Consider the following 144,179-nt stretch of genomic DNA (forward strand, 5'->3'; position numbering starts at 1 on the left):
ATATATAATATAATAAAATGATATATAGTATATATTATATATAATATATATAAAATAGTATATATTATATAATATAATAAAATGATATATAATATAACAATATATAATATAATAACATATAATATAATAATTATATAATATATATGATATTATATAATATGATATATAATTTTAATTATATAATTATATAAAATAATTATATGATAATAATTATAAAATAAATATATAATTATTATATATAATATTATATAAAGTTATAATATTACAACTTTATCATTCTAAAACATTTTTAGTAAGTTATAACATTATATTTCTTTTGTAGAAACATAGGGCATTTAGGGCTTAAAAATACCTGTGGAAGCGTGACTTCACTGAGGGGTGAAGTTCCTCATCAAAATCATCCAGTTCCTGCTCCTCAGAGAGGTGCAAGAAAACCTCTCCAGGAAAGGGGGGCAAGGAATAGAGAGAGGGATGTCACCCTGCGTCCTGTAGCTCCAAGTGAGTCTAAGGTCTTGCACGTATTGTATATTGATAGTCTACGGATGATATAAAATCACTCACACTGACCCACCTGCTCTAGGCAGGGAGGCAAGAGGCTGTACTCCTCCAGGTTGAAGCTCTATTTAACTGCAGAAGGACGGCCAGGTATTAGGAGCTCATCTTTTTTCAATCTGGATGGTTTACGACATCACCTTAGGGTACAAACAGAAAATACAGGCAAATCTTAAATGGAGTGATGGACAGAGCGTCTTATAGCTAAACACACAAACGTGTTTGCTCAGGTTTGCGGGGGGAAGAGCGTGTGTTATCTTTGGGTGTTGTCCACTTTGTGAGATCTCTGTTTAAGGGAGGAGACATCCTGAGAAGTTTTCCTTCCCTGCACGTGAACTTTAGTAGACTTGGCACAGCGGCAGGAACCTGTGGGAAGAAGAAACTTGTGGAAAAGGCAGACATCAGGAGATTAGAGTGAAGACAGCTATGGTTGTCTATGGTTGTCTAAGGAACAGATAGCCTCTTGGGCTTTTTTTCAGAAGCCATTAAGGTTTGCCCCTAGTAGAGTAGAAAATACTTCTGGTTCAACAAAATAGCCTGGGAGGCACAGTTAGGGTCCCTATTGGAGCCCAGTGGATTGGAAATGGGCCACCACATGTCCCAGGCCAATAGCAGCCACCGTGCCAATCTGGGGCATACTGTGAATGACCACACAGGCTGGAAAGTTGAGACACTCAGGTTGGAGAAGAGAAAGATGCGTCACAGTGACCACAGATGCTATCAATAGAGGGGAGAAGAACGTCTCTCCTCTTGCTAGGTGGGATGCTGCCCAAATCATCAGTTGCTTAATAAAGCCAATTAGATCTTCAAATTGACTTTATCCTGGGTATTTTAGATTACATATTATTCATCTCATCTACCTACCTGTCCTGCACTTGGTTTTGTGTCTCCAGTTAACGTCCTAATGGATGTGCTTTTACTGGTTCCGTTAAGTTCTAATAACCCTAAAACCTCACCTGGAAAAAAATATATTTTTTTGATATATAGAAAGATGATAATAGAAAGATTATTAGACGTCTCAGTATGTGGCTGGCTCAGTTGGTTAAGAATCTGACTCTTGATTTTGGTTCAGGTCATGGTCTCAGGGTCATGAGATTGAGCTCCACGCTCTGTGCAGAGTCTGCTTGAGATTCTCTCCCGCTCCCTCTGTCCCTCCCCCCACTCACATGCACGCACTCTCTCTGTAAAATAAGTAAATCTTTTTTTAAAAAGTGTGGAAGGGGATACAACAGATTCATAATAGGAATAGAAAGCCTGAAAATGAGAGGGAAACACATAAACTCCATGAAGAAAGAAAGAACTTAAGTAAATGGTGTTGTGACAGTTAGCTTGACAAATGTAAAAGAAAAAAGTTAGATCCCCACATTGTGCCTCACACAAAAAACAAAGTGTAGGTGGAGTCAAGAGAAAATGTAACAAATCAAACTTCAGAACAGTTGGAAGGAGATACAGAAGAATATATTTTGATTTCCAAAAAGGAAAGAGTTCCTAAACAGGACACACACAGACACACAATCACAGAGTAAAAATTATAATGTTCAATCATAATAAAATTAAAACCTCAATACAACAAAAGAAATGATAAACAAAATCAAGATTAAGAAAGTTGAAGAGCTGGCAGATGTGTAAAGAAGTTGTCTGAAACAAACAAAACAGAAAAAGGAATATCCAGAATAAAGATCCCTTAAAAATACATTAGTTTTCTTTATTTTTAAAGATTTTATTTATTCATTTGAGAGAGAGACAGAGAACACAAGCAGGAGGATAGCAAGCAGAGGGAGAGAGAGAAGCAGACTCCTTGCTGAGCGGGGAGCCTGACGCAGGACTCGATCCCAGGACCCTGAGATCATGACCTGAACTGAAGGCAGATGCTTAACCATCTGAGCCACCCAGGCACCACAAAAATGCATTAGTTTTAAAAGTCAAATAGGAAGGTGGACAGGTAATACAAAAGGACAACTCACAAAAGAAGAAAGCTAACTGAGAAGATACTTGACTTCTCTGGAAAGCAAGGGAATACAGCCTCAGAGAGCAATGAATTACTGTATACTCTTAACAGATGGGCAAAGAGAAGGGCAATACTCAGCACTGCAGTGGATCTAGGAAAATAAATTCTCACATAGTTCAGGTGGGAAAATAGAGAACACTGGGGATATGGACACACACACACATTCATGCCCAGCAACTCTGCAATTTCTCTTCTAGGTCCATCATCTAGACATATTCTCCCACATGTGCATTAAAGATCTGTGTTATTCTTAGTGTAATCCTTATGTCATCAAAAGGCACAGAATCATCCAAGTTCAAAATTCTGGTAAGTTTTCTATTTCAACACTGCAGTATTTTCAAACAAAGTGAAGATTATGTTTTCGTCACAGGGAAAAGAGAATCTGAGAGTTTCCCATCAATTTAGTGTAAATAAAATAACCTTGGAGAATTAACAAAGTACCCCTTAAGTTGTGTTAGATAAATCAGTTTCTGAAGATTGGTATTTACCAGTATATTAACATGGCTAAATATTATGGAGAATCTCAATTAGATTTCAGATGTGTTAATATGTATTTATGGAAACAAGAGACATGTACTTTTTTATTTTTTGAGAGGGAGAAACCGTATGCAGGTGGGACAGGGAGGGGCAGAAGGAGAATCCCAAGCAGGCTCCACACGCAGCACAGAGTCTGACGCAGGGCTCGATCTCACGACCCTGAGATCATAACCTGAGCCAAAATCAAGAGTCAGTCACTTAACCAACTGCCTCATTTAGCTTTCAATGCTCTTTGCCATACTTGCTTTTTCAGAGGTTCCACTGCTTTGGGACACACCAGTCTGCGAGGTTCTTCATTTTCCCTCACCGAAATCATTTACAGACCCTTGTACAACACATTACTGAGGCTTATGCTCTTTAAAAAGTTCAAAGAGACATGAACTTCAAACAGAAGTTACTCCAATGCCTACAAATTTTAAAATGTATTATTGACCATTTTTATTGCTAATTTTCTAGATTTCTTCAAGAAGAACAATTTTTGTAGTTTAGTCCAGAGTATTTAATGCAAGACACCAAAACCCCCAAATGAACAAGATCCACTATCTTTAATTCATTTTTTACTTCGCTCCAAGATGATAAAATTCCAAGCAGTTGGCTTAAGGACATATAATTGTAATACAGTGGGGTGATTTGGACAATGTCTGGAAATGTTTTTGATTGTCACACTCAGGTGGAGATTGCTACTGGCATCTAGTGAGTACAGATCAGGATTGCCATTGAATATTCTACAAGACAGAGGACAACTTCTCCTTTCTCCCTCCCCCAACAAAGAATTCTCTGGCACAAAGTGTTAACAGTGTCACTGTTGAGAAAAGCACATCTAGTATGAGAAAAACAAACCCAGTATCATTAAAATTATTTATTCATAATCACTGCAATGTTTTCATTTATTAATCCCTTGGAATAAATTATTCTTACTTTCTACTTCAAATACTCCAAACATTCACTCAGTATAACTTTGTAGATCTAAGTTAGGTCATCCCTTCTTGGCTTTTTACAATACAATGAAGGGTGGACTCACCCAAAGGCATCATGTCTTGGGTTGGAAGTTACTGTTATTTGGCTATACTTTGAGGCTGGTGGGGACAAAACCCTGGAGTAAGTATTTCTTGATGCAATCGCCAAAGACCTTTGAACTATTCTAAGCTGCCTGTCCCCAGTCCTTGCCTGGCATGATTTGTGTTAGTTAACGTAATGTTGACTATCTGTTGTAACAAACAACCCCACAGTCTCAGTAACTTCAGTAGCTCAATGCCACAAAGTGTTTTGTAGGGGTTTCACTTTTTGGTTTTGCACTGGAGTGTGTGTAGGTGTGTGTTTCATGCCTTGGTCCTGCACAGTCCAGGGAGCTCTGTAGGCAGCTCATCTCCAAATGGTGACTCCCAGGCTAGGTGCCAGAAAACTTGGTTTCTGGTGACGTCTCTCTTCCTGGCTTGCAGATAGCCACCTTGCCGTGTCCTCATGTGAGCGCACAGAGAATTTCAGGGGAACACAAGTCAGTCCATAAGAGCTAACAACAGCAACAGTAGCAAGAACAACAAAAAAACTTACCTAAATAAGAGTATACAAGTATATTGCACTGATTTTAAGGTGTTTACAGGGTCACCAGTTGGAGAGGTCATAACATACATAAACATGAGAAATTAAGATCTGCATAAGAGTAGACCCTTGCATCATAAGAAAACATATAAAATCAGAAATATGCTTCAAAATTGTAAGAGATGTCATTTTTAAACTTTCCCCAACTTGATTATTCAAATTCTTACTGAAATTACTTATTTTAACAGGTTTCAAATTTCCTTGACAGTCACAACAGACAAAACATAGACTGCACAACATAAAATGTGAAAAATGACAGAAAAGGAAAATCCGTTTATTATGAATAAGCAAACAACAACAACAAAAACAAACAAACAAACTCTGAATTACAAAACACAAATACTTGTTGGGATGAGTGCCAGGTGTTTATAAGGAAGTGTGCTGTGTCACCGTATTGTCCACCTGAAGTCAACATCACACTGTACGTTAACTAACTGGGATTTAAACAAAAACTTTAAAAAAAGCAAATACTGTGCTGTTGTTCTGTAATCACCGCCTCTCTTTCCCCTAAAATCAGGATTAGGTCTTACTTTGTACTTGCGCACTTTATCCAAAAGGATAAGAAAATATTCAAAATTTTGATGTTGAAACAAAGAAAATAAAGCAATCTCTGTGTCATCTTGAGAGATCCAAACATTCTACAACAAAGGCATTTTCGATTTACCTCCGTATGACATGTGGGATTTAGTTGCGAGTACAGAGGCCCCATGGTCCGGTTTTGAGATGGTTCTCACTGCCTTTTCTCCTTAGTCCTACTATCCATCATGTTATTGAGAAAAATGGGGACATGAGTTTCAAAAGCATTTTGTATCATATCTGAGATAAGATATATTAATGACATAAAATATTATCTTTAAAAAGAGGCATAAGACTAAAAACAAACATAGGGTATTTGGGCTTTAAGGGTCTTCCTGTGGGAGGAGTTTCCTCTTCACTGAAGGGTCAAGTTCTTCCTCAAAGTCATCCAGCTCCTGTTCCTTGGAGAGCTCCAGGAAAACCTGAGACGGACAAGAAATAAAGAGGGAGAGAGGCCACGCTGCCTCCGTAGCTCCAAGTGAGTGCAAAGCGTCCACTCACGTTGTACATTTATAGTGCATGAATGAACCAAGTCACGCACACTGACCCACCTGCTCCAGGGTGGACTGGGAGAGGCTGTACTCCTCCAGGTCGAAGCTCTGTTTAACTGCAGAAGGACGGACGGACGTTAAGAGTTCATCTATTTTTTTATTTGGAGAGTTTTACCAAGTTATGCACAAAATCTACATACATACAGATTTTAAACATGAAGGATAAGGTAATAAATATTCTCGGACTAAATATGGAAAGACAGGTGCTCGCTTGGGCAGCACATATGCTAAATATGGAAAGGCAAATTCACCCTGTGGTCTTGTAACAGGATGGAAATACTCTCCCATTGTCTTAGAGTTTGGGCCGGGGCATACCAGACTGGAAAACAACGTGCAAGGTCCCAGACCACCTATGCCGGATGAGTGGAGAGACAGTTCCCCCCTGTGCTAGAACACTACCATGTGCCCCTCAACATTTGCCTTCACTCTCTCTACTCTGCTCTTTGCTCTACCGGCTGACTTAAGAGGCTTTTTCTGGTGGTTTCCACCAGTGGTAGCTCATGAGGAGGGACAGAGGAGAGGGGAGGTCAAGGCCTTTATTCCTTCCCTCCCTCCCTGATAATCAACTTTGTCCCTTGATTAAAAGTCACTGCTTCTCACGAGGTCACAAATTCTACATGATTCTACTCCCGGGTTCCAGCCATTGCTTCCTCTCTTAGTCCCTTTGGACCTGAGAATGGCAACACTTCTGCTAAGTCTAGCCTTGGGTCATTGCACTGTGCCTTGCCCCTTGGCAAATGGTCCCTGCCTAAACCAAACTTTGTCAAATTATCCTAATTTTGAGTTGACCATCTGTTATCAATGTGGACTGTGATTAAGACCCCCAAATGTGCAGATACATAAAAGGAAGAAAATAATGAACCGAGAGGTAAGACTAGAAAGCAAAGGTTTCTTGTGGGCAGTTGTCCAGATTGCTGTGGCATTTCCTTTCTCCCCTCCATGGACAGAGGATCTGGTGGGATTGACCTGTAATCTGGGGACATGGGATTGGGTCCTTGCCTCAAGTCTGGGAACATGTAAAAAATTGTGGACAGTGATGGCCCTGTACTTGCAGAGTTTGGAGAGGCCAAGATGCTGCATCCAATGGAGGTCCTCCAAGAGATCTCTTGGAAAGGGAAGGGAATTCCAAGAAGTGGCCCAGAGGCTGCAAGAGACCAAGAGACCAAGAGGAGAAGGCATCACCCACCCCAGAGTAGAAGCTTTAGTCAGAGGTTACAGATGGGAGGGAGAGGGAGTCTTCAAGGAACTCCTCTCTGCACAGGAGGCCCTCATGCCGTAGTCCGGCTCTAATGAGCAAATCAAGCTTTGCTGTCATATCTTTTCTTCCCTCTCCTTACACTCCACACCAGAGAGGCTCAAAAAGATCGATGAGCAGAGGAGGAATAAGATAAGAAGGGAGATAAAACCAACCCTCCCACCTCCCTAGCTTCAAGTCTCCAAATATTAAGCAACTAAGCAACTCTGACCTGGAGTGGGCATGCAAGGCTGGAGTTCTGTGCAGTTTGCAACACCCCAAAGCAATCTGATGCTATGGGGGAGTGAGTCTATGTAGCAGGACACAGGAATAGTCACAGGACATGGGTTGTGCTCACACACGACGGGGTCTACATCATTCAATAAATGTATTGCAGCTGAGAAGGTAACTGTGTCTCACCTAACATTTGGAGGGAAAAAAATTGCTAACTTACATTTCCATGACACAGTGGGGTGGAAAACTGTGATAAAAAGTTAGGTTCCCCCCCCCCAAAGCAGAACTTTAGTTTTAGCAAATGAAACACAGCAGAAGGAATCTGAGGTGGGAGGGAACATGTTTAAAAGCAGAAACATTAGAAGGCTCTGAAGAAAAGGCTCACTGTACTCTAAGGATGTCTTTGTGGATACTCCAGCCCTAAATGCCAATGATCTCTTCCCTCTAGAGTCTTATTCAATTAGGACAGGACTTCTCAACCTTGGCACTGATGACATTTTGGTCTGATCCTTCTTTGCTGTGGGAGGGAGTGGACCTGTGTGCATTGTAGGATATTTAACATCATCCCTGGCCTTGACCTATACCAGTCGCACCCCCCAACTCCAGCCCCAGTTGTGACAACCAAAGGTATCCACAGACATTACTGAATCACTCCTGGTTGAGAACCATCATTAAAAGTCTTAATACTTCTTATACTGGTTTTATGCAAGATTTGAATTTCTCTGTTTCCTGGAGTCCTATCTCCAAACAGTCACTCTTACCTATCTCTAATTTGAAGAAAGCTTGCGATAAGGGGTGCACATCCTCAACAGGCAACTTATAGACCATCAGGGAGGAGTACCTGCCAGGAATGGAGAGGGAGGCTGAGCTCCATGTTTCAAGAAGACAACCATTAATGGATGCATGTCTAAAAAGCAGCAACAACATCACCAACAATTTGTCTCAATGTACGTGTCTGCAGAGCCATGGATACAGTGATAGCGGGAATGTTCTTTAATCAACAAGAAGTCACTTTATTCAAGCAGAAGCAGGAGGGGGCTCTCACAGTATGGCTCCCTTTTACTCTTGGGAGGAATGGGAGACAGAGGAGACCAGCAGCACTTGCACCCCGAGATGGTGAGAGGCAGGATGACTTATCATCCTTCTTCCTTAGTGAGAAGAGAATAGCATTTAAGTACAAAGAACTAAGTTCACCTCCTGGCTCCACCACTAGGATTTGGCTGATCAAAACGACCTCAAGTGCCATTACCGATAATAATAAAAATGCTAAGAGCCACCACTCACTGAGCTTTGACTGATGCCTGGCACCAGGTCCCAGCTTCAGACAAGTGGTCGCATTTAATGGGCATGGTTTTACCCTCTAGAAAGGATCCAGATGACCAAGGTCCATGCACACATTAGGACCTGGCACATGATAGAGCCACCAGGAATGTGAATTCCCTTACAACAATCAGCTTCCCAATCAGTACTTTGCTCTCTTATATCCCTCCTGTGAAAAGGAAATTCCCTTGGAATTGGGCCTTTCTCTAATAATTAATCAATAAATAAAATCACAGTTAATTAATTAGAGATTAACCTCTAATTAATTAAGTCACAATTACCATAGAGTTGAAAAAAAAAAAGAAGAATGATCAAGTAAAGATTTTATTTCTCTTTGCCGTAATAGAAAAACAAAAAAGATGAAACAAGCCAACCCCTGTGTTTACCTTTCCTGCCGAGCAGCCTGGGGGAAAAGTCTCAGAATTTCACAGTGGAGGGGCTCCACCTGGGCAGGGGTCTTCACCTTCATCTCTAGCAGATACTCTTTACCAAATTTGCTTTTCAGGTGTTGTATGGAACCGATACATCTGGAGGTAGGAGGAGGATGAAGTCAAGGAAGAGAAGGAGAAGATAAATCGATTGCCAGTGACTTTCAGCCTCTGGAGTCCAGGGCCAGGCCACTCCAGCCCCTGACAGTGATAACCCTGTGCAGGGAAATGTCCTTTGCTCAAGGCCCACTGGGAGCCAAGGGTGGGTTTGGATGGGCACCCACCTCAGCCTTCCGGACACCATGATGGCCACGCGGTCACACACGGCCTCTGCCTCTGCCATGTAATGAGTGGTCAGGAGGGCGCCCCTCGCCGTGTTCCTAAAGGTGGCCCGGATCGCCTGCCTAAAGGGAGGTTAGGGGCAATGTTAGCTGGTGGCAATGCTCAACGTAAGATGTCTTCTCATCTTTTAAACATGTTTTACCAGCACACATGAAATAATTAGTGAATTCAGTTTAGACAAAAAAAGGAGTTTTGGAGGGACAGCATTCATGTAAATACCCAAACTATCGGGTGGGGTAATATAATTCAGAACATGGCTGGTGCTGAAGGTAGAAGATGATACTGGGTAAAAGGTTATTTAGAAAAATGCTGAGGGACGCCTGGGTGGCTCAGTCGTTAAGCATCTGCCTTCGGCTCAGGTCATGATCCCAGGGTCCTGGAATCGAGTCCTGCATCGGGCTCCCTGCTCCGTGGGGAGCCTGATTCTCCCTCTGCCTCTGTCTCTCTCTCTGTCTCTCATGAATAAATAAATAAAATCTTTAAAAAAAAGAAAAGAAAAATGCTGAATTCCAAGGATATGTATGAGAGGGCAGTGGGAAGAAAGACAGAAAATGAGGAGCACTTATTTAAAAGCATGATAATAATGATATAAACCCTAAAATACAAAACAGCAGATTTCAGAATTGTCCTAAGAACTTGGGATTTTTTTTTTCCTCACAAGAACTGTGTATCAGGTGATGCTGTAGAAATTGAAACTGAATAATAGACTGATGTGGTTGAGTATAAAAATGGGCCATGCATACTCCGAAGATCTACCATGAAAACAAGATTCTTAAGAGTATTAGGGTGTTAGAATTATCTTTTTCTCCTTAATAAAAACTGGCTGTGATAGGGCATCAGATTTTTCGCCCTTAATATTGCATTTCCTGATAATGGGTTGTCTTTTGCCTTATAAACAATGATTTTGAAGACTAGTTGTTATAGGACTAATCAGTTCACTTAGGATTACTCATGACATCTCCTCACCACATTTGCTGCTGCCCCTCGGGGTCCATGCCCGTGGATGGCTCATCCAGAAGCACCACCAATGGGTTTCCCAGGATGCTCAGCGCGAAGCACACCTGGAACGAGAGGAACAGCATATCTGGCACTGACCTATGGGGTGTGCAGAGTAACACCGAGCCCTGTTCCTACCTTCCTCTTTATTCCCTCGGATAAGGCCTTCACGGGCAGCTTCAGCTGGTCCTGCAGCTTGAGCGCATCCACCAACCTGGAGGAAGCAGAGTGAGTCAATCCACATTACCCCCACACTATGAGGAATGTGTGGGGAATGGGTAAATCAGAACAAACACTATATAAGAGACATTTTTAAAAAGAGTATTCAGAATGATCATAAAATTGAAACTACCTAGGATACTTTATGAGCCTTTTATAGTGGTCAAATTCATATTTTTCAATGACATCTTTCCATATTAAGGAATAATCAATAATATTTTTCTCTCCAGGCTTAATACAACACTCCACTGGCTTCTTGATAACTACGTCTTCTCCCACAGGTGTGGAGTCATTGGTTAGAATCTCCCTTCCTTAATTCTGTGGGAACATCTTTCCTATCACATCCCCCCAGTAGAGAACCAGTGTGTCTCCCCCCACGTACCGTGTGATGGTGACTGTGGCGTCCCCTTTCTTCAGCCCTTTGATGGCGGCGAACACCTCTAGATGTTCCCTCACTGACAGGTTGGGCCAGAGCACGTTCTCCTGAGGACAGTATCCCAGGAACCCGAGGGAGTCGCCCTCACTGCTCCCTTTCAAAATCACCTGCACAAAAAGTTCATTCCCACATTCAGTCCAAAATTGTGTATACACGCATATGGGCACATGAGTGCATAATTCAGTGATGTCCTCCTCATACACACACAGCTGCCAAGAGTGCAAATGTAAATAAGTGATCACTTAGCTGTAGGCGAAAGATGGCAAAAACTCAATAAATCAAAAGGAACATATTCCACATTGTCATATCTCTCTATAGACTTTATTTCCAAGTCCATTACCTTGGTTGGATTCAGGGTGGCTTACTTGGTTGTTCATTGTTTGACTTCCTTCACTGATCCAAACATTCAAAGGAGTAGATACTTGTTGAGGATTCTATGTCCCCAATGTTAAACTAGCTATAATTATAGGATCTGTTGCGCAAGTTTATTGTGAGCATTAAAAATGGCAGTGGTTCTCAATCAGGGGCAATCTTCCTTCCAGAGAACATTTGGTAATGCCTGGAGATGTTTTTGGTTGTCATACTTGGGTGCTGCTGATATTGAGTGGATAGAGACCAGGGATGATGCACAGGACAGTCCCTCACACACACACACACACACAAACCTAGACCAAAATGTTACCAGTGCCAAACTTAAGAAATCCTGAACTAAGATAATAAATGAAGAGTCCTGGCACTAGTCTGGCACAAAGGAACCAGTAAATACTAATAAATAGCATTTATTATTTTTATGAGCCAATCACTGTGCTATATGACAATATTAACAGGTCATGTGTACCAGTGCTTACTATGTGCTAGAATCTAAGCGTTTTATGTGTTTTGAATTACTTTATCCTTGGAAAAATCCTATATGACTCAGGTATTAGTTTTATCATCCCTGTTTCACATAGGAGAAAAGTAACATGTGCATAGATTTAGTAACTTGCAGAAGGTCACACAAGGTAAACCTGGGAGTTAAAGCTGGACTCTGCCTTCAGAATCCAAGCCCTTAACCCCAACTCTATGTTGTCTTTCCCCAATACAAAGGAGGAGAGAACTAGTTAATGTGGGCTCACAGAGCTTTCGATCTAGACAGAGAAATGGAAAATAAAAACAAGTAGACGCATATGGGGATGAATTATAGCCCCTGCTTAATGCTTTCAAGGCAATAAACGTGATAAAGAATAAAAAGGGAAGATCCAGTGTAGCCATGAGTGTAGTCAGGGCAAATCCTTTTGCGGAGGTAAATTTTAAAGTGATGAGAAGGAGGTAACCAAGTACAAAACCGAAGGAGGAGCACTCTAGCCAATGGAAAAATAAACCCAAAGGTCCTACAGAGGGACGATGACCAAAGGCCAATGTGAGCAAGGGGTGAGCAGAGCCCAGATCTTACAGGGCCTTTTTTGGCCATGCTAAAGATTTTGGATCAATTTTTTTTTTAATTTTTTGTTGTTATATTAATCACCATACATTATTACATCATTAGTTTTAGATGTGGTGTTCCATGATTCATTGTTTGTGCATAACACCGATTTTGGATCAATTCTAAGTGAAGGATGATAAGCAGGATAGTGACATGATCTCATCTGCATCTTTTAAGGACTGTTCTGGCTGCTGTGTGAGGCAAGAGGAGAAATGGAAAGACAATTCGGAAACTTATGTTGCAATCCACACGCCTACACAACCTCTCTTCATGGTCCCACTCCCTCTGCCCTCAACCTTCTGTCAAATGTCAGCAGCAGGTCCTCCTCAGTGTTGTGGTCCCTGTGGATCTCCGGCCATCATGTTATCCAACTTGGCCTAGACGTACTGCCAAGTGACATTCACATACCATTCTAGCTTTTGATTGGGAATTTAGACAATCCTTATTTTTTTTCTCTAATCTATGACCTCTCTTTTCTGAATAAATCCTGGATCTTGGCAATTCAATTCAACAAATTCTTAGGATACATAAGTCAACAAAAAATAAAAAATAAAAAACCCAAAGATCTCTGACCTGAATAAAGCTAATGTTCAGCTTTACTTTTACCAAAACACTTCCTTTTAATATCACTACTTTTCATTCAATAAAACATATGGTGTAGATAACATGGAGCCCTTTTTGGCAGCTCACTATTTTTGGAATTAAGGAGAGAAGTTTTTAATTAATCCTCTTCATTCCATGCATAACTCAATGGATTCATAAGAAAGGATCATTTACGTATTTTTAAGACTGTCATCAATGTTCACGGGTTAATGCTTGTTCAAGGCAGCATTAATGACCATATTTCTGTGTGGTTTACTTACCTGCCCTGCGGTTGGATTTGTATCTCCAATTATCATCTTAATAGTTGTACTTTTACCAGCTCCATTGTGTCCTAAGAGCCCTATAACTTCACCTGAAAGAAATAGGTATGCTTAGAACTTCAAATAATTACAATAAATCTAAAAGCAAATACTATTGGAGGGCTCACTATGTGTCAGGCTCTGTGTCGAGTGCACGAATGCATTAATTCATCTGTTCTACACACACACACACATCCCTAAGCATTGTTACTGGCTTCAATTTATAGGCAAAGAAACTGAGGGGTAAGGAGGATGTATAGCTTGCTCATGCCCATGGTCATACAGCCACTGAGATGCTGAGCTGGAACAGAAACAAATTTTGGTCCCAAAGTCTGTTGCATTTAACAGACACTTTCACAAAATGTGCTCTTTGTTAGAATGGAGACTGCACTGCTGTGTCCCAGTGAGTTCCCTCTTGCGTATATTCCCTGTTGTGAAATGAATGGTACTTTGAAAGCTGTAACATCCTTCTTAACTGCCTCCTTTTTTTCTTTTCTTTTCTTTTTTTTTTTTTTTTTTTGGTGTTCTTTTTTTGTTTGTTTGCCTGTTTCAACAGAACAGACAGAACTGTCTTCTTAGGCAAAGAAAAAACACTGTTATTATAACTGAGGCTTTTAAGCAGGACGGATCTGTGTGTGCCTGTGGATGAGTGGGCTGCCTTTCATGCCTATCAATAGATGGCCCCAGATTCGGGTACTATTATTTCCTCCCAAAGACCTCATCTTGGGAGGTCAAGATAGCTCTGCCAACAGTTAAAACTACTGTCTCCAACCTTTTTTAACACAGAAAGAGACATTTCTTATGGCCACTTTTTTCTTCCTCTTAGCAAAGCAGTTTCTCTTTTTGCCTGCATATTCCTTCCGTAGACAGCTAGCAATGATGACGGGTTTCTGTAGAGACAAGTAAATAACAATGGGGCTTTATTCTTACCTTGAAATGAGTGAGTGCGTCATATTCCTTCCAACCACATTTTTCCCTGTACAGAATCATGACTCAGACAAGTCCTTCCCCCAGAAACTGCCATTTTCAAGTGAAATTTCCCAATCTATATTCCTGCAGGGAAATAACATTTGCACCGTATCGCATGATCTGTGCTTCTCTTTCTCAGAAAATAGGAACAGAGACATCCACCAAACCGATAGGACTGTTAAGACACACACTCACACACACACATGCACACATGCACACAAACACACATATACCTCAGATGGGCTCTCTCCTCTTGCAGTAAGCTTTACTCAGTTCATAAGACTCACAATGTCTTACTTAGGTTTTGTAATGTGTAGCTTTTCTTACCCAAAATACAACCCTGAAAAATGAATTAACAAGTCTGTGCCTGTGTGTATGTGTGTATTTCCCTTGTTCTATCTCTGTGGACATTGCATATTCAGTGAAGTCAAGTGATGAGCTATGTGTGTAAGGACGAAAGAACCACAAAGTGTTTTTCAAAATATTGATGCATGTTTTTAGTCGTTCTACCTCATCAAAGTCTTCAACAGTCCCAGCATTTGTGGTTCTCCTTCTTTCTATCTGAATATCTTCATCCTCTCCTTCGGGTTCTTCTGGGTTTGGAAAAATGCCACTGCTTCTTGGAGAAATTCTAAAATCAAAACAGTGTGATAATAACAGGTTTCCAGTTGAAAAACTTGTAGCAAAAATGAGCTTTCTGTAGACTGCTCTCAATTATGTGAATGGGTTCACTGTGGGTACAACATAACCCCCATTTTTCAGCTCTGTGCCATCTGCCTTGCAAACAACCTGGTGCCATGATGAGTCAAGTGATGCAACTCTTGCTTTTTCCCTAGGTTTACTTTTCCTTGTTGGTTGTGACTTTTAAAAAACATAATAATAATAATAAAACAGGACACATTCTCTGGCAAAAGATTTTGGGGCACAGTTGTGTGAGAAAGGCATCTAGGAACTGTATTTTTGGCACAGATATTTTGGAATTCTGAAGACTTTGCGAGAACTGTGGATTGAAACATTTGGAATTTGAGACATATCCCAGGAAATCCAGGACACATAATCACCAGTATGTGAGCACTGTCCCTTCTTAGGAATGTTTTAGAATCACTCCTTCCTGACTGCTATCTATCTAGTTATTTCCTTCATCACCCCCACCACTGATTACTGCTGATTCTCATCTTCTCCCTCCTTCATGCCATCACAAATTGCTGCTGTCTGCTGATTCTTGCCACGCTCCTGCCCTACCACCTACTTTACAGTTGAACTTGATTCATATTTTGTGAGTTAGGTGAGGTTTCCAAAACACACCTGTCTTGATTTCCCATTATGTAATTTGCAAAATCTTTCCTACGCTTCTCCATTCCAACACCCTCTAAAATTCAGCTTTAATTTAATTTTCCATTATCTTCCAATACAAACTTTCAAGTTCTTTCCAGCTGTCCACTCAAATCTACAGGAAGGTGGCATTTGTATCAACTTCTGTTCTTTTGCTCAGACTACCCTACCTTCCTGGACTGGCTACACTTACCAATTGTTTATCTATACTTACCAACTATTTTAAAGATTTTGTCTTTCGTATATAACTTTCTTTTAGTATGTCAATGAAATTCCTTAATTTTTCAGCGTCTCACGTGTGCTGATGTGGCTTCCCTCATTAGATTGTAAGCTCATTAAAATATCGTGAATTATAATAATTTTGTACACTATACAATTCCTAAAAAAAATCCTGTGCAGTTATTTTTACTCAATTAACTTAAGCATATTAAAATGTTTTTAAACAATGAATATTAAATAAAACATGAAATTGTATTTGAATTTTCTCAACCTGAACGCGGGATCTTTTCTCATTGATTTCTTCCTAAAGTTCACTTCCAGACACCGGAGAACAAAAACAAAAATGCAAAAATGAAGGTAAGGCTAAGGGGAGAAAAAGACAATCAATATTAGAAATCACCATAAAAACAAGTTCAATATTGGAATTTATTTAAGGAGTTTGATCATATGTACAAAGATAGATCTGATAACATTTTGACAAGTTTGAAAGACAATCAGTTTAATACCCAATGAAACTCTCAGAGCTAGCTTCACTGTTCTTCAGAGAAGCTGCAATAGACAAGATAGTAGTAAGTTGGTACCCAGACTATTCATGCCATTGAGAGTTTGGGCTCCACACTCCATGTCAGATGATTGTTATAAAGAAAGCGGTCCAAATTTTAAAGCCTCTGTATGTGTGTGTGTGTGTGTGTGTTGCTTCAGATGCCTAAAATACTGCATTTTTAAGTGCCAAAGTTAAACTTTTTAACTTAATGCTAAGCAAACAAATGTGTCCCCCTCATGCAAGAACATTTAAATGGAAATGTATTCTTACTATTAGCAGTGCCAGAAACACAACTTGATGTTCTGAAGCTCCTAAATAATCCATGGAGTCAGGAGAAATCTGTAAGATGAGGAAAAGTAGGTTTAGATGAACATTTATCTGTTCTCAAATCTCATCTCATGTAAGATACATTAATGTCCTTTTAATGACTTTGCCAGCGTTCTCTCGTGCATCAGGTAAAAGTCGATTTCCGACTGTGCTATGTGTCTTCCTTGCTTCCAAAGTCACTCAGTAACCTCCTCTCCTGTGCTGGCCTACAGGCTCAGATGCTTTTAGAACACTGTGAGTCAGCATGATTCTCCGTGCTAAGAGAATCCTGGGTGGTGCTGGGGACCATTGAAGCCATGGGCAAGATCTGTCTTAAGACAAACCCTCTTCCCTAACTTTTACCTGCCTTTCTCCCTACATTTGTGCTCCTTCCCTAAGAGCCCTGGAACCAGTACATTGCTCTGTCCCTTGCTCCACCCACTCTTAAGAATAATCATGACAACTCTTCATGCAAAGACAAAACTCTTCACCTGGAATTTGGCATGGTTTTCATTAGATTTATAACACATGCATAATATACAGAATATACATGCATAACACATAAGTGCATGATTTTCATTAGATTCACAATACATTCTGAAACATCCCCCAACTCCCTTAGTAAATAAAGAGTAAAGAGCCAATTTTGTTTCTTGAGCTGTATTTCCCAGGACTTTTTTCTGAGCAATGTTAAGCTGACATAGGAAATCTCTATCACAGCCATCCATCATCTAGAAAAGATGATTATATTTTTCTCATTGAATGGTTTTCCAGGACACTGACATTATTTCAAATAATCTTGTTCTCCTATGTGCCTCTGTCACCCGCTTCCAAACCCTGTACCACATCCAAAATCAACTTCAGGCACCCTAATCTTTGTCCTGTCTACTATGTTTTATTTTTTCAGCTTCCTTGCTCTACTACCCTTACTCCATAATTTGGAGTTGGTGACCCTCCAACCCACCAACCCCACCACTGTTCCACTGTCCATAAACCCCCTCATCTCCTTAACTTCATCATTCCCCAGCTTAGAATCTCCATGGTCCATTGCTACAATCCCTCCTTATACAGAACCACTGCTCATTGCCACATTGATTGTACCTTTATCCTTTTCTTTGTCAGACTCAACTGGGAAAACATTAATCCTGATTGAACCCAACTCCACCTGCCCTGAACTGCATCTGGGAAGGAGACTATGATAAGAGAAACTATCAGCTTTGCTGACTGCACTTGCAAAGTAGGGCAAGGGGTCTTTTAATACTCCCTGTCAATTCTATGGTGATCTACTTTCTGAAATAATTGTTTACATCTTTTCCTCTATCCTCAACATCCCAACACCCCTGTTCACCTCACTTTAAGTTGATAACTTCATCTCTTTCCCTAAGAAAGGAGGATCACTCAGAAGAGAATCATGCGTTTACTACCATCAAAGCCACTAAATTACCTGCCTCTGGCTGTGATCTTCATAAATAGATGAGATGTTCTTGCTTTGATGGAAAGCAACCTCTCTGCTTGGGTGCTATATGATGTTTTTTTTTTCTCAGCTGTTCAAGAAGTTGGCTTCTTAGGTAGTTCATGTCTCTCTTTTCATCAAAATTTTCTCTCCTATAAGCACGTTATCTCCCTTCTTAAACAAAAATGTAGTTTCCTCATCCATCTACTTTCCCATCTGTTACTCTTTTCAGTGAAACTAGAAGTAGGTGTCTTTATCGCACTACTTCCTCATATTACAATATCTACTAAGCTCGCTCTTGTTAGGTTTGTTGTTCACCCTTTCCTTGAATTCTGTCTGGTTAATACCACCGATGACTTTCATGTAGTCAAATCCAGTGGTCTCTTCTCAGTCATCAACTTTCTAGACCTCTCGTTTGATGGTTGAATCACTCTCTCCTTCCTGAAATATTCTTTACTGCCATCTGGCTCATATCCTTCTATATGGATACTTTAAGTGTTTAAGGAGAGTTTCTGAGAAGAGATTCTGGCGCTCAACAGTTCCCCACTTTTTCTCCTACCTCATGGGCTCCTCCTCAACCTGACTGGCTGACTCTTCTTACCAATCTTTAAATTTTGGAGTCAAGGCCAAATCTTTGGCCCACTTTTTATTCGAACTATACTTACTCTGTAGGTTATATTATCTAGTGCCATCACTTAGGTATCATTTATATGCTGATGGATCTCAAGTAACCACATGCTGGATTTCAGACTCATACATCCTACTGGCTACGTGGCATTTCCCATTATGTGCCTATTAGGAATCTTAAACCCAATATGTCCAAAATTAACAGAAAAAGTACATCTCATTAGGCTCCCAGTAGGGTCATTTGGTCCCAGGAGAGAGGGTTATCACGAGAACTATAAAATTCCACTACTGCAGAACCACCCTTGACCTTCATGAACCAAAGCAGAGCTTCTTGTTGAATAACATGACTCTTGCCTGTGGTAAGAAAATGACCTTTCCAAGACAGAGATTTCAAATTTTGTAGATAAGGACTCCACCTACATTTCTACAATATCCTAGGGTATCTCCAATGCCACACACTTCATGACCTGAGGACAGGTGTGAAATTACTTACCTCAGAGAAAATGAATAGAGAACCAATCAGTGTGAAAGGTGGTATTAATATGGTGCAGAGAAATAACCCTAGAAATCCATATTCATTTAGATCCGTAGCAACTATCGAGAAGATGGTGATCTAAAAAAAAAAAAAAAAAAATGCATCCTAATTTCACTAAAGTGTAAAAAATCTGAATTTTAGTATGTTTTCCAAGAGGGTGGGAATTCATCTTGTAAATGTTCTTATTTTCAACCTTCCCCTCACACGGCAGTACTGCCACCATGTTTTTTTTCTTTGCGACACAAGATTGTATCAGAATTCTGTATTTGATTGACTATGACATTTTTAAGACACACCAGGGCTTCTCAAATTCAGTGTGCATGCAAATCAGTTGGAGTTCTTGCTGAAATTCAGAATCTGACAAGGGGGCTCTTTATCACACATTGCTCAGCCTTTTTCTTTTTTTTCATTTCACAGGAGGTCATAGACATCTGTTAGGGTTTAAACATACCAGTTATTCATTTTCACAGCTGCACATTATTTCTTTGAGTGGATATGCAAGAATTCAACAATTTTGCCTTTAGAAAATGTGTTGTTTCAATTTCTCTGCTCCTATAAATAATGGCATACATAAATCCTTATCTATTGACACTCTTAATCTTTATTTTTTTAAGATTTATTTATTTTATTTTAGAGAGAAAGAGAGAGACTGAGCACAAGTGGGAGGAGCCGAGAGACAGGGAGAGAGAATCTCAAGCAGACTCCACACTGAGCATAGAGCCGGACATGGGGCTCCATCTCACAACCCTGAGGTCATGACCTGAGCTGAAACCAAGAGTCCAGCACCTCACTGACTGTGCCACCCAGGTACCCCAACACTCTTAGTCTTTTAGGAAAGATTCTGAGAAATGTAAATGCAGGTTAAAATTTATGTGGATTCACATTTTCAACAGTTACTAACAGATTATTTTTCAAAACGATGGTGACAGTCTATGCTCTTATGAACATGAATGGGTGTGCATGTTACACCACCTCCCTGACACTGGGTGCTATAATTAATCACTGTAGGTGTCCTTGTTTTATTGCTGATATTAGGTGAATAGCTGCATAAATTTACTATGTACTGTAATATTTGCCATTGGTTTTTAGTAATTTGTCCTTCCTATGCTTATACATTTTACTGGGCATTTTTAAAGGAATTATATGGTGTTTTCTTTTTTTTTTTTTTTTTAAGATTTCATTTATTTATTTGAGACAGAATGAGAGAGAGAGAGAGCTCATGAGAGGGGGGAGGGTCAGAGGGAGAAGCAGGCTCCCTGCCGAGCAGGGAGCCCGATGCGGGACTCGATCCCGGGACTCCAGGATCATGACCTGAGCTGAAGGCAGTCGCTTAACCAACTGAGCCACCCAGGCGCCCCTATATGGTGTTTTCTTAATTCATGCAGTTTTCCTCTCTTAATTTGAAAGCTCCTAATAGTGAATCATCATCTCAATCTAAAATAAATCATACTGGGCTATTCCTCTTTTTCTTGTTTTAATTTATTTCTGGGTTTGCTTTGTCATCTTTTTATTTAGACAACTGTCTTTGATTTTCCAAATTAACTTATCAATGATATTCTTTTTACTCTATCTTTCTTTTTTTTAAGATTTTATTTATTTATTTGTCAGAGAGAGAAAGAGAGAGCACAAGCAGGGGGAGCAGCAGGCTCCCCACTGATCAAGGAGCCCAATGTGGGACTCGATCCCAGGACCCTGAGATCATGATCTGAGCTGAAGGCAGATGCTTAACTGACTGAGCCACCCAGGTGTCCCTATCTTTCTTAGGATTTATTACTAAAGTTATGCTCACTTTATAAAAGGCACTATTACACCTTGTGGGTTTTTTTATATAAATGTTATAACCATGATTCCCAAAGTTTTGCAATCTTCACGCACGTTTAACAGAATTCGGTGGTCTCTACCGGTGCTTTTATAACCTTTTTTAATTTTTTAAATTCTTTATTCTAATTTATTTCTTGGTCAGATTAATTTCATCCTTAAATGATTCTCCTTCCCCCCCAGCTTTATTGAGATATAATTGACATATATGGTTTATAAATATTTTCCCCATTCCATAGGTTGCCCTGTCATTTTGTTGATTGCTTTGTTTGCTATGCAGAAGCTTTTTAGTTCGACATTGTCCCTCTTGTTGACTGTACCTTTAAAATACATATTCTTAAAATTATTTAAAAATGATTTAAAAATCAGGGCGCCTGGGTGGCTCAGTTGGTTAAGCGACTGCCTTCGGCTCAGGTCATGATCCTGGAGTCCCTGGATCGAGTCCCGCATCGGTCTTCCTGCTCGGCAGGGAGCCTGCTTCTCCCTCTGACCCTCCCCCCTCTCATGTGCTCTCTCTCTCAAATAAATAAAAAAAAAATCTTTAAAAAAAATGATTTAAAAATCAAATAATATGCACTGTCTGCATACTTACAATTAAGAAGAAAAATGACCAAATACCACTATTTTTTCTCCCATTGCGAAAAATGAATGAAATCACGTATGTCAAGAAAACCAGAGATGAGACATATCCAATACTACACAGGATCTGAAAATAGAAATATTAAGGTTGGATAAGGTAAATACTACCTAGGAAAGCATTCCTACTGAAACCTCAACTTTCCAAACTACACGATAGCAAAGGTAATTTGAAGTTCTTTAGTTGAAGATAAATAATGTCATTGCATTCATGAAATATAGTCTAACAAAACTACCTCATAATTTTTGCCACTTACCTGAACTAAAAGGTTTTGAATTATAAATATAATTTCATCTGGGCTAAAAACGTAATCCATTATTTGCATCAGAAGGAGGATCAAGAAGTAGAGTGGAATATCTACCAGTGCCTGGCCAAACCAGTACGCAGAAGGGTAGAGCCCTGAAATCCGTAGCTGGGAGTGAACTTTTCTCTGGGAAAGAAAAGGAAGAATCATCAAAAGTGCTGAATAGTCGAGGCTCGAGAAGTTGTAAATATGTGGTCACAAAATCATTCATTTTTTTTTTCCTGTGTCCCTTTCATATATTATGCCGATTTAGTAAATGAGACTTTTACTGGCCACACTCCTCCTTCAAGGGGATCGATGATGCTCCAAACTGCATGGTGACTTCATCATCTGAAGGAGAAATGCACTAATATAACCAGCTCACATTCTATCACAGAATGACTGGACATTGCCTCAGTAAGATTCCTGTTCTTGTATTCACAAAGCTACTCTTCCTTTTGACACTAATGGAGACTTGAAAATTGCACAAAGATTCAAAAGATGTAGGTCTGCAAATTTCCTGTAAGATTCTTCAAATTTATGCTGGGTGTAAAGAGTCCATTAATTATTGGCATTTCATTTTAGGTCTAAGAAATGATCTTCTAACAGGTCAATTTCATTACCAACTCTTTAGGTTGGCATAAGAAGATGTCTGTTAAAACTAATAAGATAAAAATAAGACACTTATTGTCTTGAAGTAGACCACATTTTTCATTATTACATATGAAAACTAGTAAGTAGATTTTGATATTGTGACTCACTCTAAGCTATATTGCGGTGATTGCCTTAACACAAGGCTTAAAATATTACTTGAACTTTAACAGAAGCACAAAAGCAATGGAAATTTTAAACCTAAAATTGGGTCTATATAAAGACATTCCTTAGGAAAAAAGTTAGAATGGAGATAAATATTCTGGAAAGGGGAGTGTATCTGGAAAAACAGCAGGAAAAAGAATGATAGCAAGGGTGCGTTAGAGAGTTGGACATTTTCTGTTCAGTAATGTGTTCAATATATGTTTGCTGAGCCCACCATGTGCTTTGTGTTGGTCATGGGCTCTTGTGGAGTTTAAGTTGCAGGGGGCAAGAGAGATAAAGGTGATAGGCAAATAAGTGTAGTGATAGCTACATAATTAAAATTGTGAAAATTAAAATTTAAGAAGTAAAATTAAAAGTGTTAAGATAAGGGTCATAGGAGAGGTGAATTGTAATTAGGGGATTTGTCAGAGGAGTTTCCCTTATGAAGGGCCTGAGTTAGGGTCTAAGTGGTGAGTAGGAATTATACAGGTGACAGGTAAGGAGCACAGTGGGCAGAGAGCATAGGAGAGAAGACCAGCAGTGGGGAGAGTTGACCCTCTCGGGAAACTGGAAAGACAGCATGGCTGGACATAGTTATTGAGGTAATAGTGGTGTCAGATCAAAGTGGAGAAAGACGTCCAGGTCCAGATCATGCACGGCTTTTCAGGCTACAGCAAGGATTTCATTCTTGCTCTTTGGTTTGCCAAGAAACCACTGGAGGGACTTAGGCAGGTAATCAACATGATCAGGTGCGTGTTTTTAAGTAATTGCTCTGTCTCACTGGGTGGAGAATGGGTAAGGAGAAGACTAATGGGGATCCACAGCGAGCAGTTAAGGAGGCTGATGTGCTCATCCAGGAGAGACATGATAGTGGATCTCACTAGGGTGTTGAGGAGAGATGGAGGAATGTGGAAAGATTTAGACATATTTCAGAGGCAAATTCCATGACTTCACCATTAGCCGGCTATGGAGGTTAAGGAGAAAGAGATACCAATATCATGGAGTTGCCAATTCGATTTAGGTTTTAGATAAATATTCTATAAAAAAAATTTTAGTACAAGTATGTTCCAATTGAATGAAGCTAAAATGAATCTTGAAAGGGGCAGCCTTTTTCAACAATAAGCCAAAATGCTGTGGTGAGTTGGTTAGGACTGTTTAACTGAGTAACTTCACCACAATCTTAAAGCGAAAACCATCGCTCAGAGAGGCATTGTGATAATGTCAGAGGGTCGTGACTACCAATAAAAATCTAAGTGATAAACCAGATGAAAGCTGCCATTCCCTGTTAGCTGATGATACTCCTCAGCTGTCCTTCCTGAGGTCTCACAGTTGTTTAAGAAAAATAACATTTTCTTCATATTTGCCAACCTTTTATTAAAAGCATATAAATTAGGTGCACCACCTCCATAGAAATGTACAGTCATAGAGTGGAGAAGGGGTCTCTGAGTAATAAGAACATGCAAGGACTTTGTTAACTCTTCTTACTTTATAGTCCCCGATGCTGCTCATCGCAATGTAAGGAGTAAAACAGGCTGCCACAGGTATCCAGAAGAAGGCATTGCTCAGGTACCCATGCTCATAAGACGTGTGCTCCTAAAATCACGCAGAACACGTGAACTGCTAGCAATTGGACGTCTGGTTCATTTGTGCTTAATCTTAACTAAGTCATTCAAATATGTGAATTAGGGTTATAAAGAATGTGGGGCAGCCCCCCCGCACCCCCAAATCTCTATAGCTTTCCAACAGCATGCAAGAGGCACTCAACAGTTCTTACAGCTCTTTCTGAAGAAGCACAGAGGTTAATGCAGGGGTGGAAGTTAACTACCTGCATGATGGCCACATCAAGCAATGAACAAGGGAAAGGAGAGAGAGCTTGACAGTGAGGGCATCTCTGTAGCAGCCGAAGGGAAATTCTGCTCTGCATCATCGAGTGCATCTTCCTCTACACAAGCAACTGGAGTCAAAGCTAAATACTACCCAAGACAATCAGGCAGGTCACCTAGGCTGTGGCGGTCACATACGTAGAAGCTACAGGTAGCAGATACAACTAGAGAAAGCAGGATGTCTCCAGAGCAGCATTTCTTCCTGTCTTAACCTCTCCATCTTTCCTCTCTGCTTCCAGCCCCAGCAGTGGAGAAAAAAGGGGGTGGGGAGTCTGAGCAAGGTCACTCTCTCCTTTCTACTCCAGGATGTTAGACTAGAAAAGGGGGGGAAAGGGCAAAGCCCACCACTGCCCACCCACCCAGTCCACCACCATTAGGCCACAAATTGACCCTGCGGTGTTTGAATTGGATAGGAAATTGAAGTTTTGGACAGCACTGGAATAATTCTCAATAATGAAGAGTGACCAGGGAGCTGTAGAGTATGCCCATGGTGTCATTTCAAGAAGGCGAAGGGAGATTCAAAATGGCGAGATGATAGAGCTGCCCCCCCCCACCCCCACTGCTGCGTGTGAAGATTCTGTGGAGATTCTGACTCAAGATCTGAGCAGGCCTGGCAAACTGTAATTCAAACAAAAACTGCTTCTAGTTCAGCCTGTCTGCTGATCTAGTCAAAGCTGAACGTTCTTTGATGGAAACTCGATGCGCTCCAAAGAAAAATAATGCAAATAGCTGTATAAACCCGTAAATGTAAACTACATGTATGTAAAACATACACTTATTCAAGAACAAGTTCACAAAAATTAACATGATGTTATTTCAGCATTTCAAGTGTCTTCTTGAAAACTCCTTAAAGTTCAGGATAAGTGAGATAATATTATACTTACTTCAGGGGTGCCTGGGTGGTGCAGTCGGTTAAGCATCCGACTCTTGATTTCGGCTCAGGTCATGATCTCAGTGTTGTGGGATCGAGCCCCGCATCGGGCTCCAAGCTGGGCGTGGAACCTGATTAGGACTCTCTCTCTCTCTCTCTTCCTCTGCCCCCCACTCTAAAAAATTATACTTACTTCAAAATATGTGCTTCTGTCAGTCCGAATGTGTTCTGAAGAATTAAAAATTCTAAGTAGCCCATTGCTGATGATATCCATGAGGACAGGAAAGCAATTCAGCCTTTTGGTGTTACATGCTATTGAGAACCTGTGATCCTAAAATGTAACAAATATGCATTCTAAGTCCTCAGAAAGCAAATACAAAATTTAATGAAAGAATATGGTAGAAAATCGTTCGAATTATTGACAAAACAGGAAGGCTAAAGCACTAAATGTGATTAATATCACCATCACCCATATTATTTGATTAATTCCCGATATACCGCAAGGAATAATTCAGTATTTTGCTCTTTACTGACCATAGCATCAGCCGTGTGGCTATTTATGCCTAAATGCTCACAAAATGAAATACCTCAGATGCTTTTTAGCAGCAATACCATAAAACTCCACAAAGCAATGTCTCTTTGACATGGCAGTAGGCTTCCTTTCAAAATGCGATACATGCACTTTATAAATTAAGAATGCGTGGATACTTGGAAGCAGAAGGCAGGCAGCTACTGTAATGAAAGCATGGGTTTTCACAAATACTGAGCTTGCAGTAGCAATGCTGCATGTAAAAATCTCTTTTAGGGGCACCTGGGTGGCTCAGTCGTTAAGCGTCTGCCTTCGGCTCTGGTCATGATCCCAGGGTCCTGGGATTGAGCCCCTCATCAGGCTCCCTGCTTGGCAGGAAGCCTGCTTCTTCCTCTCCCACTCCCCCTACTTGTGTTCCCTCTCTCACTGTCTCTCTCTCTGTCAAATAAATAAATAAAATCTTTAAAAAAAAATCTCTTTTAAAATGACATTTTAAAATCATTTCACAGTATATGTAAGTCATAATGCTGTACACCTTAGACTTATACAGTGCTGTATATTACTTTTATCTTAATAAAACTGGGGGGGAGACATATGGTAAAAAATGTTACATCTCTCTCTATATATTATATAAAATATATGACGTGTATATACATATATATAACATGATTACTTCTTGCCCAGATAAAAAGAATGTAAGTAAGTTATTATTTGGGCATGCATTTTTGCAATCACAAATAAATCACATGGATTGTATCTAATCTAATTACTTAAAGTAATGTTTACTGATATTAAGAATGCCATTTTTTAAACTATTTTTCTGAGCACACCGGAAACTAGCCTGATTAAAACATACCAAAGACCAGTTTGATCAAAGGTAATTTCTAATTTTATTATTGGCACACAAATTATTTCTGAAAATTAACTCTGACAAGTTGCAAATGGTCAAGCATTGTAACATTTACCTGCTGTGGCTTACACATATAACACTCTCTTGTTATCTTTTTTCATTTGTCTGTCACAGGGATTTCTCCCCAAACTCCCACAGGGTCTAGGCAGGTCATATACATGTGTGAAGCAGCATGGGGATAGAGCAACTTGGCAAGTAAAGTCCAAGTCTAAACTGGGCAACTGTTTCTCAATTCCAACCACAGACTGCCAGAAATAGCATATGGAGAGATTTTTCAAGGGAAGCAGAAATGTAAATTTTTATAAGAAATACACCAATCTTAAATATTGCCAAATAAGGCAGTCCTTCTCAAACTTCAGTGAGCGTACTAATCCACAGATTTTATTAAAGTGCAAATACTCAGTAGGTCTGGAGTGGGGGCTAAGAGTCTGCAATTCTTTTCTTTTTTTTCAACATCTGGCACATAATTTTTATTTATTTACTTATTATTATCATTATGTTCAATTAGCCAACATATAGTACATCATTAGTTTTTGATGTAGTGTTCAACGATTCATTAGTTGAGAGTCTGCATTTCTAACAAGCTCCTAGGTGATCCACTGTTGTTGATTCATGAACTGCAAGTTGTAGGAAACAAATTTTTTTTTTAAGATTTTATTTATTTATTTGACAGAGAGATAGAGAGCACAAGTAGGCAGAGTGGCAGGCAGAGGGAGAGGGAGAAGCAGGCTCTCCGCTGAGCAGGGAGCCTGTCGTGGGGCTCGAGACCAGGACCCCAGGATCATGACCTGAGCCGAAGGCAGCCGCTTAACTGACTGAGCCACCCAGGTGCCCCGGAAACAGAAATTTTTTAGTATCAGATAGCTGAATATAAATATTTATCTAAAGATTTGACCCATTTGTATAAAGTTTAGCAGCCAAGACTTGAGCTTTTTTCCCATAAAAAATAAACAAAAGTCTACTGTAAAAAAATTAAGAACGATTTTTTTTTTTTTTTTTGGTAATGGAGCTGCAGTTCACGATAGATATTAATCAGACTTCTTATTAGAGGATTCCTCAAAGTGTCATTTGAGTTGAAATCCAATTGAGAGTAAGATTTAAGTTCATTATTAGAATGGAATACAATCTATAATAAGATTTAAATTCATTGTTAATAATAGTGCATACAATTTAATGAGGAATAAAATCAAACAGCATTTCATTCTGTGTTGTTATAATGGAGGCTATGGGCAAATATTTGCAGTACAGCTTCTCCTTTTACAAATGAGAGATATCCCATCTGTTTGTGTTAAATTGGCCTTTCATGTCCGTTGTTAGGTATTATTCAAATGGCGTCCATACCCCATCTTTGGTGAGATGCAACAGTCAGAACCCAACATACCTTGTCATCACCTGACACAGTGATAACACCATTGTATGATAGCTCGTTTGGGCCACTTCTAGTTCCAAAGGCATCCACTTCCAAAGCTATGTTCTGTTGCCTCAGTGAATGTATAAAGTTATCAATACTTGACCCTATCATGAAGGTAAAAATCAAAAGAAGCAAGAGGGAAGTAAAACAACAGGCAAGTAATAATAAAAAACAAAACAAAACAAAACAAAAAAAACCCCTAAAGTAAACTAAATGATGTCACCCAAAGCATACCATAATAAAAGACTGTCTAAGGATTTCCTTAGAAAGGCAGAAATGATGCTATGATACCAAAATCCATTCTGATATCAAAGATGGGACAAGATTACTTTCCCTAGAGCCTAGCCATTTACATGTAATTTGTTAGTGTAAAAATACTATTTAAAGTTAACATCATAATCCTTAAAGATATTAATCTTCTATTTTCTTAGAAATTTGGAACAGATTTTTTTCCAGTGCCCAAGAATGCACAGTACTTTAAAAATGTGGAAAGGCCTCAAAGATCAGTCAATGATTTATCTTACTAAATCCCCTTTGGTTGCTCGGTGCAATCAACTTTAGGATTTAAGTAACCTTGCAAGATGTGTTTCTAAAATAAACTTCCCAACCTTGAATTTTTCATTTTTTAAAATTAATTTCCTATTTGGCCTCATATGTGTTTTCTAAAACATACAGAATTTATTTTTCCCCTCATGGTTTATGTTGTCTGGGGAATCTCTCAAGAAGAACAACACTGAAAAGTTACATTTTAGCTCTATGTTTACCTGTTTTATTGATTACCAGTAAGTGGGTCAGAGGAGCTTGAGGTGGTTGTCCCGGAGAGAGGAAGTACATATTAGGAGTCAGTCCCCAAGAATAACTTTTTTGATATAACTCATAGAATAGATGTTCCAAAAGCTGAGGGCAAAAGCTGATGCCAAAAAGCAATAATCTACATGGAGGAAAATGTAAAAGAAAAAAAAAATCTATAGCAACTTTTGTAGATTTTTAAGTTTGAGTAGATACTGGATATTAAAATAGAAATAAATTCTAAGCACTAATCAAATATAGGAATCATGCTTCCCCCCCACCCCCACCCCTTATTTCTTTTTTCTAAAATGAAATGGTTCCTACGTATCTATGCTTGGTCTTTCTATCTCTCTAAATGCCTCTCCTCCGCCCACCCCCCCCATTTTGGACATGTCACTCAAGCTCATGATGTTGGCTAGGTATGACTCTTAAATATCTCTCCAATTCCTACTTCTTTCCTCTGTTTCCATCTTGCATTTCTTCCTTTTTCTAGACCACTGAACACAGGCATACCACCAACACTCAAACGTACTACACTCTGAAACTTTTTCCCTTCCTGTTCCCAATTTGTATAAATTACGTTTTCTCATTCACTCAAGTTCCCAAGGATCATTTTCCACTAATCTGTCTCCTTTAAGTCTCTTTTCTGAATAGCTGAAAATTTCTATCATATCATCATTATTAGGTGCCTAAAAACTTTTCTCTTCCACTTTTCAAGTTTGGACCTTAATTGTCTCTCTCCTGACCTCTTTCAGTATTGTCCTCAATGACTGTTTTCCTCGTCTCCAGAGTCTACTATTTCTGAGCCATTTTTGCACTGTTGCCCAATTAAGTGCAATTTGGCAATCTGTTTATTTTATTTTATATTTTACAGAGAGAATAAGAGTGAGCGCAAGTGGGGGGAGGGGCAGAGGGCGAGAGAAAGAGAAATCCCCAAGCAGACTCCCAGCTGAGTGCAGAATCTGACACAGGGCTGGATCTCACGACCCTGGGATCATGACATGAGCTGAAATCTAGAGTAGGATGCCCAACAGACAAGCCACCCAGTGCCCCTCCCTGGCAATCTGTTCTAATTATGTCAATCATCTTTTCAAACAAAAAAGAAAACTTCAATACTTCATTACTAGTCATAAAGCCCAAACTCTTCAGCTGTATGTAATACGTTATCAAAATTATTTTTTACTTTTCTGGATCCTTCATGTTGTAATCAACTCAAATTGATAATAGCTCTTCTGAGTTTTCATGTATCTCCATACTCAGTATTGCCCCCTCTGCCTGAATTTCCATCCTCCTTTCTTTCCTTGGCTAACTGTTACATTTTCCTACACCAGACTCCATTTCTCCCTCATATAAAACGATTTTTCTGATGCCCATATTGGAACATAATCTTTCACATATTGAATGTTCTGGTTGACAATATTGTCTAATCTTATGCTATGGTTTTGAGTGTACTTCTAATTACCTTCAAGAGCCAAATCTCATGTCTGATTTATTTTGATAAGTGTTACAGATATTTAACATAGAGTGTTATGCAGAAGTGCTAACAAATATTTTTTAATGAATGATTCCTGGCTGGAGAGCAGGATTTTTGCAAGGAGGTATTACTCAATGAACAACCCGAAGCTATAGGGAAATGTGTGAACCATGAAGCAGGTTCCAGAGAGTGGATGGCTCAGATCCAGCCTGGCACAGGGCTATTTGGGCAAAGAGGAAGTTCTGGGGATGGGACCCAAGTGCTAACTTCCATGCTTCAGAAAAACGATTTCAACCCTTGGATAAGAGCAGAGTCTGTGTGAAATTAAGAGAAAAAGCCCAAACTTTACCGGGTTTAATTACATACCCACCAAAGCAATTGGAAATTGTTTTCTGTGTTAAAAAAAGACCACATGCAATTGCTGGAATTTATCTCAGAGGGTTTTTTTGTGTGTTTTGTTTGTTTGTTTATTTGTTTGTTTTTGTTTTTTTCCCCTTGAATTTATTTTGAGAGCACTAACCCAACATATCTGAAACACTTGGGTACTCACATGGTCAACAGAGTTTTTTTTTTTCATTCTTTAACTTGAGGAAGCGAACTTTTGCTATTGCATAGAGCTGCTGTCTCCAGAGAGCCATGCCGCTGATTGATTTCTTTGTTTCCTTAAAGGAAGACAAAATTTGTTCCAGCTCAACAAGGCCTCCTGTGTCTTTTGTCCTATTACTTTGTAACTCTCCCCAAATTCCAACATCTATAAAACATAAAATCAATAATTTATAATGTGTCATTTTAGATGTGCATTACTTAGATTTTTCTATGACCATCTTTTCACCAAATGGTGTTGGAGTAGAGAATCTTGGGCAAAGATGCTAATAAATGAATTCATGGCATTATGAGAGTAACTACCAAAGAAAAGGAAACAGAGCAAAAAAAAAAAAAAGGCATAATACAAGAAGAAAAACTAATGACATAATGAAAGAAATCTTGTATTTTCTTTTTAAAAAGGTTTATGTCTATAGCTTTAAGGACTTAATTTATTCTAGGGAAATCAATGAAAGAAACCCATTTTTAGCCTAGAAAAATCTACTCATTGCAAAAAATAAACTATCAGTATTTCTGACTAAGGTGGAAGAGTTGGTATATATATAGAACCCTCCCCATCCCCTTCCAAGGGTATAAAATTGGTAGAGACAATATTTTTTCATGTAGCCATGGTTGAAAACAAGAAAAAAGTTACCTGTTTTGGAAGACAAGCCTAGAGAAACTGATCAGCTCTAGACTTTGAGAAAGCTATAGTATATGTATATTAAAAGTTAAGCATAACCACAAGTATATAACTTCAAAAGTGGATAAAAGAGGGAAAGAGGTATTTTTAAAAACCCACTCAATCAATAAAAAATAGAAAATGGAAAAAAAAAAAGGACATAGAAAAGAGTAAACCGGAAACAAGGAATTATCTTAGATCAAGTAGAGAGGACTTTCCAAGGAATGGCAATTATACCAACAGCAAATCTTTCCAATAACAACAATGTAACCCTGAAGATATTGGAACAGTAGCCTCAAAATGTTACAAGAAAAGTTAACTGTCAAGATACAATTTTAATTTCTTTCTCTCTACAGCACTTACATTATATATTTATTGTCTACTCCATGAGGACCTAGTCTTGTACACTGCTATATCCCACACCCCCAGTAAAATGCATAGTACAAAATAAGGAATTTAAGAGGGGGGACCAGTATTGGGAGAAAAGGGAAGAAGGAGATAGAAATATATCTCTTCTCTGCTCTAAGTTTTCCCAAGACCAGACTGAATCAGAGCACCTCCAAAAGCAAACAACCTCATCATTCAAAGTATATTTTCAAAATAGAATATTCTACAGAAAGATAAAATTGAAGTTTCTTTTGTTTTTACCTGATTCATCAATAGCTGATTTTCCTTCTAATTTCAAGAACACTTCATTCAAAGTTGTCATGGAAACACCATAATTCTCAATGCCCTGGTTAGAGCATCTGTCAAGATCCCTGTAAAGATCTAAAAGTAGTCAGAAAAATGCATTAGAAGAATATAATTTGTAATGAGATTGATAGTAACTATATTTTTCAACAATAGAGAACATGTGTGATAGGCCAAAAGCATTCATAAGAAACAAAGCTATGATATAGATATTCCCTTATTTCTAAAATAACCTATATAGTGTGTGTCCATGTCTTGAGTATAAAATTGTAATCATCTATGTTTCATTCTTGGAAAGCTACATATGCAGAGTTCTCTAAGAAATACTATGTTTTATTTATTCTGTTTTTAAAAAATTAATTCTGTTTGATAATGGGAGTGTAATAAATGAACTGAATGCTTGTGGTCTCCCATAAATCCATATGTTGAAACCCTACCCTCCAGGCGTGATGGTATTAGGAAGTGGGGGCTTTGGGAGGTAATTAGGATTAGATGAAGTCCTGAGGGTGGAGCTTTGATTAATGGGATTAATACCTTTGAAAGAATCACAAGAAAGCTGGCTTCCTCTCCCTGCTTCTTGCCATATGTGAATACAAGAAGTCTGCACTCTGTAACCCCAAAGAGGTAATTCACTGGAACCCAAAGGTGCTGGAACCCAGATCTTGGACTTCCCGGCCTACAGAACCGTCAAAAATCAGTATGCTGTTTGTAAGCCCCCCAGCCCATGGTATGTGTTATAGCACCCCCAACTGACTAAGGTAGGAAATATTAAATTCTAAAACCTTGTTAATTCAGGAATATTATTCCCAAAACTGAGAGAAGAATGCTCTTAGGAATAACTAGTAGGCAGTAAAATAACAAATGCAAAATAACTAATGTTTATAGAAATAATTAGGTGCTGCACAATCTTCCCTAGTTTAGAGAAATATATAAGTTAAAGGAAAGGATGAAGTATGTATGTAATTTTGCATTTACTCTATCTCTCTTTTTCAGCTTCTGACCACAGTATGAAGATTACACAAGAGCCTTCAAAGAAGGTAGGTCTTGAGAGACAAAGCATAAGAGACTCTTAACTAGGGCGCCTGAGTGGCTCAGATGGTTAAGCGTCTGCCTTCGGCTCAGGTCATGATCCCAGGGTCCTGGGATCGAGTCCCGCATCGGGCTCCCTGCTAGGCGGGGAGCCTGCTTCTCCCTCTGCCTCTGCCTCTCTCTCTCTCTCTCTCTCTGACTCTCATGAATAAATAAATAAAACATTTAAAAAAAAAAAGAGAGAGGGGCGCCTGGGTGGCTCAGATGGTTAAGTGTCTGCCTTCGGCTCAGGTCATGATCCCAGGGTCCTGGAATCGAGCCCCACATCGGGCTCCTGGCTAAGCAGGGAGCCTGCTTCTCCCTCTGCCTCTGCCTCTCCCCCTGCTCATGCTCTCTCTCTATCTCTGTGTCTCAAATGAATAAATAAAATCTTTAAAAAAAAAAAAAGAGACTCTTAACTATAGGAAACACATTGAGGGTTGCTGGAGGGGACTGGGGGTAGGGAGATGGGGTAACTGGGTGATGGGCATTAAGGAGGGCACATGATAGAATGAGCACTAGGTGTTATATGCAACTGATGAATCACTGAACTCTACCTCTGAAACTAATTATACACTATATGTTAATTAATTGAATTTAAATAAAAAAAGGGACATCGTGCTGCAAAAAAATTTTAAAAAGAAGGTAGGTCTTTATAGGGATTAGTAGGTCATTTGGCAGGGTTTTTTTTTTTTTTTGATACTGGGAATAGTTTGGGGGAAGTTCAGGAAAATGTGAAGTAGAATAAAGGATAAACTAATTCAAATATTGGGAGAAATTAAAGGTATCTATCTTAAGGGTATGTTAGATAAATAAAAATACAGATGTAGTCATGATTCCTAAGTGTTGGTTCTTTTTCAGTCTTTCTTTAAATTGTGCATTCCCCTTTGAAATGCATTTAACAAATAATCAGGTAACACTTTGCTTTGTGGGTTTCATAAAGGTTTCTGCTTCCATAGGTTACGTATATCAAAGACATGGTATACACATCTAAGACTGCTGTGATCTCACTGATTCTAAGATAATACATTTCATCATCTTTTACCATATTTGAAATGAGAATGTATCACAAATGCTGGTATGTCATTGTCTGTTTCTTTCTTGGTAACACATCCTAGAGCTGAGGCTGTCTTAGACTTGGAGAAATAACCATAGCTTCTATGTCAGGTATGATTCCAGGTGCTGTGCTTATTTTTAATATTTTAAGAATATATGTAAATATATTAAATAATTTAATCCTCATGAGAATCCTATAAAGTTAGTACTCTCATTATTCCCTTGTTACAAACAGGGAAATTGAAGTACAGAAAGGTAATATAACCTGTCCAGAATAATGGAGCTCCTGACAGCTCTGCTGGGATTTGAACATACCCAGTCTGGCTCTAGTATCCCAGCTTTCAATCACCGCACCCTACTGTCTAGTACTATATTTCTTTATGAACCGTGATTATGGCAGGCTTATTGATTCAAGCAGGCAGCCCCGGAGCCATTACCCTCCATTAAAAGCTGGCAAATTCCTTGAACTCAAAATAAACACATTCTATGGTTATACTTTTTTTTTTTTTTAATGCAGTCTACCTCAAAACTCTTGGCAAATGAAATCATATTGGGAGACCAGGTAGAAAACTGGGAATGGCAATGAGCCTCCAGGCTTCCGTATTTGCGGCAAAGCTGTGAGTTTAGAATTGATCATAATTACTATTCGGTTACTTAGATTATAACATTATGTCACGGTGTTTATAACAAAACCATCTACATGTGGCAGTGTACCACTCCCTTTGCTCCCATTTAACACTCTATGCTGTTTTCACAGACCCCTCCTTGCCGGACCAGGTTCTCTCATTCATTCCTGAAACAAATGTCCCAAATATTCTTAATTTTAGCTTGATGTGGTCCTGTACCTCTTAACTGCCCAGATTGCCACTTGAAGCATATTTAGCATCTTTTGCCTCAGTTTCCTCATAAGTGATCTGGGGATAATATCAGGGGCTAATATTAGCAGTAACTTTGGGGAATATTAAAGGATTATGCACAGTGCCATGCACTTAGCAAGAATAAAAATGTCATCCATCATTCTTGAGGCCACCGTTATCATTAGTAACATCATTATAAATCATTCTATGGTCTCTATGTTCTGTTACCTGGAAATTTGTTTGTCCTCTCCAAAGGCAAAATATATATGAGCTTTTCTTCACTTTGTGCTGTTAATTTGGCATCAGGGATGTGCTGTTTAACAAGTGATGTTATATTGTCTGGATCACACATTTCATTCAGATGCAAACTGACATTTAAAAAGAGCATGTTAATGCTATTTTTATCCAATACCATCTCTACAAACAATTGTAGTATGTTTGTCACTTCATTAATATTTATGAGACTATATATATATAGACTATATATATATATATACATATATATATATATAATCTAATGCAAGAAGCAAGACTTAAAAATAAATTGTCCAAAGATAGTCCACATTAATATAGTCCAAACTAGATAATCTAGAGACACTAGTATAAGGGATAATAACTCAAGGATTATTATTTGGAGGAAAGATATATTCAGCTAGATGTTGGCTGAAGGGAGGTGGAGGAAATGCCTGATTTTGTCTCCATCTATCCAAAAGCTCAGCTTTGAATTTCCCCTTTGCAGTAAAGTATGGGTTTTGCAAAAACTAAGACTTGAACACGGTGAACACAGACACAGGGGTAACTTGATAGAGTCATTAAGAACATGGTCCTAATGTCCCACTAATCCACATTCCAGAACTCAGGCTTAAGGTCTTCCAGTATCAAATTTCCATCAAAATTCCAATCAGTGTTCTTATACTCAGTTCTCAAAGAATTTCAAAAGACAGATTAATATAAAGTATGCATGTGATCACACAGAGCCTTGCACCAAGTAAACCTTCAATATATGTTAGCTGGTTTTATCATTTTTATTGTCCAAAATTTATTCGAGTCAAAGCTGATCTGTCTTCTTGGTGAGAACATGTAAAGTTCTTCATGAAATCATCAGATTTTAGAAGCACCATTATTAGTCACATCCACTGAAATTTACTGGGGCTATCAAATGATGAGGACATCACTTTGATGATACAAACCTAAAAAATCAATTTTAGGTAAAACTATTCTGTGTTTACAAGGCCCAATGCAACACACGATCCAGGATCCCAAACAGAAAGAATACAGAACTTTCCCTGGAGGAGCTTGGAACATAGCAGTCAAATAAAGCAGCATATTATAGAAGAAGTGAGGAAGAGGGAAGTTAAGTCAATTAAGCAATGTGGATATTATTACCACTATTATATAAATGAAATCACTGAGGATCAAAGACCAGTTAATTAAGTTGACTGAGGCAACAGTTCAAAATAGTGCTGCCCAGGTTCCAGAAAAGAGGATGCTTATTAAGGAGAAAATATTCAAAAAAGACTTTCAAGAATGGATAAGACTTGAACTTGGCTAAAATGGGTTGGAGGAGGACATGTCAAACAGACATCCTCCCTTGAGCAGAGAGAAGACAACTAAATCACAGAACATACTTAGAAAACAGTGAGGGGTCCATTTTAGTTGGAAGGTATTGATTCAATTAGATTGTACCAAGCAATCATGATGGAATGGTAGATTTGATAAGATTAAACCCTCAGTAAATAATGTACAGAATACATTTAACCTCTGAGGATAAAGTGCCTTAAATTATTTTTTAAGAAATACTAATACTGGGCCCCTGGGTGGCTCAGCTGGTTAAGCGACCGCCTTCAGCTAGGTCATGATCCTGGAGTCCCAGGATCGAGTCCCATATCGGGCTCCTTGCTCAGCAGGGGGTCTGCTTCTCCCTCTGACCCTCCCCCCGTCATGCTCGCTCTCTCTTATTCTCTCTCTCAAATAAATAAATAAAATCTTAAAAAAAAAAGAAACACTAATATTTTAGCAGGAAGTATAGGGAGAGATTCATATCACGCCTATAATCTTGGCCCAAAGATTCTACCACTTTAAGTAATGTGAGATTGGGTATATTACTAAAACTCCCTGACATGTCAGAGGCTATCAATACCATCTTCTTACAGTTATCTGAAGGATTAAATATGATTATATGAGTATTCCATATGTAAATATCTTAGCAAGAACCTAGAGCATAGCCAATATGGAATAAGTGATAGACATTACTTAATAATAATAATAATAATAATAATAATAATTAATAATGATATTAATTACTATCAGGAAGAGAAGAAGATAAGAAAAGAATGAGGGAGAAGATGAAGTCAGGGAGAACAGAGAGGAGACTTGAAATTGTCACAATGAACAAAAAGAAGCATTGGAAAAATGTTGGGAGAGGGTTGGAATGCCATTAAATTTCTCTTTGCAAACAATGTGTTGTGAAAATATTTTCCAAAAATGTGGTTTAAACTTAGCTTAATCATCCTTGTAGTCTCCATGTCTACAATCCCACCTGCCGTTCATTCTAGCTAAGAAGGAGATCAGTTGTTCTAACACAGCGCTCTTGAAAGGATCTTAATAATTTTGTAGCCCACTTTAACATACTAATACGATCTCTTGTCTGCAACATGTTCTAATATGTCTCCAACAACACAGGTTGTACCTTAAATGGTAGCCGATGCCCCATTTCTTCTTCAGGAATAGAGAAGAGCCCGCACACTTCAGCCTCCCATTGGATATAAACACCTTCCTATCTAAGCAGAAAAGAAAAACAATGCATTGTGTCAAGAGGTTATTCTCTCACTGTTTATAAAAGAACAAATCCATTACCAAATAATGCATTTTAGGAGCATGACCCACTAAAATATTTGCATTCTAATTCTGGTCGTACGTAAGCCAATTTCTTTGTTATCCAATAACCTAAATGATATGTTAGTTTATTCTCTAGTATGTTGAGAAAAATTATCATGCAATGGGAGGATCTGTTTCAAGCCAACTGACATTCCTACTGAATAAAACATAGTATATATTTGAGAGTATGCTATATATTTACAACCAATGAGTTGCTTTGCAATAGGATCAGAATACATGTGTGGGACAATGTACATGGAGACGCAGACATTCAAATGGACGACAGCAAGAATCTCCTGTCTTCATGAAAGTCACACATACACCCATAGCAGGTGTGTTGGAACTTATCTACACATATTTCACTCATGTCCCTAATTTCTCACTAAGACACATGAGAGAAAACCGAGAACCACCACGAAAGGACATGGATGGAACTTGAAGGCATTAGGCTAAGTGAGATAAATCAGAGAAAGAGAAAGACAAATACTGTATGATCTCACTTATATGTGGAATCTAAAAAAAAAAAAAAAAAAAATCACCAGCCAGGATGTCAGCCTCATCCATGAACTGGGTACTGAAGAGAATGACTCTATCGGATTTCCTCTCTTTTAGGAGGTTCCATACACAGTGCCTTGAAAGAGGATCTGATCCAGCAGTTGGTTCGTCCAATAGCAAAACCTGCACAGTAGGGAAACATAAAATCATTTTCCACTTTCAGGTAAATTTTTTTAAAAAAACAATATATGTGTAAAAGTGCTTGGGAGAAATATCTTATTACTTAATTTTTCACTTGAACAATTCTTTTATATTTACCATTTGTAAATTCAGTTGGATGGAATACACTAGTTCCACAGTCCTCAAGCTCATTCACCAATAATTAGGGCTCGACTTACCTGAGGGTCTCCTAAAATGGCAATCCCAAAAGTTAGTTTCCTTTTTTGTCCACCGCTTAAATTTTGAGCAAGAATATCTTGAATATTTTCCATCTCCAAGTCCCTTAAAACTTGTTGCATCTAACCAAAAAGGAAAGAAAAGAAGAGGAGAGGAGAGGAGAGGAGAGGAGAGGAGAGGAGAGGAGAGGAGAGGAGAGAAGAGAAGAGAAGAGAAGAGAAGAGAAGAGAAGAGAAGAGAAGAGAAGAGAAGAGAAGAGAAGAGAAAAGGATGTTTAGTCCAAAACCCAGCATGTTTGTTTTAAAAACACAATCATTTTGCTGTTCGTTGCCAAGGGCCTTTTTGCCCTTTTGATGATGCACCATGTAGAAATAACATAAATACATTTAGAACTTTCTAGATAAACAATTTCATGTTCATGGCTGTGTGATATCTAATATGTTCCTCTACCTCTTGTTCCACTTTATGTGGCTGAATCCCTTTTATTTTAGCGAAGAGCCTGAGATTTTCTTTCACAGTGAGGAAGCCAAATTGCACATTGGATTGTGGACAGACTCCAGTGAGCTTGCTAACGGTTTTGGAGTCAGTCATTTCCGAAAGGGTGTGATTATAGATTGTGACCGAACCTAGAAGTAGAAAGGTTGACAGTTAGCAACAGGATAACATGCCATGGTTCATTTAAGATGTTTTAAAGTGAAAAACAATGGGTGTCAAACACTAGAGTCTTTTTTTTTTTTTAAAGATTTTATTTATTTTTTTGACAGAGAGAGACAGCAAGAGAGGGAACACAAGCAGGGGGATTGGGAGAGGGAGAAGCAGGCTTCCCTCGGAGCAGGGAGCCTGATGCAGGGCTCCATCCCAGGACCCTGGGATCATGACCTGAGCCAAAGGCAGACGCTTAACAACTGAGCCACCCAGGTGCCCCCAAACACTAGAGTCTTTTAAGCATACTGGATCTATAAGGAATACACTATTGACTAAAAATGTAATGTTCACAATTTATCTGAACCAGTTGGAGTGAGTATTCATAAAGCTACTTATCTTGAAATATTTAAACCACAAAGATTTTCCTAAATAAACAGAACATACATCTATTAAAAGAATAACTTGAAGAAACTTGTAAAACTTGTCTCTTAAGTACCTGAGGGTGACTAGTAGTTAATGAAATTACTAAGTACTAAAATTAACCAATAAAACTAATTAATAAAATGTGGAGTTAATTTATTTGTCCATGTTCTTGCCTGTAATTATCTCCTCACCTGATGTTGGTTCGGACAGTCCACTGAGCATGTTTAACAGAGTCGTTTTCCCAGCTCCACTGTGACCAAGGAGGGCAGTGATCTGGCCTTCATATATGTCAAATACCAGACCTGGCATTATTACAAAAAGAAATCCCACTCAGAGCCTACATGTTAACTTTACATTTAAAAAAAAAATTTTTTTTTAAGATTTTATTTTTTTATTTAGAGAGTGAGAGCACAGCAGGGGGAGGGGCAGAGGGAGAGGAAGAGAGAGAATCTCAAGCAGACTCCATGCAGCATGTGGAGCCTGACATGGGGCTCGATCTTAGGACCCTGAGTTCATGACTTGAGCCGAAATCAAGAGTCTGACACTTCACCAACTGAGCCACTCAGGTGCCCCACATTCTCCAAAATTTTTATAATTTCTTATAGCATGTGTATTTGGCTAGCAATATTCAAAATAAAATCCATCCCCAAATTCTTCCATTTAAAATTGTATCTCCTATGATACACATTTTAAAGCTATAGCATTGTCATGATATATTATTATGTAATTAACAATTTTTTGGATAAGGGCAGTTTTGTCATTAAAAATAGGTTGACTATAATAAAGATAGTTTATTAGGATTAGGGAGTGTGACGAGTTGAAAATAAAGAACTTCATGATGCAGCCATACATCTTTCAAACCTATAAGGTATCGATGGCACACCCTGACTTTCTAAAATTGTCCGATGGTTTTACATTCACTCAGAAGGAAACGCAATGTGTTGAAATGAAGGAAAATTGTGGTGTCTGGAATATATCTGTTCTTTATCCCCACAAAGACAGTGCAACAATGAGGTGTAGTCACCAAATCAAACAGCCGTGTAAATATGTTAGCTCATTACCTTTCAAGGCTTCTACTTTTTCATGATTTCCTTTTCCATATTCTTTCCTAAGATTTCTTATTCTGAAAAAAAAAAAAAGAGGAAAATGTTTTAAGGACATTGTGGAAGTAGACAGAGGATTGAGAAATCAAGTCTTTGGGGTTGTGAGAAAATTCTGGGGGCTCTTTCCCTCATGTGGGCCCAGGTGATGGGAAAGGCTTTCCTGAGGAGACAATGGCAAATTGAATGATGAACAGAGGTTGAGCAAAGACCCAGGGAAGTTAGGGATTTCTAGTTGTTTGGAAACAAAGCAATCAGCATTGAATAAAACACATCTATCATCTCAGAGGGAAGATATGCACGGCATGAGTACCCTAACTTAGGTTTTCTTCCCATCTCTCTGGATGCCTATCTCCCCTTTTCTGCATCACCTGCCTCTTCCCTCTCCTATTCTTCATTGGGAAGCAAAGAGGTGGGAGGCAGGGTAAATCACAGAGAAAAGGAGAAGAAAGACAAGGGATGCAATGACAGTGTCTGTCATAAAGACAGCAGTCACAGAAAGAGAGAGAACAGCACCAAGAAGAGAGCAAAAAGAAAATGAGAGAAATGGACATATGAAGATTATTTATTCCTTGATGTTTGTTGTTCTGCAATAAGATAGTCGTAAATATAAACGCTGACAATGTGGGAAAGCAAAGTGCTTTTAACAACAATGGTGGCATTTCACAAGTGGGATGGCCTGGATGTAGGTGGGTACAAAGAGGCACCCAGGAAATCTTTGTCACACCTGTATTTTGCCAGATAGACCTCTGGTCCCTGACCTGTTCTCCCTTTGCACTTTTGTATAATTTATTTATTACCTGATGGCTTCTTTCCCGTGGAATTCTGGAGACACTGGTTCAAAAGAGTCGTTGGATGAAGAATCTGAATCTATTTCATTCTCAAGGGCCAAATGACCAGCCCTTTGGTGTTGAAACCAAAAAGAGGATTTCAGGAAAAACCAAGGAGAACATCGATGTCCATATTCAGCTACACGAACAGGAGGCAATTGAACATTGCATCAGTCACCACTTTAAGGATTAGTGACCTCAGGACAGCTTGTCAAGGCAACTGCTTTGGGAAGTATTTAGACACCCTTAAGATCCAGTCCCAAGCACTAGCTTTCTTCATCTAGCGCTAATATAAGCACTAATAGTATAATTATCCTTCATCTCTTGCAAGCGTCTCTTTTTAAAAAGAAACAATTTAAAGTATTGTGGTAGAACAAGATCTTAGAAAGCGATTCTATAAACAAAGTGCAGAATACCATTGGGCTCATTTTAGAAATTTTGGAAAAAAATGCTTGATAATTTATACCCGATATGTTGTAGACAGTTATTTTATAGAAATGCACTGAATGAAATTACACTGAATGACAATTCAGTTACTACTTACTGGGCAAAATTTTGTCAAAATATAATGTCAAAGCCAAATACAGAAGAGCATCAAAAACCAACACGAAAAGAGTAGCTATTATTAGGTATGGGTTGTCTGAAGAATCCAAATGGATGTTAGAATTCACATCATAGTCCAAATGTATAAGCTGGAAAAAAAGATGCATACATTGAATTTTAAAAAGATAAACAGAGTATTAAGAATTATTATTGTCTTATTTCTGCTGAACCCTGGGATTGAAAAAGATAAATAAAACACAGTTCCTGTCTTCACAGAGCTCTAATCTACTGGAAGACATAGCAGTGAATCCATCTAGCTACAAAGCAATTTGGGAAGTTAGTGGAGGTAGGTACTAAGGACTTAGAGACCCCTGGGAAGAAGTAGGCAAATCCTCTGGGAAGTAAAAACTCAAAGGGGGGGTTGCCTAAGGATTTCATCAGGTGTAGGATGGGGGGCAAAGGGGCATTCTAGAAAGGGGATACTATTTGAAAGTAAAAACATGAAAAGCTGAAAGTACTTCAGTGGTCACAAGAATAATTTCTTATTATAGTGAGATGCAATGAGTTTATACATAATGTAACCTTTCATGTAGCATTTTACAGTTACGATGTCACACCTAGAATTAAATTTTCTGAGAAGAGGTTCAGTTTCATGTACAACTGGCCAATTAAAAAGAAAAATTTATTTCCATTGAATTCCTGGTTTTCAAATACTTGCGATAATATTAAGGGTCATGTTTCCTGTGCACTAAATTAGTTAATTGTTCATTGGGACAACCCATTGAAAATAAAAGCTGACCCACATCGATAATAGAGTATCAACCTATATTAATGACTTAAAATAAAGCCAGTTACGCTGAGAGAGAAAAATGAAAACCTCCCCGATACCTTGGATGTGTATCTTTACAAAAGCGGATGAGGATTTTGATGCTTAGAACATAGAGCATGAATTCCTCAGAGAGAATTTTTTAATGTTCTGTAAAAAATGAAATAGTTATATTAACTCTTACCTCAGCCATTCCAGCAGTGAAAGCAAAAGGGCTAAGAAGACATAGGGTCCATTCCAAAAATGCAGGAAGATGTCTGTACAATGCAGTGAATCCCAGACTCCCCCAAAAGACAGTAAGGAGAAAGACAACCAATCCAGTAAGGAAAGGTTTCTTTATCAACACGCTCATCAGGAAAGCTAAAGTTATCTGAGAGGAGAGAAAAACTTCAGGTAGTATATAATTCTCTGAGAATCATCAGTAGCATAATAAAAAGAATTTCATAATATAAAAATATATAACATCCAATCCTCCACCCCCACCCCCCAGATACTGTCTCATGCAAATACTCATATACTGCAAACAGAAACAGAAGAGGTGTGACCAGAATTGGTGAGAAATGACTGGTTTCTCTGAGAGAGAGAGAGAGATTAAATTTATCAACTCACCAAAGACAGGCCATAGAGGAGAAAGAGGGTGAAGACCACCACAAAGCCAGTTAGGACGACAACTTGGGCAGATTTTACAATAAGAGCCATCAAAGTAGCCACAATAAAGATGAAGCCAGCATACATCAAACCCCAGGAGAGCCTAGCACAGAAACGAAGCATCAGTTCAAGGGCTGGTACTTTATCACTGTATTTATGCACTTACTCTGCAAATGATTTGGGAAGCTTACTCTATATTAAGAGTAAAGGGAGTACCTTATATCAAGAGCTAAGAGATTAGAAAACTTCTCTGTCCCCAAAGTTCATATGCTACCGGGGAAAGTAGACAATAAGTACACAGGTAAAATAGGTGACTAATTGCAAAATAAAGAAATAGACTGAGTCATATAATGAGGGTAACTGGGAACAGTTTTCTGGGAAAACATCTATGACCGACATGTCCGTTCTGGACTTCTTCTTTCAGTAAAGTATAAACACCAGGGACAAAAACCAGATGATGAAGCAGGGATCAGCAAACTTTTTCTCTGATGAGCCAGATAGTAAATCTTTCAGGCTTTTCGGACCATATGGTCTCTTGCAACTACTGAAGTCTGCCTTTGTGTTCACGGACAACGTTCAAATGACTGGGCTCTGCTTCAACAACAATTTATTTGTAGACAATGATGTCTGAATTTCATATATGCTTTTGTGTGCCATAAAATATTATTGTTCTTTTGATTTTTTTTAGGCGTTTTCATAAAAGCCATTCCTAGCTTGCAGATTGTTCAAAAAAGGGCCATAGTTTGCCAACCACTGATACAGACAATCAGATTAGGCTTAGGAATACAGAGATACAGAAAGACAGATGGATGCAAAGATATGTTTTTCTTGCTATCAATGCCAAAGAAACAGGAAGAAAGTTTTTTATAGGGGAAAGAGAACAAGCTTTCTAATCATACAGATGTAGGTTCAGGTTTTCTGTGCTGCACTGTAACTATATGATCTGAGAGGTAGAATCTCTTTAAATTTCCTTACTGTCTATTGAAAAATAATAAGAGAATTAAACAAAATGTTGTATGTTATGTGTTTAATGTGGCAACTGGTTTATAACAAGTCCACGTGAACACTTAAATTTCTTTACTTCAAAGTTTAAATGCCATCATGTCTTGCCTAATTGTAACAATGCCCTTTGCTCAATCACTTCTGTTCATCTGAAATTGTTCATCTCTCTGTGTCCCATAAACTTCTAATTTCATTCATATGCAGTATCAATAGAATGTTACAGTCTTTTCTTATGCAGGAAAAGTCCTGGTTTTTTTTAACCTTCTCTCATTGGATTCATTTGGTTTCTCCCTTCTTTTTATCATATTGTTTACTTTTCTCTGACTCTGTAGATTTCTATTTTTTAAAAAAATATAGTGAGCAAAATTTTCTTCAGTATTGAGCTCCAGAATTTAAAAAAAAGAGACACCAGAAAAATTCCCATTCTAGATCAAACCAGCAATTCATTTTCTCCACTTTTACACTCAGTTAATGGAACATTTCTGGAGGAAAAAAAAATAAATTTGGTTTAAATTGGCAGCATTAAAAATGTGGGGTCTTCCTACCCAACTGAATAGTGTCTAACGTCCTTTCCTTTTTAAATTATTTATTTTTTTAAATTTAAATTCAATTAACATATAATGTATTATTAGTTTCAGAGGTAGAGGTCAGTTATTCATCAGTCTTATATAATACCCAGTGCTCATTACATCATGTGCCCTCCTTAATGTCCATCACCCAGTTACCCCAACCCCCCACCCGACTCTCCTCCAGAAAGCCTCAGTTTGTTTCCTATGATCAAGAGTCTCTTATGGTTTTTCTCCCTCTCTGATTTCATCTTGTTTTATATTTTCCTCTCTTCCCCTATGATCTTCTGTTTTGTATCTTAAATTCCACATGAGTGAGATCATATAATTGTCTTTTTCTGACTTATTTCACTTAGCACAATACCCTCTAGTTCCATCCATGTCATTGCAAATGGCAAGATTTCTTTTTCTTTCTTCCTTCCTTCCTTCCTTCCTTCCTCCCATCCTTTCTGGCTGAGTAGTATCCCATTTACTTTTCTCTGACTCTGTAGATTTCTATTTTTTAATATATATATATATATATATACACCACATCTTCCTTATCCATTCATCTGTCAATGGACATCTGGGCTATTTCCATATTTTGGCTACTGTGGACATTGCTGCTATAAACACTGGGGTGCAGGTGCCCCTTCGGATCACTACATTTGTATCTTTGGGGTAAATACCCAGTAGTGCAATTACTAGGTCATAGGGTATCTCTATTTTCAACTTTTTGAGGAACCTCCATACTGTTTTCCAGAATGGTTGCACCAGCTTGCATTCCCACCAACAGTGTAGGAGGGTTCCCCTTTCTCCGCATCCCCGCCAACATCTGTCGTTTCCTGACTTGTTAATTTTAGCCATTCTGACTGGTGTGAGGTGGTATCTCATTGTGGTTTTGATTTGGATTTCCCTGATGCCGAGTGATGTTGAGCACTTTTTCATGTGTCTGTTAGCCATTTGGATGTCTTCTTTGGAAAAATGTCTGTTCATGTCTTCTGCCCATTTCTTGATTGGATTATTTGTTCTTTGGGTGTTGAGTTTGATAAGTTCTTTATAGATTTTGGATACTAGCCCTTTATCTGATATGTCATTTGCAAATATCTTCTCCCATTCTGTCGGTTGTCTTTTGGTTTTGTTGACTGTTTCCTTTGCTGTGCAAAAGCTTTTGATCTTGATGAAGTCCCAATAGTTCATTTTTGCCCTTGCTTCCCTTGCCTTTGGAGATGTGTCTACCAAGAAGTCTGCTGTGGCCGAGGTCGAAGAGGTTGCTGCCTGTGTTCTCCTCTAGGATTTTGATGGACTCCTGTCTCACATTTAGGTTTTTCATCCATTTTGAGTCTATTTTTGTGTGGTGTAAGAAAATGTTCCAGTTTCATTATTCTGCATGTGGTTGTCCAATTTTCCCAACACCATTTGTTAAATAGACTGTCTTTTTTCCATCAGATATTCTTTCCTGCTTTGTCAAAGATGAGTTGACCATAGAGTTGAGGGTCCATTTCTGGGCTCTCTATTCTGTCCCATTGACATTCTATGTGTCTGTTTTTGTGCCAGTACCATATTGTCTTGATGATGACAGCTTTGTAATAGAGCTTGAAGTCCGGAATTGTGATGCCACTCGCTTTGGTTTTCTTTTTCAACATTCCTCTGGCTATTCGGGGTCGTTTCTTGTTCCATACAAATTTTAGGATTATTTGTTCCAGCTCTGTGAAAAAAGTTGTTGGTATTTTGATATGATTGCATTAAATGTGTAGTTTGCTCTAGGTAGCGTAGACATTTTAACAATATTTGTTCTTCCAATCCATGAACATGGAACATTTTTCCATTTCTATGTGTCTTCCTCAGTTTCTTTCATGAGTGTTCTATAGTTTTCTGAGTACAGACCCTTTGCCTCTTTGGTTAGGTTTATTCCTAGGTATCTTATGGTTTTTGGTGCAATTATAAATGGGATCAACTCCCTAATTTCTCTTTCTTCTGTCTCGTTGTTAGTGTATAGAAATGCAACTGATTTCTGTGCATTGATTTCATATCCTGCCACTTTGCTGAATTCCTGTATGAGTTCTAGCAATTTTGGGGTGGAGTCTTTTGGGTTTTCCACATAGAGTATCATGTAATCTGCAAAGAGTGAGAGTTTGACTTCTTCTTTGCCAATTGGGTTGCCTTTTATTTCCTTTTATTGTCTGACTGCTGAGGCTAGGACTTCTAGTATTATGTTGAACAACAGTGGTGAGAGTGGACATCCCTGTCATGTTCTTGACCTTAGGGGAAAAGCTCTCAGTTTTTCCCCATTGATATTCACTGTGGGCTTTTTGTATATGGTCTTTTTTTTTTTTTTGTAGATTTTATTTATTTGACAGAGAGAGACACAGCGAGAGAGGGAACACAAGCAGGGGGAGTGGGAGAGGGAGAAGCAGGCTTCCCGCGGAGCAGGGAGCCCGATGTGGGGCTCGATCCCAGGACCCTGGGATCACGACCCGAGCCAAAGGCAGATGCCCAACGACTTTTATGATATTGAGGTATGTTCCCTCTTTTCCTACACTGTGAAGAGTTTTGATCAAGAAAGGATGCTGTACTTTGTCAAGTGCTTTTTCTGCATCTATTGAGAGGATGATATGGTTCTTGTCCTTTCTTTTACTAATGTAGTGTATCACATTGATTGATTTGCAGATGTTGAACCTGCCTTGCAGCCTAGGAATAAATCCCACTTGGTCATGGTGAATAATCCTTTTAATGTACTGTTGGATCCTATTGATTTGTATCTTGGTGAGAATTTCTGCATTCATGTTCATCAGGGATATTGGTCTATAATTCTCCTTTTTGGTGGGGTCTTTGTCTGGTTTTAGGATCAAGATAATGCTGGCCTCATAGAGTTGGGAAGTTTTCCTTCCATTTCTATTTTTTGAAACAGCTTCAGAAGAATAGGTACTAATTCTTCTTTAAATGTTTTATAGAATTCCCCTGGGAAGTGATCCGGCCCTGGACTCTTGTTTGTTGGGAGATTTTTTATTATTGCTTCAATTTCCTTGCTGATTATGGGTCTGTTCAGGTTTTCTATTTCTTCCTGGTTCAGTTTTGGTAGTTTATACATTTCTAGGAATGCATCCATTTCTTCCACATTGCCTAATTTGTTGGCATATAGTTGCTTGTAATATGTTCTTATAATTGTATTTCTTCAGTGTAGGTTATGATCTCTCTTCTTTCATTCATGATTTTATTTACTTGGGTCCTTTCTCTTTTCTTTTTGATAAGTCTGGCCAGGGGTTTATCAATCTTATTAATTCTTTGAAAGAACCAGCTCCTAGTTTTGTTGATCTGTTCTACTGTTCTTTTGGTTTTTATTTTATTGATTTCTGCTCTAATCTTTATTAATTCTCTTCTGCTGGGTTTAGGTTTTATTTCCTGTTCTTTCTCCAGCTCCTTTAGTTGTAAGGCTAGGTTGTGTATTTGAGACCTTTCTTGTTTCTTGAGAAAGCCTTGTATTACTATATACTTCCCTCTTAGGACTGCCTTTGCTGCATCCCAAAGGTTTTGAACTGTTGTGTTTCATTTTCATTTGTTTCCATGAATTTTTTAAATTCTTCTTTAATTTCCTGGTTGACCCATTCATTCTTCAGTAGGATGCTCTTTAGCCTCCATGAATTTGAGTTCTTTCCAAATTTCCTTTTGTGATAGAGTTCCAGTTTCCAAACACTGTGGTCCAAAATTATGCAGGGAGTGATCCCAATCTTTTGGTACCAGTTGAGACCTGATTTGTGACCCAGTATGTGATCTATTCTGGAGAATGTTCCATGTGCACTCAAGAATGTGTATTCTGTTGCTTTATGATGGAATGCTCTGAATATATCTGTGAAGTCCATCTGGTCCAGTGTGTCATTCAAAGCCACTGTTTCCTGGTTGATCTTCTGCTTAGATGATCTGTCCATTGCAGTGAGTGGAGTGTTAAAGTCCCCTACTATTTTTGTATTATTATTGATGTGTTTCTTTAACTTTGTTATTAATTGCTTTATATAATTGGCTGCCTCCATGTTAGGCGCATAAATATTTAAAATTGTTAGATCATCTTGTTGGATAGACCCTTTAATTTTGATATAGTGTTCTTCTTCATCTCTTATTACAGTCTTTGGTTTAATATCTAATTTGTCTGATACAAGGATTGCTACCCCAGCTTTCTTTTGATGTCCATTAGCATGATAAATGGTTTTCCACTTCCTCACTTTCAATCTGGAGGTGTCTTTGGGTCTAAAATGAGTCTCTTGCAGACAGCATATTGATGGGTCTTGCTTTTTTATCCAATCTGATACCCTGTGTCTTTTGATAGGGGCATTTAGCCCATTTACATTCAGGGTAATTATTGAAAGATATTAATTTAGTGCCATTAAATTACCTGTAAAGTCACTGTTTCTGTATACTGTCTCTGTTCCTTTCTGGCCTATGTTACTTTTGGGCTCTCTCTTCGCTTAAAGGATCCCTTTTAATATTTCTTGCAGGACTGGTTTAGTGATCACAAATTCTTTTAGTTTCTGTTTGTTCTGGAAGCTTTTTATCTCTCCCATTTTGAATGCCATCCTAACTGAATAAAGTATTCTTGGTTGCATATTTTTTGCATTTAGCACCCTGAATATATGATGCCACTCCTTTCTGGCTTGCCAGGTCTCTGTGGATAGGTCTGCTGCCAGTCTAATGTTTCCACCCTTGTAGGTTAAGGACTTCTTGTCCTGAGCTGCTTTTAGGATTTTCTCTTTGTCTCTGAGATTTGCAAGTTTCACTATTATATGTTGGGGTGTTGACCTATTTTAATTGATTTTTGAGGGGGTTTCTCTGTGCCTCCTGGACTTGAATGCCTGTTTCCTTCCCCAGATTAGGGAAGTTCTCCACTATAATTTGCTCCAATATACCTTCTGCCCCGCCTCTTCTTCTGGGATCCCAGTTATTCTAATATTGTTTTGCTTTATGGTATCACTTATCTCTCGAATTCTCCCTTCGTGATACAGTAGTTGTTTATCTCTCTTTTTCTCAGCTTCTTTATTCTCCATCATTTTGTCTTCTTTATCACTAATTCTCTCTTCTGACTCATTTATCCTAGCAGTTAGAGCCTCCATTTTTTATTGCATTTCATTAATAGCCTTTTTAATTTTGACTTGATTAGATTTTAGTTCTTTTATTTATTCAGAAAGGGATTCTCTAGTGTCTTCTATGCTTTTTTCAAGCCCAGCTAATATCTTTATAATCATGATTCTGAACTCTAGTTCCGACATTTTACTTATATCCAGACTGATTAGGTCTCTAGCCATCAGTACTGCCCCTTGTTCTTTTTGAGGTGAGTTTTTCTGTCTTGTCATTCTGTCTTGCAGAAAGCGGTCACTTTTCTATTTGTAGTTTTGAAGCAATTCTTTTCTTAGATCTCTAGTTGAGTTCACAGGTGTTCAGAATGGTTTGATAGCTATTTAGCTGAATTCCTAGGACCAGATGAAACTAAGGTCTCCTACTCCTCCGCCATCTTGTCCTCCCCTAATGTCCTTTTAAAGACTACATGGCATATGTCCAGAGCTATTCTGTAGATTCTACAAATCTTGTTTACCACTGAGAATAACATCAGTATATAAAGAAACCAAATGCAAACCATGACTTTTTCAGTCCAGAATTCATGCTTTTACTATTCTATATCTCAAATACATCCCTTGGCTAAACCCATTAAATTTTTTTTTGTTGTTAGTTGGAGATTCACTCCTTATTTTGTTGTTGTTGTTGTTGTTGTTGTTGTTGTTTTTTAAGATTTTATTTATTTGACAGAGAGAGAGAGAGAGCACAAGCAGGGGGAGCAGGAGAGGGAGAAGCAGCCTCCTGGGTGAGTAGGGAGCCCAATGCAGGGACCCCGAGATGCTGAGATCATGACCTGAGCCAAAGGCAGACATTTAACTGACTGAGGCACCCAGGCATCCCTCACTCCTTGGTTTCTTAACTTATAACTACTGTCCTCTCAGACTCTGACCCTTCCCAAATTTCTATCAACTGTCATCTAATATTGAGTGTTTAATTTTTGTTATGCTCAATGCAAAGCACTTTAAATACATTCCCTTCTTTAATCGTCATGGCCAATGAGAGACAGATGCCATTACCAATGTTTCACAGAAAAAGAAACTGAGTTTTAAGAAATTAAGTAGCTTGTTTGGGATGGTAATGGACAGATGGAGAAGACCCATAGCTTCCTGCCTCCCAGGCCTGTGTTCTAACCACTCTGTTAGTCCTCCACTAGGGAAGCTCTGTGCTGAAAGGGCATAATGGGCTTTTTTTCCATCAGTGTCATCAGAGTGATGAATCATTCAATGTGAGGGCAGTATCAACCACCCAATCTCACAAAATATCTGAAATGTATATTTCATCGAACATTAGAAACCTCAAGTTCTTACATATTTGGGTGCACTCGTGTCTTGCAACTAGTGACTGAGAGTCATCATTTTTATTGCTTACTGACTTGGGTATCAGCAGACATCTATGGGATCAGACTTTCTTTAAAGAAGTATGAAAAGTTTTATTTACCATGCCTACTTGAATCTATTCCATTCCTTTATAATGCTCTGCTTTAGGAAAGAATCAAGTTTAAATATGATACTTCATAGGCTTAGGGAATCCAACCAGCTAGCTTGTTGTGTTTATCTATGTTGCATGATAGGCTGTGGCCATGTAACTTACCAGAATGCTGATTCTCGAAGGCCCATCATCGTCATCAATGACTTAATGTATTGTCTTTCTTGGGTAACATTGACTGATACATAGTAAATGAATGCGGAAAAAGAAATAATGCAGAGGAATATGAAAAAATCAGTCGCAACTCCTGCTTGGGCAACAAAAGGTAATATCTTCATATTTATACCAGTAATTGACATCAGCTCTTCCATCACTGAATGATTTGTTGTGATCTAAGGGAAAGTATCAATGAACACATTGTTATCATCACACCAATTATAACCTCGTGTGTTTTCTCTGTTATAAGAAATTATGTGCATTCCACATTTAAATATATATGTTCATCATAATCTGGCTCCTTGTGTTCCTGAAACACTCCAAGTTCTGTCCTGACTCCTTAGAACATTCCTATTTACCATCTTCACTAGACAAAATTTTACTCATGCTGGAAGGCACAACTGAAATGTTGCTTCAGTTACTCATCTTCCCTGATATTTCTCATCAGAGTGTCTTCTGCTTCATTGTTTGCCTTGCACAGCATGTATAATTCCATGATAGAACCTCAACTTTTATTGTGACTTCATGTCCACATTTCTGTCCCCTCATTATCCAGGATCCCTGGAGAAAAGTACCTGTGTTCTACTTATTTCTTGACCCTCAGTGCTTAGTGTAATGGCTCACATATAGCAGTTGCTCAGTGGATTGTGCCAAATAAATTGACTCAATTAATTAAATGCTAAGGTAGGGCAATCCATTGTAGCACCACGCATCAAAATGTAATTTACAATGCAATTAGTTTTCTTTAACTTAATACTCACTTCTATGATAGCAGCGTTAATGGCAGCTTGAAAAGCTACAAAGCCTTTCTCCCAGAACACTGAACCTTCACATGTGATTTTTTCATCCATCACTTGACAATGAGCTTTCATAAAAGAAGAACATAACCATTTATGATGGGATGGGACGATCTTGGTATAGGGAAAATCAAAACTTCAAATGTTCCAAAATGCAGTACAAGTCCACAATAATACAGTGTACGGTAGGACTTCTCCGGTGAGGCTTGAAGAGCACACCCAAGAAGAATACACCAGAATTGCTTTATTAATGTTGTTAAGACCAGTTATTAATAATTTTTATTCAATCTATTATTCTCTCAGTTAGCCGAGAATGTTTTTTTGAGCTTTGTTCTTCTGCTGCTTTTGCCAAGAAAGCACTACATTTTTTTAAACATTTGGGAATCAATGAGTAAGAATCTTTCCTTCAGGTTATATTTAGGAGAAGCATAGGAATAATAGCAAATATAATTTCTTGTTGTTGTTGTTTCTTTTTTTTTTAAGATTTTATTTATAAAACAATACACTTAAGAACACAGGCTTTCTTTAAATAAGAATGAATCTCATTTATGTTCAGGAATTAAGAGTACACGCAGCGTATGTTTGTGTGGACTTCAGGGATCACATGTGCCCTCTAGTGGTTAATGACATAATAGCCAAAAAAAAAAAACCCTTCTAGTAGGAAAGTTACCTGAATGGTCTCTGTGTTCCTTCATCTTGGGGATTCTCCCTCCCCAGAAAAACTTCAAATGATATGAGAAGGTATCATTAAAGATGACTTTCACTGCATCTATAGAGTAGTTTAAATCCAAATCGTCCATACTTTTCTCATCCGGCCACCCCACGATTGTTCTTCCTGCCACGTGAAAGAAAGTAGCTAATAAGTAAGAAGAAAGTAGCTAATAAGTAAGATTTCTATGTGGTACAATGACGGCAGGCCATGTTCAATTATGTTAAAGTTCTTTATGCACTAAAGGCAGGGCTGGTCCTAAATAAGACTCATACTATGGGGGAGTGTCTAAAATTCTAGATAAAATCAGAGTTAATGTGGCAATCACTTTTATCACAAACAGATTATGCCTTTCCAATAAAGCTTTTAAACCAGTGATTTAAAGCATTGAATTTGGAATAATAACAATACCACTAGCAATACACAGACCTATCCAAATTTGAACTGTACCAGCAATACCCCTAGCAATACACAGACCTATCCAAATTTGAACTATACCAGCAATACCCCTAGCAATACACAGACCTATCCAAATTTGAACTATATCCTACAATTATAATATGTACTTTCATGTGATAATGGTGTCAATGTGGCCAAACCTCCGAAGACAGCATAAAATTGTTAAATTTAGAGAATGTTTTCTCAAGATATCCAAAAAATATCATGTGAATTAATGACTGTTACTGACCAAACCCGGGCCACTGAAACCACGTAATTCCCTGCAGCCTGGATTCTGATGGATGCACGCTTCTAGTGCAATCTGACATGTTCCTAATCCCTGCATTTCCTGCAATCTGGCAGTGGCATCCAGAGGCTTAATCAGACTCTGGCTAATCCCTTTGGCAAGACTATATGTGGTGGTGTTTTCTTTCATCAGAGTGTCAGGATTTCTGATGATCTGGTGTTTGGAGATATTATTAGCAGCCATGGACACTTAGTGCCTAGATCCATTAACTCAATGGGAGTTTCAAAATGGTGATATTATATTGCCATCATTTGTTTTTTTATTTATTAGTAGAAAACATTTATAAAACAGTACTTTCCAGCATCTGTTTGATTACCCAATAGTACAGTTCATACAGGATAAATACTGGGTATCTTCCCTTTATATACAAATTTTCATAAGAAGAATGATTTTGTACCATCTTCCAAAAGCAATTTTTTTCTTTTAATACATTATGAAAGCCTGGATTTTATGTATGCATTAGATGAGTTTCATATCATTACACTTACTATTCTTGTTGAAGCTCAAAGTATGCCAACTTAGACCAGTGGGAGTCTCCTCAAGGTGACTGCTGAGTCCCTTTGACAGAACCTATTCATTATCACTGGCTTCCTAGCTATCAGGAATGACAACATATTTTTAAAAGATTATTTATTTGAGAGAGAGAGCGTGCAAGCATGGGGGGAGGGGCAGAGGAAGAGGGAGAGAGAGTCTCAAGCAGACTCTGCACTGAGCATGGAGCCTGATGCGGGGCTTGATCCCACAGCCCTGAGATTACTACCTGAGCCAAAACCAAGAGTCGGACGCTCAACCAACTGTGCCAACCAGGTGCCCTGACAATATTTTTTACCCTGTCAATTTCCTGTCCCAGACCTCTGCATCTCCTTTCCTCCAGTCTTGGAGACTCCTGGGTTTCCAAGACACAGGGGTGAGAGAAAAAGACTATTCCATAATTACTTATTTGGTATATCCCACTTTACATATGTAACAGCTTTGGAATAACAGTCCAACACTACCCTACCAGTACAGTAGCCGAAAATGGTTTCAGTTGCTTGCAGATTGGCCTACTCTTCTTTGCAGTGGGTACTGGCTTCCTCTAAAGGGGTTCTTCTCAGGACCATCAGATACCCCACTGCTCCCCTTCACTCTCCCAACACCCCAGAGAGAGATGCCATGTAGACTTGGTGGCTGTTGGTGCTTTTTCCCCACCCACTTATATTGTGGGATTTGGGGAAACACCTTACCACCTAGTTTTGTTGGTAATTATTGCCCATGATTTCTTGATTTAACTGTCTAATTTCTCTCTCAATTTTTTATATATTTGAAGAGATTTAAAAACCATACTGTCAGCACTGTGCAATATTTCCAGAATCTTCTCACTAGCATACATTTGAATAATGTTTCATTTTGATACGGACTATAATGAAGATAATAGGAAATCCTAAAATAAATTTGTATGTTTTGCATATCAGGAAAACACCCAGAACTGCCAGAGAACATACCTTTCATGAATGGGGCTGAAGCCACTTTGTTCATGATCTCCTGGGTTGTTTTGGATTCAGGTGCAAATGCAATCACATAATTAGAATCATTAAAATTATCTACACGTCCCAGATTCATAGCAGGCAATTGAGGGAAGTCATTAACTTGATGTAAATTGGAGGAAAGTCGGTATGCAAACAATACTAGAAGAAATGAGAAAAACCATTCCTACACAGCAATGAGAGAAAAATGAAGCAGATCAATAGCTGCTCATCCACAGATAAATCATCCACAAACAACCTCAAACACGTAGTTTTGTTATGTAGCATGGACCATTTTTTCCTCTCTCCCAGTTTCCCAGTGTTTCCGTTTTCTTTTGTCTTTTGATTAGCATATTTTGAAATATATGCATCATCCATCAAGAGAGAGTTGTGGCATTGATTCCAATTATGATTGAGAGTCTAAGTTTATCATACTTTAATGTGAGTGTTAGAGGCTAGATTGCTTCAGGAATGGCCCAGTGGTTTACAGTCATGCTTGCACCTGAGTGTCGATGATAGAGAAATGTTAGGTGTCATGAAATTGGTTTCCAGCTCTCATCAACAGGAGCAAGGTCCTATTTTTATCTGCTGCTGCTGTATATGAGGAAGAAGATCATCCCAAAATACTGCTCATAAAAAGAATTTTAAAAAATCTTTGTCATTGTGACAACATTCCGAAATTGGAAATGCAACAGAATGCATTTGAAATCTGGTATTAAGAAGAGACCCTATTACACACTTTCGATTCTAAACACCGGGTCTTTAAAAGAGATACATATCTTATTTACCATCTGATCTTGTTTTAGTATGTGTGTTGCTCTATATCGAGATAGATCAATTGACAGATGTGATGCTTATATTAAAAACAGTTAAAAGGTTGCAAGTAACACATCTATGTAGGGTAGAATCCAACTTTTATATTTATACTTATATAATCTTTACTCCATGCTGGGATTTTTGTATGCTTTATTTACTGTTAATCCAAGAATTCAATACATATTTGTTGAAACAACACAGACACACACACACAGTGTTCATAAAATGAAATATTAATATACTAACCCTTGAATGATGGGTATTTTATACGTGATTTTAACTTTTTTAATGTATTTTTCTCGATTTACTTAATTTTCTACACAAAGTACATCTGCTCATTCTTATCAGGAGAAACTAAGTATTGTCTTAATAGAAGCAAAAATTCAAAATGCCATTTTCTTTTTCTGTTTATATACCCATTATTTATTTCAAATTGACATTGTATCCTTAGTACAAGTGTGCAGAAGTGCTACAATTTGTCTTTTGAAGTTCTTTTTTTTAATTTTTGATTACTTGCTGGATTAATTCTGGGTTAAATTTGCTTCTTTCTTTGACTTTGACCCTGAACTTTTGTACCTATTCCTTCCTGAGTTTCTTTATTAAAAAAAAAAAAAAAGATTTTATTTATTTATTTGACAGAGAGAGACACAGTGAGAGAGAGAACACAAGCAGGGTGAGTGGGGGAGGGAGAAGCAGGCTCCCCGCTGAGCAGGGAGCCCGATGCGGGGCTCAATCCCAGAACCCCGGGATCATGACCTGAGCCAAAGGTAGACGCTTAACGGCTGAGCCGCCCAGGTGCCCCCCTTCATGAGTTTCAAATGAGTTCAGATTTTAAGAATTACTATCTCTGCAATAAAAAGCATGGCTTTATTTTTCAGAGAGCTTCTGAATATCAATTATTTAAAGAATGCCTCTAGTCAGACATAAAATAATAATATATTTAAAGGACTTTCATTTAAGTTGTAGCAAAGTCCAGAATTTGGAAAATTTTCCAGGCTGTTAGTTAACAATAGAACATATATATGAAACATTAAATAATGAAGATAAACTGTTTGCAGTGTCCCCAAAAAAACATTTTCCTCTTCTAAATATGAGAAGACATAGGCTCTGAGCCATACCAACAAGGTCTCTCTCTTCATCCTCCATTTCTTCAGAAAGTTCTTGCAGAGGAGAGCCCACGTTTGCTGACCCACACTTATGTGCCTCTTGCTCATTCTGACCTGTTTATTTTAAAATAAAGAAGGAAGTAAATGTGAAGGTCTGAAATAGGAAACATTGTGCAATCAAACCAAAAAGAAACATTGTAACAGCTATGTCCAATTGCATGTGTAGGAAAAGGAGCCAGAGGCTAAAAACATATGAAGGGAAGTTCAAGTTAACTAACAAAACCAATTAGTTTAATCCTCATAATAAACCTTTGGAATAGATCCTATTATTCTCCCCATTTAAAAGATGAGAGATATGAGACACATAGAGGCTGAGTGACTTGCCAAACACAGCTAATGGTGGCAGATTCAGAGCTTTAACTTAGATGACCAAGTTCTAGAGACCTCACTCTTAACCACTGTGACAATGCTCTTTTCAAAATTTGTCTAAGGATTGCGCAGATCAATCCTCCATTTTGTGCAAGATCAGAGATTCTACCAACATCCAGACAGGGGGTGAGGAGCTCAAGGAGGGATGCACTCAGACTACTTAGCCATGGGCTTTGGTCTGTCCAGTCATTATCAGGAGCCCCCAAATGCTGGAACATAAGGAAAGATTGATTACTCTCAAGAGGCAGAGAAAATATATGATCTTTCAAAAGAAACTTTATTACGATAAACAGAAGAAAAGTTTTCAAGTCTTCCATTTAATGACTATAATAAAATTCAAGAAGAAAGGTAAGAAGAAATGAAAAGCAAATTACATACTTAAAAGTCCCATTGAAGTCAGTAAAGAACATAAGATCTATGATATGGAGAAAAATTTCATAATCTTGCCAAATTTTCAAAGAAAATCAAAACTCATTTAAAAATGATGAGAGAGATAAAAAATACATGAAGTAGAAAGAAAAAAAGTAGGATCAAAAGGAAAGTATTTGGTAAAGAGATACCCCAAAAGAAGAAAAAACAGCTGGGAGAAAAATATACTGAAGAAAGTATATTGTAAAAAGCCCAATGGAAATTAATTTTTCAAGGTAGTTGGAAGACATGTATATTTCCCAAAAAGGCTCTCCAAGTACCAAATACAATGGCAAAAAAGAATGGTATGTTTAAAATTAAAGGATAGAGGGAAAAGTTAGAATTAAGTTGTCAGGGTAGAGGTGGGGTCGTTCAGAAAGGAAAGAGAAAACAGTTTATAATGGAACAAAAATCAGCCTGATATCTTCAAAGTGGAAGTGAAAAAGTGATTTGCCCATTTTCCTTTGAAAAATCTACCCAAAGGGACAAATACAAAGAACACTGAAGAAATATCTATTTGCAATAAAACTAGAATATAATTTAACCCCAAACCACAGATACTCCCCCACAAAATGTCAGTTAAATTATTAAATTTTGCCTCAAGTTAAGGAATATACACAAAAAAGTTTGACTCTCCTGACCAAAATGTGCATATTAATCAAAGATTGAGAAAATTAACTGAATCTAAAATTATGAAGAAATCCCTGAAAACCACACAATATTCTCTCACTTGAAAGGACCTGCAGGGCTAATGGTCATGGCAGAAGCTTGGCATCTAGTTCCACCTCATGGAATATCAGGGAGGTGATGAGAATGTGCATGAAACAATATCGTTGTTTTGTTCAAGTCCACAGCTGAGATATAGAAGAATGTGGAGTATCTTTACACCAATGGTAAGAAACAACAGTAATCCAGACAAAATTAAAACCATATTTCCCATAGCACGAACAAAAAGCAATAGATGCAAGGAGACCTGATGAACTGAATTCTCAAGAAAGACAAGCCCATGATGGGTGCAAAGAGAGCACCCTTGTAGCTTCCATATCTGGGGCAAGCACCTCTTCTGGGTGTGGGCAGAGAGACAAAGTGCATCCACTGGAAAGGGTATTTGCAAAGATGAGGAGGGAAAAAAAACAAACCTTAGGTGTTGTATGGGTGGGATGCAAGAAGTAGAATTGAAAAGAGTCTAAAATGCCAAGGATAAAAAACAGCCTACCCAATTTTTTCTTCACCCTACAGTCATGTTTGATTTTCTCACAAAAACTGAAAGAGGTGAAAAATGTCCTGAAAAATAGAAAGAACCTTTGAAGTTCTGTGCCTTCTCAAGCTGTTTAGATTCTGAGATCTTGCCAGAGTTGGACCCAGTGGTGTGAAGTTGCTCTTTGTTGGAAAAGTATGAGCAGAAAAATATATTTATTGTGATAAGGTCTGTTGGGTAAAGAGGTATGTGTGGTGTCATTACAGACAAATTTGATTCTTGCAAGTCGCGGGCCCCATTTTATTGCCAGTAGAAAAGAGCACCTAAAATAATTTTCAGATTCATGATGTCTGTTACTCCTGCATGCATATGAGTGGATAGGTGGGAGGTAGAAATAGGGAGAAAGGGAACGAACTCATGAATCAGGTAAATTTGCATTTGGAGTTCCTTGAACTGGAACCTCATTCTAATAGTATATTATTGGAGGCAATTTAGGCCTGATGATTTTCAGGTACCATGTTGCTCTGCTGTTCTCAGTGGAACAGTCATCCATTGCCTCCTACTTATGGGCTCAACCTTGGCCTTGGGGGTAATCCATGTAAGGGCTTAAGCTCACAGGGAGAGAGCGCTAGCCTTTAGGCTTACACACAGGTCTACCAGTCAGCCAGACTGTCAGTTTCCAATAAGGAGGCCCCGTCATCAACAACTCTTTATAGAATTGTTTGCAAAGGACATTATATATAGAGAACCTATATAACAACAACAATTCAGGACTTAGCTGTCTAACAGCCATCAGATGGTCTCTTTCAAACCTAGTGAAGGCAGCAGATTCCAGATATAACCTTCAGTCTGGTAGTGGTAGCATGATGTAATTATTTATATGGTCATCTTAGTGCAGTCCAAGAATTACTAGTGTATCTCCCAGAATGAGTTTCATAATTGAATTGCAAGAAGTCTATCTCATGGGGCGCCTGAGTGGCTCAGTTGTGAAGCGTCTGCCTTCAGCTCAGGTCATGATCTCAGGGTCCTGGGATCAAGCCCCACATCGGGCTCCCTGCTTGGCGGGAAGCCTGCTTCTCCCTCTCCCACTCCCCCTGCTTGTGTTCCCTCTCTCGCTGTGTTTCTCTCTGTCAAATAAATAAAATATTAAAAAAAAAAAAGAAGTCTATCTCATTATTTTCCCATCAGGAAGAAAAACAAAATTACTCTGAGACTTGTAAAACATAAATGCCCATGAATTATCTTAGTTGATAAGGAAAACATAAGGTGTAATCTTAATGAGCAGAACCCAACATTGTAGGAGGGGAATTGGTCCAGGAAATGTTCCAAGCGTAATGGCTTAAGCTTTGCCACAAAGCTTGGAGCACAAGTCAATAAGACCTGGGTTTTGGGGGTCATTGTGTCTTCCTTTGGTGCCATTTTGAAGAGGGTTGCAAACTATAGAATTGCTATTGTCTCTTCCATCATATTACTAATAAGGTTGTTTCTGGCTACTAGATACATGACCTAATGCTGATCTTATCCATGGGGCGAGAGCAAAGCCACGAATATGCTGGTCCCTACTGGTATTCAGGAGGCAGCTCAAATGGGAAGGTCACCAACTCAAGGCAGAGATAAAACCTAATCATTGTGTCTTGCAGGGAATATTGTGCATCTGCCATTTCAGTCTGAAAAGCAAGGAATAATTGAAGAGGAATAAGGCAGACAGAAGAATGGTCCCGTTCTAAGCCTGGAACTTGTGAATATATTACATTACATGACGAAGGAGAATTAAGGGAACAGATGGGAGTAAGTTTGCTAATCAACCGACTCTAAGTCAGGGAGATAATCCTGGGTTATCTAGGGGGACCCAATGTAATCACAAGAGTCCTGAAAAGTGGAAAAGAGAAGTAAAAAAGGCAGTCAGTGCAAGGTGCTGTTAAAAGGGTCAACCGGTTGCTGGCTTTGAAGATGGAGGAAGGCGGGCATAAGCCGAGGAAGGCGGGCAGCCTCTGGAAATGCTAGAAGGCAAGAAAACAGAATTCTCCCTCTCATCCTCCAGAAATGAATCCAAGGTGCCCTGCTGGCACCTTGATTTTCATCCAGTGAGACTCACATCACACTTCTCACCTCCCAAACTGTAAGATGATAAATCTGTTTTGTTTTCAGCCATGAAGTTCACAGTTATCTGTTACAGCGGCAACAGAAAATTAACACAAGGAGCACAAAAGAAAGTGTGAAGACTGAGAATAAGACAAGGACGAGGGCTTTAGGATGTACAGAGTTGCCTTTATGAGGTACCCACTTGTGGAACAAAAATTGTCCAGAACTGAACAAAGAGATTCAGAAGCTATGCGGCTGAGCTCCTGACCATAGTGCCATCTGAGCAGGCTGTGACGGCTTGGAGACCCCACCTCAAACAAAACCACGACATTACCAATTAAGAAATCAGTGCCCTGCTAAAACATGGTATCTGAGAGAGTTAAATATGTCACCTACGTGCCTACTCTCCTTTCTTTCTGTGGAGGAATGCATGTGCTAGAAAGTATTATTGATGACTACAGAAGAATTAACATGATCTGTCACGATTGTGGTTATTTATTTCTGTTAAGACTGATTTTTTTCCCCCCCACTACACATCCTGATGTAAATGTCAGGGAGAAAAATTACTATTCACCAGAGGAGCACAAAACATCTAACTAGCTTAAATTGCTCTGAATAGGAAGTCGTGTGATCTAGAAATAAAAATGTGGCTATAAAAAGCCAGTCACTCCCCGCCAGATAGAATTCCTTGTATTCAGAAAATAAACACATTGCACAACAAATTAGATCAAGATTCCTATAAATGTAGTATGATAAATAAGGTCAATAAAAATATTGCCCTAAGTTTTCTTGATGAAAATGTTCTCAAGCCAGTTAAAACAATACAAAACTCAGAAAATCATGTGTCTCCCACTCACCCTCCCCCAGGGCTTACAAATACTCTAGCAGTAAAAGTGAAAACAAACAAAAAAGAATAACTAATTCTATTCATTTGGGAAACAGCCCATCATACTTGCAAAGAGGCACCATAAAGTTATATTCTTTTCAATTCACCCAATACCCTTTTAGATAATATATGCTATTTGTCCAAACATACTCTAGTCCTGGGGTGAAAATGAAAAACAAAAACAAAAACAGAAACCCACTTAGTTCTCCAACTGGTTTTTTAGCCATACAATATAAAATACTCAGATGATTTGGAAAATCAAAACAACTAATAATTTACTGCATTTACTAGTTCCCATCCAAATGTTTGGCATTCCCTATTTGAAGTCATAAGTTACAGTTTTATATACAAAACAACCACAATTTTAGAGATTAACTTACTCTCAGGAAAGCTGGAGCAAGAATCTAGAAACAGTTCATCCACAGGTCTCTGCATGTCCTGGAGAAGAATTCACATTCCTTTTGGGTCACTACTACATCATGCTTTTAATTTCATGTTTATTGTGAATAGTTCCGTTTTAGAATGATTTCCGAAAAGGATTATGGTCTTAATTCAGCCAGGCTGCCAAAAACTCTCGGCTCATACCACATGGTGACTTCTTTGCTGTTTTCCATTTCTTTGTCTCCCCGCCAGCAACTCAGCAGGGAGTTTGTAGTTGCAGATGGCTGGCTGGACATATCAAAACATTAGGAGCTATCAAACTAAAGACAATCTAGTCTTTCTCAATTAGCTTTTTCATACAAGTCCCTAATGGGAGAGTTGGCCCCCGGGACAGTCTTTTTAAGGAAACATAAGTAAAGAGACAGTTCAGAGAAAAGCAGGGCGGAGAGAGGTAGAAAAAGAAAATATTTCTCAAAAAATGATAGCTATAAATATAAATCAGGTCAGAAAGTAACTCAAAACCCTCCAATTGAGTTCTTAAAAACTAGGTATAGAAATATGACACTGAAGTCATGTAATTTTTTCAGGGTAAAACCATGAACTCCGACTTTTTATCTGCATTTCAGTTGCATTGCATCCGAGCTAACTGCAGCATTTCTCTTGGAGTGCAAAGCAGGAAAATCCTTTGAGCAACATCATGTAAAGGCACCTGCATTCCCAAGATCTACCGGCTTGTTCTTTCTGTAGCAAATCCCAGCAAACAAACCACTTTCTCTATAACCAACTGCTGTCTTTAAGTCTGTCCAGTTTTCCATATTTTTCAAGACACATTTTTTAAGAGGTAAGAGCTACCATTCTATCTTCTTTGAGCATTTCGTTTAAGTTGAAGACAAGGCAATTCTAAAACTTCTTGTAATTCATGGAGCTTATTTTTGGCTGAAGAAGAAAAGTGAGAAAGGATCACTCTCTTTCTGCTCGCTGTCAGTAAGTCCGCTCCGTGCTTCTGCACTGTGATTTGCTTTCTGAATACACAACTGAAGGAGAAACTATGTGCTGTGCGTGCAATTCTTAAACCGAACGGACTCATCTGTGTCCCATTGTCTATGATAATCACATGAAATCTTCCTCACCTACTTCCCATCCCTCACGTTTATTCAATCATGTGTGCTCTTTTGCTAATTGTGAGTTCAGAAATTGCTCAGCAAGCAAAACAGAGGCAGATCAAATGCATTAATGCCCGAGACTGTCAGACTTAAAAAAACAAAAACAGGGCGCCTGGGTGGCTCAGATGGTTAAGCGTCTGCCTTCGGCTCAGGTCATGATCTCAGGGTCCTGGGATCGAGTCCCGCATCGGGCTCCCTGCTCCTTGAGAGCCTGCTTCTCCCTCTGCCTTTCTCTCTCTGTCTCTAATGAATATATAAATAAAATCTTAAAAAAACAAAACAAAACAAAAAACTTCTGAGTGTTTCTGCATATCTGCTGTCTTCTGCAGAAGATACAAAATTATCACATTTAATAACATCGCCAGTATTTTGTAAACAGAGACTGTAATTGAGGAAATGCTTTTCAGTAACTTTTTTCCTAGAAGAATTTTGAATCAAGGATGGAGCTTACACCTTCTGGCGCTACTTGGCTTTTGGACCCTATTTTCTCTCTTTTTTATCACTGAAGTAGAGTTGACACACAATGTTGCATCAGATTCAGGTGTACAATCTGCTGATTCAACAAGTCTATGTGTTAGGCTATGCTCACTATAAGGGTAGCTACCATCTGTCCATACAATGCTATTACAATCCCACTGACTATTTTTCCCTAAGCTGTGCCTTTCATCCGCACAACTTATTCATTCCATAACTGGAAGCCTGTCCCTCCCACTCCCCTTTAGACACCATTCTTTTCCTTCAAAATGTCGGCTTCTTCCTTCTCATGTGCCACGTTGTAATCTCTGTACCACTGTAACAGAGCGACAGCACTCTCATTAATCTTCTTTTCAACATTTCTTCGATGAAGCCATATGTCTTCACTCTTCTAAATAAGCTTTAGAATCTGCTTGCCGATTAAAAAAAAAATCATCCTGTTGGGATTTTAAAAATGGAATAGCACTGATTTTATGCAGAAGATAATTACTAAGCAACCACATAATGCACTTACGATGTGCAGGGCATGCTTAAATATTAGCACATTTAATCCACATAATAATCTGATTGGGTAGGCGCTATTATAATCACCCCCACTTTACAGATGAGAAAAATGAAGCCCAGAGAGTTTGCCCAAATTCACACAGCTGGTGAGTAGCAGATCTTGGGTAAAATACTCAGACCCTCTCCAGTCTGTAGCTTAAGTAACAAATGCTATGAGTCTCATTTGTGTGTATCTCTGTTCACTCAGTGATTCTCGCTTTAGGTACACACATTTTACAAATTTGCCTTGCCTTTGTCTTCATATATTCTGCAACAATATTCTCCAGGGCCGGAAGCCTTATAGATTTCATGTGGTGTGAAACAGTCCTTTGAATTCTTTCCCGGCTGCTTGTACAAGGTACTTAGCTCCGTAGACCCTCAATGCTGTCTGCAAAAGCAGAAAGACATCCAATTTGCAAAGAAAGAAGAGTGGAGCCACCCAGCAGCAAGAGAGAGAGAGAGAGAGAGACTGAGAACATCTGCTGTTTCCCAAGAACTTTGCTGTTCTTGCTTTTTGTCCTTCCTCAGACCCAGCTGTGTGGCCACAGTTGGGTTTTGGCAAATGCTCTCCCAAAATTTGTTTTTCTTTAAATATAAGAAACAAATTCTACTTGGTCCTGTTTTGTGCTTTCTCGCTGCCTTCTTGCATTGAAACATCCTTTGTATGATATATTCCTGCCCTCGATTTTTATTTGCATTTGCATTTCTCAGATATATTTTTACCTACCTCTGTCATCTGCCTACAGGATGTCTCTTGAAGAAGTATAACTTCATTTTTCTTTTCATCTAGTCTATAAATCTTCTCCTTTCTGTGAGAGATCTAAGTCACTGGAATAACCAACTCATTTTGTCTGGTCATCTCATTACACAGTATCCAAATTAAGCTTTCCTGTGGTTTCATTTTTCCATTTCTACACTGATCATGTTTTTTTCTCTGTTTCTTATTTAGGTTCCCCTTGTCCTTTTCTCCTCTCCTGTGGAAAGCCCATGGGTGAGAACTTTCTAGTCTTTCATTTTACTAGTGCTCACCCTCACATGTTGACAAACATACTTGAACCTGCCTTACTCTGGCAAGGGAAAAAAATCAGCCTAAGTCTCTTTCCCCTATGACCTGCTTATTTCCGAGTCCATATCCCATCCTATATGGGACAAGTCTGCCAGCATATCTGGCCTTGAAGCCCGAGCTCTACTCCTTACTAGTGATGCAATGCTGGGCAAGTGACTCACCTGGGAGCCTCAGTTTCCTCACCTGTAAGATACCGAGGATACAGTACTATGCAACAGGGTCTTTTAGGATTTGAAAATTTAGAATTTGGGGGTAGGATTAAAGGAAACAGCACACGTAAAGTATTTAGCATGGTACTGTGGTAGCGATTACACTCTCCGCAGCCGTGGCAAAACTGAAAATTATAGGTTTTTTTAATTAAAGTATAATTAACATTCAGTATAATATTAGTTTCAGGTGTACACTATAATGATTCAATGGTTCTATCCATACTCAGCGCTCATCACAGTAAATGTACTCTTAATCCCCTTTGTCTATTTCACCCATCCGACCCACCCACCTAGAAATTATAGGTATTTTAAAAAATTACTAATCTGATAAGAAAAATATGACTTAACATACATTTCTTAGGTTACTTGTGATGTCAAGCGTATTTTAATATAATTTCTGACCATTTGTAAATTGGCTAATAAATCTGTCCTTTCTTCTCGACCTATATTTCTGTCTACTCTATCATTTTGGATTTTTTGTTAATGCTTTTGTTTTTGACCACGACTGAAAATATCTTTATTTATTTAAAAATAATGTTATTTTTACATCTGGTTTTGCTAATAAGCATGCTTATCTAACTCTGATTCTCATTAACTTAAGGTATTTCGCTGTTCTTGCTAGGTTATTTTAGGATTTTCTCGTTAGTCGCAAATGCATTAAATTTCATGAAAATGTGCTTAGGTGTAGGTTTTGGTTTTGGTTTTGGTTTTGGGTTTTGGTCCTGCATGGCAGTCTGTGGCCACTTGCAATCAAAGAACTTGTTTGAAGTTCTTTGAAGAATAAAAAAAAAAAACACATTGTGTGTGTTTTTTTTAATTATTATGCTATGTTAATCACCATACATTACACCATTAGTTTTTGATGTAGTGTTCCATGTTCATTATTCGCGTATAACACCCAGTGCTCCATGCAGAACGTGCCCTCTTTAATACCCATCACCAGGCCAACCCATCCTCCTAGCCCCTCCCCTCAAAAAAAAACACAAAAAAACAAAAATCAAAGAACTTGTGTTTTTTTGTTTTGTTTTGTTTTGAAGTCCCGGGAAATTCTCAGCTAATGTTTTGGTCCAATACTGCTTCTCTTTTAGTCTTTCTATTCTTTTTTCCTGGAAATTTATTAGATATTTGAGACTGATTGTCTTTGTTTTACCTTTTTCCTATCTACTGTCTTAAAACTGGAAAGTAATCCATTTTCACACCATATAAATCTCTCCAATGTACAATTTTTATTATGTCACTCTGATTGCTGCCTTCACCTTGTCCTGGCTTCTTTCCAAAAGTACACAAGGCTTTTATCATCTGGTCACCACTCCTCTCCAGCCTGCCTTTGCCTTAACCCTTCCTCCAACTCCAGACATACTTAGACATAATTTTTGAAATTATTTTACTTTATTTTATTTTGAGAGAGAGAGAGGGAGCGCACGAGTTTGCAAGTGGAGGGGAGAAGTAGAGGGAGAGGGAGAGAGAATCTTAATCAGTCTCCATACCCAGCATGGAGCCCGATGCGGGGCTCGATCTCACAACCCTGAGATCAGGACCTGAACTGAAACCAAGAGTCGGACGCTTAACGAACCACTCCACCCAGGCACCCCTAATTTTTTTTAAACCAATGCATCATATTCTCATTTACCTGTTTGCTCTCCTGGAATTAACCCTTCCTCTGAACTAGCCTTCCCATAATGACCTTATAAATGATCATTGGAAGACCTAGTAGTTGTAAGTAATAATTAATAACTATCCTCCTAATTCCTACTTGTCCTTCAGGTCTTGGGTCTGACTTCTCCTCCCAGAGGAGCCTTCCTGGGCCTCGTACCATGTGAGTTAGATGCCCCTCTCAGGTGCTCCCATGGCACCATGGACTGCTATAGTAGTATGTACTTCACCATACTTTAATCATTCTCATCTCTCCCACCATAGACTGTAAGCATCTGAGGAGTACCATAGAATCTTCACTATGGTTCATACCACAGAGCCTAGGGCCTGAAAGTTGCTCAATACATATATTTAAAGCTTTAGATGTATAGTGTTGATGTGAGATAGGGAAGCAAAAACAAAACTATGGTGTTTTCTTTCTAGAAGCCTGGTTATGAAAGAGAGGCCATTGGTTGGGTGGGTCAAGGGTAGGTTTTTTGTTAAAAGATGATGCTTAGAAGGGAAAGTAAGAAAGGAAATGCCAAAAATCCAGGAGAAATCAAGTAACAGATGGAGCATTGATTTTTCTTGGTGGGAAGAGGAGAAGAACGGACTGGGTCAGAACCAGATGAGAGGAGAGTCTTCCACAGGAGAAGAGAGAGTTTCTTTGTCACAAGAAAAAAGGAGGCAAAAGAGAGGGCTGAGTGAATTTTTAAATACAAAGAATTTACCCCATGAGAGTTTAGATTTTTTTTTTTCTTCTGTGAAATGGAAAGCAAATTCTAAGAATGGACCAACAGATGTGCTTGGCAACTGAGGATGGTGTTAGGAGCCTTGGAATAGAAGAATGGAAGTTTTCCTTAGACATGTTAGTAACTCTCAAGTCATGCTGAGAGCCCTGCAGAGGTTGGTAGGACTCCTTAAAACAGAAGGAAAATTTGTGAAGTTTGCTCTATATAACATATTTTCAAAAGTCGTTTATCACTGATTAAAATCATTGGTGGAGGGGAGCCTGGGTGGCTCAGTCGTTAAGCATCTGCCTTTGGCTCAGGTCATGATCCCAGGGTCCTGGGATCGAGCCTCACATTGGGCTCCTGGCTCCGCGGGGAGCCTGCTTCTCCCTCTCCCTCTGCCTCTCCCCCTGCTCATGCTCTCTCTCTCTATCTCTGTGTCTCAGATGAATAAATAAAATCTTTTTAAAAAATAATAAAATCATTGTATCAATAAAAGGATCAATGGCTACTGAAACTGATAAGTCATGAATTACTTAAAGACTTGAAAATGCTTAAAATGAGCAAGAAAGAAATAGCATAGTTAACAAACAAGATGAGCTACTTAAATTTAGGACATAAGCATCAGCACTAGCAGCTTGGTGAAAAAAAACAGCAATATCAAAAGTAAATGTATCATTGAATTTTGTAACATTTTTGCTATTCTTTTTACAAAAGGTAATTTACTTATATTCACCAATTTTGAATTTATAAAGTCATCGGGTCTATACAAGTGTCTCCCTTCTTTTTACTTTACATAAGCCTGTTAAGCCCGGGCCTTTTTGAACATTATCACCAATTATAAGTACATCATTACAAGCTATAGATAGATTTGCAGAAGCTGCACACAGCTCATCAGGTTTGAAAGAACTAAGCAATACTGACATTGAATTTCTCCTTGACTTTTGTCGACAGTGGGGGAATATCTCAGGGCAGTATGTGAAAAGGAGTTTGTTAGTAATGGTAGATGCTAATCTCAGTGCAGAAAACCTGCGTGGAGCCTGGGGAATCCCAACTCCTTCTCTCTTATCAATTAGGAAATCCAAGCCGCAGTCCACAACATTTTTGACTACTAATCTTTCCTCTATGTATTTTTTTAGGTATGTGATTAAATCCATATATCCAGAATTTTGCAGGAGCTTTTTTTCCTTCACAGAAATTATTTACTATTATATAAGAAGCTCAGATACTCAGCCTTTTTGTAAAAGATAGTGAGAACAAAATTAATTTGTTGAACAAAATCAAACAAAAACCTATTCTGTTACTGAAAAATATTGCTTATGATGTACAGTTATTACTCTTCTAAACCCACCCCTGGAGAACTTTTGCAAGTTTCCTGGTTTGCTTAGTGTAAAACTTAAAAAGCTGGAGGAAATGTTAGGCCAGTTACCTTTTAATTGACCACGTGGTGTAATTTTAAAAGACAGTCACAAGATTTTTACCAACTGCTGAACTATGCTATTGTGTTTGTTCCCTCAACAAAGACATAAAATGGATGAATAAAATATAACAAAAATTCAAATCAAATTCAAACAAAAATAAATATCTGGATGCCAGAAATGAAACAGGAAAAAAAAAAAGCTAAAACAAGATTGCAATTTTAAGGCAGTTAAGTTTCAGGTGGTTTGACAAAGGCTGATTGGCAAGGCAGCTAAAATATAATTCCTTTGTAAGGATAAAAGAATCACATATTTAAACAAAATCTGGGATTGCTCTTTTATGAATATCTCTGAAAGAACTGATAGATACCCCTCAAGAAGAAAAAAAATTGAAGCCAGAAGGAAGTAGTTGGTTGTTGAAAACTAATAAATATATTGATAAACTAAATAAATATTGATTGTGCAACATAATGGTGACAGTGATTAGTATGTGTTTGGGGTGGGAGGAAGATATTAGTCACAACAGGGACTAAAATATCAGATAGCAATTATATGGGAGAAGAGGGAGAGATGATCAGAATTACGTTGCCTTGAAATCTTATTGTTCAGGATGAGGACAGAAATACTGATTAACTTTAAAAATGCGTTATCTAATATGGTAGCCACTAGCCCCAGGCGGGTATTCAAATTTAAATTTTAAGATTTAAACCAGTAAGATTTAAAATTAGTTGCTTTACCTCTGACAGTCATCTTGCTTCTAACAATAAGAAAAAGCTAAAAGCAAACTGAAAATCAGTATGTTTCCTGGACCCATTAGAGATTGAGGCTTCAGAGCAAACCACAGCCTTGAGATCTGGAATCATAGGAGTCCAAAGGCATTGGGAGACCTACCACTTCTTATCATTCAGACGTGTCATGCTTTTATTTAGGTCCCCACTCAAATACGGCTTTCTTTTGAGGAGCTAGCAATACTCCCAGATGTGGAATTTGTATTCCCCAAATCCAAATAAAGCAACCAAACGCTGGGCTTATTTGGTCCTAGAGGATAGGGAAAAACAGTCACTTGTGGAATATTCCAGGTGCCTCCTGCCCAGGTTATTCCTAAGAATGTTATCATTAGGGCAGGTCCTTGGACCTTTGCTGGATTTATTAACCAGTCTTGGTTGGATCTGTGAGTCACCACTGCATTCAAAACCATCCCAAGCCTTCTCTTCAGTTTCCAATATTATCATGTCATCAATGTGGTGCATTATTACCTTGGAGACCTGTAGCAGGTCCAAATCCTTTCTGACCAAATCATGACAGTAAGCTGCTGAGTTTAGATGACCCGTGACCCCACAGTAACTGTGAACTCGGATCCTTCCCATGTGGACGTGAACTACGGTTGGGTCTCTTCCAAGATTGAGATATAGAAGACAGCGTTTGGAAAAAAAAATCACTTGGTACCTGTTGTATTTTGTGGGTGCTTGAAACTGTGTCTGGAACTGCTGATGTATTGGACAGCACAGCTTTATTTAAGCCTTGGTGGTCCACTGTTAGTCTCCATGAGCTATAAGACTTTTCCACAGGCCACAGAGGGCTATGATACAGAGAATTTGTTGCTATCAGCGCTCCAGCTTCTAACTTGTCATTAATTAAAGAGGTAATCTCTCTGCCCACCAGGTACTCTGCATTGTTTTAAATTAACCACCTGTGTAAGTTTGAGAAATTCTAGTGGTTCCCACTGAGCATGTCTAATTAAGACTGGCCTGAGGGCGGACTGTCATGCCTTCTATTTACAATATTATGTAGGGGAAGTAATTGCTAGTTGGACATAATATCCACCCAAATAATACAGTCAGGTAAAGGAAAACCAACCACCTCACATAAAGTTTGCTCAAAAATCCCAATTTTCATCTAAACTTTCACCTTAATCCCATCAACCTTTTAATCTCCATATCTTCCTTTATCTAAATTAAGCCACCATTAAGATGTCATCAACAGGTTTCAAATCACAGTGCATTGATTCTTGTGTTAAGGAGTCCCCCAAAAAGTTTCTCCTCCTCTCCTTCCTCTACAGGGCCATTTTATCCACACACGTGCCTATGGCCTTGGGTCCCTACCAGGCTGGGCCAGAAGACCCTGGCCTCTCCTTCAATATTAACTTTAAGTTGCTTACCCTATACCTCATGCAATTCTGGATGGCATCTCATATAATCTTTGCCCTCTGGCTTTTTAAATTCCTCCAAAGTGGAGTAAATGGAGAGAACTTGTTTGGGGCCTTCTAGTGTTGGGGGACCCACGGGGAGTCTCACTGGTCCATACAAGCTTCAATAATGCTGAATCGACACCTTTGTTTCAACACCATCTGTGTCCACCACATTCATTCCTTTCTCAATAACCATCTAAAGACGTCCTCACTGCTGGGTGGAGTTCCTTGACTCTCCTTTTTGTCTCTCCCATTTTCTTTTTAATTACTTTGGTGACCTCGGTATCAGTAAGATCCAGATGGGGAAGATAAGACAGCAACTCTGATAAAGTTTCCCAGACTGTTCGATTTTGCAAGAGTAATGTCACATGGGGTGCCCACGTAACAGGGGCCCCCTTAATCACAGCATTTACCATAACCTGGTAACGGGTATATTCAGTGGGTGAATGTCCTAGTCACTATAAAGTCAATCCCACATGGCTTGCCTGCAAAGCGTATCAGCTGCTTCATCTGATGAGTTCCACTTGGCAATTATAGGGGGAGTTGGGCAGTCCTCCTTCTCAGGTAAGCACACCTTATGGTGGCTTTTATCCAGTCTACCAGGAATCCCTCAGGAATAACTTTTTGTGTGTCTGGATCACATATAACCATCTGTGATTGTTCAATAGAGGGCTGCAGATCCTGTAGCAACCCAAACATGCTCTTCCACTCTGAAACATTCAAAACCAAAGACATAGACCCCAAATTAGTTACTCTCATAGTCCATTTTGGTAGAGATTCCTCAGGAAGCTGATAATTTGATCCACAAAATGAGACCTCTCCTTCATGCTATACCCCCTGGTTTTAGTAGTTTTTTGGTTTTGGCATCCACCACACTGACTACCTCTTTGGTGATCAGAGGGTGATTAGAGGCACCTTCCTGGCATAATTTTTCCCTTTCTGAGCAACTTTGAATCTAGTGGCCAAAGCTCAGACTGACCCAAATTTGAACATGTTCCAGCATCAAGGTCCAACTCAGAACTCTCTCTTATTTTAGCCATTACAGATAACAATAACCAAGAGATTATATATTTAGCATGCTTATTATTTTGCATTTCCTTACATATCCAATAAGCCAACTCCTCAGGAGTTGGGTCTACTCTCATCTCTAATTCCACTGGTAACTTGTACTTTTAGTAACTGATCAAAGAGCAGCTGCAGTTTTATACTCTGTGTGACTAGGTAGCCATCCAGGGACCAAGAACTCCTCATCCCTGCTCTCCATTTTTCCTGTTCCCAAACCATGTGTTTCCATGAGCCAGAGCTGTTCTAGCAAATTCCACTTCACTGACACCGAATGTCTAGAAAAAACTGTTTTTTTTCCTTTGTGTTTTCCTTTGCTCTCATACTTCACTTCTGGCCACCAAATGTGTGGGGTTTTTTTTCCCCCCCCACATACCAATTCTCCAAAACCTGCTGGGTGTCCTACAATTTGGTTTAGTTCTGACACTGTCTGGAGTTAGCATCAGATCCCACCAGTTACTAGACCTGTCTCACAAGACTGACCCCGCTTCAGGTGCCAATCACCAAGTCCCCTGTTATCTCCTCTACTTTTGACCTTCCAGCTATAAATGGGGTTCCCATGACCCCATCCTTGGGTTTGACACTTTGCTAGAACAGCTTACAGACCTCAGGGGAACTCTTACTTATGTTGACTGGTTTATTATATAATAAACAATATGATAAGGATTCAGATGAATAGCCAGATGAAGAGATACATAGGATAAGGTCTGGAAGGGTTCCAAGCATAGGAGCCTCAGTCACCCTGGAATTGGGATGCACCTACCACCTTCCCAGCACATAGATGTGTTCACCAGCTTGGATGCTCTCTGAATCCAATACTTTTGGAATTTTTATGGAGGATTCATCAGATAGGTATGATTGACTCTCAATTTCCGATGCTTCTCCCACCTCTGGAGAATCGGGATGGGGCTGAAAGTACCAAGCTTCTAATCATGGCTTGGTCTTTCTGGTGGCCAGTGCTGATCCTGGAGCCCACGAGTCATCTCATTAGAACAAAAGTTACTTCTATCACTCAAGAGACCCCCAGGGTCTTAGGAGCTCTGTGTTAGGAACTGGAGTTCCTAGCTCCAGTTTTTTTTGGTTTTTATAATATAATCTTTGCCCTCTGGCTTTTTAAATTTGGTTTTGGTTAATATTTGGTTAAACCAAATATTAGAAGGAACTGGGGGCAGAGATCAGTATATATATATTTCTTTTTTTATACAAATGAATACAGAGAATTGTAGCCAAGACCAGCTTACCTGGAGCAGAAGTCAGGAGAGCCATAAACTAGGAACAAACACCTTAAATGGTAATTCTGATGATTTGCTGGAGGCTGAGTGAGAAGGATAAGGTAAGAGTAGGACATTCCTGGGGTCAATTTTAGTGTTAGAGGGGCCAGAAGCAGATGCATGTAACTGGAGGAGGGCAAAGGTTATAGGCCTCGAAGGATACATCTACTTGAGATCTGGAACTAAAGTAAGGGCAGGAGGGAAGAGATCCTCTGACCTCTCTCCTCTTCTACCTTTGCATCTATTGTTGCTTTTTCCTGTTGGATTGGACAACCAACTGGAAGCCAACCATGAGGCCAACCATGGAAGTGCGGAATTGGTGATGCAGTCCACAGCAGTCAGTCTCCCTTGGAAGGGGTATAGTAGGAAAATAACGAACAAAACCAGCACAGGACCTGTCTACAACACAGTTAGAGATGATGCAACTATTTTTCCTTTTGAAAAAATCCTTTCCTTCATTTTATTCTGATCACCTTCCCTTTTCATACCCATTTATCTGCTCTTGAATATATTCCTCCCATCCAAGTACTAACCAGGCCCGACCCTGCTTAGCTTCTGAGATCAGACAAGATCGGGCGCGTTCAGGGTGGTATGGTCGTAGACAGCTCTTGAATATATTCCTAATAAAAACCCAAGTCTTCAAAAACACCCATATTATGATGGATTTAGCAAACCATGTCCAATTTAATCTTTTAAAAATATTTATACATCTGATATTTGTTATTCAGTACTTTGTAAACATATTTCTACAACAGTTAAGAAAATTTATAACTTATAATGAATATAAGCAAAGATTTCATCATATTACTATGTGAAATGGTTATACATGTTGTGATCTTACACATTTGAGCAAGACAGGAGAAGTCATTGCTTGAATTTTAGAAATAATTTAAACCCAACTCTCATTATGATATGAATTTGCTTTTACAGGGCACTAAAGCATCCTGAATAAACAGTAAGCCACTGATTATTTATCATGGATTTGGAAACATAATGTTCTAGATATAATTATGATATGTAATATATGCAGATAAAATATTTAATTATGTGAAAAATGGATTAGAAAAAGATTAAAACACAAAAATAAATGAACAAAAAAATACAAATAACACAAAATAAAATACAAACATATAAAACTGGAATGTTGCCGTAAGTTTAAAAGTAAATTAAAACAATTTCAATGTTATATCAGCAAATATGCACATATAGTTAAGAAATTATATATACTATAGTGATTCCATTCTTATGTAAAAGAAAAAAGAAACTGATTTTTTTTGGTATGGAGGAAGTGTGGTGATTCTTTTATTCAATTTCTATGTTTTTCTCCATTATACAAAAATCCTTCAATGAGCATAACAATGTGTTTTAAATTATATAACATCACCCAAAAAAAAAAAAAAAAGGCATCAAGAATACTGCTTGGTCTTCAAAAAATTTCCTTGTGATATTTAAAATGAAATAACTATTACTTAAGGAAAAAAATAAAATTACATGTAAAGCTCACACACGTTTTTTTAAATTTAGTAATACAAATGATTTATGCCTGTGTGTGTACAGACATAAAAACACATGTCCATATACATACATAAGAAAGAAGTGATTTAAAAATAGCAGTAAAATACAGTTGACCCTTGGACCACACGGATTTTAACTTCACGGGTTCACTTATATACGGATTTTTTACCATACAGTACAGTACATGTATTTTTTTCCTTATGATTTTCTTAGTAACTTTATCTTTTCTGTAGCTGACTTATTGTAAGAATACAGCGTATAATACATATAACACAAAACTGTGTTAATTGACTATATATGTTTGGGGAAGGCTTCTGGTCAACAGTAGGCTATTAGTGGTTAAGTTCTGGGGGGGAGTCAAAAGTTATATGCAGATTTTTGACTGCACAGGGAGTTTGTCACCCCTAACCCCTGTGTTGTGCAAGGGTCAACTGTACACAGACAACTACTGATGAGAGAAATCAGCACCCCCACAATCATGAAGTAACATTCAAAATCTTAAAAATCTCATCAAATGCTGTTGTGACTCCCTTTATTTTCACAAGGTAAGTTTGAACGCTCTTCCGATGCAGGTGATTGTTCACGGGTGAGTCCAATGGACTCCTCACTCTGTGAATTTCAAAACAATTTCTGAAAAGCTTTCAGAGGAAGACTCTTGGGTTTTACTTGTGTTTTAAAGCAAACTCATAAACCTGAGGCCTCCCAAACGCATGCAGCCATCCTGCAGCTTCTGGCTGTTGAATAGATCCTTCATAATTCCGCTACGAATTTCTTAGTAAATGTCATATTTCAAAGTGATACACCATGTTTAAAGTTATACTTCAGAAAAAGTTCCAAGCTTGTGGTTTGATTTCCACAATACCTGGTATCTGGTCTTCAGGTAACTTTACTAATACTTTATATTGCCTTTATCACAGATTTTCTATCATTCCTAAATTTAAGGGGAAGAACAATTTTGACATGTATTCATTTGTTGACCAAATATACAAAATATACCCTGATACTGATGTTAATGATTTTTAAAATTATACATACTGCCAATTATTACATAGAACCGAGGCTTATACGACACAAGAATTAATAGGTTTCAACTTTTAAAAGTCGTCTGAAGGAGAGAGGAGTTCCCATCTCATGGTTGTATCAATTTCTTCTTCGAAATTTTCCAGATCCTGCTCCTTAGAAAGCTCTAAAAATACCTAAATAGGAGACAATGCAGAAGGAAAAGGAATTATCAAGTTGTTTATTGTCTTCAAAATAAATAGGAAATATGTATAATTACTTTCACGTGAAATTTACAGGAATGATACAAACCATAAAAGCTGACCCACCTTTTCCAATGTGCACTGAGAGAGGCTGTACTCTTCCAGGTTAAAGTTATGTTTCACTGGGGGAAAAAAAAAAAAAAGATTGCTAGTAGATGCTTACAAATTATTACCAAGAATTTTTTCAAAGTCATACAAAATAAAAATACACACTATTAACATAAATAGAATATACAGCTGAATAAGCAAATGCTTGGTGAAAGAAGGGAATCATGAAAAGTCATAGAGTTAATATAAATACAAATTAAATTAATCTTGATATGAGAATTTTCTCATATTACATTTTGATACATTTTATTACATAGTATATGTGTCCTGGGAAATGTAAGTTCCTTGAGGAACTACGTAATTGATTGACACATCCTTACACACAAGGAGGATTTCAATCCATTCCTTTCCCTTTGAAAGGACCCAATGCTTCCGTGTAACTGGCTTCAGCCAGTTTATCTGCTGTGCCCAGCTTGATGCTGGGCGTCCCTGCCAGGAAACCACATTTACATATTCACGTATTCACAGCTCACCACTCACACACTGAGACTCTTCTGTGTGTGTGCCACACTTGGTACCAGGGACAGAGTAGTGATGAAAACAAAACCCTGCCTTTGTGTATAAAACTGCATTCTAGTGGCAGGAATATGGGCATTAAATAAATGAGGACTTAAATATATGATAAAGGAAATGCTGATTGCTACTACTGAGGGAAAATAAATCAGGTAGAGGAAACAGGAAGTGCCAGGCACTCTTTTTTAACAGGATGGTTGGTGTTGGCCATAGTTACAAGGTAAGAATTGAGCAGAAACTTGAAAGAAGTGAGAAAACAAGCTGGATATTTGGAAGTAGTAGAATTTCAGGAAGAAGGATCAGCGAGTGCAAAGTTCTGGGGCAGGAGTATGCATGTCTGGTAGCATTTAGGAAGAGCTAGGAAGTCAGGGTGTCCAGAGTGGAGGGAGTAAACTGGGGATTCATATTCTCTCAAACACAATGAGCCTGGTACAAGTCTAAACACTTCACAAATGAATTCATTTAATCTTCCTAATGACCCAGCCCAAGTGGGCACTGATATTACCCCTCATTTAGAGACAGATCACCTAGACATGCAGGGATTCAGTAGCTTTACCCAGTGTCTCCCAGCTGACACTGAACTTGGAGCTCTTCACCACTACGCTGTGTGAGGAATTACTCCATGACGGTCTGCTGCTGGGACTGACCCAGCTGAAAGCAGAAAAATGAGGATGAAGGGAAAAAGTAGACAATGTGTCGAATGGCAAGAGGAGTCCGCACGATGGAGGGGACGGACTTAGCAGGAGACACAGTTTGTTCACTGTGACAGGAAGGCAGAACACACGGCCCAGACGCAGGGAGGCGGGTACATGGGTGGAAGGTTTTCTGTGGCTTTTATTTTATTAGTGAAATATAAAGCAAGGGCATCAACTGAGGGAGAAAAGCAGGAGGGAAGGAAAGAGGAGTGAAGCAGTAATTTAGGACACTTGGTGTAAATGGGTTGTGCACACAGGCAATGCAGCCCCCACTAGGTTAACGTTATGAATTTGTGAGGTTAATGTTATGAATTCACGGTAGAACCAGCCAAGCTCAGCTGTGTGTTTTCTGTAGCTCTAGTCCCTGCCCTGAAGATAAACCTCTTTCCAGAGAACTGGATTAACCACTTTTGGGGTTAAATCCCACCACTACCTACCATTAGAATTCTTAAAACCATTAAGAATTTGCATATTTTTAAAATGGATTACACAATTACCTACCACGAAATTATTACCTGATGCTGAACTGATTCCTCAAAAGTTTTATTTTACAATGGTAACTCTTACCTGCCTCCAATTTGCGAAAGGTCTGAGATAGAGGGTAAACATCCACCAAAGGTAGTTTATAGACCAAGAAGGAGGAATACCTGGGAATATGAAAATGTCATATTTGACCTTGAGTTTCAAGGGGAGAAAATGACCATCAAAATAAATACTGATATTAACATCAATTTCCTTTGATGAAAATAAAAGTAATACAAATAAATGTATGGCTTACATAAAAAGTAAGTAATTCAACAGTCTTACACAATTCACAGACTGTTGAATCACAGACCTGTACCTCTGAAACAAATAATACAATATATGTTTAAAAAAAAAAAAAAAGAAGATAGCAGGAGGGGAAGAATGAAGGGGGGGAAATCAGAGCGGGAGATGAACCATGAGAGACGACGGACTCTGAAAAACAAACTGAGGGTTCTAGAGGGGAGGGGGGTGGGAGGATGGGTTAGCCTGGTGATGGGTATTAAAGAGGGCACATTCTGCATGGAGCACTGGGTGTTACATGCAAACAATGAATCATGGAATACTACATCAAAAACTAACGATGTAATGTATGGTGACTAACATAACAATAAAAAGTTTTTAAAAAAAGTAAGTAAAATGACTGATGGAAAATTCTTAAAATGTCTTTCGTGGCTGGCTGTTGGGGGATAATTCTTCTAGAAAGAATCCAGAATAATTGCATTTATGCTCAGTGTATGCAAACCTTTGTTGTTGTTGAACACAGACATCTGAACTAATCCCTTTGCTTAGCTTAAATTAGGTTGCAATTAATTAATTCATTTAATATTTCATCCTTCTCACCAGAAAGCTAAGGAAAGGGAGATGTGAGGTTAAGAGAGAGGGACCTGATGGGGAGGGTTCAAAAGGCTTTAACTATAAACTTCCCTGACCTCTGAAGAGAGGAAGAGCCAGAGGGGATCTGTGGCATCTTGCTTCCATGTGCCATTTCCAGCTGGATGACCTCATGCCCATTCTCAGCTCATTCCCAGATAGCAGTGTGATGCCCCCAGACCTTCAGGCCTGGCCCTCTCCAGCCCAGCCCCTGCTTCTTCAGCCTTGCCACTCATGATCTTCCCACTACATAGTTACACCAAGAGTCTGGGAACAGGACTGAGTTACTTGCCCTTGCGTAGACTTCGATAATTCCATTACATTTATACTGTGCTAAAATGGAAATAGCACTTGCTTCTTTGGCGTGCTTATCCCTCCAAGGAATTCCAAATTCAGTTCTTGCTCCACCTCCTTGGCCCCCTCTCCCCCGACACACAGACCTACACAAACACACACACACATATAGGTACACACACACACACACACACACACCCCTTTCTATTCTCCATTTGAGGCATTAAAACTCATTAGAGGGAGACTATTTGATTATCACGACTGCTGTTTGTTTCCAAGAGGGGAATTCACCTTAAATAGTTACATCTTTCAAATATTTTCAGGGAGGTCTGTGGAGGGCGCCATGGGTCCAACTGTGGTCCCATGTGGGTTCCAGGCATGAGAAGTTCCTTTCCCCCAATTTTTCCAAGTCCTGCTCTAAGCCCAGCCTTGGGTGGCTGAGGAGGCCCATGTAAGGTGTCCCCAAGCCTTCCTGGGTGGGGGGAGACACAGCCTCCTGGGTGGCTCCCAAATCTCTTATAATCTGGAAGAATCAGTAAATCAGTTTTTGAGGTCCCTAATTTATTAGGAAGTCAAATCACCCTGAAGTCCTCACAGAGCAGAAAAGAAACCACTGAGTGGGTAAAGCCAACAAGTTTCTCCATCATCAGAAGCTCTTTCACCTTTCCTGCTGTGTAGCCTGTTGGAAAAGCTTCAGAATCTCGGCGTGGACCCAAGTCACTTGGGCAGCTTCCTTCACTCTCAGTTCTAGAACGTAATCCTTGCCAAGTTTGTTTTTCAGGTGTTGGATGGAACCGATGCACCTATGGGAAGAAGGGAAACATGTTGGAAAATATACTGCCCCTTAAATTTTTTACATTCTTAAGTTTCAAATGTAAGGGAAAGGGCATCACTGAGCGAGCTGACGGGAAGAACTCCAGGTGCTCACAGTGATTCTGCTCTTTCCACAGGGAATTTCGTTTTGAGGGTCAAGCAGAGCCTCCAGAAAGACACCCACCTCAGCCTTCCAGACACCATGATAGCGATGCGGTCACATATGGCCTCGGCTTCGGTCAGGTAATGGGTGGTCAGGAGTGCCACTTTTTCTGTGTTCTTAATGGCTGTCTGGATCATCTGCCTGAAATGAGCCCAAAAAAATCACTGTTAAAAAAAGGGTAGGAAAAAAAGAGAAATGGAGGGAAAATTGTGTAGATAAAATACAGTTTATGAATCATATTTATAAGTCATATTTCTAATTTTAAAAACCAGAAATGTGAATACTGATTAGGTTTTTTGATAATATAAAGAAAAGTGTTTAATATTTTTAGGTATGCTAATGGTATTCTGCTAAAGTTTTTAAAAAAGAAAACTTCCTATCCTTTGAAGAAACTAACTGAAATATTTATAAATAAAGGATAGGCTGCCTAGTATGTGCCTCAAACTGATAGGAGTGGAGAAAAGGGAATGGGTGGAGGTAAAATGAAAAAAGGTGTGACTTATATGGGTAACTGTTGAAATAGGTCAGGGGTATACTGGGTTCATAAATGATTCTCTTTACATTTGTATAAAATTTCCACAATGAAGTTCTTTAAAGAAGTAGGGAAACTATTGGACAGTCACAAATATGAAATTAGATTGGATGATTTTATTAATTCAAATGGTACATCCTAGAAAGGAAAGTAAAAACAATTTAAAAACTAAGAAAAACTGGATAAGCAAATTTGACAGATTTGGTAAAGGGGGAAAGAAAAGGAAATGGACAAAAAATGTAAGTTAATAGACTTAAAAAAAAAACCACCTCAATACATATACCTCAATAATTAAAAAAATTGAACTCCAAATTGCAAGACCTAAAATTCCAACAAAATGCTTAAGAGTTTTTTTTTTTTTAACATTAATACCACATGATTATGATACAACATGAGAGAATCTATTTGTGAAATATTTATTTTCCTAATGATATGGATTATCTCCACTAAACTAGAAATGAGTGGATTTGATTTTCCAAGATCAGGTTTTTTTTTTAATTAAAAGAATTTTTTTTAAAGTAAGCTAAACACCCAACATGGGGCTTGAACTCACAACCCTGAGATTAAGAATTGCATGCTCTATTGACTGAGTCAGCTAGGTGCCCCATCTAAGATCAGTTTAAAAACACAACTTTGACATGAGGTTTATACTCGTAGCTCTGAGGGTTATGCTCACCACAGTTGCCTCTGCCCTGCTGGGTCTATGCCTGTCGATGGCTCATCCAGAAGCAGGATCGGCGAATTTCCCAGGACGCTCAGCACAAAACACAACTGAAAGACAGAGAAGCACCTTATTCCCTGCCACCACGTCAGCCCTCAGAATAACATCAAACATCCCACATACCTTTCTGGTGGCTCCTGCCGGTAATTTCTGCACTGGAACATTTAGCTGTTCATGCAGTTTGAAAGTATCCACCAATCTGATGGAAAACAGGAGGAGAATGTCAGTTCCAAAGAGGATCTTTGGAAACTGTAATCCCACAGAAGAGTAATAGCATTGGAGGGAAGCTGGGCACTATTATTCTGAAACTCATGATTAAAGAGAAAAAGTTTGTTTCAGAACAGGAAAGATTTTCCACCTCATAAAAAGTTCTAAAGAATAACTAGAATTTTGAATTTGGAACTGAAATGGATGATTATTCATGATTATTCACTCATTTAACATTGTCAATTATTTTATACAATTATTTTTTTTAAAGATTCCTCAATCAAGGATGCAGGAAACAGCGCCCGTCCCTCCATCCCTGCTCTACCGTGGACACTCTCTGAAAAGGTGCAGACATCATTTCTACTCTCCATTTTTTTCTTTTTTAAGATTTTATTTATGTGACAGAGACACAGCGAGAGAGGGAACACAAGCAGGAGGAGTGGGAGAGGGAGAAGCAGGCTTCCCGCTGAGCCGGGAGCCCAATGTGGGGCTCGAACCCAGGACCCTGGGATCATGACCTGAGCCAAAGGCAGACACTTAACGACTGAGCCACCCAGGTGCCCCTCTGCTCTCCATTCTTTATCAGTGAAATTATCATCAGTGGAATAGCCTCCCTGTCTCTGGACAAAAAGGAATCACATGACCTCCCTTTACCGTGTGATGGCAATGGTGGCGTCCCCTTTCCTCAGCCCTTTGATGGCGGCGAAGACCTCCAGATGTTCCCTCACTGTCAGGCTGGGCCAGAGCACGTTCTCCTGAGGACAATATCCCAGGAAGTTGACTGTGTTGTCTGCCTGATCATCCCAAACTGAACCACATCCTTTCAGTTCTACCTAAGAAAGTAAACCAGTTTTAGAAACACATGTAGTCTTTTCTCCAATCTCACACTCAAGAAACTGACATGTAGCTAATAAATACCTAAATTTTCTGAGTATCACAGAAATATTATATGAGTGAAATCTTACGGTATTTGTCTTGCTCTGACTTCTTTCACTTAGCATTATACCCTTTATAATCTACGTTGTTCCAAGTGATAGAAATATTGAAATCATTATATTGTACACCTGAAAGTAATATAACACTGTATGTTAATTGTACTTCAATAAAAATTTTTAATTAAAAAGATAAATACACAAAAATTAAAAAGCTAAAACAGTAAGTATTATAGAAATTTATATTTATTATAGAAAACTATTTAAGGGGGAAGGAAAGATGGCGGAGGAGTAGGGGACCCTATTTCAACTGGTCCCCGGAATTGAGCTGGATATCTACCAGACCACTCTGAGCACCCACGAAACCAGCCTGAGATGTAAGAAGATCTGGATCTCTACAAACAGAATATCGCAGGCGGTTGGTTTCAAGGTACGAAGCGGGGAGCCGTGATTCCGCGGGCAGATATCAGAGGATAAACGACAGCGGGAGGGTGCCTCGGGGCGGGGCACAGACTCGCAGAACAGTAGCGGCGGGGAAAGAACTTTAGGGCAGCCCCAGGGGCGGAAACCCGGAGCGGCGCGCCTGCGATCTGGGGGCAGCTGGCGGTTATAGAAGCACAAAGGGCAGAGACGTGCTCCAACCTGGAGGCAGGACTGGGAGCCCTGCGGAGGGGCGCACAACCCAGGACACTGCAGTTTAGAGCAGCACGGACAGAAACGGAGACAGTGTGGCCTGGAGAGCTCACTGAAGAACAGACTGCTGTCTCTCTGCTCTGAGGCAGAGGGCTGGAAACAGTCTCTTCTGCTCTGACTCACGGAAAGAGACGCGGAAAGCCGCCAGGGAAAGCCACCAGAGAACAAAAGCCCCCAAAACTGATTCCCACTGAGCCCATCCCCCGCCACAGGGGGGCAGGGCAACTCCGCCCAAACAGGGTTGCCTGAGTAACAGCGTGGCAGGCCCCTCCCACAGAAGACAGGCTGGGAAAACAAGAGGCCAGCAACCCTAAGGTCCCAAGAAAACAGGTGCATCTTGCTTGGGTTGTGGTCAATAATTTGACTCATACATTCCCTCAAACACCCATCAACAGAATAACTAGGAGGAGGAGCCCCCAAAATAGAAAAGACTCAGAGATTATGACTTATCCTGCAGATTTACAAATGGATGCAGATATAACCAAGATGTCAGAGATGGAATTCAGGCTAGCAATTGTGAAGACAATGGCTAGAATGGAGAAATCAATTAATGGCAACATAGAGTCTCTAAGGGCAGAAATGAAAGCTGAATTGGCAGAACTTAAAAATGCTATCAATGAGATCCAATCCAATCTAGATAATCTAACAGCTAGGGTAACTGAGGCAGAAGAACGAATAAGCGACCTGGAAGACAATATAATAGATAAAAAGGGAAAAGAGGAGGCCAGGGAAAAACAACTCAGAATCCATGAAAATAGAATCAGAGAAATAAGTGACACCATGAAGCGTTCCAATGTCAGAATAATTGGAATCCCGGAGGGAGTGGAGAGAGAGAGAGGACTAGAAGATCTATTTGAGCAAATCATAGCTGAGAACTTCCCTAATCTGGGGAATGAAACAAACACTGGCGTCCTAGAGGCAGAGAGGACCCCTCCTAAGATCAAGGAAAAGAGGCCAACACCCCGGCATGTAATAGTAAAACTTGCAAATCTTAGAACCAAGGAAACCATCTTAAGGGCAGTTAGGGGGAAGAGATTCCTTACGTACAGAGGGAGGAACATCAGAATAACGTCAGACCTATCCAGAGAGACCTGGCAAGCCAGAAAGGCTTGGCAAGACATATTCAGGGTACTAAATGAGAAGAACATGCAGCCAAGAATACTTTATCCGGCAAGGCTTTCATTTAGAATGCATGGAGAGATGCAGAGCTTCCACGACTGGCAGAAACTGAAAGAATATGTGACCACTAAGCCAGCTCTGCAAGAAATATTACGGGGGTTCTATAAAAGGAGAAAGACCCCAAGAGTGATATACAACAGAAATTTACAGGGACAATCTATAAAAACAACGCCTTCACAGGCAACACGATGACAATTAATTCATATCTTTCAATAATCACTCTCAACATGAATGGCCTAAATGCTCCCATAAAACGGCACAGGGTTGCAGACTGGATAAAAAGACAGGACCCATCCATATGCTGCCTACAAAAGACTCATTTTGAACCTAAAGATACATCCAGACTGAAAGTGAAGGGATGGAGATCCATCTTCCATGCCAGTGGACCTCAAAAGAAAGCTGGGGTAGCAATTCTTATATCAGACAAATTAGATTTTAAACTAAGGTCTGTAATTAGAGACACAGAAGGATACTATATCATTCTTAAAGGGTCTATCCAACAAGAAGATCTAACAATTGTAAATATCTATGCCCCCAACATGGGAGCAGCCATCTACATAAGCCAACTGTTAACCAAAATAAAGAGTCATATTGATAACAATACGTTAATTGTAGGAGACCTCAATATTCCACTCTCAGCAATGGACAGATCATCTAAGCAGAAAATCAACAAGGAAACAAGAGCTTTGAATGATACATTGGACCAGATGGACCTCATAGATATTTACAGAACATTCCACCCTAAAACAACAGAATACTCATTCTTCTTGAGCGCACATGGAACTTTCTCCAGAATAGACCACATACTGGGTCACAAATCAGGTCTCAACCGATACCAAAAGATTGAGATTATTCCCTGCATATTCTCAGACCACAATGCTTTAAAACTGGAACTCAATCACAAGAAAAAATTTAGCAGAAATTCAAACACTTGGAAGCTAAAGACCACTCTGCTCAAGAATGTTTGGGTCAACCAGGAAATCAAAGAAGAACTTAAACAATTCATGGAAATCAATGAGAACGAAAACACATTGGTCCAAAACCTATGGGATACTGCAAAGGCAGTCCTAGGGGGGAAATACATAGCCATCCAAGCCTCACTCAAAAAAATAGAAAAATCCTGAATTCACCAGCTAACTCTACACCTTAAAGAACTAGAGAAAAAGCAACAAACGATGCCTAAGCCATGCATTAGAAGAGAAATAATTAAAATTAAAGCAGAGATCAATGAATTAGAAACCAGAAACACAGTAGATCAGATCAACGAAACTAGAAGTTGGTTCTTGAAAGAATTAATAAGATCGATAAACCACTGGCCAGACTTATCCAAAAGAAAAGAGAAAGGGCCCAAATTAATAAAATTATGAATGAAAGGGGAGAGATCACGACTAACACCAAGGAAATAGAAACAATTATTAGAAATTATCATCAACAACTATATGCCAATAAACTGAGCAATCTGGATGAAATGGAGGCCTTCCTGGAAACCTATAAACTGCCAAGACTGAAACAGGAAGAAATTGACAACCTGAATAGGCAAATAACCAGTAATGAGATTGAAGCAGTGATCAAAAACCTCCCAAAAAACAAGAATCCAGGGCCTGATGGATTCCCTGGGGAATTCTACCAAACATTCAAAGAAGAAATAATACCTATTCTACTGAAGCTGTTTCAAAAAACAGAAACAGAAGGAAAACTTCCAAACTCATTCTATGAGGCCAGCATTACCTTAATCCCCAAACCAGGCAAAAACCTCGTCAAAAAGGAGAATTTCAGACTGATATCCCTGATGAATATGGATTCCAAAATCCTCAACAAAATCCTAGCTAATAGGATCCAACAATACATGAAAAGGATCATCCCCCATGACCAAGTGGGATTTATCCCTGGGATGCAAGGGTGGTTCAACATTTGCAAATCAATCAATGTGATAGAACACATTAATAAGAGGAAGGAGAAGAACCATATGGTCCTCTCAACTGTTGCAGAAAAAGCATTTGACAAAATACAACATCCTTTCCTGATTAAAACTCTTCGGAGTATAGGGATAGAGGGAACATTCCTCAAGTTCATAAAATCCATCTATGAAAAACCTACAGCGAATATCATCCTCAATGGGGAAAAGCTGAGAGCTTTTCCCTTAAGATCAGGAACACGTCAAGGATGCCCACTCTTACCACTATTGTTCAACATAGTACTAGAAATCCTAGCCACAGCAATCAGACAACAAAAAGAAATAAAAGGTATTCAAATTGGCAAAGAAGAAGTCAAACTCTCTCTTTTCACAGACGACATGATACTTTATGTGGAAAACCCAAAGACTCCACCCTCAAATTACTAGAACTCATACAGCAATTCAGTAATGTGGCAGGATACAAAATCAATGCACAGAAATCAGTTGCTTTCTTATACACTAACAACACAACTATAGAAAGAGAAATTAGAGAAACGATTCAATTTACAATAGCACCAAAAACCATAAAATACCTCAGAATAAACCTAACCAAAGAGGTAAAGGATCTATACTCTAGGAACTACAAAACACTCATGAAAGAAATTGAAGAAGACACAAAAAGATGGAAAAATATTCCATGCTCATGGATTGGAAGAATAAACATTGTTAAAATGTCTATGCTACCCAGAGCAATCTATACCTTCAACGCCATCCCAATCAAAATTCCAATGACATTTTTCAAAGTGCTGGAACAAACAATCCTGAAATTTGTATGGAATCAGAAAAGACCCCGAATCGCCAAGGAAATGTTGAAAAAGAAAAACAAAGCTGGGGGCATCACGTTGCCCGATTTCAAGCTATATTACAAAGCTGTGATCACCAAGACAGCATGGTACTGGCACAAAAACAGACATATAGACCAATGGAACAGAATAGAGAACCCAGATATGGACCCTCAACTCTATGGTCAAATAATCTTTCACAAAGCAGGAAAAAACATGCAATGGAAAAAAGACAGTCTCTTCAATAAATGGTGCTGGGAAAATTGGACAGCCACATGCAGAAGAATGAAACTCGACCATTCTCTAACACCATTCACAAAGATAAACTCAAAGTGGATGAAAGACCTCAATGTGAGACAGGAATCCATCAAAATCCTAGAGGAGAACATAGGCAGTAACCTCTTTGACATCACCCACAGCAACTTCTTTCAAGATACATCTCCAAAGACTAGTGAAACAAAAGCAAAAATGAACTTTTGGGACTTCATCAAGATAAAAAGCTTTTGCACAGCAAAGGAAACCGTCAACAAAACAAAGAGGCAACCCACAGAATGGGAGAAGATATTTGCAAACGACACTACAGATAAAGGGCTGGTATCCAAGATCTATAAAGAACTTCTCAAACTCAACACCCAAAAAACAAATAATCAAGTCAAAAAGTGGGCAGAAGATATGAAAAGACACTTCTCTGAAGAAGACATACAAATGGCTAACAGACACATGAAAAAATGTTCATCATCATTAGCCATCAGGGAAATTGAAATCAAAACCACATTGAGATACCACCTTACACCAGACAGAATGGCAAAAACGGACAGGGAAAGAAACAACAAATGTTGGAGAGGTTGTGGAGAAAGGGGAACCCTCTTACACTGTTGGTGGGAATGCAAGTTGGTACAGACATTTTGGAAAACAGTGTGGAGGTTCCTCAAAAATACAAAAATCGAGCTACCCTATGACCCAGCAATTGCACTACTGGGTATTTACCCCAAAGACACAGATGTAGTGAAAAGAAGGGCCATATGCACCCCAATGTTCATAGCAGCAATGTCCGCAATAGCCAAACTGTGGAAAGAGCCGAGATGCCCTTCAACAGATGAATGGATAAAGAAGATGTGGTCCATATATACAATGGGATATTACTCAGCCATCAGAAAGGATGAATACCCAACTTTTACATCAACATGGATGGGCCTGGAGGAGATTATGCTAAGTGAAATAAGTCAAGCAGAGAAAGTCAATTATCATATGGTTTCACTCACTTGTGGAACATAAGGAATAGCATGGAGGACATTAGGAGAAGGAAGGGAAAAAGGAAAGGGGGGGGATCGGAGGGGGAGACGAACCATGAGAGACGATGGACTCTGAGAAACAAACTGAGGGTTCTAGAGGGGAGGGGGGAGGGGGAATTGGTTAGCCTGGTGATGGGTATTAAGGAGGGCACGTACTGCATAGAGCACATACGAAAACAATGTATTGTGTCAAAAACTAATAATGTATTGTATGGTGACTAACATAACATAATAAAATTAAAAAATAAATAAATAGTAAAAAAGAAAACTATTTAAATTACTAAAAGTAGAGTCCTACAAAGATATAACCTATATTTATCATGAAATGTCTATTTTGGGAATGAAAATCATTGTGTCATTTCTTACTACCTCTCCAGCTGTTGGCTTCGTGATCCCAGAAATCATTCTAATAGATGAGCTTTTACCGGCACCGTTGGGTCCTAGCAATCCCAAAATTTCACCTGAAAGAGAATCACTGATTATCAATCTGGGAAGTGAATTAACAAAACCTGTTTCTTCAAACCTTTTGAGATACGTACACCCCTCAGTACTATTTTGAAATTTTCAACATATATGTAATCCATTTCACCAAACCATGTTCTCTAACTCCCATAATTATACGAAATATTAGTGAAAAGCTTATGGATTTGATGTCAATAAATCCTTTGTTTTCCAGATTACTTTTTCAGTTAAAAATGAGCCAGATTCTTTTTGGTAGCAGGTGGCTGATGTGCTGAGTACATGTTTAAGTGATTCCTAAACTTGGGAAGTCAGGGACATTTTCTCCATCCTAAATTCCCCCACCTGCATCCAAGCCACCATCATCTTTCATCTGAACTGATATAAACTTAGCCTCTTGTCTGCCACCCAAATTTACAAACAATAGCCAATGTGTCAATTTATTCAAAACTTAAATGGTAACAAAAAGCTAGCTAAAAACCCTCTGGTGGCATTCCACTAATTTGGTATAAAAATCTAAGCCCTTTGCTGTATTTCACAAAGTGGGACCCAATCTGGCCCTGCTCCCCTCTTGAGACTTCCTCCCTTCCACCTGTAGATGCATCCACTGCCTCTTCACACATCGATCATTCCAAAGGCAGCCCCAGCTCTGAGTTCCTGCCCTCGCTCTTCTCTCTGTCTGGGGGTCCTTATCTCTACGTGCTCACACAGATGGACACCTTTCTCATCACTCAGGTCTTGTCTTAAATGTTACTGCTCCAGAAAGGTTTTCCCAAACCCTAAGTGAATGCAGCCCCAAGTCACTCATGTCATTCCACACATTTGAATGCCCCACACAGAACTTGCTTCTGGGACACCTGACACTTTTCTTGGTAAGTTATTTTTAGTTTTTGACCCTTAGGATGTAAAATCCATGAGGACAGGGACTTTTCTATTTCTTTCATGATTATATTCCAGAACACAAAGCAGTCCCTGGCTTGCTCAAGAAATATAGGGTGAATGAATGCATGCATGCATGCATGCATGCTTCAGCAAGTACAATGGTGCCTGTTTCAGAGATGTTGAGTGGGTATTTCCGAAATAATGGTGAATAAAATTAAGTGATTCTTCCAAACCTTTTTTAACACAGAAGGAGATATTTCTTGCTGCTATTTTCTTCTTCCTCTTTGAGAAGCAACTTTTTTTCTGACCTGCATACTCCTTGTGTAGACAGCTAGCGATTATGACAGGCTTCTGGAATAGAGGACAGTGTGATTTTCCTCTTAACCTTCAGGGACTTTATGTTCCTATGTTCTCATTACTGGAAATCTTCTTACTCTATGTCATAAAACGAAGTATATTTTATTTTCATTTTTTAAATTTTTAGAGAAGATTTATTCATTTATTTTGAGACAGAGAGAGAGAGAGCACACTGGGAGGGGCAGAGGGAGAGGGAGAATCTGAAGTAGACTCCCTGCTGAGCTTAGAGCCCAACACAGGGCTTGATCCCACCACCCTGAGATCATGACCTGAGCCAAAATCAAGAGTCAGATGCTTAATGGACTGAGCCACCCAGGTGCTCCAAAACGAAGTATATGTTAAACTGACAGTAATCTATATTGCTTGTTTCAAATGTAACCTGCATTCATTGATGTCAACAATATCTCTAAGTCTCTTAAATCTATCTTCTAAAATAAAACAGTATGGGGCGCCTGCGTGGCTCAGTCAGTTAAGTGGCTGCCTTCGGTTCAGGTCTTGATCCCAGGATCATGGGATCAAACCCTGCATCAGGCTCCCTGCTCAGTGGAGAACCTACTTCTCCCTCTCCCTCTGCCTGCTGCTCTGCCTACTTGTGCTCTCTCTCTGTCTCTCTGTCAAATAAATAAATTAATTAAATTAAATAAAACAGTATAGGGGAGCCTGGGTGGCTCAGTCGGTTAAGCATCTGCCTTCAGCTCAGGTCATGATCCCGGGGTCCTGGGATGGAGCCCGACATCAGGCTCTCTGCTCAGTGGGGAGTCTGTTTCTCCTCTGCCTCTGTCCCTACTCCCTGGTTGTGCTCACTCACTCTCTCTTTCTCTTGCAAATAAATATATAAAATCTTAAAAAAGAAAAATAAAACAATGCAGCTTCATGGAAACTGGCTCTTTGCCTTCCCAGAAAGGTCTAGGCTCATGGGCACATCACAACATCTAAGTCAGACAAAAGAATAACCCTTCAAATCTTAATCCCTGTTCAGCATTTTATAACAAATCTCACATAAATTCTCCAACTCATGAAATTTTTGGTTTTGAAATTACAGCTCTACTTATCAAAGCCCATTTTCCTCTAAAGAACAATAAAACCATTAAGTTCAGTGTGTTCCTTTGAGCTTCCAGGATACTTCACAGAAGTGCCTCCATATTTAAGAATTATGAAAATACACCAAGCTCCAAACTTTCGAAATGAAAACCAGCGTGTCGACCTCTCTTCTTGATAGTTCTTGAATATAGGTCCATTAACATCCACTTTGTCACTTGCTTTTCTTTCTTTTTGTATTTTTATTCATTTGAGAGAGAGTGAGTGAGAGAGAGAGAAAGAGAGAGAGAGCACAAGCGGGCGGAGCAGGAGAGGGAGAAGCAGGCTCTCTGCCAAGCAGTGGGCCCGACGCGGGGCTCGACCCCAGGACTCCAGGGTCATGACCTGAGCCGAAGGCAGATGCCCAACAGACTGAGCCCCCTGGTACCCATGTCACTTGCTTTCCTACCTCGTCTGTGTGTGAAGTGGTCAGGGCGGCTGCTACTCTTTGCCTTTCTGCTTTAACATCTTCATCCTCATCAACAGGGTCTTCGGGATTAGGTCGAGCACCTCTGCTTTGGGGGGAAATTCTGTGGAGAAAATGAAATGTAGGACATAGGGTTTTTTCGTTAGTCAGGATGTCCCCCAAATCAGCTTCTCTGTGGTTTTACCATCCTTTCTCTCCATATGCTGGTGATGATAATGGCCCTGTGAATACTGCTTCTGCTTTTACCAAGAATTCCCATCCCCGTCGCCAGGATCCCCTGCTCATTATTGTCATTCTTCCAGTTAGACTCTTTGACCCTTACAAATGTCCTGGCAACTACTGCTGCTTCTTTAAAAATCAGGCCACCTACATTTTGTCTCTTGACTCTGAGCCCATCTTAATCACACAGACATTTGCCCTCAGCATCTTTTACTGTTCGCCCCTCCGGCAGCCCCTGTATAATGTCCACCTTATGGAACACTCTGAACTATGGTACGTTGCTCAACCACTTCCATCCTATCTCCTCTGTTCAAGGATGTGTGAGCATCTTAGGTGGGAAAATGGCATATTTGGGTATTCATTAAATTTCTGTGGAACTGAAAACCTCTCTCCACTGGTTCGTGGTAGAACTCTGACTGAGAGTCCTATTTCCAGGCAGTCAGCCAGCAGCAATCCATGGACCATCCTGAAAATCAGCATGCTGCTTACGTCGTAAATATCAATCCACATGAACAGGTCAGTAGTGCAGCCCACTACGGAGGAATGTTACAATATGATATTAAGTTCGAAATTAAGTTTTATCCCAACCTGAAAACAGGATCCTTTCGCATTATTTTCTTTCCACATTTTGCTTCCATGCATCTTAGGATAAAAACAAATATCAAAGCCTGCAAGTAAGGCTAGGAGCAAAGAAAAACAGTTATATATAGGCATAAGTTCATAAATATTACTTAAACATCTGAATTAAATTGGTGGTCTTTGTCTTCGAGTAAAATACATGGGAAACATTTTTACAAATTAGGGGAGAAATCCAGCTGTACAATGACAATCCAGCTTAGTGGCACCTCTCTCCTTTCTTCTCACAATCCACATCCTATCTGTCAACAAATTCTATCTGCTCTACCTTCAAAATTACCCAGAACCCAACTTCTCATCCCTGCCTGTGCTGCTCCCGCCCAGGTCCAGGCCATCATAATTTCCCATTATAATATTGCAACACTTTGTTACCTGGTCTCCTTCCTCTCCTCCCTGTGCCCCAAACACCTATTCTCAATACAGTCACTAGAAGTACTCTTTTAAAAAATAAGTCTGATCATATTGCTTTGCTTAAAACCCCCCAGTGACTCCTCGGTTACTCAAAGAAAAGTTAAAGTCCTTATAGTGGCCGAGACTGCTCTGTGTAGCCCCCTCCATCCACCCTGCACTTGACCCTGTGACTTCCATGACCTCCTCTTGTACCGCTCTCCCCTTGGTCCCTCGGCCACCACCACACTGGCCTCCTGGCTGACCCTGGAACAAGCCAGCATCACCTGTGCCCCTCCTCCTAGAATGTTCTTCCCCAAGCTATCCCTGTAGCTTGCCTCCTTGCCTCCCTCAGATCTTTACTTCTCAATCAGGCTTTTCCTGGCTGCCCATCTCACACAATATATATTATCTATTTAGTTTATTATGGGTCTCCTTCCACCACAATATAAATGCCACAGAAGCAGGCACTTCTGTCCATATTTGCTCCTATGCCTAGAAAAGTAGAGACACATTGTATTCAGAGCCAGTAGCTTTCTTCAGCCTAAATATACCAATATAATCATTTTTCCCTTTCATTTATATTATTCAACTTTGCCCTTTTTATCTTTAATTCAAAGGATTTCAGTTATATTGCACCTATATTTCTTACAAGCTCTCTCAAATTTGGAGGTGGCAATAAACAGAATAAATAAACGTGAAAAATTAATTTTATGTTACACTCCGGACCTACACAGTCCACATGTACTCGTAAAAAGTAACTCGTGATTTGGAATCCTGTCTGAATTGTCTTATTCTGAGACTGTATTAAAAGTGCTTTCAAAGTTGGCACATATCAGACAAACCAAATAGTTATGATAATAAATGCTAACTATAAAAAAAAAATAGGTGGAGAGGTAGAAAGGCCTTCTTACTATTAGGCATACTAGAAGATCAACTCCGCTTGGGTCATATCTGTGTTCTGGGTATTTTGGTTGGTGCTCATAAGCTCTCTGCAAAGACAAAAAGAAAAACAGCTAAGTGCAAGTTCATCAGCTATATGATTTGCATTTAGATAATATGGAATTCCACATGTTACATATTTCCTTCATTAAGTGTGATTCCCCTGTGTGCACTGGTGACAAGCAATTCCCTGCAGAAAAGAAAGGGGACCCCCACTCAACGCTGTCTCTTGGTGAACAGGTAACCTATGTCTGTTCTTCTTTTCCAATTTTTTTCTTTAATGTTTTGGTTAAGGTTTGCCTCAAGTCTACTGAAAGCATAGCAGAGGGAGGAGCCTGCATTGTGACAAATAATAGGGGTTGACAATATTTGTCCTAAATGCCCCTCAAGAGCCTTTTCAGGGCCCCTGCCTACCCAGGTGGTGACTTGCCCACCAAAATAATTCGTCCCATCATGTTATTCTTTCTTCATCAATCATTGCATTCAGAAAGTAGCTCATTCCTCCTAAACAATGTATGACAGATCTAGGTTAATGTAGTGCACTTTGTAGATCTGCTTATATCTTAGGAGAGAAATGCTTTAAGCAAAGGAATGAATTTCCAGTTGAGAATTCTAAGTGTTGCTCAATTAATGGAAAAGTGCTTTTGCAGACACAGAAGGCTTTTGCAGGTTCCCAAGAACACAAATGATTAGGGCAGCTTTTTCTACTTTCTTTGAAGTATCATCCAGGATGATGCGGACCTCTAAAGAGTATGTTCCTGGCTGAGCTCTTGGGCTCATCCCATTGTACACGTCTTTCCATTTGAATCCAACCTTCTTTAATGCCTCCTGGTCTCTCCTGCTTCAGTGCCTTCGCTTCTCTCCAGAGAACATGCTTACCTTCTGCCCCACTCTCCTGCTAATTAATTCTGGCTCATTCTGCAGGATTCTGTTTAACAGCATTGCTTCCCCCCTCCCCCAAGAATTCTCTCTCTAGATATGCTTTGGACCTTGCCCTTGGCACTCTGCCCTTCTTCTTTGGATCCTTTAGGCCCTTTTGCATTGACTTGAGGTCTTCATCTCCACCAAGCTCTGTGAAAGGATGGACTGTGCTATCTTGTTCATCAGGTGTCACCAATGACCAGCACAGTGACTAACACAGAATACTGTTTAATATATATTTGTGAACAAATAAATGGTATTGTATATGATTTTATCCTCATAATGGATAATGAATACCCATTAAACTAGGCAACATTTTTCAACCTGGCATTAGTTTTGAATAGCATTTGACAATGCTTATGTTTCGCATAGAGCATATGGTAAAGTTTTTTTTTTTTAATTTCCATTAATTTTTATTGATCGTTTTGTTACAACAAGCAATAATAGTTATAATTTTTTTTAATTTTTTTATTCTTATGTTAATCCCCATACATTACATCATTAGTTTTAGATGTAGTGTTCCATGATTCATTGTTTGTGCATAACACCCAGTGCTCCATGCAGAATGTGCCCTCCTTAATACCCACCACCAGGCTAACCCATCCTCCCACCCCCCTCCCCTCTAGAACCCTCAGTTTGTTTTTCAGAGTCCATCGTCTCTCATGGTTCGTCTACCCCTCCGACTTCCCCCCTCATTCTTCCCCTCCTGCTACCTTCTTCTTCTTCTTCTTTTTTTTTTTCTTACCATATATTGCATTATTTGTTTCAGAGGTACAGATCTGAGATTCAACAGTCTGGCACAATTCACAGCGCTTACCAGAGCACATACCCTCCCCAGTGTCTATTACCCAGTCACCCCCGCCCTCCCACCCCACCCCCCACTCCAGCAACCCTCAGTTTGTTTCCTGCGATTAAGAATTCCTCATATCAGTGAGGTCATATGATACATGTCTTTCTCTGTTTGACTTATTTTGCTCAACATAATACCCTCCAGTTCCATCCACGTCATTGCAAATGGCAAGATCTCATTCCTTTTGATGGCTGCATAATATTCCATTGTATATATATACCACCTCTTCTTTATCCATTCATCTGTCGATGGACATCTTGGCTCTTTCCACAGTTGGCTATTGTGGACATTACTGCTATAAACATCAGGGTGCACGTACCCTTTCAGATCCCTACTTTTGTATCTTTGGGGTAAATACCCAGTAGTACAATTGCTGGATCATATGGTAGCTCTATTTTCAACTTTTTGAGGAACCTCCAAACTGTTTTCCAGAGTGGCTGCACCAGCTTGCATTCCCACCAACAGTGTAGGAGGGTTCCCCTTTCTCCGCATCCCCACCAACATCTGTCGTTTCCTGACTTGTTAATTTTAGCCATTCTGACTGGTGTGAGGTGGTATCTCATTGAGGTTTGGATTTGGATTTCCCTGATGCCGAGCGATATTGAGCACTTTTTCATGTGTTTGTTGGCCATTTGGATGTCTTCTTTGGAAAAATGTCTGTTCATGTCTTCTGCCCATTTGTTGGATTCTTTGTTCTTTGGGTGTTGAGTTTGATGAGTTCTTTATAGATTTTGGATACTAGCCCTTTATCTGATATGTCATTTGCAAATATCTTCTCCCATTCTGTCGGTTGTCTTTTGGTTTTGTTGACTGTTTCCTTTGCTTTGCAAAAGCTTTTTATCTTGATGAAGTCCCAATAGTTCATTTTTGCCCTTGCTTCCCTTGCCTTTGGCGATGTTTCTAGGAAGAAGTTGCTTCGGCTGAGGTCAAAGAGGTTGCTGCCTGTGTTCTCCTTTAGGATTTTGATGGACTCCTGTCTCACATTGAGGTCTTTCAACCATTTGGAGTCTATTTTTGTGTGTGGTGTAAGGAAAGGGTCCAGTTTCATTCTTCTGCATGTGGCTGTCCAATTTTCCCAACACCATTTGTTGAAGAGACTGTCTTTTTTCCATTGGACATTCTTTCCTGCTTTGTCAAAGATGAGTTGACCATAGAGTTGAGGGTCCATTTCTGGGCTCTCTATTCTGTTCCATTGATCTATGTGTCTGTTTTTGTGCCAGTACCATGCTGTCTTGATGATGACAGCTTTGTAATAGAGCTGGAAGTCCGGAATTGTGATGCCGCCGGCTTTGCTTTTCTTTTTCAACATTCCTCTGGCTATGCGGGGTCTTTTCTGGTTCCATACAAATTTTAGGATTATTTGTTCCATTTCTTTGAAAAAAGTGGATGGTATTTTGATGGGGATTGCATTGAATGTGTAGATTGCTCTAGGTAGCATTGACATCTTCACAATATTTGTTCTTCCAATCCATGAGCATGGAACGTTTTTCCATTTCTTTGTGTCTTCCTCAATTTCTTTCATGAGTATTTTATAGTTTTCTGAGTACAGATCCTTTGTCTCTTTGGTTAGATTTATTCCTAGGTATCTTATGGTTTTGGGTGCAATTGTAAATGGGATCGACTCCTGAATTTCTCTTTCTTCTGTCTTGTTGTTGGTGTATAGGAATGCCACTGACTTCTGTGCATTGATTTTATATCCTGCCACTTGACTGAATTCCTGTATGAGTTCTAGCAGTTTTGGGGTGGAGTCTTTTGGGTTTTCCACATAAAGTATCATATCATCTGCAAAGAGTGAGAGTTTGACTTCTTCTTTGCCAATTTGGATGCCTTTGATTTCTTTTTGTTGTCTGATTGCTGTGGCTAGGACTTCCAATACTATGTTGAATAGCAGTGGTGATAGTGGACATCCCTGCCGCGTTCCTGACCTTCGGGGGAAAGCTCTCAGTTTTTCCCCATTGAGAATGATATTCGCTGTAGGTTTTTCATAGATGGCTTTTATGATATTGAGGTATGTACCCTCTATCCCTATCCTCTGAAGAGTTTTGATCAAGAAAGGATGCTGTACTTTGTCAAATGCTTTTTCTGCATCTATTGAGAGGATCATATGATTCTTGTTCTTTCTTTTGTTAATGTATTGTATCACGTTGATTGATTTGCGGATGTTGAACCAACCTTGCAGCCCAGGGATAAATCCCACTTGGTCGTGGTGAATAATCCTTTTAATGTACTGTTGGATCCTATTGGCTAGTATTTTGGTGAGAATTTTTGCATCCATGTTCATCAGGGATATTGGTCTGTAATTCTCCTTTTTGATGGGGTCTTTGTCTGGTTTTGGGATCAAGGTAATGCTGGCCTCATAAAATGAGTTTGGAAGTTTTCCTTCCATTTCTATTTTTTGGAACAGTTTCAGAAGAATAGGGATTAATTCTTCTTGGAATGTTTGGTAGAATTCCCCTGGGAAGCCATCTGGCCCTGGGCTTTTGTTTGTTGGGAGATTTTGGATGACTGCTTCAATTTCCTTAGTGGTTATAGGTCTGTTCAGGTTTTCTATTTCTTCCTGGTTCAGTTTTGGTAGTTGATACATCTCTAGGAATGCATCCATTTCTTCCAAGTTATCGAATTTGCTGGCATAGAGTTGCTCATAATATGTTCTTATAATTGTTTGTATTTCTTTGGTGTTGGTTGTGATCTCTCCTCTTTCATTCATGATTTTGTTGATTTGGGTTATTTCTCGTTCCTTTTGATAAGTCTGGCCAGGGGTTTATCAATCTTGTTAATTCTTTCAAAGAACCAGCTCCTAGTTTCGTTGATCTGTTCTACTGTTCTTTTAGTTTCTATTTCATTGATTTCTGCTCTGATCTTTATTATTTCTCTTCTCCTGCTGGGTTTAGGCTTTATTTGCTGTTCTTTCTCCAGCTCCTTTAGGTGTAAGGTTAGGTTGTGTACTTGAGACCTTTCTTGCTTCTTGAGAAAGGCTTGTATTGCTATATACTTTCCTCTTAGGACTGCCTTTGCTGCATCCCAAAGATTTTGAATAGTTGTGTTTTCATTTTCATTGGTTTCCATGAATTTTTTTAATTCTTCTTTAATTTCCTGGTTGACCCATTCATTCTTCAGTAGGATGCTCTTTAGCCTCCACGTATTTGAGTTCCCTCCGACTTTCCTCTTGTGATTGAGTTCTAGTTTCAAAGCATTGTGGTCTGAAAATAGGCAGGGAATGATCCCAATCTTTTGATACCAGTTGAGACCTGATTTATGACCTAGGATGTGATCTATTCTGGAGAATGTTCCATGGGCACTAGAGAGGAATGTGTATTCCGTTGCTTTGGGATGCAATGTTCTGAATATGTCTGTGAAGTCCATTTGGTCCGGTGTGTCATTTAAAGTCTTTATTTCCTTGTTGATCTTTTGCTTAGACAATCTGTCCATTTCAGTGAGGGGGGTGTTAAAGTCCCCCACTATTATTGTATTGTTGTCGATGTGTTTCTTTGCTTTTGTTATTAATTGGCTTATATAATTGGCTGCTCCCATGTTAGGGGCATAGATATTTACAATTGTTAGATCTTCTTGTTGGATAGATCCTTTAAGTAGGATATAGTGTCCTTCCTCATCTCTTATTACAGTCTTTGGTTTAAAATCTAATTTGTCTGATATAAGGATTGCCACCCCAGCTTTCTTTTGGTGTCCATTAGCATGGTAAATGGTTTTCCACCCCCTCACTTTCAATCTGGGGCTGTCTTTGGGTCGAAAATGAGTCTCTTGCAGACAGCATATCGATGGGTCTTGTTTTTTAATCCAGTCTGATAGCCTGTGTCTTTTGATTGGGGCATTGAGCCCATTTACATTCAGGGTAACTATTGAAAGATAGGAATTTAGTGCCATTGTATTGCCTGTAAGGTGACTGTTACCGTATATTGTCTGTGTTCCTTTCTGGTCTATGTTGCTTTTAGGCTCTCTCTTTGCTTAGAGGACCCCTTTCAAGATTTCCTGTAGGGCTGGTTTTGTGTTTGCAAATTCCTTTAGTTTTTGTTTGTCCTGGAAGCTTTTTATCTCTCCTTCAATTTTCAATGACAGCCTAGCTGGATAGAGTATTCTTGGCTGCATATTTTTCTCATTTAGTGCTCTGAATATATCCTGCCAGTCCTTTCTGGCCTGCCAGGTCTCTGTGGATAGGTCTGTTGCCAATCTAATGTTTCTACCCTTGTAGGTTACATATCTCTTCTCCCGAGCTGCTTTCAGGATTTTCTCTTTGTCTATGAGACTCGTAAGTTTTACTATTAGATGTCGGGGTGTTGACCTATTTTTATTGATTTTGAGAGGGGTTCTCTGTGCTTCCTGGATTTTCATGCCTGTTTCCTTCCCCAAATTAGGGAAGTTCTCTGCTATAATTTGCTCCATTATACCTTCTGCCCCTCTCTCTCTTTCTTCTTCTTCTGGGATCCCAATTATTCTAATGTTGTTTCGTCTTATGGTATCGCTTATCTCTCGAATTCTGCCCTCGTGATCCAGTAGTTGTTTATCTCTCTTTTTCTCAGCTTCTTTATTTTCCATCATTTCATCTTCTATATTACTGATTCTCTCTTCTGCCTCATTTATTCTAGCAGTTAGCGCCCCCATTTTTGATTGCACCTCATTAATAGCCTTTTTGATTTCTACTTGGTTGGATTTTAGTTCTTTTACTTCTCCAGAAAGGGTTTCTCTAATAACTTCCATATTTTTTTCAAGCCCAGCTAGTATCTTTAAAGTGATGATTCTGAACTCTAGATCTGACATCGTACTAATGTCCGTATTGAGTAGGTCCCTGGCAGTCGGTACTACCTCTTGTTCTTTTTGTTGAGGTGATTTTTTCCGTCTTGTCATTTTGTGCAGAGGAGAATAGATTAATGAGAGAACAAAATGCTAGCAGAGTAACAACGTCCCCAGAAAATATACTCTAAACAAATCAGAAAAGACCTGAAGCAGTGGGAAAAGAAAGGGAAAGAGAGAAAAAAGAAAAAGAAAAAGAAAAAGATAAAAACAAACAAAAACAGAACAAAACAAAACAACAACAACAACAAAACCCAGAATGTGATCAAATATGATCAGCCTGGTATATAGATCAGTGCCACACACTAGATTTTGGGTGTATTTTGGCCTGTTAGAAGAAAGTGCCTCCCAAAATTTTAAAGAAAGAAAAACATATATATACAAAAATAAGGGTTGATATGATGAAGGGATGGAATATGACTGTAAAGATGGAAATTATAAAAAATTTTACAAAAGGAATTGATAAGAAGTTGTTTGAAAAAAGAAAGAAGAGGATTTAAAAAAAGAAAAAAGAAAAAAAAAGGGAGAGAATGTGATCAGGCAGGGGAATAGGAAAAAAGCCATATACTAGAGATTTAGGGTATATTTTGATCTGTTAGAAGAAACTATCTCAAATTTTTAAAGAGAGAACAACTTATATATATATGCCAAAATACGGGTAACTACTATGAAGTGATAGAATATGACTCTAAAAATGAAAAATAAAAATGTTTTTTAAAAAAGGGATTGATAAGATGTTGGTTGAAAAAGGGAAAAAGAAAAATTAAAAAAAAAAAAAAAGACAGTTAAAAAAACAATTAACTTTAAAAGACTAAAGAATCATGGTAAAAAAGCCATGAATTCTATGTGTAGTATTTCCCTAGCGCTGGAGTTCTGCCGTTCTCATTGATCGGTAAACTTGGTCTTGGCTGGCTGTTCTCGCTGATCTTCTGGGGAGGGGCCTGTTGCTGTGGTTTCCAAATGTCTTTGCCGGAGGCGGAATTGCCCCACCCTTGCCCGGTGGGCTAAGTAATCTGCTCGGGTTTGCTCTCCGGAGCTTTTGTTCCCTGCAAGCTTTCCGTACAGCTTTGGAGGTGGAGAGTGAAAACGGCGGCCTCCCAATCTCTGCCCCAGAGGAGCCGAGAACTTGGGGCCCTGCTCCTCAGTGAGCCCCCAGAGAAAAGCCGTCAGTCACTCCCGTCTCCCCGGTCTCCAGCCGCACTCCGTGCTCACCCGGCCTGTGTCCGCGCGTTTCTATCTCTGGCACCCGACCCCGGGTGGAGTCTCCAAACCCAGCAGATCCCTGCGGTGCACTCCCGCGCGGCTCCTCCCGGGGGAGGAAGGTGAGTCTCCCCGGATCTGCCGCTTGTTGGGTCCCTGCTGGAGGAGCAGGGGCCCGACTGTGCCGCGGATCACGGTTTATGGCCACCCCGAGCTGAGAGCCCGCGCCTGGGCTCCGCCTCTGCAGCCGGCTTCCCTGCTCCGATACCTGGGATCTCTGCCGCACTCAGGCACCCCCGGTCTTTCTGTGACCCCAAGGGTCCTGAGACCACACTGTCCCGGAGGTGGTTGAGGGAACTAACCCCCCGCTTAGCCACCAGAGTGACGTCCCTCAGCGGAGCAGACTTTTTCTTTCTTTTTTTTTTTTTCTGTTTACTTTGATACAACCATTTTATTTCATATATATATATATATATATATATCTCCTTGATTAACACACTTTGCTTCTTGATATAGCTTTCTCTATAAATGTCCATCTGTCACTATCATTTTCAGGTCCTTGACAGCAGAGATTTTATCTTTTTCTTTTTTAGCGGAGCAGACTTTTAAAAGTTCCGATTTTGTGCTCCGTGGTTCTATCACTTGCCAGAAGCGGCCGACGGAGGCCCCTCCCCCGCCGTCTATCCTCCCGAATATCGCCTCGGATTCACTTCTCCGCACATCCTACCTTCCAGAAAGTGGTCGCTTTTCTGATGAGAGAGTTGTTGCTATTCTTTTCTTCGATCTCCTGTTGAGTTTGTAGGTGTTCAGAATGGTTTGATCCCTATCCAGCTGAATTCCTGAGAGGAGACGAAATCCAGGTCTCCTACTTCTCCGCCATCTTGCTCTGCCCCCCTGGTAAAGCTTTTTAAACAGCTTTATTGAGGTTAATTTTTCATGCCATAAAATTCACTCATTTTAAGCATACAATTCAAAGATTTTCAGTAAATTTACAGAGTTGGGAGAGCATCACCATAATTCAACTTAATAACATCTCCATCACCCCAAAGAGATACCTCATATGCATTTGTGGTCAATCCCCATTCCCACTCCAACCCCAGGAAACCACTAGCCTGCATTCTATCTTTATAGATTTGGGGCAAAGCACTTTAATAGGCTACGTATTCAAAATTAATGACACCGTCGGTAATATTTCTTACCTGTGCCAAAAAAGCTAGAAATCCACCCATGGTGGTTGAGGGAACTAAAACCATGGTAGAAATCAAGGTAGGCAAGTTGAAGTGGATCAGCATAATGTCAAACATGATGATTGAGGCCTACAAGGCAAGTTAAAATATATTGCATGTCAGACATATGTAGTTGACTGATATTAGGGAAAATATTTAAGATGTAGGTGTTCTCATCATATACATCAGAATTTTCCCACATACAGATTCACCACTTTCAGAGGAATAAGGGAAGTGAGGGGTTTTTGTTAATGAGAATAAATGTGACCTTTAGCTACCCAACAGAAAAATTTTAGATAAAAATCTGGAGATTAAGGTGAATGTTAAAGTGACCAGGTAGACTTTCTGACAGTGCATTAAGTGTAATCTAAGACAATAAGATAAAGAGAGAAATTTACCTTTTTATTACTAAGGTAACAATATTGTGAATGTATAAAAACCTGTATAGGATGGAAAGCTAGACAGGTGGTTATTTTAAAAAGTCCATACTGCCTCCCACTTAGACTAAAGCTTTCTAAATGTCATCCCTGCTCCATTTCTTCCCCATTCCAAACAAATAATTTTATTGAGACTGTGCATTTTGATTGCAATGGACTTATTTTCTTTTAATAATTTTTTTAAGATTTTATTTATTTATTTGAGAGAGAGAGAATGAGAGACAGATAGCAAGAGAGGGAAGAGGGTCAGAGGGAGAAGCAGACCCCCCACTGAGCAGGAAGCCCGATGTGGGACTCGATCCCAGGACTCCAGGTTCATGACCTGAGCCGAAGGCAGTCGCTTAACCAACTGAGCCACCCAGGCGCCCTGGACTTATTTTCTTTTAAAATACTGGTAAATGTGGGATGGGGGATAAAGATAATTTTTCATTGTTCTGTTTTAAGGATCAGTTTATCAGTCAACAAGTGTGTGTTGAGCACTGTATTGAACTTTTGCTTGATCTTATTAATGTATGAATTATAATAAAAACACTAAGAATTGTAACTACTAAATTCACTGAATATTACACAAAACACCAGGCATTAAGAATTTAGCATGCGCTGTTTGCTTTAATCCCCACAACAACTCCATAATGTGGTCATTCTTACTATCCCTTCCTTCCATATGGGAAATCGAGGGTTCAGAGAAACAAATAACATCCTCAAGACCAGAGAGTTAGTGAGTGACAAAGTTGGAACTCAAAACCCTATGTGTGAGTGATTCCTAAATCTTTAGGTTAGAAGACTATACTGTTTTGTGGGATTGTTATGCAGGGGAATGTTGTGTGACTACTAAGTGAACTTACGGTTTGGGGGAAACGTATAATCTACAAATAAAAAACGATTGTGAATAAAACCAGTAACTTGTAATCAAGTGTTCAGTAAGAACACCATAAGCATTTTAGATGGCAAATCCAAAAAATTTTTCTCATTTTGGAACCACCACGATGTCGCTGCAAAGGTATCACGTGATTATCCACATTTACGTTACATCTCTCCTCTTGGTTTCCGTGACATCACATGTGTCTAATTTTTCTCCCAGCTCCTTATTTTTGATAACTACAAGTCTATTGGTCCACTTAGCTAACTTCTTTTATTCTACCAAGCCTCCAAGTTTCTTTTGTGAATAGTTTTTTCCTTCTTTCTCATCCACTGGAACAAGAGAGGATTGAAAACTGCACAAAGGAAACATGCTATCGCTCAGCGTGCTAAGATGCGCTACCATACCCCACCATAGGCTGAAAGGTACTTCCGTATTAGACAAGGGCCTGAGATACCCACGAAGGACCACACCGCGTGGGCTAGGAGAGTCCACTGGACTCCAGAAACAAATTAACAGCTGAGTGTGGCTTCACTCAGTGATGAGGGAACTTTAGTATACTTTCCTTACAAATTTACCCAAGATCATAAAAGTGCAACTGCACTTACCATCATCTGATACATTTTTATATATGATTTGTGAATCCTAAGACTAGCATAGTTTAAATTGATACAAACTGCATGATGAAAGGTCAATTATCACAGTACATATCCTCAACACATATTTTAAATGAAATTATAAGTTCTTTGTATCAGGCATAAAATTACTGCAAACTCCTTGAGGTCTCCGTGAAGATGTATAATTCAGCCCACTCAAATCAAGATGTTGATCAACATAAACTTTAAAATAGTATTGTCAACCATCCTACTACCTCATATTTTTTTGACATCAGGAATGACATAAGGTCTGAGACCTCAATTTTATTCTTGAGTCGTCACTGATTTTTATGTAGCCTTAAACAAGTTCCTGAATTTTTTTCTCCTCTATAAAATTAGGTGAGTTATGGGGGCACCTGCGTGGCTTAGTCGTTAAGCGTCTGCCTTCATTTCAATATTCCATAAATATGTAGCTTTTCAGTGGTATAAAAATGCAATAGACAAGGACACTGAAATAGATATACATGTAAAAGAAAAAGGGAAAATAATTAGAAATTATAAATGTGTATTATACTGTAACATCTCTCAAGGCAAAGGTGATTATATTTAATGTTACACTGAAAGTTACTCATCTCTCTCTTTATATGTTTGTATATGTACTTACAATATAGAAGCAAAATGACCAAAGGCCACTATTTTTTTTCCACTTGCGAAAAATAAATGATATCACATATGTCAAGAAGACAAGTGAAGTTGCATAACCAAGCCCAAATACAACCTGAAAATAATACAAATAATCAAAGTCAAACACTGAAGTATTAACGGAAGGAAAAATTAAATTACAAATATTTTTAAATATCTTATTTCAGGGGTGCCTGGCTGGCTCACTCAGTTAAGCGTCTGACTTCAGCTCAGGTTATGATCTCAGGGTCCTGGCATCAGGCTCCCTGCTCAGCGGGGAGTCTGCTTTGCCCTCTCTCTCTGCCCCTCCCCCCGCTCGTGCTCTCTCTCTCTCTCTCTCAAATAAACAAATATCTTTAAAAAAAAATCTTATTGCACATGCACTTTGAACTTTTTTTGTTTTAGTTTATGACAAAATATGAAAATGTCTTGCTTATAGGAAATATCAAATGTTATAATTTATCATGAATTACTTTATAAGATACTGTCTGTATAATGTGTTACTTACCAAACCAAACACAATTCGACTTGTGATATAAATCTCCGTTATGTTGGCTATGTAAAAAATTAAATACATTGAAAGGAGAAGAAAAATGAAGACGCTAATATCCACCAGTGCCTGCCCACACCAGTAGGCAGAAGGGTAGAGGCCTGAAATCCATAGCTGGGACTTAGCTCTCTTCTGATGAGAAAACACAGGAATATACATAGATTCAATTGAAATCCAAATCCAAAACAAACACATTGGGAGAGATTTTAAGATAAATATAATCAAATCATTTTAAATCTTCTAATAATTTAATTATGTATATATTATTTGGAATCTGAGGTCTAAAGAGCCAATTCCATAACGATGGCCATTGTGAAAATGAGTAGTTTTATTTTATACGTTTGATTCCCCACATCACTTTAACTCACGCATAATGAATAGAAAAGCAGACCTCATAATAATCAAGGCATAAACTTCCTTCAAAAGAGATATTATTCTGTGACCTGAAGGACAATAAATTATCCATTATCCAAATATGTTATGGGGGTTACTGGCTCAGAAGAGTGAAGGATGACTTATCTAAATCTGATTTAACTGTTTTGCCTTGGATAACAGACACGATCAAGTACAAATATAACCAAAAATTTTATTTGCCACAGTAGAAAGGGGATTTAAGTCTGGTCCTCAATTTAAATATCAATGATTTCTTCCTTTTCACTGGGAAATAATGTCGTCAAAAGTTGTATAATAGTCCCCTTTACAAGTTTAGATTAATTTGAATCGCTGTAAAATTACTGCATGTTTCCCGCAATTTTGAAGTAAAAAATATTTTGTGTTTTTAGAAGTTTCTGACTTGATAGAAATAATGCTTAACTACACTATCTAAATTAGACATATGCTTCTATGTCTTTCTCACAGGAAAACATTTTGAACACATAGCATTTAAATCACAATTACTGGAGTCCTTGAAGTTCTCTTTTTTTCCCCTTTCTCTTACTTTGTAATCGCTGATACTGCTCATGGAGATGTAAGGTGAAATGCTGCACACAACCCAAAACAAGAACATGGAACCTTCCGGCAGTCCAGTCCAGAAGGACATATAATTCTGCAAATATAAAAGGTACTTTAAACTTGTGAATATTTTAAAAAATGAAACAAATACTAATGTGGTGTTATCACATTGACTGATTTGAGCATGTCGAGCCACCCCTGCAGCCCAGGAATAAATCCCATTGTGGTGGTGTGTGATTGTGGTGAATAATCCTTTTAATGTACTGTTCAATCCTATTAGCTAGTATGTTGGTGAGAATTTTTGCATCCATGTTCATCAGGGATATTGGTCTGTAATTCTCCTTTTGGGTGGGGTCTTTGTCTGGTTTGGGGATCAAGATAATGCTGGCCTCATAGAAAGAATTTGGATGTTTTCCTTCCATTTCCAGTTTTTGAAACAGTTTCAGAAGAATAGGTATTAATTCTTCTTATAACAGACACATGAAAAAATGCTCAACATCACTTGGCATCAGGGAAATACAAATTAAAACCACAACGAGATACCACCTCACACCAGTCAGCATGGCTAAAATTAACAACTAAGGAAACAACAGATGTTGGTGAGGATGTGGAGAAAGGGGAACCCTCCTACACTGTTGGTGGGAATGCAAACTGGTGCAGCCACTCTGGAAAACAGTAGGTTCCTCAAAAAGTTAAAAATAGAGCTGCCCTACGACCCAGCAATTGCACTACTAGGTATTTATCCAAAGGATACAAACACAGTAATTAAAAGAGGTACACGCACCCCAGGGTTTATAGCAGCAATGTCCACAATAGCCAAACTATGGAAAGAGCCCAGATGTCCATCAACAGATGAATGGATAAAGAAGACGTGGTATATATGGTAAACAATGGAATATTATACAGCCATCAGAAAGAATGAAATCTTGCCACTGGCCACAATGTGGGTGAAACTAGGGGGTATTATGCTAAGCGAAATAAGTCAGTCAGAGAAAAACAAATACCATATGATTTCACTCATGTGTGGAATTTAAGAAACGAAACAGATGAAGATAGGGAAAGGGAAGGAAAAATAAATAAGAGGAAAACAGAGAGGGAGGCAAATCATAAGAGACTCTTAACTAAAGGAAACAAACTGAGGGTTGCTGGAGGGGAGGTAGATGGGGGAGGAGGGGTAATGAGGTGATGGATATTAAGGAGAGCACTTGATGTAATGAGCACTGGGTGTTATATGCCACTGATGAATCACTAAATTCTACCTCTAAAACTAATAAAAAAATTAAAATTGAAATTAAAAAATTAAACAAATACTAATTATCATTAAAATACACTTTTTGAAGTACTGAAAAATAAAAATAAAAGTGTACGCCTTAATTCAGCAACATCTATGCATGAATGTGGGAAAGGAAATGATTTCTGATCATTTAACATATGGCTTCAACTCCTAGAAAAAAAAAAAGAAGTAAAATATAACTTATGACCCACTTCAGGGTATATATTGAAAAGAACTGAAAGCAGAGTCTCAAAAAGATATCTTCCCACACATGTTCATAGAAGCACTACTCATAATAGCCAAGAGGTGGAAGCAATCCAAACGTCCACCAACAGATAAAGGGGTAAACAAAGCATGGTATATACATACAGTGGAATATTACTCAGCCTCTGAAGGAAGGAAATCCTGTTACATGTTGCAACATGGATGAATTTCAAGGACATTTTTCTAAGGGAAATAAGCCAGTCACAAAAAAACAAATACTATATGACTGTCCTTATATGAGGTATCAAAAGTAGTTAAATTAACAGAAACAGAAAGTAGGATGATGATCGCCAGGAGCTGGGGGAAAAGGGACAATGAGGTTTTAGTTCTGCAAGATGAAAAAATTTAAGAGATCTGTTTCACAATAATGTGAATATGCTTGACACTATTGAACTGTACACTTAAAAATGGTCAAGATGGTGAATTTTATGTCATGTGTTTTTACCACAGTGCAAAAAATAATAATTTGGGACTTATGATCCTGGAGAAACAGATCACTCAGGCCTGAGCAGCATGTCTTTCTCAGCTAATCTTGTTATAGATATGTAAAGCCATCAGCAGCTGGTTGGATGTGTTTGGAAGCAAAAGAGCTAAAAAGAAAACTTGATGCCACCAAGCTTGTGGGGAAGGAGACAACTTTGAATCACAATCCCCAAATCTGTGTCTGCCTGAGGCTGGGCCCATGCTTAGGTACAGGACTGCCTCTTGAATATAATCACAGTCCAGCAGTGCAGTAGCCTGTCTCAAAATAATTCTACAGTTCTCAAGCTTTACTTAAGGCTTTAGAGGCTACAAGGATCAATTTGAATGTTTCACCAGGTACAAAAATCCATTACTGTCTTCATAAAAATGGCTGAGAGAAGAAAGGTGTGCACGACTCGGGATGCCTAAGAGAGTAACTGGGACCAAACTTTATTTGATCCTGAATAAACAAGTAATGACATGAGGAAACTGAAGGACCAAGAGGGGATAACATCTATGTCTTTCCACTGCCAGTTGGTTCTACTTTCTGGAGAGTTCCCTTCAGACTCCCCTACCCTTGCACTGTCCCAGTTCTCACGGTCAGTGGGGGCTTCAACTCGATGGTGCATGTGTCCATTGCTGACCACTCAAGTATAATCTGTCCATCTGCTCTTGCTCGTCCCCCCAGCACCACAAATGCAGCAAAGCCAAAACTGAATTCAACCCTTTTGTCACAAAATGGGCTTCCCTTTTTGATGGCTCCATTTCTAATCCTATGTACTGCTCTTCCGGTCTCCTGGTTTAAAACAGTTGAGTCAGCTTTAAGAGATCCCTCTTGAGTATCAGGGTCTAACCAGAAAACCATTACTACCTTCAGGACTTCAAATAGAAAATACTCATGCAAGGGCTACATGTGTGGGAAGATCAGAGAAGCCAACGAGGATGAAGCAAGAAGACACTGTCACTTCTGGGCAGGGGGGCAGGGGAGGCACAAAGGGGGGAAGCAATGTGACTGCAGCCCAGGCTGCAGGATCCTCCTGCTCTCCTGGCTCCCACTACTGCTTCCTGCCATCTAAATCCAGGCTGTAGCCAGCTGACAAAAACCCTGAAGATGCAGCCCATGTGCGTCAGATACCCATACAATGCATACAACTAGGGGTGGGTGAAGAAATTAACCAGAAGACATACAGCCCGAGAACTGGCAAATTCTCCTTCATATCAGTCTACTACCCATTTAGTCAATGAATGGTCCACCAACAAATTAGATTAGACTTACAAGATTCTAAATGTGTTTTACAAGTGTTCTTGATTTCCAATTCAGTGTATACACACACACACACACACACCTGCACTCACACTCTCTCCAATACACTTCTGCAATCAAGTCTGTATCTTTGCAGAAGATTCTCTAGAAGACTATGACATAATATTGAAAAGTATTCCCCCCATGAGCATTCTTTGATTAAACTAAGGGGAAAAAATCATATTTTGTTAGATATAATGTTTAAAATGTTAGGACAAAAACATTTTTAGGATTAACAATCAATGATGAATATTTAAAAGCTATGGAGGGAAAACACAGATTGCTTGCCAAATTCTTAATTGTTTAGAACGAGTAAATCCAATACTTACAAAAGGATATGGGCTTCTCTCAATTCGAATATTTTGTGTACAATTAAACATTCGAAGTAGCCCATTGCTAATAATATTCACAAGAATAGGAAAACAGTGCAGTCTCAAGGTATTGCACGCAACTGAAAATCTGTAATCCTTTGAATAAAACAAAAGCAAAATGATGTTAATTCTGTCATTAAAGAACAAAGAAAAAATTTTTATATTAAAATTCCAATAGTGCCACACTCTGTGTGATCATCCTCAAGTTAACTGACCTTTCTGAGCTTCAGGTTCCTCATCTGTGAAAGGGGATAATAAATTGGTTGTATAGCCACTATATGATTTTTTCTTAGTATTACTAATTTTGGACCATTTTGTCCTCATTTGGCTGATGAGGAAATTTCAAATAACTGAATATAAAAGTAGCCCCGATAAGGAGACACAGTCAGTTTATAGTGAGCAAGCAAAGGAGCTCTGACTTCCTGGATAGGAGATAAGCACAGGGTGCATAAAATATTCATGGTTACACTGCCAATGAGCCATTTTTATGTTTTCTAAGACAACGTTTATATTCTTTATGTTTATGAAAATGTTTATGCATTTATCAAGAGGCTCAGTAGGGTTTAAATATTCTATTGGTTCAGGTAATAAATATGTTAGATAAGTAACAAAGCAATTGCCAAGCAATGCAGTTTCCTACAGCTGGCACAAAGAGATTACTTTTGTTTTTCAATTGAAGTATAGTTGACAGACAATGCTACATTAGTTTCACATGTGCACCCGATTAAGACTGCATTTTTTACCATGTACTTAGTTTAGATGGAACTGGATTCAATGACATATCTTACAAAGCTTTTGTTTTGGTTTTTATTTCCTTGTAGCCAGAAATAATGAGGTAGTTCATTTCATGTGGGCTCCCAGCTTTTCACTGGCTTTTAAGTAAGACTCAGAATTTTACTTTCAGTTAGGATGTATTTTCAATGGTCTTGTACCTGGAACAATCTCTATCCCTTGGACTCTTTTACCGAAATTGAAACAAGCTAACAGTAGACTGAGAACACTTTTCTCTCAGAGATTTCATGTGACTTTTATAGTATTTAATGTATATTCTCAATACAGTTGCCCCTGGAACAACATGGTTTTGAACTACACTGTTAACTTATACATGAATTTTTTTCTGATAAATATGGTACAGTGGTGTAAATGTATTTTCTCTTCCTAATGATTTTAATAACATTGTCTTTTCTCTAGCTTATCTTACTGCAAGAACACAGTATACAATCCATATAACACACAGAGTATGTGTTAATTGACTGTTTAAGTTATTGGTAAGGCTTTCAGTCAACAGTAAGCTCTTAGCAGGTAAGTTTTTAGAGTTAAAAGTTATATGCATATTTTCAACTGTGCAGGGGTTCGGCGGTCCTAACACCTGTGTTGCTCAAGGGTCAACTGTATATGAAAACTTTTGAGTAGTTAGCCACTGAAGAAAATTCTTTAAATTCATGGTTGGTAATTATAAGGTCTAATATTTTATTGAATCTGAATAACGCAATTACACTTAGCTACTCTCAAATGTAAAAATCATCTAATTCCAAAGTTAAGATTGAAAATGTTTTACAAAAGCTTATTTAAACTTCACAGTTTATTCAATAATGACCCCAAATGTTTTTAAATCAAGTTACTATATACTAGCTGGGTTGACTGCCATTTAAAAGAGTTAAATATGTAGCACTTTATTACTTTTTTTCATGAAAGCAAAACCAAGATGCAAAATACCTTTTGTTTACCAGAAACTATGATAGCTCCGTTGTACGACAGGTCATCAGTGCCGTTTCTGTTTGCAAAGTCATCTACTTCCAAAAGTATATTTTGATGCTTCACTGACTGTATAAAATCTTCAATATTTGATTCTAGTATGAAATCAGTAACAGAAGGCCATAGAAAGCAAGAATATATATGTCAAAATTTTAAAATAAACCACATACACAATTTAAAGTCAATACTTATAGAATATTATGTGAAGTCATGTGTCTTTGGGCATCACAATAATAAAACTGGCTCACTTTACCATCTTTTATTTATGAAATCCTATGCTATGTTGAGTTAGCTTTATAATTCTGTTTAGTGCAAGTTAACATGTATGTGACCATTAAAACAAGATAATTCTAGGGGCGCCTGGGTGGCTTAGTCAGTTAAGCATCTGCCTTTGGCTCAGGTCATGATCCCAGGGTCCTGGGATGGAGCTCCATGTCCGCTTTCTGCTCAGTGGGGAGCCTGCTTCTCCTTTTCCCTCTGCCTGCAGCTCCCCCTGCTTGTGCTCTCTTTCTCTCTCTCTCTGACAAATAAATAAGTAGAATCTTTAAAAATAAATAAATGAATCTTTAAGAGAAAAATATACATATATTTTATATACATATCTATTCCCTAAATATATGTATACATTTAGTAAGAAATGAAAAGAGTGCCACTATCAAAGTTTTTGATAGGCCCCTAAAGGAGAAAGCAGATGAGATTTTTTGACAGAGAAATAAGAGCTAAGAAAACCCACAGCCTAGAGCACACAAGAGCAAACAACTACAAAGGTAAAACTAATGTCCAGGATATGGAAACTCAGAGTGGACAAATTCAAGGGGACAAAGTGGGCTCCGAAGCCACAGCCATGCTCATTAACTGGTTAACCACGCCTGGAACAAAGTGACCCCAGTTCTCTCCCTGTGGTCCACACGGAGCGGGCAGCAGCTGCAGTCGTCCCCAGCATACAAGTCCTCAGATTTACTTTTTAAGAGATACTATTTGGGGAAAACAGCAGGGCGAGATCTAAAGTAACTCCAGACAATTAAAAGGACAGGATAGAATGGGAAAAGAAAAAAAGGGGACTCTCATTTTTTGCTCATTTGGACTTTGAAAGGGAGTTCATACTGGGGACACATAGAAGGCGTTCTGGGATCATAAAACAGGACCAAGCCCCAGATGAATCAGCATTCCCACCAGGTGGGTAAGGAACGTATACATAGAAAATAAGCTTTCCATGCATCCACACTCCATCTCCACAAGTCACCTAAGGTAGGAAAACTTAAAGGTTACCCACATTCCCTTAGGCAAACAGGGATTCCCTGATTTAATGAACATCTTACTAAGAATCATCATACTTTGAGAAAAGAGGAACAAGATGGCAGAGAAGCCCCAAACTTAAATCACAAAATACCTCACAACTGAGTACAGAGAAGAAAAATAAATAAGTTAATCCAAGCATATTGTTCTTAGAGTAACTGGAGAGGAAAATATATACATGAGACAATAATAGACCGAAAAATAAAAATGAATAGGCTGACAATGACGGGCTGAAAATTTCTGGATCTTAGAAATAAAATATATAATTCACAAAAATTTCCATTTTAAGGTAGCAGAGTGAATAAAACTTACTTTCTAAAACCCAAATTGAAAAGAATGAAAAACAGAAGTTAAAAGACCACCTTTGTTTAAAGAGGAAAATCTATAACCCTGAGTCACAACTGTAGATGAATATAAGAATGGGCTGGGGTACTCGTCAAGAGAGGTCTCCTGTGCTGAATACATACATATATTTTACATCTTAGGCAGAAACAAAAGCTTCTTCAAAGTTAAATAAGCAGTTAGACAAAACCAATTACCCATAATTTAGGATAACAAGAGTATGGGTATTAAATTGTCTGAAGGAATCTTCCTAGATCCCATTGGAGGGGCATAGGGTATAAAAGTGCATTCTTTACATGTCAATCAGTTTGTATAATATTTATGGAACAGCTTAGGCTGCTGTAACAAGGAGATCTCAAATAGAGTGGTTCAGTCAATATAGTTTATTTCTCTCTCACATAATGGCTTAGGGTGGTCAGGTAGATAGGCAGTTCTGCTTTAACCAGGTTATATAGTGACTCACCCATGCTCCTTCTGTCTTATCCCACCATCTCCATTGTCTCCAAAATCAGAGCAAATATGCACTGTACCTCAGCTATTTTCTATAAATGAAGTCTAAATACACATTTTCTTCTCTTATGATTTGTTTTTTCCTCTCTACATAAAAATAACTTATTTCTGGACTAAAATTTTGTTCTTCTCTTCACCTGTGTTATTGATGATCAATAGGCTGGTACGAAGGTCTTCGGGAGGTTGTCCAAGAGAGAGGAAATACAGTTCAGGTGTAAATTCCCAATCACTCTTTTGAATTAACAGAGCATAAAGTATCTTTTCCACAATCAAAGGGAACATTGCAATCCCAAACACCAAGAGTCTACCAATAAAGAAAAATAACCACATGAACCTGGAGCAATTTTATTTATTGACAGATATTTCACAAATTTTTGTTGGGTACCAACTCTATGCCAGGCATGATTATAGGTGCTGAAATTTGGAAAGCAGGCCACGGCACCCCACGCAGTACTAAAAAGCATTGTTATATAAACACCAGGCTATCAAACCATGAAAACTAAACAGACCTGTGTGTAAGGCTAATCAAGTGCTACCATCCAGGCATTCCTACTGTCAGTAAAAATGAAATGTATCTATCCATTTTCTGGCAGGAACATTGGGTACTATGTTCTAGTTTTAAATTCTCTTCTGGTTTAACCCTCTCTTGAAACTCACTAACAAAACCCACAGTTCTCTGATACTCACAGGATCAAAAGCTCTTTCTTCCCACGTTTTAACTTTAAGAAACGGAGCCATGCCATTGCACTGATCTGCATTTTCCAGAGGACCATGTCGCTCACAGCCTTCGGCATTTCAGGGAAAGGAGAGCAAGATGGCTCTTTTTCATGTAGGCTCTCTCCGTCTCTTATCTCTGCTTGTTCAAAATCTACACACACACACACACACACATTATTAACGCCATCCTTGGACATCACAGTTTTCTCTTTTTCGTAACATTAAAAGTTGTTTTACAATGGTTACAAGGCAAGTAATACAAGAAACAAATTATATTTATCATGTCCACATTCAATAAACTCAGTGATAAAATATAACTAAATTCATACCAAAGAAGAATTCAGTAAAGGGTGACCTCATTATGCCTAGCCTTTGAAAAGGCATAGAAGGTCCCGTATGTAACAATATTCTGAGGGATTTCAAGAAATATTTTCCATAGAAATAGCCAATCATTGATGCCTAAATGTCAGCTATTAAGCTGTCAAGAATTTCAAAATGTGGGCGAACAATTACCGGCTCTGAAGCCACAAGACCCATATCTGATTCTCAAATACATGACTTATAAGTGGCATGACTTAGGACCGATCACCTAACTACTCTTAGGTCTAGTTTTCTCCTCTGTAGAATGCTGCCAATGCCTATTGTTGGAAAGGTTATTGTAGAAAGGTAATGCACAATATCCACACACCGATCAAAATTTCTGGATAGAGGCTCTGTAAATGATTGTCCTTCTCATTATTATTACCCATTAAAATACACAGGAGATGATCCTAGCATTTTCTCCATTAAGACTTAGTGAAATTTTCTACATGAACAAGCTAAGAGCAATTTGTATAAGAAATATCTGCTCAGACTTCATGACCTTGGTTGAGAGCCTTTCACATCCTCAGAATATCCAAGAAGCAATGAGCATCTGGGGATAGGAGAAAACTGCTGAAATAGGAAGAAAATAGTTTGCAGAGAAATTTGTTATATTCCAAGAAGGGATCTGTGTTCAGTCCTAGTAATGACATTAGAAAACAATACAACCCTTCCCAAACATCAGTCAAATTTGGAATTATTAGCATTCTTTAGTGTAAATCATGCATAAAGCATTATAAAATACTAAATACATGATTATTGGGAAATTGATTTTCTGTTACTTATACAATGAATTTACCTTGTTCAATAGTTGATTTTCCTTCCAGTTTCATGAAGACGTCATTCAGAGTTGACATGGAAATGTCGTAACTCGTCACACCCTGGCCAGAACACTTATCAAGATCACTGAAAAGGTCTAAGGCAACAGACCGGAATAGATACATTTTAAATTCCACATTGATAACAAAACCCAGTAAATTAACACTTATTTAAAAGATGATCCAGAATATTGTTCAGAAAAATATTATGTCTTTGGAATATCACAGTAAGCAAAAAGAAAATTTTATTAGACTGTCCTTCCTCTCTGAAATGAGTATGTCAGAACTCTCCCCTCTACCCTCAAATCATCTGTACTCTATCTTATATTCTCAGCTCATGAACTTCCAGAACACTTCTTTGAGGAAATATGAGCAATCAGAAAGAACATCATTGGGGCGCCTGGGTGGCTCAGTCATTAAGCGTCTGCCTTCAGCTCAGGTCATGGTCCCGGGGTCCTGGGATAGATCCCCGCATCCGGCTCCCTGCTCTGTGGGAAGCCTGCTTCTCCCTCTCCCACTCCCCCTGCTTGTGTTCCCTCTCTCGCTGTGTCTCTCTCTGTCAAATAAATAAAATCTTAAAAAAAAAAAAGAAAGAACATCGTCTTCTCACCCCCACACAAATGAACATTTATTTCTACCCATATTCTGGGTCTTGGTTCTGTACAGGTGGAAGACTTAGAGCTGCTCCCACCAAAGGCTACCTCTTTGATTTGTGTTCTGAATTCTATCCCATTCAGGCATCTCGAGGACTTCCTAAAGTAATCTCCTGCCCTTCTCTGGCTTGTATCATCAATTTCTCCTACATGTACTGGGCCATCCCAAACAGCAGGCAAAATGCTGTAAGTTAACCCATTAAACAAAAACAAGTAACAACAACAACAAAAACCCAATCTCCTCCTACAACTGGCCCACTGCTACACACATGCACCCAGGGCTCAAAGATTTGTCTACTTTACCACCTTTAATTTGTCACATCCTATTCAACTGAACCCCCACAAATCCAAATGCTATCCCTATCCCTCCACAGAAACTGTTCTTACAAGGTCATCAATGATTCCACATTTTAAATTCAATGGACAAGAGCTTTTTTAAAATTCTTTTAACTCTCTCTCTCTCTTTCAGGGACATTGAAAACTGTTGACTACTTTGTCCCTCTACAAACATTGTCTCCCTTGAGTTAATAAAAACATATATGTTCTTTTGTTTTTCCTTCAAGTTCATGGGGGGCTCTTGATTTCCACCATTCTCTGACTCTTCCTCTACTTTCTCCTGAGGGCTCAGTCCTGGATCACCTTCTCTTTCCCTACACTCAAATCCAATCCCTTTGCATTAAATCCATCCCTACGCAAATGATTCCCAAGTTCAATTCTCACTTTGAGTGTTCTCTGATTTCCAATATCCTATAACCAACTGTATACTTAGCCGCTTGACATCTCCACTTTGAAGTCTAAAAGCATCTCAAAGCAAATATTTCTAAAACAGAACATTAATTCCTTCTTCTCCATCCTACCCAACTGTCTCTCTCATCATTTTATAACAAATGACACCATCTTCCACCAGGTGATTCAAGCCAAAATTCTAGAAGTCCCTCTGGATTTTTCACTTCTCCTCATGCTCCACAGATTGGACAACAGTCAGGTTCTTTGGCTTTATCTCAAGATATGTCTCAAATCCAGCCATTTTCATCCACCTTTCACTTGGCACCATGGTAGCATAATGATCATCATCTTTCACCCGTAAGTCTGAAATGGTCACATGGCTGGTCTCCCAGCGTCTACTCTTCTTCTGTACCCAGAGTGCTCTTTTATAGCCAGAGAATGAAAATATAAGTCACATCACATCAATCCCCCATTTAATGACTTTCAGTGGTTTCTCAGTGCATTTAAGATAAAATTCAAACACCACATGACAGCTTCTAAAGCCCTGTATGGGTGGACCTCTATCTATCCCTACAACCTTACCCACCCCCACATGCCAATCTCCTCCCACACTCACTGCACTCCAGACATCTCTTTCCCCCCTCTGCTTGGAATGCTTTTGATTGTTTTCTTCTTTTGTACTTCTGGCACTCTATATAAACCCCAACCTGACATTAGTTTTCTTTCTAAACCCTATCACCTTGTTTATTATTGCAATTGTAATATACCTTGGCTTATTGTGTGTGTCCACTTCTCCCCACCCAATGGAATGCACCCTCCATGAGGGTAGGGACTCAGATGTCTTATTTAACTCTGTATCACTAGTGTCTCAAGCAGTGCCTTTTACATAATAGGTTCCCAATAAACATTTATTATTATCTTCCATATTTCCTACAGGACATAAGAATGCCATTGGACTTGCAGAGGCTTATGGTCAGCATAAAGAGGCTGCCATGGACCAAAACATCAACACCAGGGACTCTGGTGTGACATGTTCTCATAGTACTATGAGCATATAACTCACTATTCTCCTTCCCTAACCAAAAAAAGAAGGCTAGTTGTATCTCATTGGACAGAATAACACAGTATAGCCTATGGACTTGAGAACACCATCTTGCAGCTCCTACGAGGACACAGAGAGCTGCCTTATTTGGGGGTGAGACTAAATCTGAATTCCTGAGTATTTGCTTAATAAGACTGAATCATCCTTGGGGCGCCTGGGTGGCTCAGTTGTTAAGCATCTGCCTTTGGCTCAGGTCATGATCCCAGAATCCTGGGATTGAGGCCAAGGTCAGGCTCAGTGGGGAGCCTGCTCCTCCCTCTCCAGCTCCCCCCTGCTTGTGTTCCCTCTCTAGCTGTGTCTCTTTCCGTCAAATAAATAAATGAAATCTTAAAAAAAAAGAATCATCCAAATGAGCCTCTTTAAATCAGGCCTGCAGAGAGTTAAACCTTTAATAAACTAAATATTTAGATAAAAAGGAAGCTTTTTAAATTAAAAAAGACAGATATATTTCCTCATTTGCAAGACAGGGAAGACTATAGCACCTACTTCATAGAATAGTTGTAGGACTAAATGAGTTGATATAAATGAAACTATTAGGAACAGTGCCTGACTCATAATAAACATTGTACTAAGGGTTAGCTATTATTAGAATTACTTATCCAACAAATCCTAGGTTGGGAATGCTACTCAGCAGACTGGGGACCTATGGTGAATACTTTTGTAGAATAAATAAACTATGTTTTTTTTTTTCTGCAAAATAAATATATACACAATTAAATTAAAATATAAAAGGGAACCTATAGCAGACAACTTGATGCTATCCCCATCCCTTCTGTACTCACTCATACATAGTAAATCTGTTTATTAACACCTGCCTGAAGGCATTTTGTTCTGGGCTGTGAAGTATGCTAAGCTCGTGTTGAGCACAAGTCATATGGGTTAGAAAATTAATGCTCCTGAAAGCATCTCTTAAACAATGAAGGGTAGGGAGTGGCAAATAAATACCCCAGCTTTCTCACCCCTCTTGTGACATAACTCTGAGCCCCTTGCTCACTTACTCACTTACTTATTCCAATGTATTACATCTCAATTTCGTATTGCAACCACCTGCTCAATAATGCAAACTCCCCTAGCCTCCTTCGCTTCCCACTCTCATGTCCCCATTCCCTCCTGGTGTTTCTAGGCATCAATTACCAAAGTGCGCTAAAGTCCTCATTTCAAGTTCTGCTTTTTAGGGAACCCAACCTAATACAAAATTCAAATCCATTAAATAATGAAAGCTGTAATAATGTGATGAACACTTGTTCCCAAATTTCATTCCATTGTAATCATATTTAAGTTACCTGGAAATTTATTTGTCCTTTCCATGGGCAAAGTATACACAAGCTTTTCTTTGTTTTCTGTTTTTAATTTAGCATCAGGGATGTAATGATTAATGAAGGATGTTATTTTTTCTGGATCACATACTTCATTTCTGTACAAACTAATATTTAAAAGAAAAGGTCATTGATTTGTATTTTCTCTACTGCTATCACAAAAGAAGGGCTTTTACTGAATACCTAGCCTTTGAGTACTACTTTACTTGGCTTTAGAGAACAAACGAAATGAGTAAATAACAACAACAGAAGTAATAATAATAATGCCATCAGTTTGAAAAATCCTATGATCTCTACAGAGGAGGTGTTTAAATTCAGAACAATTAAAAATATAAAAACAAATGCATGCCATAAGTGAAACTATATTTCAAGTAGGAAGATAAACAGAGCAAGGCATGAACATCAGGCAGAAGAAATTGCTTAAGGAAAATAATTACACCAGATTGTGTAGCTATCAGGAATTAATGGCTAATAGGGAAGTTTGGCCTACATGCATGTTTTGTTTGGCTATAAAGTTTTTGGTTTGGGTTTTATAAAATTCTTTTCACCTGGACACACTTTGTTAGATAGAGTGCTCTTAACTCTCTCCCACTTTTGATACTAGCTTCTGAAATTATTTGATTTTGTGCCCAATGAAAGAATGAAAATATGTTACAGGATTGTATGGATCAGCTGAGGGAAATGGAGGGTGGGAAGAAGAGAGAGATTTAGGATACACAGAGTAGCTACCTGGAAAGTGGTCCATGAAGTAGCCCTGTTGACTCTGCTTATCATTAGCATTAATAAAGATACAAAGAGGCAGGAAAAACATTTGGGAAACACTAGCCAATAGTCTGGCAAAGATGAAGCATAAGGCCAACTGTCCCTCATAATTGTCTGCCTTTTTAATATACCAGTATTGAAAACATTTATATGGGGTGCCTGGGTGCCTCAGTTGGTTAAGCATCTGCCTTCTGCTCAGGTTGTGATCCTGGGGTCCTGGGATCCAGGAACCCCACATCCAGCTCCTTGATCAGTGGGAGCCTGCTTCTCCCTCTTCCTCTGCTCCTCCCTGCCCCCATCCCTGCTCGTGCACTTTTTTTCTCTCTCTCAAATAAACAAATAAAATCTTCTTTTAAAAAAAGAAAGCATATATCTATGTGTATGTGTGTACATATATATATGTATATATCCAATCTATCCCCAAAGTCTTTACCTTAAGTGATATCCAAGACCCCATTTTCTCTTCAAAAAGACAGAAGACCCTGCACACTTCAGTCTCCCACTGGACATGATCACTTTTCTATCTGATTAAAAAGAAGCAAGAAAGAAAGGATGATGGGAGTCATTTCTTCCCTCTCTAGAAAATATAGGTGAGGAGCCAATGCTCAGATTTCCAAAGGAGAAGTGCTCTACAGGAAATAAATGTATCTAACATACATTTAAAAATTTGAAATACACATTAAAGTTGATGCATTTAAAATGAACTTATGAGTTCCAGTCTATTTTTGTGCCCTCCAATAATTCTTGAAAAAACAAACAAACAAACAAACCAACTCAGAAATTACATTGCCACATTTTCCACTCCGTATGCTAAAGAATAAGTGGATAGTTTTCAACCAGATATATATTGATTACATTGTTTAAATTAATTGAAAGCTGAAAAAAACCTTACAATTTTTTATTAAAGGTTACAATCTAGCAAATGCACAGTCAGTGACGAATGACTTGTCATTCCCTGGACTGCTATGGAATGGAGCACACATGAAGGTCATGGGAGCACAATGCTTGTCCTAGAAATACACATTTCCCAAATTCTTTATCATAAAACTGAGATAAAACGAACAATTACCAGCCAGGACGTCAGCCTCATCCATGAGATTGGTACTCAAGAGGATCACACGGCCTGCTTTGTGTTCCTTGAGGAAACTCCAAACTCGATGCCTTGAAAAGGGATCCAACCCAGCAGTCGGTTCATCTAATAGCAAAATCTACAGAGGATGATAATGTATAAAATATATCTCTCCCACATTAACTCTTCTCACATGGTAGCATGGATAACAATAATAAACCAAATAATAACTATCCAACCATTTAGGTCCAATATACTTATACCCATAGTTTAACAGCAGAGTCTCTCTTGATACATTACAATGAGATCTCTACTACTTTTAGTGGTAAAAGAAGAGCTTGACTTTTTACTAAATCTGCTTTCCAGGGCATGCAGAATCTCACTTACCTGAGGATCTCCTAAAATGGCAATCCCAAAGGTCAGCTTTCTTTTCTGTCCTTCACTTAAATGTTTAGCAAGGTTATCCTGAATGTTTTCTATGTCCAATTCTAACAAAATTCTTTGTACCTATGCAAGAAAACACACAAAACTTAAAATCCAAGACAATGTATGCTATACAATTTGAACTGTCTGTTACAGCAGATCTTTTTTATAGGACCTCACTGCCTAAATTGTATTCATAACAGGGCAGGTAAATCACTAAGGCAAATTCTAACTTGGCAAACTTAACTTGCTAATCCAAGCATGCCCATTTACCTCGTATTCTACTTCCTTTGGCTGAATCCCTTTTATTTTAGCAAACAGCCTGAGGTTTTCCTTCACAGTGAGTATGTCAAATTGAACATTGAATTGAGGACAAACACCAGTTATCTTTCTGATTTCCTCCAAGTCTTGCATTTCAGAGAGATTTTTATTATAGATGGTAACTGATCCTAAAAATAGAAGTTAAAAATAATTTAATATTGGCAAGATAATACATTTTATTAATGCTTCGAGATCCTATTCAGGAAAATATTGGCATATATTCACAAATATCTAAAATAATGACTTCACAATTTGTTAACAACTACAAATTAATCTTAACATAAATATATGTTCCGGGTGGTATATATTTTCTCTGGAATATCACATAGCAATGAAATAAGGCTAATGATTTTCATAAAAACTTGGGAAATATAAAGTATATTCAAAATCCTATAGTCTGGTAAACAATGTTAGATAAAGAAATGTCATTTTCTCTTAAGCAATTTAACCTTAAAATAAGAAAGGCAACATATGACCTCTGGACATCTTGCCTTTGAGAAATTTCTTTTTGCTCACCTTCTGTTGGAACAGACAACCCATTAAGGATGTTTAGCAATGAAGATTTGCCAGCTCCACTATGACCCAGAATTGCTGTGATTTGACCGTCATATATGTCAAGGAGCAAGTCTGTTTTTAAAATAAAATATTAACATTATAAATAAGAGGGCGTTAGAAAAAGCTGGTTCTAAAAGTAGAACAAAAAATTTATTTTAGTTGTATATTCTCAAGCATTTAAATAGTTTAAAATGTATAATATCCAATATTTTCCTGGCTGCTAAAATAACATGGTTACTGTAGAATATTTGTGAAAGAAATACAACCACTTAAGAAAAACTTAACTATAATTTCAAATATTAACATTGTAATACACTTACTTCCAGTGTATATGCATGTGCATATATGAACATGTAAATATATATATATATCTATATGGATTTTGATCATACTCCATTCTTTTCTAGCTTACATTTTCAAATGTTAAATGATAAACATTTTTCATGGCATTAATTACCTTTTAAAATATATTCACCAAAAATGTATATTTTCCCGTTATAAATTTTCTATTCTTTTATTACAAACCTTTTGCATTTACAGGTCAGTAGAAAAAAAAATCATTTATCTAAGAATTCTTTACTATTTTTTGTTTGTTTTCTTTACCACCAAGTGAAAACCAAACTCTGTTATGGAAAGTTGTTGGAGGAAATTCTTAAGAATTTTATAATACGTTATATCTAAGAGATCAGGTTCCTTCAATTAAATTATGTGTCCTACTTTCAAACATTATTGAAATTAATTAACAACTGGGATGAATTCCAGTTCATCCATTTTCTATCTGGATGATCTTGGATAAACTAAACACTACAAGATTCACTTTACTCAGCTATTAAATGTGCTGGTAATAGTAATTACATCTAAAGAGAAAATTCTTCCTATTATAATCCAATCCATTAAAATTCTCACTTATAATTTGACTAAAAGATTCTTAAAAAATTGGAAAAATAAGCTCAAATAATTAAGAAAAGTTAAATAATAGCAAGATATTAGTCTTGACTACATTGTATTAAAATATATTGGAGAATGGGGGAGCCTGGGTAGCTCAGTTGGTTAGGCCTCTGCCTTTGGCCCAGGTCATGATCCCAGGGTCTTGGGATCGAACCCTGTGTCGGGCTCACTGCTCAACGGGGAGTCTGCTTCTCCCTCTGCCTCTGACCCCCCTTCTCGCTCGCTCACTCTCTCTCTCTCTCAAATAAATAAAATCTTAAAAAAAAGTTGGAGAACTATAATAATTAAAATAATATGTTAGTAATACAGTAACCAGTGGAGTAAAATATCGTAATTAAAATAATATTACTACTCCAGGATACACTGACTGATGGAAGACAAAAGAAGCCTAAGATGGTGCAAAGTAAACATAAAAAATAAAGATTAATTTTAAATTCATCAAAAAGATGAATTAATTAATAAATAATATTGGGACAACTAATCAAATACCTCAACCAATTTTACATTTATTGTTTTTAAATGGAAAAAAATGGTGTTTTCCAGGGTAAGAGAAAACTGATGGCATCTATCTTGGAACTGATCCATATTAACTAGAGAAAAAAGAAATATAAGCCTCAGTTTCTTCACCTGCAAAATGGGAGAGATACTATGTATCTCATAAGATTAAATGGAAAAAAGGTTATGTTAATCACTTATTATAGTTGCCAGCACACACTAAGTAAGTACTCGATAAACTTTAAGTGTTTGTTGCTATTATTATTGTTGTTTTTAAATATTGCTATTCCCACAAGTGTATAAATTCTTATAAGCTTGAAGGGAAATGATTTGAAATATGAAGAAGCAGCTTAAAAATATAATCTCTTTGCATAATCTGCTTTTAGAAATTTATATTTAGGAGATAATAATATTTACAAATATTGAACAAGAGGCTCATTACAGAGTTTTTTTTTAGGATAGTGAAAAATTGGAAACAAGCCACATTTTGTACATGAGTAAGGAAACTGAGGTAGCCATACAATAGAATCCTATTTAACCACTGAAAGATGGGCTATAGGTAAGGACTTCAGTGGGTGTCCCCAAAGGTGTTCCAGAATTGCTACGGGAACTAGCAGCATGGGGGGAAGGTGCAGAGAGCACAGCTCCCCATTTACTTCCCAAAGAGCAGCTGTAGTTGGTGATTTCATATAGTTTTCCATGCACGGACATCACTTTTCATTTTTAATTTTTTTTTTGAAGATGTCTAGATGTAAAAAGTAGTTCATGGTTATTGATGAGTACAAAAGTAGTTCATAATGCGCTCTGGAAATTGAAATGACAAATTTAAAAAGTACTTCCATATATCCTTGGCTAAAATTAAAGAAAGAAAAACCACAGATCTAGATGGCATTGGATGGGACAAACTTGGGGTGAGAATAAATTTGCAGACACTCAAAGTGAGAAATGATCTCAGAGGAATAAATAAGATCGAGTTAAGGGACACTATCTGCTAGAAAATAAATGCAATGCACACACACTGGACGGACAACTCACAACCTTAGGGCAGGTCTGTGGATCTTCTTTGGAAAGTTTTAAGGCTTCCATTTCTTGTAAAAATCAATTACATTCTTCCTAAAAACCATTATTAATAAAAGCAATGTAGCCACTACATCTATGAAATGTAGCCACTAACTTGGATGCTTACTTAGCTGTTTGTTATAGAAAACTGTATTTGTTAGAATTAAGTATCAGATACATTGGTTGGCTCAAAATTATAACTGTGTTTGCCCCAGGGATAGTGACTTGTGAAATTTAATTCATGGTCTGTGGTGTTACTCATCTTGTTTTAGTTAATCTCACCAGTATATAGAAACTATGTAGATTCCCTGGCTGGTATAAAAAATGATCAATTTTAAGTCTAGATGTTCTTTCCTCGTAGTGCAAATAAAATACAATATGGTTTTTAGCAAACTCATCTTTAAAAACAAAGTGAAATCACACTTTTCATTGCGTGACCCCATTCTTGTAAATTAATAGATCCATGAAACATCCAGAAGGATTTTATAGCCAGCTCTTAATCACGGTTAATCTCCAAGGGGTGGAGTTAGATTTTTTGTATTGTTTTTTTTCTCTGTTTCGCTTATCTACATTTACAAATTTTTCACATGGAATTTTCTCCATTTTTTATAATAAAGAAGTCGACAAAACAATGAAATGTTTGTCCTTACCTTTCAATGCTTCCATTTTCCCAGACTTTCCTGTATATTCTTTTTTAACATTTCTGATTCTGAAATGACAGAAGTGGTGTTCACTCAGCCAACACGGAGATAGTAGGCATCAGAAACAACCCCAGTTAAAGTGACAGATGCATCAACCTTTTCATGTGAAATAAGGGATGGCATAACTAGTCTACTAGAAAGACAAAGACTTATTTTTTTTTTAATTTTTTTTATTCTTATGTTAATCCCCATACATTACATCAGACAAAGACTTATTTTTGATTAATCATTTCCCCTGAGAGAAAATAAGTCTCTTTGGAAAGTTACAATTAAATGATTAGTGTTTTGCTTAGAGAAGCAGAACACTTTGGAAATGTTCTCACTTTCTTCCTCTAGCCTTAGAATATTTGGTGTTTTCTACTCTGTACAAGATCAGCTCATTTATCTGCACTTTAACTATCACCTCCCATCCCTTTCCATTCCCTCCAAACTTGCTCATTAATCAGACACTCTGTCACCTGCATTTTCTTTCTTTTTTTTTTTTTTGGTCACCTGCATTTTCTATAGTTTCCTCTCTGATAGCTTCTCTTTGGCCTATAATTCTGCTTTGGATACAATCAGATTTCTCTCCTCCCCTTATTTTCAAACATTTTTCAAAGTAAGAATATAAACTTGCCATATCCACGTTCTCCCTTTCTCCTCAATCACTCTGGCTTCTGAGTCCATTACTGTAGTAAACCTCTTCATGCTGAAATCACTGGTGGCCTCCTAAATCACCAAATGCAACAAAGACTTTTCTATTCCTTACTTATGGGATGATCAGTCGCTCTTGGTGACGCTGTCCTTGTTGAAAGTGTCTACATTCAAGGTAACATTCGACTTACTGGTTTCCTTCCTTTCTAAATATCCCTTCTCTGTTTCCTCTTCTTTTGCCAAACACATCATCTTGGTCTTCCACATGGTTCTCCATGTGGTCTTCTCATTCTAGACCCTCTTGATGGGTTATCTTATTGATTCTCGTGCTTTCAACACCAACCTAATGTTGACCCTATCCTTTTCCCTGAGCGTTAGGCGCCCACATCTAAAGGTTTCATCTGAATCTCACACACATGTGCACACACACACACACACACCTCTCTAAATGAATGATTACCAACATGAATCACATTAGAATCCCAAAGGAAACTATTGCAGGACAAGGCAGGAACCAGGCTCAACAGATTAGAGATGTCATGACTACATAAGCTCATTACAGTGCATCTTCAAATTCAAAGGGAAACAGAATTTAGCCACTCTTTTCTCTGAGCATGAATCAAAATAAAGGTAAGGACATTTATTCAACCAGGATGCTGGCAGTGGGGGTGGTGGTGGTGGGGTTTAACCAAAGAGTCAGGAAATACAAAAAAGAAAGGCTTAAAAGGTGTTGAATTTGACAGTGTATTTTATCTCTGCCTTTCTTCGCACAGGGGGTCACCCACTGAAATGGGGTTTTTATGCTTTATTTTAATAAAGAAACTTCCATTTAGGAGCAGCCAGTTGTTTTTGGATTTCAGAGACAGCCATTTGTTTGGGGCAGACATCCTGCCTATGTCCTGGGAATGTTGCATGAATGAGCTAAAGTTATAGGAATGGATAGTTGTGCATACAAATGCCCCCAGAGAAGGAAAAATTGGGAGGGGTGTTATAGGTGAGAGGGAGTCAGTTGTGAATAAAAAATAGATATTTTTACGTAGCCCCAAGATACTGGTTCTGGTTGAACTCTGCATGAGTTCCTCTCTACTTTCAGATGTGTATAGCTAACAGGTGGCTAGGGAAAGAGGAAGTGCTCATTGGTTATAAAGGCGAGAGCACCTAGGAAAAGGGGAATCAACACAGAAATAAGGAGGGAGACAAGATGGAGGGTGATGTGGTAACATTATATGGAGCGAAGCAAAGAGAATTTTCCTTTCAAGGAGCAATCAGGAGACATTGGTGGACACATGGAAGAGTTCAAAGTAACATTCACAATGACAAATTTCTTCTTCAATATTTTGTCCAGGCTCACCTGGTTGCTGTTGGTCAATAATTCGTTTGCCTTGCACCCGTATGTTGCTGTAAGTGTGATTACCTGATGGCTTCTTTTCCTTGGAATTCTGGAGCTACTGGTTCGAAATAATCCTCAGAGGGATGCTCAGGATCTATTTCTTTCTCGATGACCTTATTATTAGTCCTCTGGTGTTGGAAACAAGATGAGTTCATGAAAAATAATGGAGAATAATGGCGCTCATCTCCATCTAATTAATCAAGAGGCAATAAAATACTGGATCAGTAAGATTAGAACAATGAGTAAAGAAGCCTTATTCAAAACAGTGCAGAGTATCTTAGACTTTTAAGCATCATAGAGAAATTATTTTCTTTATAACTTCCTATTATTGAAAAGAAAACTTATCATGAAGTAAACAATAAAAATTCAAAGGAAATAACATACTATCACAAAAGTTAAACAGTATAATAGAACTTTCAAGAAAGTATATATAAACCAAAGGTCTGAAAAAGTATGACCTAAAAGCTATTTAGGATGAATGAAACCAAATATTTGGGGGGAAAGCCCTAATACAGCACATAAAAACAACTGAAACATGTTTGTGAACTTAAGAAATCACTTGATCACAGGGGCGCCTGGTTGGCTCACTGGGTTCAGCAACGAACTCTCCATTTTGGCTCAGCTCATGATCTCAGGGTGGTGAGATCCAGCTCCGCATCAGGCTCCACACTGAGCATGAAGCCTGCTTAAGATTTTCTCTCTCCCTCTGCCCCTCCCCTCACTCACGGTGCTCTCTCTAACAAAAAAAAGAAAGAAAAGAAAAGAAAAGAAAGAAGAAAGAAAGAAAGAGAAAGAAAGAAAGAAAGAAAGAAAGAGAAAGAAAGAAAGAAAGAAAAAGAAAGAAAAAGAAAGAAAGAAACCACTTGATCACAACAATATGATTGGACATAATACTGAAATCCATATGGTATGGGAATGCAAAGTACAGGAAGAACTTGTATCTGTTCAGGATAAATATATTATCATTTTCCAAATTTAAAACAATGAAGTAGGATTTGTTATGAAGAGCTTTCAGATATTAAACCAGAAGTCACAGAAAGATAGGAATATATAAAATAATTGCATAGAAACATACAAGACAGCTTTAAATACAAAGTGGAAAGAACATAAAAAATAATATAAATAAATAAGATTGTGCAAGGAAAAAAGTGTTCTGATTTTAGCATGTGTGAAGGAATTCTGGACTTGGGAAATTTTTGTTTGTAAGATAGAGAAAATTTAACTTAGTAATATAGTTCTGTAAATATGAACAACATACAAAAAAGTTCAGAATAATGCTGAAAATGTTCTTTCTAATTTTTATGTTGTTATTTCCTTAAAGGATGGACATCTCCCCTTCTGAAATGTTCCTCCTAGGGGGAATAAGGGAGAACCTGATTATTCCATACATGAAGCCCTTTTTAGTGGTTCAGTTTACAATCTGCCCCACATTTTTGTCAGAATTATTTATTTTTTTTAAAGATTTATTTATTTATTTATTTATTTGAGAGAGAGCACAGGTGGAGGGAGGAGAAGAGAGAGAGAATCTCAAGCAGACTCCCTGATGAGCAGTGAGCCCAACATGGGGCTCGATCCCACAACCCTGAGATCATGACCTGAGCTGAAACCAAGAGCTGGATGCTCAACTGACTGAGCCACCCAGCCGTCCCAAGAACTATTTATTAAGAAGCATTTTCACCATATGATGGCTCTACCCTAGCCAAAGCCATGTTAAGAACTAATTTATTTCAGCCTGTTCTGAAACAAATCTTAAATATCATTCTTTGAAAACATGTTCAGGGATTCTTGAAAAAAAGTAACATTTAATTACTGTATATTTGTAATGTATATTATTAAAATCAGAAGAATAATTGTTTTTACATATAAATTCAAACCATTAGAACTATCAAGTAGAAATAAAGAACTCATTCAGCTTGTGATGGGAAATATTTGTTATTTTTTATTGCTTAATATACATTTATATAACCTTCAGTAAAAATGTACAATATGATAAATACGTGCAGAGGTCAGAGAAAAGCCACTTTTACTTACAGGGTAAGATTTTGTCAAAGTATAATGCCAATGCCAAGTAGAAAAGTGCATCAAAAGCCAATAAGGAAAAAGTTGCAATCATTACATACGAGTCTCCTGAAGGGTCAGGAAAAATTATACCATTCATAGTATTATCCAAGTAGACAATCTAAGATTCAGACAAAAATAGTAATTAATAAATATTTAAGATAAATACATACAAATAATTCAGCATAGCAGCAAGAATTATCATTTTATTAAACAGCTTTTTTGAGAAGCCTTTATAATGAAGTTATTGGTGTAACTATTTCTATTTGACAGCAATCCAGGGATTATTAGAAGGAAATATCAACTTAAAAAATACAATATTCTAAGAATAGGGATATTTTTAAAACATTTTATTTATTTATTTGAGAGAGAGAGCATGAGCAGGGGGAAGAGGCAGAAGGAGAAGCAGACTCCCCACTGAGCAGGGAGACCAACACGGGGCTTGATCCCAGCACTCTGGGATCATGACCTAAGCTGAAGGCAGACACTTAAACAACTGAGCCACCCATGCACCCCTAAGAATAGGAATTTAAATGATAAGTCATTTTCTTGTTTTCATAAAGTCATTGTAATATTGCAAAATATTTATTCTTTGCAGCAAAAAATATTTAGAAATAATACGAAGATTCGAAACATCTTAGTAGAATAATGATAAGAGAACTTCTTTTTCTAGTTATTACTGCAAATAAAGATATGTTTATAATTCTCTCATGTAATAATAAGTGTTATGTTCTAGGTGGGTTCTAAGGCTGTTTATAATATCTCATTAAATCCTCATCATAACCCCCAGAACAAGCCTTATTATTTTTATGTGCATTTTACATATGGTAAAAGTGAAGCAAATAGAAATTGAGTAGCTTAACCAACCAAAGTCAAAATCACATAGTTAGGAGCAGTAAAGGTGAACTCAGAACACAGGAAGTCCAGCTCTTAAGCCCAGTTCCTCACGCTAGACAATATACAACTCTACTTATGTTAAAATCTTACATTTCATGACAAAGTTGAGTTTATTCTGGGAACACAGTCTGGGGTGACATTTGAAGATTAATCTATGTAACTCAACATAAAACAGATCAAATAAGACACTAGTGTGTTTAATCAAATAGATGCACAAAACGCATTTGATACAATTTAATACCCATTTACAATAAAGTCTTTTCAAAACTAAGAAAATAAGCGAACTTCCTTAATCTGGTAAAATAGATGTACAAGGACCAACAACAAAAATCATGCTTATTATGAAATGTTAAAAGCCTTTCCTTTGCTTGCATTTCTATTTAACATTGTACTAAAGGTCCTAGTCTCTGCAATAAGACAAGAAAAATAAGTGACTAAGAACTGCAAAAGGAAAAAATAAACCCTCATTATTTGTAGACATCATGACTATATGTAAGAAAATCTCAAGATAAAGTCCAGAAAAATACTAGTTTTAAGAAAAGAATATAGCAAGAATACCGGATACAGTGCCAATTTACAGAAATCAGTTGCATCTTTCTAAATTAACAACAAACATTTAAAAATAAGAACTTAAACATAGATGCTATTTATAATGGCATCAAAAGTATCAAAAACTTTGGACTATATAAAAAATGTGCAAGACTCAATACTTAAAACTAAAACAATTACTAAGGGAAAATGAATGTGAAGATATATCATGTTCATGATTTAAAAAAAGTGTTGGGGCGCCTGGGTGGCTCATTCAGTTAAGCGTCTAGCTCTTGATTTCAGCTCAGGTCATGATCTCAGGGTCAAGGGATCCAACCCCCCCCGCCCCCCGCCCAGGGATGGACTCTGTGCTCAGTGGGGAGTCTGCTTGAGATTCTCTCTCTCCCTCTCCCTCTGCCCCTCCCTGCCGCAAGTGCTCTCTCTCTCTCTCTCAAATAAATAAGTAAATCTTTTTAAAAAGTGTCAATTTCCCTCCAATTGATTGAAAAATTCAACTGTATCAAAATGTCAACAGCTTTGTGCACACATACATGTGTGTATAACTTGATAAGTTAATTCTAAAATTTACATCATTCAAGGAACCTAGAATAGAAAAGGCTCTCTTGGAAAAGAAAATCAAGTGGTAAAATTATTACTACCAGATAGCAAGACACATCAGCAAAAACAAGACAATGTGGCAATAGTGCAAAGATAGGTCAATACATGATTGGTTGAGCTGTGACAAAGGAAATGCTACAGTCCGTTCAAAGAAAGGATGGCCTTCTCAATAAATGAAGCAGAAGAAATTGCATATTCATGTAGAAAAATTAATATTCCTTCTACCTATAGATACACAAAAGTTATTTTGAAATGGATTTTATATCTAAATATAAAAGCAAAATCAACTGAGCTTCCAGATAAAAACATGGGGGAATATCTTTATAATCTTGGGGAATGCAATGATTTCTTAAAGATACAAAAGCACTCTACAGAGAAGAAAACTTGACAGACTGCACTTTATCAAAATTAAGAAACTTGTTCATTAAAAGCACTGTTAAGAGAGTAAAAATGTCAGCAACAGATAACTGAAAAATGTCTCATATACAGTATATATAAGAAATCCATAAAAAGTAATAAGGAAAAGAAAAATTTCAGTTAAAAAACGGGGGAAAGGGACACCTGGATGCCTTAGCTGGTTAAGCGTCTGCGTTCGGTTAAGGTTGCGATCCTGGGGTCCTGGGATTGAGCCCCTTGTCAGGCTCCCTGCTCAGAGGGGAGTCTGCTTCTATCTCTGCCTCTGACCTCCCTCCTGCTCATGCTCTCGCTCTCACTCCTTCTCTCTCCTGCGCTCTTTCTCTTAAGTGAATAAAAAAAAAAAATCTTTTTAAAAAAATGGGGGAAAGACCTGGATAGGTACTTTATAAAAGAGAAAAACCAAAATACCTCTACACATATGAAAGAGAATTAAATTTCATAAAAAATAAGGAAAATGCAAATTAATACCACAAGGATTATTACGCAGATCCACCAGAAAGGCTAAAATTTGGAAGACTGGCAATACCAAATGCCGGTGAAGATTTGGAGCAACTGTAACTCTGAAACTCTTGCTGCAAAAGTAAACTGATGCAATCACTTTGGAAAAATATCTGGCAGTAGCTATGAAGATTAAGACACACCCTAGGTCCTACTATTCAACTCCTACGTATATACCAAACAGAACTGAATGTTCATATTCACTGGAAATATGTATAAGAATTTTTTTTTCAGAGTTAATATTAGTCAAAAACTGGAAAATATTTTTGTTCATCAAAGAAAATCGATAGCACAGTCACACAATAGGATACTACAGAACACTCTACTACAGCGACACTCCAACTGTGGATGATATCTAAAAACATAATGTTGAGTGGGAAAAAAGCCAGATTTAAAAAAAAAACACTTTGGGGTGCCTGGGTGGCTCAGTTGGTTAAGCGACTGCCTTCGGCTCAGGTCATGATCCTGGAGTCCCGGGATCGAGTCCCGCATCGGGCTCCCTGCTCGGCGGGGAGTCTGCTTCTCCTCTCCCGCTCCCCCCTCTTGTGCTCTCTCTCTCACTCTCTTTCTCAAATAAATAAATAAAATCTTTAAAAAAAAAAAACACTTTGTAGAGTATCACTTATATAAAGTTGAAAACAGGCAACACTAAAAAATTATACTTAGGAACACACATTAGGTGATAAATGAAAAGGCAGGAAGTGATGATCACAACACTTTCATCTTTAGGAGGAAGGAGTGTTTGGAGGAGTTTTGGACTTGTGGCATCCTTCCATTTCTTGATCTGGCTCATGAGTATTTTGATATACTTTATAATTATTTGCTAAACTCTTTTTTTTTAGCATTTTTTTCATATACTTTTTTTATCATGTTATCAGAGAAAGACATTTATCATATGACCTCACTGCTAAACTCTTTATAGTCCTGAAAACTTTTCAGATTTGAGGTTCAAACAGAGGTTTACACAACAGTTTTTAATAAACTAGAGAATGCCTTCAATATATAAAGTACAAGGAAGGGTAAACAGTTGCATATGAAAAACAAGAAGAGAATACTTCAAAATGAAAATACACCTGAGATGTGAAAATCTGTCTTAGTTAAGACGTTTTTGTTCAAGTTTCCTTGTGTGATGATTTTCTACAATGCAATAAAAACATCTTCAAATCTAACTTTAGGGAAAAAATTGTTTAGAATAAATGCTCTTAATTTGAAAGAGTGATTATGAAGAGAATGAAATATCAAATTCTTTTGAAAGTTCAGTAATAAACCAATTAACTACATCCTTACCTTACTCATTCCAGCAGTGAAGGCAAAAGGGCTGCAAATACTCAAAATCCACTCCAAAGAGGAAGGAAGTTGTCTATAATATACAGTGAATCCCACACCCCCACAAAAGACATTGAGGAGAAACATAACAAAATTGGTGAGGAGAGTTTTCTTTAACAACACACTCATCAGGAATGTTAAAGTTATCTGAAAGAGAGAGAAGACATCTAGTCGTTAAACAGATTTATAGTTCACTGAGAATCATTGGCAGCACAATAAAACACAGATCTTTAGATCATAATATAAGTACTTATCAGTAAGACAGTGATGAAAATATTTAGGTACAACAATGCTCAGCCCTTCCCTCAACGCTTTTGTAAAGAGTCTCTTTTTTTTGCCCTCCTCAACTACTGGGCTTTAGTTGCTAAGAAAGGGCGGGGAAAAGATGTATGAGAGTTGAGGAAGAACAGAAATGCAGACTTGGAAACATTCAAAGAACCTACATTAAGGTACTGACAAAAAGCATCTACGTACCCTCTGCAGAATTTAGAGGCCCTTGTTTTATGAACGAAGAGTCATGACACGGAGAGTGAGGGCAAGGTGGAGTGTCAGAGGGAGATACTGTGAAAGCCACCATATTACAGAGAACCTTTGGGGAAAAGAGATGGGTCCACCCCTCAAGGGCATCCTCACTAAAATCTTCTAGAAAAGTCTTAGAGTCAAAATATTTTCAGAATCAGGATTTTTTTTTCTTTTTGATGCATCATTTCATTAATTCAGAACTTTATGCAAAAGAGAGGTCCAATTTTATTTACATTACCTCATTTTCTCACACTCATTGAGACTTTCTCAAGCAAACACATACACACACACACACAAAATGGACATGAAGGAAATAACTCTAATAACCTCCAGAGAAATTAATTTTTGCTACAGATAGCTAAGATCTAAAGCAGAGAATGTGGTAATAAATGTATGAACTTACCAAAGATAAGCCATATAAGAAAAAGAGTGTAAATATGACCATGAAGCCCGTCATGACTATAATTTGGGTAGATGTTATAATAACTGTAATCATTATGGAAATAATGAAGATGAAGCCAGCATAGATTAAGCCACAGGAGAGCCTAAAAAAAAAAGACAAAAATTTATTTCAATTATTTTAACTTCATTATGAAATATTTGAAACATATAAAAGCATCTAAAGAACTGTACAATATTTACCCTTCTACTTGCCACCTAGATTAGTAACTACAATATTGCTAATACCACATTGGCATGGCTGTGCTGCTGCCTACTGGCTAGGCATCCACTCTGGGTTCACATATTGTATAAATAGGATGAACACTGCATAAATAGTATCATTTTGCATGTCCTTCTGCTGCTTGCCTTTATAAATCAACATATGCAATGTTATACACTGCTGTGTAATAGTTCATTTTCTGAATATATCCCAAAGTTTTCCTGCCCATGGACATTTAGGTTGTTTCCAATTTTTATTTCTGATGCACTGTTGCTAAGAACACTCTTGTACTTGGGAAGAAAAAATAAAGTAAGATGAAAATTGAGAGGGAGGCAAACCGTAAGAGACTCAACTGTAGGAAACAAACTGAGGGTTGCTGGAGGGGAGGTGGGTAGGGGCATGGGGTAACTGGGTGATGGGCATTAAGGAGGGCACTTGATGGAATGAGCACTGGGTGTTATATGCAACTGATGAATCACTAAATTCTACCTCTGACACTAATTTAAAAAAAAAAAGGAAAAAAGAATACTCTTGTACTTGTCTTTTTTGGAAAATGCACAAAAGTTTCTCTAAGGTGTAACTGCTAAATTAAAGAGATTAAGCTTTTTCTACCTGTAGTGTTATCACATATTAACGAGATGTTCTAATTGTAGAAGTGGGAGGAAATTTAACAGCTGCTGATCAATCAAGTAACCGTGGAAGCATTGGGGCAGATGATAATTTGACCACTTTTGAGGATCTCAGCCGGCAGGACCTCCACTCTCCCTAGTAGTAGAAAATTGAAATTTCATAATGCCACGAAGCCCATCCTATTATTGCTATTCTTATTTATGATTTATTTTTTAAACTGACATAAATAATGGTATACCCTTAAGTGTTCACACTGCTTTGCTTTAGATGTGCGGGTGTTCACATGTTTATGAGGTAGTTATTAAGAAATAGTATTCAGTCTTAGATCTAACAAGCCTGCAGGGTGTTTGAGTCCAAGCTTCTCATTTTCCAGATAAGTAAACCTGTAGTTCCTCTTATTACTTAATGGGTCTTTTCAAGGTCAACAAAGTAAATCAATAACAAAGCTAAGATTTGTTGCAGTCCTTCCTAGTCCACAGCTCTTTCCTCTACATAAAATTGCCTCTAACTAAATAAGAATTCAACAGCTGAAAAAAATAGCAAGACTATTAAAACCAGGAACTTGCATCAATATGTCCCAGTACAATAGGTTTAATTATTGCTTATTCGACTTCTTTTTAAAGGTCATGTCATTACAGTGATTCAGCCTTTGTCAGAAACATCAGCGTTTTTGGAAAGCATATTGCATTTTGCAGAATCCACTTCCTGAGTACAGAAGGGAACAACTATAGGTAGGAATTGAAAATCTATAGAGTAGGAGAATTAGAAATGAAGGAACTTAAAACATTACCTAGAAAAGGGAACTCATTGCAGGGAATTGCGGGGGGGGGGGGGGGGAGGTTTAAAAAAAAAAAAAAAAAAATTTTAAAAAAAAAAAAAAAAATATAGAAAAAAAAAAAAAAAAAAAAAAAGGGAGGGAAGGGGGGGGGGGGGGGGGGGGGGGGGGGGGGGGAAGATGTTAATAAAGCAATGAAAACCTTCATGATAAAAACAAAGTAATTCAGGTATCACACTGAAATAATAAATGCTGATGCATTTCACATTTATTACATTACTTAAAAAAAGGTTGCCAAAAAGTTTATTTCCAACAGACACCCTGTACTTAATAAAAACATTTTGGATTTTTTTCCTTCTTAGTTTTAAGGACATATAAAACCATTTTGTTAAATTTAGGTTACATGAATACTAGGAAGCATTTATCCTGAGAATGAACCCACATCTGAATATCCAATACCTTTCTGATTTTAACCTAGAGTTGACTTGTGCCTATCTATTTTTGGGTGACTGCAGGGATGTTGCCCCACAGGATATTCCCTGGACTGAAAAATGGTCCTTTTTACACAGATTTGCCCCCTTTTCCCTCCTAATAGACTCCATTCATTCCTTTGCATTTGCCAAAGTTCACTGCAAACCACTTTTCTACTTCCCTTTTCATTTCAGAAACAGTTTCCTCTTTTTCTATTTCATGATTAAGGTATAAGAGAATCAAAACTCCCTCTTTTAATCAAATACACTTTATAGAAAATTTAAAATTTCCTAGACATAATTTTATTTCAGAGAACATGTGGCTTGCAAATAACTCCTTATCAGTTCCAGGTAATCCTACATTCATAAAGAGTAATTTTCTTGATATGGGGACTATACAAAGAAATATCTTACAGGATTTGATACTGAAAAATGTTAAGCTTCTTTTAGGGTAAAATAAACAGATTATTTTTCATTTTTTCCTTTTCCTAGACAATGTGGATTTTGTAACTGATTGCGGTGCAGAATTCTCTGCTTTGGCCTGTTGAAAGCTTAGAGCTTGTATGATTTGCATTTTTATCTGCTAGTCTTACCTACTTATCATTTTGTTAGGTCCTTGTTTCTACTCCTCAATTACTTGTTTTTATTATAATAAAAATACACATAGATATTTGGATAAATATACATATGTTTAAATATATATATTTAAAAATCATTTAAATCATTTATGAATAAGGCAAGATACAAATATATCAATATATGAAGCAAATGCTCTTATTAAGCCCTTTTATGCCATTCTAAGTGTGGTGTACATGCTGGGCACATTTTATATGCTATCTCAACTCCAACCTATGGCATTTAAGTGCTGCAAAAAATATATCCCTGGTGACCAAACCTCTGAACACAAGCTAGCCATTATAGGATCATACTTTTTTCAACATGAGGAAGTGTGGAGGAATCAAATGATAACTGTGGGCAGAACAAGCAGGAGAGTTGCAATCAGGGCAGCTGGGTTGGAGTCCCAGCTCTGGTACATATCATCCTTTTGACATTGGGCATCTCTTTTACTCTTCGATCTTCATGGAACCTCTATCACAGCATTAGCTTAATATATTCAAGGCATGGAAAAAGCTCTCAGCAAATTATAATCGCTATTTTGCAGAGCAAAATTTTAAAAGGAGTAAATAAAAAAATCTGAACAAAAGAAAAGAGAGCCAATGTGTCAGGATTAACCCATAACCTTTGAAATAATAACACTTTGTTTACTGCTTCCAAATTTCTGATTCTTCATTTGCACTGCTTGAATTGCTCACTCACCAGAAGGCTGATTCTTGCAGACCCATCATTTTCATAAAATCCTTGCACTTTTTTCTCTCTTTTGTAACATTAAGTGATAAAAAATATATAAATGGAAAAAAGTAAAGCAGGCAGTAGAAAATAAACAGCTCCTTTTGAAGAATGTCTTTATAAATAAAAGGTAAAGTCTTCATATTTATAGCAGTAAGAGACATCAACTCCTCCATCACAGAGTGATTTGTTGTGATCTACAGTAGGGTTTAAACAAATAAAATCATTATTTAAAAAACAGAAACTGGGGCACCTGGGTGGCTCAGTCATTAAGTGTCTGCCTTCGGCTCAGGTCATGGTCCCAGGGTCCTGGGATCGAGCCCCGCATCGGGCTCCCTGCTCGGCGGAAGCCTGCTTCTCCCTCTCCCACTCCCCCTGCTTGTGTTCCCTCTCTCGCTGTCTCTCTGTCAAATAAATAAAATCTTTTTTAAAAAATTAAAAATAAAAATAAAAAACAGAAACTGGTGAAATCTGAATAAGCTATGGAGATTATACCAATATCAATTTCCTGATTTTAGTATTGTTCTGTGGTTATGCAAAATATAACAGGAGAAACTGGGTGAAGGGTACATGGACCTCCCTGCACATGGTTTTTGCAATTTTTTGTCATTCTGAAACTACTCGAAAATTTCAAGTTAAAAACAAAAACAATGTGTTCCTTTGCCTAAATCCAATTTCAGCATTTGTATACCTGCTTCATTTTATAAACATGAAAACCTGAGATATATCATCTTTCATCAAAACCTTGATGCCTATGGAATTAGCTTACATTAATAACTAGAACTTTTCTTACTTGTATAATAGCAGCATTAATTGCAGTTTGTAAAGCCACAAATCCACTACTCCAGTATTTGGACAGAGAACAGGAACGCTCATCGTCCAGATTCCAACAATGAGCTATAAGCACAAAGAAAAGCATAACCAACATTATCAGAAAGTCTTAGAAAATAAGGAGATGATGAAAGCAAACACTCTGCTCCAACCATACGGGATTCCTTGCTCTGTCTCAAAATGCTAAATGTGCTCTAGTGCTACCACTTTTTTTGCTCATATCCTCTCCCTACAGATGGTTCCATGGCTCACTCTTTCCCTCTATCCTTACCTCTTCTCGAAAGCAAATTCAGCACAGAGGTCTTCCCTGGTTACTGTAAGTAACAACATCTAAAAGAGCGTTCAGGCTCTATCTTCTAAGCCTGCTCTATTTTACTTTGTTGTTTTATCACCACCTGGCAGAGTGCATTGTTTTACCCAGCCCCCTGTCCTTGACTGGAACGATTCATGCAAGCAGGCTCTGTTTTGCTCACGTCCTTCCCCAGGGCCAGAACAGTGCAGGACACATAGTAGACACTCAGTGAATGAATGGAAAAGAACCAATTCTTAGTCATATCCATTGTGCTTCCTAAAAGGTCTTCAAACCCATTCCCTCTCCTCAGCTGCCTCCACTCTGGTCCAAGCCATCATAGGCTCCCTGGTATGTTTCCCTGCGTTCTCCCTGACCCCTCTGCAATCCACTCTCTGGGCTATATCCAGAGAACTCCCTTAAGCTTGGGAGTCTATTCACTTCTCCGCCCTGATTAAAGTACCTCCACAGCCCTCCATCACCCTAGGTGTGTAGGACATCAAAGGATCTAGCCCTGGGGTAACTTCAGCCTCATTCCTCTCCATGTTCACTGTTCAGCTAAACTGCTCTTCTCCCATATATACTAACAGATGACTGTTGTCACCCCAGGACCTTTACACTTGCCCTTCCTCTCTCTGAAATATAATGCCTTTAGCACCACCCCACCCCCCTGTGCTACTCCTTCTTGTTAGTTTAAACCTCACTTTGCCAGGTAGGGCTTCTCTAATCCCACAGCCTATTAGGAACCCCTGGTCAAATTCTCCCACCCTCAGCACCTTTCCTTGCACTTGTCATTAACTGTTCAATGTCTGCCTTTCCCGCTAACCTGGAACCTCAGCTGATGCTAGGACTTCTCAGTCTTGATCACTCTCAGTATCCTCTGCAACATTCACCTGCGTATTCACTTTACATCTGTTGGGTGACTCGATAATGTTTTAAGAGTCATCTTCTGGTGGGAATAAATGATTGACCTTGGAATAAGTTTAGCAATAAAATGTGCTTTCTCTATTTTCTCATGTTCTATCAAAAGCATCTCTGTTGCCCATCCTGACCTATCCCTTATGTTAAAAACATGAAAAATGCCACGATATTTTATATGCAAAATCACCTGCGAAAAGATCTTCCTTCAAAAATGGAATGTGATATCCCTGAAAAAATTTTAACTTATAAGAGAAAGTGTCATTAAAGACAATTCCCACAATGCCTGTGATATTGTCTAGAAGTATTTTATCCATGGATTTTTGATTCGGTACTCCAATGATCCTTCTTTCTGTAAATGACAAAGTAAAAATAGACATGCAGGATTATACAGAGTTTCACCACAATGGAATGTGATATCCAACTGTGTCATCATATATTTTTCACTGGAATTAAACTAAAATCATTTTCCATTTAAATTAAACTGAACCCAAAAGACAAGGAGGGAAATTTTTTTTAATGTTTTAGATTATAGAATCAGGAGACTTGCATGAGAATTTAGTGTTTTCTTTTAATAATGGTAAGTATTATGGCAAGTTTCAGGTATATAAAAATATTATGCTAGGGTAAGTATGCATAAGAGAATTGGGA

The 144,179-nt window shown here is 38.4% G+C and overlaps 2 protein-coding genes across 2 annotated transcripts in view; both read right to left on the reverse strand.

Moving 5' to 3' along the window:
- Positions 1 to 5,546: 5,546 nt before the first annotated feature.
- Positions 5,547 to 63,922, reverse strand: ABCA9 (ATP binding cassette subfamily A member 9). The gene is made up of 40 exons (XM_044921847.1): positions 63,849 to 63,922; positions 58,478 to 58,579; positions 56,523 to 56,730; positions 54,258 to 54,422; positions 53,552 to 53,655; positions 52,740 to 52,966; positions 44,461 to 44,602; positions 44,036 to 44,221; positions 43,027 to 43,174; positions 42,453 to 42,621; positions 41,614 to 41,675; positions 40,744 to 40,854; positions 39,935 to 40,110; positions 39,487 to 39,606; positions 39,133 to 39,271; positions 38,406 to 38,496; positions 35,945 to 36,084; positions 32,694 to 32,813; positions 31,339 to 31,532; positions 31,148 to 31,173; positions 29,283 to 29,449; positions 28,489 to 28,622; positions 25,862 to 25,999; positions 24,400 to 24,507; positions 22,093 to 22,266; positions 21,792 to 21,905; positions 19,340 to 19,459; positions 16,731 to 16,799; positions 16,188 to 16,279; positions 14,876 to 14,981; positions 14,169 to 14,286; positions 13,358 to 13,449; positions 10,979 to 11,139; positions 10,516 to 10,591; positions 10,348 to 10,442; positions 9,324 to 9,443; positions 8,998 to 9,138; positions 8,053 to 8,132; positions 5,824 to 5,879; positions 5,547 to 5,694 (listed from the first exon to the last, which is right to left on the reverse strand). Exons 2-40 carry the CDS (start codon positions 58,571 to 58,573, stop codon positions 5,596 to 5,598), a joined length of 4,884 nt encoding a protein of 1,627 aa, XP_044777782.1. The 5' UTR covers positions 58,574 to 58,579; positions 63,849 to 63,922; the 3' UTR covers positions 5,547 to 5,595.
- Positions 63,923 to 77,493: 13,571 nt separating this feature from the next.
- Positions 77,494 to 144,179, reverse strand: part of ABCA6 (ATP binding cassette subfamily A member 6) — a 70,811-nt gene continuing 4,125 nt past the window's right edge. Inside the window, exons 4-39 of the mRNA XM_021678446.2 lie at positions 143,719 to 143,876; positions 142,284 to 142,387; positions 141,461 to 141,687; positions 138,011 to 138,152; positions 137,047 to 137,232; positions 132,775 to 132,922; positions 130,768 to 130,933; positions 128,670 to 128,728; positions 125,479 to 125,589; positions 124,915 to 125,090; positions 124,606 to 124,725; positions 124,219 to 124,357; positions 123,583 to 123,673; positions 122,355 to 122,494; positions 118,572 to 118,688; positions 117,383 to 117,563; positions 116,833 to 116,999; positions 114,509 to 114,642; positions 112,751 to 112,888; positions 109,106 to 109,213; positions 108,127 to 108,300; positions 107,602 to 107,715; positions 105,019 to 105,135; positions 96,015 to 96,092; positions 94,666 to 94,757; positions 93,841 to 93,961; positions 92,231 to 92,348; positions 91,026 to 91,117; positions 84,479 to 84,657; positions 83,741 to 83,816; positions 83,573 to 83,667; positions 82,386 to 82,505; positions 82,051 to 82,191; positions 80,267 to 80,346; positions 78,450 to 78,505; positions 77,494 to 78,317 (exon numbers count right to left, since the gene is read on the reverse strand). Of these exons, the coding sequence (XP_021534121.1) occupies positions 78,216 to 78,317; positions 78,450 to 78,505; positions 80,267 to 80,346; positions 82,051 to 82,191; positions 82,386 to 82,505; positions 83,573 to 83,667; positions 83,741 to 83,816; positions 84,479 to 84,657; positions 91,026 to 91,117; positions 92,231 to 92,348; positions 93,841 to 93,961; positions 94,666 to 94,757; positions 96,015 to 96,092; positions 105,019 to 105,135; positions 107,602 to 107,715; positions 108,127 to 108,300; positions 109,106 to 109,213; positions 112,751 to 112,888; positions 114,509 to 114,642; positions 116,833 to 116,999; positions 117,383 to 117,563; positions 118,572 to 118,688; positions 122,355 to 122,494; positions 123,583 to 123,673; positions 124,219 to 124,357; positions 124,606 to 124,725; positions 124,915 to 125,090; positions 125,479 to 125,589; positions 128,670 to 128,728; positions 130,768 to 130,933; positions 132,775 to 132,922; positions 137,047 to 137,232; positions 138,011 to 138,152; positions 141,461 to 141,687; positions 142,284 to 142,387; positions 143,719 to 143,876 (4,567 nt within the window). The 3' untranslated portion in view covers positions 77,494 to 78,215. The remainder of the gene's footprint in view (positions 78,318 to 78,449; positions 78,506 to 80,266; positions 80,347 to 82,050; positions 82,192 to 82,385; positions 82,506 to 83,572; positions 83,668 to 83,740; positions 83,817 to 84,478; positions 84,658 to 91,025; positions 91,118 to 92,230; positions 92,349 to 93,840; positions 93,962 to 94,665; positions 94,758 to 96,014; positions 96,093 to 105,018; positions 105,136 to 107,601; positions 107,716 to 108,126; positions 108,301 to 109,105; positions 109,214 to 112,750; positions 112,889 to 114,508; positions 114,643 to 116,832; positions 117,000 to 117,382; positions 117,564 to 118,571; positions 118,689 to 122,354; positions 122,495 to 123,582; positions 123,674 to 124,218; positions 124,358 to 124,605; positions 124,726 to 124,914; positions 125,091 to 125,478; positions 125,590 to 128,669; positions 128,729 to 130,767; positions 130,934 to 132,774; positions 132,923 to 137,046; positions 137,233 to 138,010; positions 138,153 to 141,460; positions 141,688 to 142,283; positions 142,388 to 143,718; positions 143,877 to 144,179) is intronic.

Source organism: Neomonachus schauinslandi, chromosome 15 (assembly GCF_002201575.2).
Source record: "Neomonachus schauinslandi chromosome 15, ASM220157v2, whole genome shotgun sequence".
NCBI classification, from domain to species: domain Eukaryota; kingdom Metazoa; phylum Chordata; class Mammalia; order Carnivora; family Phocidae; genus Neomonachus; species Neomonachus schauinslandi.

Bases quoted from the DNA above. Each gene is read 5' to 3' on its own strand.
- ABCA9 (XM_044921847.1), bottom strand. From the start codon at position 58,573: ATGAGCAAGAGGCACATAAGTGTGGGTCAGCAAACGTGGGCTCTCCTC. The intron at 32,814-35,944 runs GTAACAGAACAT...GACTACTTTTAG, and splicing joins GAGGACAAACAAATTTCCAG to ATCTTTACAGGGATCTTGAC. The intron at 9,139-9,323 runs GTGGGTGCCCAT...TCCTACCTCCAG, and splicing joins ATGGTGTCCGGAAGGCTGAG to ATGTATCGGTTCCATACAAC.